The sequence below is a fragment of the Cyanistes caeruleus genome, chromosome 25 (genome assembly GCF_971803275.1).
Source record: "Cyanistes caeruleus chromosome 25, bCyaCae1.hap1.1, whole genome shotgun sequence".
NCBI lineage: Eukaryota > Metazoa > Chordata > Aves > Passeriformes > Paridae > Cyanistes > Cyanistes caeruleus.
The window spans coordinates 5,912,582-6,026,595 of NC_141725.1; the positions used below are offsets into that span (position 1 = coordinate 5,912,582).

General features: G+C 50.6%; 5 protein-coding genes across 20 annotated transcripts; 3 read left to right on the forward strand and 2 right to left on the reverse strand.

Moving 5' to 3' along the window:
- The first annotated feature begins 6,754 nt into the window (after window positions 1-6,754).
- Window positions 6,755-24,483, forward strand: FEM1A (fem-1 homolog A). Of its 2 annotated transcripts, XM_086863040.1 has the most exons (4): window positions 6,755-9,306; window positions 9,539-9,592; window positions 17,085-17,153; window positions 24,199-24,483. In XM_086863040.1, the coding sequence occupies exon 1, from the start codon at window positions 6,905-6,907 to the stop codon at window positions 8,909-8,911; it is 2,007 nt and encodes a 668-aa protein (XP_086719166.1). In that variant the 5' UTR covers window positions 6,755-6,904; the 3' UTR covers window positions 8,912-9,306; window positions 9,539-9,592; window positions 17,085-17,153; window positions 24,199-24,483. The 2 variants fall into 2 exon arrangements, with proteins under 2 accessions (XP_086719166.1, XP_086719165.1); XM_086863039.1 differs by lacking the exons at window positions 17,085-17,153; window positions 24,199-24,483 and having other exon boundaries at window positions 9,539-10,741.
- On the reverse strand, window positions 12,906-16,916 carry TICAM1 (TIR domain containing adaptor molecule 1). 2 transcript variants are annotated; one of them, XM_086863038.1, is made up of 2 exons: window positions 16,650-16,916; window positions 12,906-15,380 (listed from the first exon to the last, which is right to left on the reverse strand). In XM_086863038.1, exon 2 carries the CDS (start codon window positions 15,206-15,208, stop codon window positions 13,163-13,165), a length of 2,046 nt encoding a protein of 681 aa, XP_086719164.1. In that variant the 5' UTR covers window positions 15,209-15,380; window positions 16,650-16,916; the 3' UTR covers window positions 12,906-13,162. The 2 variants fall into 2 exon arrangements, with proteins under 2 accessions (XP_086719164.1, XP_086719162.1); XM_086863036.1 differs by having other exon boundaries at window positions 12,906-15,724; window positions 16,650-16,867.
- LOC111940165 (uncharacterized) lies at window positions 17,206-26,322 on the reverse strand. 2 transcript variants are annotated; one of them, XM_086863035.1, is made up of 9 exons: window positions 26,296-26,322; window positions 22,442-22,518; window positions 21,797-21,992; window positions 21,139-21,221; window positions 19,638-20,853; window positions 19,018-19,217; window positions 18,705-18,833; window positions 18,172-18,629; window positions 17,206-17,667 (listed from the first exon to the last, which is right to left on the reverse strand). In XM_086863035.1, the coding sequence occupies exons 2-9, from the start codon at window positions 22,499-22,501 to the stop codon at window positions 17,499-17,501; spliced, it is 2,511 nt and encodes an 836-aa protein (XP_086719161.1). In that variant the 5' UTR covers window positions 22,502-22,518; window positions 26,296-26,322; the 3' UTR covers window positions 17,206-17,498. The 2 variants fall into 2 exon arrangements, with proteins under 2 accessions (XP_086719161.1, XP_023798509.2); XM_023942741.2 differs by lacking the exon at window positions 17,206-17,667 and having other exon boundaries at window positions 17,987-18,629.
- Window positions 24,553-44,819, forward strand: UHRF1 (ubiquitin like with PHD and ring finger domains 1). 5 transcript variants are annotated; one of them, XM_086863031.1, is made up of 22 exons: window positions 25,899-26,319; window positions 27,165-27,247; window positions 27,429-27,577; window positions 27,942-28,611; window positions 28,725-29,510; window positions 29,627-29,691; window positions 32,796-32,958; window positions 35,522-35,788; window positions 36,553-36,725; window positions 37,121-37,336; window positions 38,038-38,144; window positions 38,293-38,479; window positions 39,201-39,324; window positions 39,399-39,506; window positions 40,250-40,354; window positions 40,923-41,029; window positions 41,488-41,650; window positions 41,727-41,864; window positions 42,225-42,336; window positions 42,453-42,610; window positions 42,868-42,966; window positions 43,414-44,819. In XM_086863031.1, the coding sequence occupies exons 7-22, from the start codon at window positions 32,806-32,808 to the stop codon at window positions 43,558-43,560; spliced, it is 2,364 nt and encodes a 787-aa protein (XP_086719157.1). In that variant the 5' UTR covers window positions 25,899-26,319; window positions 27,165-27,247; window positions 27,429-27,577; window positions 27,942-28,611; window positions 28,725-29,510; window positions 29,627-29,691; window positions 32,796-32,805; the 3' UTR covers window positions 43,561-44,819. The 5 variants fall into 5 exon arrangements, with proteins under 5 accessions (XP_086719156.1, XP_086719157.1, XP_086719160.1 ...); XM_086863030.1 differs by lacking the exons at window positions 27,429-27,577; window positions 32,796-32,958 and having other exon boundaries at window positions 24,553-26,319; window positions 27,942-28,014; window positions 29,360-29,510; XM_086863034.1 differs by lacking the exons at window positions 25,899-26,319; window positions 27,165-27,247; window positions 27,429-27,577; ... (1 more) ...; window positions 28,725-29,510; window positions 29,627-29,691 and adding an exon at window positions 31,775-32,024.
- Window positions 44,820-45,908: 1,089 nt separating this feature from the next.
- Window positions 45,909-113,692, forward strand: KDM4B (lysine demethylase 4B). 9 transcript variants are annotated; one of them, XM_086862926.1, is made up of 24 exons: window positions 45,919-46,040; window positions 55,041-55,176; window positions 55,240-55,255; window positions 56,244-56,419; window positions 57,345-57,459; window positions 58,724-58,917; window positions 74,124-74,173; window positions 76,395-76,498; window positions 79,025-79,162; window positions 88,715-88,911; window positions 89,362-89,394; window positions 92,360-92,529; window positions 96,648-97,054; window positions 97,665-97,785; window positions 100,516-100,694; window positions 101,981-102,203; window positions 104,984-105,060; window positions 105,189-105,244; window positions 105,648-105,756; window positions 109,731-109,916; window positions 110,376-110,540; window positions 111,246-111,365; window positions 112,188-112,280; window positions 112,961-113,692. In XM_086862926.1, exons 4-24 carry the CDS (start codon window positions 56,298-56,300, stop codon window positions 113,144-113,146), a joined length of 3,045 nt encoding a protein of 1,014 aa, XP_086719052.1. In that variant the 5' UTR covers window positions 45,919-46,040; window positions 55,041-55,176; window positions 55,240-55,255; window positions 56,244-56,297; the 3' UTR covers window positions 113,147-113,692. The 9 variants fall into 9 exon arrangements, with proteins under 9 accessions (XP_086719050.1, XP_086719052.1, XP_086719054.1 ...); XM_086862928.1 differs by having other exon boundaries at window positions 96,651-97,054; XM_086862930.1 differs by lacking the exon at window positions 89,362-89,394.
- Window positions 113,693-114,014: the final 322 nt, after the last annotated feature.

Genomic DNA, 114,014 nt, shown 5'->3' on the forward strand with positions numbered 1-114,014 from the left:
CCCGTGTTCTGCAGCTAAGTTTAGCTGCCATCCATAGAAACAATTACTGAGGAGCCTCCCAGTGCTGGGGAGAGGGGCGAGGTCCAGCTGCCAGCAGCACAAGGAGCCACATCCCTGAAATCTCTGGGACAAACCTGAAGTGGCAGATCCCTTCCTGCCAAATATCACACGGAGAAATACGGCCCCACAGAGACAGTCTAGACAAAAACCTCACACGCCTCCGAGGCTGCGATTTATGTTTCCTGCTGAACACCTCGCTCTGAACAGGGAATGTCTGGGTGTGAAACCAAGAGAGGAGCTCTTGCTCACACGTCTCCTGTCTTGATTTTTACCAGTCTAGCAATGATTTGTGGTAAATCCCTTCGTGGAGCTGTGTGCCAGAACAAGGACTGAAAAGTGTCCTTGTCACCTGGAATTCCAGTCCAGCTCAGTGCCTCCCCAGCTGTCTTCTCTTTCAAATTCATTCTTCTTTACAATTCATCCTCTCTTCCAGTTATCTTGGGCTGAAGACTGAAATGTCCTGAATTTTTATTTCCAAATATTGTCTCACTCCCCAGATGTTTTCACTGCAAACTCACTACTGTTCCACTTGATATTCAGATTAGAATCACACAATACCCTGCCTTGTAAGGGACTCACAAGGATCATCCCATCCAGCCCCTGGTTAAATTTTACCTGGGAGGTTTGGGGTGACAGCAGTTTTATACAAGAACACATCCCCCCCCAGCAGTTGGCTCTGTCCTTACACAAACACGGTGTTGGGTGACACCTGGACCCATTTTTATCTGATTTCCTGGACAATGGCAGTATCACTAATGCTCCCTGTTAAATAAGACCACCTGGACATCTCCTGCTATCAGCCCCAGCTATCACAAACACCTCTGCTACCTAGGCCAGCACAAAGGGCTGTTATCTCGGAGCAGCACAAGTCCCCAGACTGAAACACCCATCTGGAGATAAAGTGTCCATAAAAGCACATGTGTTATAAAAAAGGAGAGGGAGGGAGGGATGGGACCGCTCCCCACGAGTTCCCACAGGGCACAGCCCCTGCACACCCAAACCCTCTCCTGCTGCTGCACCCTCTTCATCCTCCCGTGGAAGGAGCAGCCGAGGCTGCTGAGGAATGGCTTTATCTCTTTCTCTTTTTCCCCCACCCATAACAGTTGGGTGAAGATGGGAAGAGGCTGTTCCCTGCCTGATTTCAGTGGCTGAGGTGAGCAAAGCTCTGCTGGACAAGGAATAAAGTCAGATCCTTTCCATGGGCGGGAGCCAGCACCGTCCTTCCACATCTCATCCGTGTGAGGGATTAACAGAGAAAACCTGGGCAGTGAAAGAAAAGCTGGACCTGAACCAAAGATTGCTCATCAACAAATCCAGAAAAAGGGAGCAGCAAAAGGGGTTTGTTTTCCTTGCTTAAATCAGCCTCTCAGCGGGATTCCAGGAAACTCGGCACTATCATTATCTTTCTCTTTGCAGAGTCCTTCTCTCCCGTGTTCCCCAGCATATATTGCATTTGCTTATTGTAGTCAGACTCATACACAACTGGGAGACAGACAGCTTGGCAGAGCTCTCCTGGAGAAGTTTATCACAGGGTAAGGCAGGAGGAGCCCCTGCTGAGCCCTGATGTCCCTGTAGAGTCTCTGGAGTGAGAAAATGGAGCAGAAACTCACGGGAACAGCACAAATTGGAGAGATGATTACAGGGAGATTTGATGTGGTCTCAGGAGGAACGCTGCAAAGGGCAGCATCCATCCCTGAAGGAGAGACAGGAGCAAGGATTACAGGATGAGAAGAACTGAGGAAGGATGCTGGGAGAAGACGTGCAGGAGGACGTCCCTGAGGAGGAAGCGCTGCTCTCCTGGCCTGGCTCTGTGTGGAAGACTAGTGATTTTGTTGTTGTGTTTGTAAAGGTGACAACAAATCATAGCCTGCCATACAGCCCAGGCTGCCACGGCCTGGGTGTGCAAGTGTTTTGGGTGCTGGAGCTCTTGGCTTACGCTGCTCCTCAGTCCAAATGTCCCCCAGTTCCTTCTTCGGCCCCATTTATATCCTGAGTGTGATGTCCTGTGGTCTGGAGCATCCCTGGGGTCAGCTGGGCTCAGTCCCAGGCACCCCCAGCCCCTCCCCAGCATGGCCAGACGAGGTCACTCACTTGGCTCTGAGTGAGCTCAGCAAGAACAGAAACATCTCTGAGTTACCAGCCCTGTGTCAGCACAAACCCAAACACAGCCCCAGAGCAGCCAGTGAGAAGGAAATTCTCTCTGTCCCAGCTGAAAGCAGCACAGGACCCAAGGAACCTGCCCCAAACACACCAGAGCAGGGTCAGGGCACTTGGACACTGCCAGGACCTCCATGCCTGGCAGGGCTTCTTTGGAGAGTTGAGCCCATTGCTACCATCAGGGTCTTAAAATATAAAGAGCAAATTTTCAACACCATTCAGAGCCTCCATTCTCAAAGGTATTTAGGTGTGAAAATGAAACTCCTGAATCCTGCCGAGGCCAGTGGTAAAAGTACTAAAATATCTTTAATAATTTGGGTTGTTCATGCTGTCGAGCACTTTTCTCCTTTTTTTTTTTTTAATTTACCAGGCTCAGCACTGCCCACATCACTGGTACTGTGGCAGATGTGATTTAGGAATCACACAATGGTTTGGGCTGGAAGGGATCTTAAAGCCCATCCCAGTGCCACCCCTGCCATGGGCAAGGACTCCTTCCCCTATCCCAGGCTGCTCCAAGCCCTGTCCTGCCTGGCCTTGGGCACCGCCAGGGATCCAGGGACAGCCACAAATCTGTTGCCAGAACAGTTTTAAACCTGTACAAATTGCTGTCATTTGATGGTGCCTGAAAGAAAAGATTCAGGTTTCATAAACCACAACGTCTCTCTCTCCCCCTGTCTTTCACTTTCCCACTGACAGATTAAATCCACACAAAATTCCGAGGGCAGCAGTGCAGCCATTAATGCTGCAATGGCCAGGCTGGTGTCTGATGTAAATGAAACTTTGATTTAGTGTTCCCCCAGAAGCCTCCCCAGCGTGTTCATCCTCTGCAGGCTGATCAAAATCCTCCCTCCCAGGTACCCTCGGCCTCGTGGCCCAGATAAGCACAGAAAATAATGTCATCAGAGCCCTGCTGATGGAGGCAGTTACAGGACAAAGGCCCTGCAGCAAGGTGGGGATTGGGTCATCGTTCCTGCTAATGTCAGGGTGCCATTTCTCCCTATTTTTAGAATTGTTCCCTTTGTACAGCAAATTGCTTAACTATAGAGACAATCTGGTGTTCGCTGGCTTTGGGAGCAGGGACCCATCTTCCCTGGCTTCAGGAAATCACACAAACCACTGAAAGCTGGAGATGGATAAAACCTGGGTACACAGGAGCCTGCAAACCTCAATTTACACTGAAAACCTGAGGAGCTGCTGCAGCCCTGACTGAGCACAAAGGAAGTTTCTGCAGGTTTCTAAATTATCCACTCTGCTTCAGAAGGAAGAATAAATCAGTACTGACTCTGCTCCTAAATTATTTTGATGCTTTTGGAACTCTTAGCACAGCTCCAAACTTCACCGAATTTTGAGGGAAGAGATGGGGAGCAATGGATTAGGAATTCTGGAGCCTTTCACACTGAGGATGTTCCAAACCATCCATCCCAGCCCTTTGTTCCTCTCCACATCGTACATCGTGGTTGTCCCAGACACCTCAGCATGGATTGAAGCTCTTTGGCTTCAAAGCAGAGCAAACACGAGCTGTAAATTCCAACTTTGCAGCCTAAATAAGCCAGACAGAGAGAGAACAGTTATTATTCCTGTGTTATTGGCAGGGAATTGAGACACAGGAAGATTAAATGACTGGCCCAAGGTCACCAAAGGAGCCTCCTGTAAAGGTGAGGGCTCAGCCTGGATTTCTGAAGTCTCTGCCCAGTACTTCAGCCATCCATTCACTTGCTCTTTAAGTACCCTGTCATTATTTCTGTGAAGGAAATTATGCTCCTCCTGCAGCAGCCAGCACCGTGTAATTCAGCTTGTCTGAAAGGGAATATGAAATGGCAGTTTCACAAAAAATTAACCCTCCTGCCACGCAGCCTGGCAGCCCTGTCACAACGTCTCATTTTTTATCTGCTCTTCCTCCCATGGGGATTTAACTCCCCTCTTATTCCCAGAACTCTGGCTGGGGCTTTTTCTGTGTTATCCCAAAAACCCTACACAGGTGTCCCCTGTGGGGGACTGGAGGAACAGGGGGGTCTGAGCCCCCGTTCCTGCCCCAGATGTGGGGATTCACCCACCTTCCTGAGCTGCTGCTGGCACAGGGAGGAGCAGGAGCTCAGCAGGAGAACCCGGGAGCAGCCACACGTCCCTGACAGCCTCAGAGGGATGGCACAGATCCTTTGTTCCCAGCTGTGCTGTCAGTGGAAGTGGGAGCTGTCCAGGAAAGAGGCTCCAGCTTTGGAACAGGCTGGGAGAGCTGGGGGGGCTCACCTGGAGAAGCTGCAGGGAGAGCTCAGAGCCCCTTCAGGGCCTGAGGGGCTCCAGGAGAGCTGGAGAGGGACAAGGGATGGAGGGACAGGACACAGGGAATGGCTCCCAGTGCCAGAGGGCAGGGCTGGATGGGATAGTGGGAAGGAATTCCTGGCTGGGAGGGTGGGCAGGCCCTGGCACAGGTGCCCAGAGCAGCTGGGGCTGCCCCTGGATCCCTGGCAGTGCCCAAGGCCAGGCTGGACAGGGTTTGGAGCCTGGGTCCATAAAAGGCTGGGGGTGAGGAGCTGAGGCTCCAGCACATCCCACATCCAGGGATCCGCAGGGAGAGGTTGCTGTGACACTTCTGCTCTTTATTCACTCATTACTGAGAAATTTCTTATTAATGGAAAAACCATTTCCATCAGCTGCACTTTACCCCACAATGTCTCTGAGCCCACCCAGGAACGGGGGCGGGCTCCGAGGTGGATTTGGGACCTAAAAACCTGTGTGGTGTTCTGGTGAATTCCTAATGGATTCTACGGAGGGGAAATTAATAGGAAGCTTTGCTTAATAGATACTTCAGATAAAAGAGCGAGTGCATCTGGTCACCATGGCAACACGAGAGCCAGCGGGGAGAGGAAATGTCACCGTGTCTGTGCCTTGACCTGCAGCACAAACAGCCTGGGAGCTGGGGGTTTGCACTGCCTGCTCACAGAGGGGACAGGGACGGGGACACGGCACTCCCGGGCTGGATATCCACAGCTCAGGAACATCCAGACACACCCAGAGGGTTCACAGCGCTCAAATGGAACTCGTGGGGCTTCTTCTGGGTGAAAACACGATGAACTCGTGCCCAGAGTTGTGTGTTCCCACAGCCCTGAGGGAGAGGTTGGACTTGGTGATCCTGGAGGGCTTTTCCAGCCTCGAGGATTCCCCGGTTCCTCCTGTCCTGATGTGCAGGGAGCTGCCCTTGCACAGCACACACACCCCAGAGATGTTTGAGGGACCTTTGCCCCTTTTCTTCTCAAACACCAAGTCACTGTGGCACAGAATTCCAGAAAGTTTTGGACTGGATGAACCTGAAATCCCATCCAGTGCCCCCCCACCATGGCAGGGACACCTTCCACAGTCCCGGGCTGCTCCAAACCCCATCCAGCCTGGCCTTGGGCACTGCAGGGACCCAGGGACAGCCAGAACCGCTCTGGGAAATCCATCCCAGCCCCACAGGGAACAATCCCCGGGCACAGACCTCGTGTGGGAATTCTGCCATGGATCTCTGGCTCCAGGAGCAGCTGCTGCTCCTGGGGACTTTCAGAAGCTGCTGAAGTGAAATCGGGCTCCTGCTGCCTGTTATGCAAAAGCAGTTTCTTAGCAACAAAAGTGATATTCTGTGTGAAGGCAACAGGCATCAGTGGGATAATCCACTGTAATTCCAGACAAGACCTAAAATGGGTGGATGGACTGAATAATAATCATGACAGACAGAATAATAATAATGGAAATAATGAGACTAAGCTTATTTCCCTGGCTAGGAGAAACCCAGCTATAAATAAAATACAATGGGAGAAACCCTGTGCCAGTTCTCTGTATAAAGATTAGGGACACTTAAACTCAATTTATGCCCTAAAAATAGACTCTGGTGAGTAAAGCTTTGCTCATCTAAGTGGAGCTATTTATTGCTTGTTTTTCCTCACTCCGGGCAGGTATTGTCACTCAGGGATGGAGCCAGCTGGACATAATGTCCCGTGGGGGGAATTGGAGAGAATAAATCTGTTTTCCCTGGTGGGGACGAGGCTTTGCCACTTCCAGGGCAGGAAACTCGTACTTTAAAACGCACCACCCGACCTGTGCAGGGCCGTGGGCTGGGCTGCGTCCTCCGCGTGGCTCCGTTACAGCCCAGGACATTATGACTTCATGAAACCTGCAATTAAACCGCGTCAGATTAATGATGTGCAGCCGCTGTTTTGAAGTGCCAAAACATCAAGGAATTTAAGAGAAATAAAAGCGCTGTGAAACCAGCACGCGCCTGGACAGCGCCTGGTCCGCGCGGGGCGCACTGGGAAGCGCAGTCCCGGCGCTGGTGAAGCCCCGTTAGCGGCGCTACCGCAGCAGGGCGAGGGGACTACACTGCCCAGCATGCCCCGCGCGGAGAGGGTGCACATCCTTCGCGCCTCTCCCGCCACCCGCTCTGCCTTCTGGGAAACAGAGTGCGCACGCTGCGGCGCCGGGCGAGCAGCGCCGCTCCCGGGACTACAGTTCCCATCACGCACCGCACGTCCCGCTCCGCCCCGCGCGGCGCCATTTTGTTCCGCGGCGCAGCCTGAGATGGCGGTCGGGCCCGGACGCTGAAGGTCCCGCCGCGCTGAGGGCAGGGGGGTCTCGCCGCCCCCCGCCCGCCCCGCGCCGCGCTGGGGCTGCGCCGCCGCCGCCGGTCCATGGCCTGGAGGCGGCTGCTGGCGCCATGGACCTGCGCACGGCCGTGTACAATGCGGCCCGCGACGGGAAGCTGAAGCTGCTGCAGAAGCTGCTGGGCAGCCGCAGCCGGGAGGAGCTGGAGGCGCTGACGGCGGGGCCCGGCGGCGGGGGCGGCCCCGGGGCCGGCAGCACCCCGCTGCTGATCGCGGCCCGGCACGGACACCTGGAGGTGGTGGAGTACCTGCTGGATCACTGCGGGGCTCGTGTGGAGGAGGGCGGCTCCGTCAGCTTCGACGGCGAGACCATCGAGGGGGCCCCGCCGCTGTGGGCGGCCTCGGCCGCCGGGCACCTGGGCGTGGTGCGGAGCCTGCTGGACCACGGCGCCTCGGTGAACCAGACCACGCTGACCAACTCCACCCCGCTGCGGGCCGCCTGCTTCGATGGGCACCTGGAGATCGTGCGGTACCTGGTGGGCGAGCGCGGGGCCGACCTGGAGGTGGCCAACAGGCACGGCCACACCTGCTTGATGATTTCCTGCTACAAAGGGCACCGGGAGATCGCCCGGTACTTGCTGGAGAAAGGGGCCGATGTGAACCGGCGCAGCGTGAAGGGAAACACGGCCTTGCACGACTGTGCCGAGTCGGGCAGCCTGGAGATCCTGCAGCTCCTGCTCCGCTCCAAGGCCCGCATGGAGAAGGACGGCTATGGCATGACCCCTCTGCTCGCTGCCAGTGTCACCGGCCACACCAACATCGTGGAGTACCTGATCCAGGGGGGGCTGCAGCAGGACGAGGCTGCGGGGAGCCAGAGTGGGACCTGTGCCTCCGGCGGGAGCCATCAGAGGGGCTGTACTGAAGAGGGCTGTGAGGGATGTGGTGCTTCAGCTTCCAGTCACGACGATGTCCCGAACGTGTTCTGCACTCGAGAGGCTGCAGTGGAAGCGCTGGAGCTGCTGGGTGCCACGTTTGTGGACAAGAAACGAGACCTGTTGGGAGCGCACAAGTACTGGCGCAGGGCGATGGAGCTGCGCTGCGAGGGCGGGAAGTACCTGCCTAAGCCCGAGCCCCGGCAGCTGGTGCTGGCCTACGACTATTCACGGGAGGTGAGCTCTCTGGAGGAGCTGGAAGCCCTGATCACGGACCCCGACGAGATGCGCATGCAGGCACTGCTGATTCGGGAGCGCATCCTGGGCCCTTCCCACCCCGACACCTCCTATTACATCCGTTACCGCGGGGCCGTCTACGCCGACTCCGGCAACTTCGAGCGCTGCATTAACCTGTGGAAGTACGCCCTGGACATGCAGCAAGGCAACCTGGAGCCCCTCAGCCCCATGACTGCCAGCAGTTTTCTTTCCTTTGCCGAGCTTTACTCCTACGTGCTCCAGGACCGTTCCAAAGGCACTTTAGCCACCCACCTGGGCTTCTCCGACCTCATCGGGGTGCTGAGCAAAGGGGTTCGGGAGGTGGAGAGGGCCCTGGTGCACGGCAAGGACCCCGTGGCCGACTCGGCGCAGTTCACCAAGACGTTGGCCATCATCCTGCACCTGGTTTTCCTGCTGGAGAAGGTGGAGTGCACCCCGGAGCAGGAGCACCAGAAGCGCCAGACCATCTACCGCCTGCTCAAGTGCAGCCCCCGCGCCAAGAACGGCTTCACGCTCCTGCACATGGCCGTGGACAAAGACACCACGACGGTGGGGCGTTACCCCGTGGGCAAATTCCCGTCGCTGCACGTGGTGAACTTGCTGCTGGAGTGCGGGGCAGACCCGGACAGCCGGGACTATGACAACAACACCCCCCTGCACGTGGCCGCCCGCAACAACTGCCCGCTGATCATGAGCGCCCTGATGGAGGCCGGGGCGCACATGGACGCCACCAACGCCTTCAAGCAGACGGCCTACGAGCTGCTGGACGAGAAGCTGCTCACCAAGAGCACCATGCAGCCCTTCAACTACATCACCCTCCAGTGCCTTGCTGCTCGAGCCCTGGACAAGCACAAGATTCCCTACAAGGGATTCATCCCTGAGGAGCTGGAAGCCTTCATTGAGCTGCACTAGGGCGCGACAGCCACGGTCCCCAGCCTGTCCCACCCCGCTGAGGTTGTGCAGTTGGAGGGCTCGGGCTGGCTGTGCCAAAGTGCCCAGGGCCGTCGCTGTGCTGAGCTTTGTCCCCATCTGTCACCACCCAGCTGGCGTGTCGGGGCAGGGGAGGAGGAGGCCCCAGAGCTCATGGCTGTCCCTCGTTGCCACCTTCAGGTACCAGCTCTCTCCAGTGCAGTCTGTCCACAGAAGGTCACAGCCACCATCGTGTCCTGAGAAGACGAGATGGAGATTCCCTGGGACCTGCTGCCTCTCCTGTTAGTGCTGGATTAACTCAGTGTTCAGCTTTGGAGCAGCTACACATCCCCCACGTGCTCTGGCCCTTCCCACCCCACACACCCAACAGATAGAAAGTGAGTGAGGAATAAAATATCCTTCAGCTAATCCCTTCCCCTCTCTCCTGTCAGGTTTGGGACAGCCCATGCCCAACAGCCGAGGGGCTCGAGCTCTGCCCAGGGATGGCACAGGGCTGGGTGTGCTGAGGATGGGGTTTGTCTCTCTCTTAGTTGGCCAAGTAGCAAATGGTGTTAAAGGCCTGAGATTTCCATGATTGTGCATAAAGCTGGGATGTTTTTTCTCTCGTAGAGCCAGGCCCTATCTATGCTGCAAGACTTCTCCAATCCTGTAGGATAGAGGAAGGTCAGTTCTGGTTATACAGTTTGATCCATAGATGTTGTAGTTTATGAATGGGGAGGAAAAAAACTACTTTAAGAACAAAATCCTGATGTGGTGTTCAGGCCCTTGGCTTGTCCATTCCACACCCATTCGCTCCATTCCCAGCGTGATGTTCTTTGGCTCCAGAGGGCAGCAGGGACTGAGCTGGAAGGGTGAATGTGGACGGTTTGGGAGCCAAAACAGCACATTCTGAACTATTTTCGAGGCTGAGCTCTTGCAAGCCCTTTAGGCCAGGAGGTACCTGCAGTGTGGAGGTGCTTGGAGTGGGTTATGAAAGCAAGTGAGTGTCTGTGGTGGGTTTGCACCAAGGTGGGCTGAAGGAAGAAGCAAGAAATGAAAGTTTAAGGTGCCTCCTTGTCCTTCTGAGGTTTTGGTATCACCTGCTTGGGCTCTGTTACTGCCCCATTCTGAAACCTCATGCAGTGGGTTCTTAGCAGCTGGTTTGGGCTTCTGAGTCTTCTTTTTTTTTCCTTTTTAATTTTTTTTGTAACTTCACTGAGGATGGTGCTACTTCCAAGGTGGAATTTGAAATCTCACCTGGCTGCTGTTTGGGCAAGCTCCTTCCTTTGATGAGGATCTGCACCCACCTTGTTTTTAACTCTGTAGTCTCAGGGCAGGTTTTTGAGCATGAGCAGAACCCTCCGTGGTGGAAAACAAAGAGTTTCCAGCAGTTTGTCCTTGTGCAGGGGGTGGTGGGCAGCCCGTGGCTCCTTCCCTGGCCCTGAGCAGGGTGGGGAGCACAGCTGAGGAGGGAAGCAGCTGCCTGGAGCTCTGGGAAAGGTCCCACCTGGGAGAGCAGACCCCTGGCCCCACCCTCGCTCTCTGTGCTACTGAAGCTTCTCGTATTTATCAGCCTCAATAACCACGCTCTGCCCCTTCAAGATATTGTAGATCTGCCAGTACATTTTGCAGTGTTAACTATAACGTTTATTTATAAAGCGAGGAAGTTTAACTTTAATTGAGCTGTAAAGTGCAGAGTTAGTTTAGCTGCCTTCTATTTTTTTTTTCCTTTTGGCTGAAACCTGAACTAAACTGCAGGAATGGGATTTGTTCCTTTGTGAGCTGATGAGCGCTCTTAACTTTAAATAATAAAACAAAAAATGGCTGCTAGAATGCAAGTGCCTTGGACTTCTTCCTGATAAGCCTCTATATTCAGATGTTTTCCTCTGTTTTCAGTTTGTTTCTCAGGGATGGGACACTGGGTATGGAATTCTGGGGTGTTTGCAATTAACAGGCAATTGGTTATTGGTTCATTTCATGGTTACTCCTGTAAAAACCTGAAAAAACCAATCTGTGCTGCAGTGGCAAACATTTCCCTGGGAAAAGAGTAACACTGACACTGAAATTACACCTCTTCTATGTTTTGCTTTATGTTTGGATGCAAATCAAACAGTGTTTACTTGTCTTACACACGTGGGACAATGGATGCAGCGAGCAGAAAGAGCGACACAATGTCAACAGTTTGGTTTCCAAACCCAAATCCATCAGGGACAATAAAAACAGAGGAATTAATGGTACTGGAGTTAGTTCCACACAGGAACCTGGATCCCAAAAATGCTTGGTCTCCCCCAAGGAGAGTGGGTGGATAAAATATTCGAACGTTTGTCCTGTCATTAATTGCTCCATCCTTATTCTTGATGCCTGGAGGAATGGTGGTGCCTTTGTGCTGGAAATTCCATTTAAGCAGTGTCTGCAGAGCCTGTGCTTCTCCCACGCAGACATTGCTGCAGGTGCTGTCCAGGTGTGTGAGGAGAGAGCTGCCAGCCAGGAGCCAGGTGGTCTCAGGCTGGTCAGGGCAGTTCCATCTGCAGCCAGGGCTGCTGGCAGGAGAGAGGTGGGAAGGGAGTTAATCCAGGCAGGAGCAACTCTGGAGCTGGGCTCTTGTGGTCAGGGAGCTGGGGGATCCAGTCAGGTGCAGCAGCCCCAAGGAGAAGAATATTCTGTGTGATGAAAAAGGCTTCAGTTTTTTTTAAACACATAAATAATCTGTAATTACATAGAGGGCCCAGCAATTAAATGTTGATAGTAATTACAGGGTGAGAAAAATGCATGATTTAGGGGTAATTACACTGAACAGGCCTGATTGACTGTAGGGCCAGCTCCATGTAGGCAAAACATGGAGCTGTGGGGAGCAGGGCAATGTTTCAGTGATTATTTTGTTAATTCTTGGGCAGAGAGGAGTTTTTTCTCCACTGTGGTGGCTGCAGACCCTCCTGTAGCCCAGACACAGCTCTCCCTCTCCTTTGTGTGATCCAAGCACGCTGGATGTGGCTGTGCTGAGGTTGTTTACAAGCTGGAGCAGCTTCCAGTTGACTAATTTGGCATGATTATTTATAGCAGGAGAGGAGGGATGTGTGAGTGCTCCCGAGGGGAGGGACTGTCCTGCACCAGCTGCAGGGGACAGGAATTGCAGTAACACAGCACCTCTTAATGGTGCTGTGGAGGAGAGAAACCGGGAAAATAAAAGGAATTGGAGCACTTGGAGGATGCCAGCAGGCTCTGGAAGGAGTAGATGAGTCAATCCATTGTCACTGGGTCCTGCAGAGTGAAAATCCAATCTGAGAGCTGGAAGCCAAGAGCTGGGGGCAGCTCAGTCTCCTCAGAATTTGGTGACGTCTGTCTCACTCAGGGGTTGGCTTGGGGCTCTTGGACAAAGGCTGGGGTCTGGAATGAGGCTGAGAGCGCAGGCCCAGGGCCGGGATGGGCTCAGATCCTCCTGGAGCCTGCTGGGGAAGCCAGGGAGTGAGCTGAGCACACACAGAGCTGCAGAACACCTGGAATGGGGTCAGTTCCTGTGCTGAGCACCGGGAGCGGCTCCTCAGGAGCCTGTGAGCTCTGCCCTGCTCCGGCACAGGCTCCGGGCTCTGCTCTGGGAGGGAACAGCCCCATTTGCAGGCCCTGGGTGGCTTTGGGGTGACCTCTGCTGACGATCAGGAAAATGGCTGTGCCTGGAGCCTGGGAGGAGCGAGGCCTTTGCTCCAGGTGCCCTCCTGCTGTCAAAGCTCAGTCGGTACCAGCCTGCTACAGCCCTTGCTCATTGCAAAATTACCCTTCCCACTCCCCATTCCTGGGTTTCTCCATCCCTCTGCACTACTCTGCTCACTGCTTTTGGGTTTTCGCTTTTTCCTTAAAGGCATCTTCCCAAAGAATCCCTTGCAGACTGTCCCTCAAATAATTTGGTCAGTGCCATCTCCCAGCCAACATGCAGAATAGTTTTCCACTTAGCCCTTGACTATCCTTTTTCTAATTCTACAGGAAAGAACCAGAGGAACACAAATAAATTAATTGCAATTTATTTATAAAATCTTCAAGTAATTCCAGACAATCAGGAAAATAATTTTCTCAGTTACTTGAAAATAAGGAAAAGTGGTTCCAAGAGATCACCACATCTCTTTTCCAACAAAAGATGAAGAATTTGAGTTTGTGCTTCAGGAAGATGGCACTCTTGATGCATAGAATGATAGTCCCAGTCCCAGCAGAATCATTCTAATCCAGGATTTGAAATGAATTTTGTCTGTGACCTTGGCTGCCAGGTCAGACGTTGTGCCTGGTTTGCTCCTGGCTGTCCCCTGGCCCAGGTGGGGCAGTTTCCACCTGCATCACGTTGTGGTTCCCGATCTGGACCATGCGGGCGTGTTGGATGATGAGGGCTGGGGTCCCCCCGGGGCCTGGCGTGATGTTGTAGTGCCCTGGGGGGAGCTGTGCTTGGGAAGGGGGAGGGCCCTGCTGAGCAGGGAGCTCCATGGGGGCAGGGGGACACCAGTGCTGGGCTGCTGGCCACGGCTGGGGCACTGCTGGAGGCACCCAGGGAGGGGAGCCCAGGCTCAGGGCAGCCAAGTTCTGCAGGGCTTGGTGCCGTTCCCAACGGGCCTGGAGCTTCCTTCTCTGCATCTGGTCCCACAGGGCTTTCTTCTCCCTGATCTTCTTGGGGTTAAAAGTCTTGTGCACATTCCTGGAGAAGAGGGGAGAGCTCTCGTTGAGGGTGACGAGCACACTGAGCATTGTGGGGATCCGGCTGCACTCCAGGGCGTTTGCCTTGGGTAGAAACGGGATGACCGAGTCTTGCTTGGAGGGGTCCAGAATGGACTGCATGAGAGCAGTGTCTGTCTGGAACAGACACAGGTTGCAGGGGAAGTTCTTGGTAAGCAGGAGGATCATGAAGGCAGAGTTTTCCATGGCCTCCTGGAAGCAAATCATGTGGCTGCGTCCGGCGATGAAGAAATCCTCACTGAGCGTGGCACCGTTGGACACCCCCATGCTCTCCAGCAGGTTCTTGACCCGGTGGGCCACAATCTCATCTTCACTGGCGTGCAGGACAACAAACGTGAAGAACTTGGCACCATCTGGCTCTGATGGATCCACAGCTGAGAGAGCAGGAGGCCGGGCTGGAGAGAGGGATGAGTGCAGGGGAGGGGTATGGAATAGGTTGGAGTGAGATTCCTGAAGAGGAGGAAGGGTTGAGGATATGGAATAGGTGGGAGGAGGAAGGGAACAGGTTGAAGTAGAAGCAGGTGCAGAGTTACAGGGAATGCCTGCTGGAATGTAGGAATCCTGTATGGACTCGTGGGAAGGAGCAGTATCCACTGCAGCCCTTGGGTCAGGGACACCAGTAGATAATCGCTTTTCATCCTGCTTTTCTCTTGGTGTGTGAGGCTCTGTCACTGTGCTGGACACATCTCTGCTTTGGGCAGGCTCCGAGGGCAGCGGCGTCTCCGGAATGGGGAGAGGGGTGGGATGGCAGGGACTGACCTGCAGAGCCTCCTCTGGCTGGGGCCCCTGTGCAGCTGTGTCCTGCCCAGGGCAGGGGCTGGCTGTGCTGGGCCAGCTGGATTCCTGCGGGCCGTGGCTCTGTGCGTCCCTGTCACGGTGTCCAGCACGGCTGGACCAGGGCACACACTCGGGGACACAGGGCTGGGTGTGAAAAACACCTGTTGGTGATGCACTGATCTCCAGACAGCTGGACAGGGAGGAGCTCCCCACAGAGCACAAGGTCCGTGGGCCTGAAAAGTCTGAGTTGCCTCCAATCTGCAGTGGTGAACTCCTCGCCACGTGGTGGGAGCTGGCTGTGTGGGGAAATCCTGCGTCCTCATGGGACCTCAGCGTCCAGAGCCTGTCCCCTGAGCCCCTGCTGGCTGCAGAGCCCTGTTTGTCCTGTTCCTCGGCTGGGATGCTGTTGAGTGGCCCCCGCTGAGCAGCCTGGCAGGCTTTGTCCCTGGCCTCGGGACTGCACAGCTTTTCCTGTGCCAGCACCGCGTACGCCTGTGCCAGCAGTGCCACGGCACCTGCATCCAGCTGGGGAGGCTGCAAATCCTCCCCGTCCTCCCGCGCTCCTGCAGCGCCCAGTTTGATCTGGTGGATGTACTGGGCTGCCTGGGTATCCCTCAAGTCATCCAGACAAATTCTTGCATCCGTTTCTTGCCCCAGAGTAAGCAGGACCATAGCCTGCAGTAACTTGCTGCAGGGCCCAGGTGTGAAGCGCTTCAGTTTGAGTTTGAGGCTCAGCAGTTTCTCTGGTGGGGCCTGGGACAGAATATTGAACAGGTCCTGGAAGCTCGGCTGCAGCTCAGCGCTCTGTGCCATCTCAGCAGCTGCTGGCCCCGACCACAGACTGCAGCAGGGATGGGAAAAGCATCTTGTGGCAAAGGGTTGTGTCCCCGTGGGGCTCGGGGTGCCCCGGTCGCGCTCCTCGTCCCACACAAACCTCTGGTGCCAGGGACTCGTCTGGGCCCTGGGGCCTCTCTGTGCTGGGAATCTGTGAGGAGAGCAGAGGACAGCGTTCAGAGGGGTGATGTGGGTGCTCAGGGATGCTCCTGGAGCTGCCAGGCTCTCTCACACCTCCCAAATATTTCTGCATCTGTTCCGTGCTTGCAGCTGTGCCAGTGCATTATTCCAACTCTGTGATTAAGCAAAGAGCACATTCTTTGCATTCATTTCACATTAATTACAACTGGCTTAAAATGATTGATGAAATAATGCTATATTTAGGTAAATCCAAGTGTCTCCTCCAGGCAGCTGGTTCCAGGGGTCTCACAGGCTCCTTGTGATGGCAGTCGAGGAATGAAACAGGTGTAGAGGAAACCCTTTCCAGCCGATAACCTGTGTCATCAGGGAAAATTCACAGGAAAGAATCCCTTCCCACTATCCCATCCAGCCCTGCCCTCTGGCACTGGGAGCCATTCCCTGTGTCCTGTCCCTCCAGGCCTTGTCCCCAGTCCCTCTCCAGCTCTCCTGGAGCCCCTCAGGCCCTGAAGGGGCTCTGAGCTCTCCCTGCAGCTTCTCCAGGTGAGCCCCCCCAGGCTGGCTCCAGAACAGAGGGGCTCTGGCTCTTGGAGCAGCTCCGTGGCCTCCTGTGGACTGGCTCCAGGTCCTTCTTTCATTGGAAGAGTTTATGTCCCCCTCCACAGGTGATCCCTGAGCCCCTGCACTCACCCCGGGCCTCTGCTGGGATTTTAATTAACCATCGGGAGTGTCTGGAGGGGAGGAGAGGATTCCCTGCTCCCGGGGCTGCCCGAGCCCGCTGCAGAACCTTTCCCTATTTAAAGGCAGCCCCAGCAAACGCCCGGAAATAATTCTCAACTGGGGAAAGTTTCCAGTTTCAGTTTTGTTTTCCTGTCTCATGAAAACCCTGCAATTGCCCAATTGCCCTCCCTCCCCGGGCCGGCCCTGCCCCCGGGGGCGAGCGGGAGGGAGGGAGGGAGCTGGAGCGGGGGCAGCCCCGGGACCCCCGGCAAGGGAGGGACAGGGATCCCCCGGCAAGGGAGGGAGGGACAGGGATCCCCCGGCAAGGGAGGGAGGGACAGGGATCCCCCGGCAAGGGAGGGAGGGACAGGGATCCCCCGGCAAGGGAGGGACGGGACAGGGATCCCCCGGCAAGGGAGGGACGGGACAGGGATCCCCCGGCAAGGGAGGGACGGGACAGGGATCCCCCGGCAAGGGAGGGACGGGACAGGGATCCCCCGGCAAGGGAGGGAGGGACAGGGATCCCCCGGCAAGGGAGGGACGGGACAGGGATCAGCCTTACCTGCGGCCGGGGCCCGGGGCACGCGGAAGCGGCGATGGGCGCGGGCGGGGCGGGGAGCAGAGCCCGGCCCGGGACCGGAGGAGCAGGAGGGCCCGGGACCGGAGGAGCAGGAGGGCCCGGGACCGGAGGAGCCACCCCCCACCCTCCCCAGCCAGGGCCAGCCCTGCCCGCTGTCCCCCGCACGAGCAGCCGGAGGTGGCAGAGCGCTGGGGACAGGCAGGGACCGACCTTTCCTGTTGGAACAGGAACGAGCACTGCAGAGCCAGGATCCGGGGGGGCAGAGGGAGCTAGGGGTGAGGATGAAGAGTGGTGGGACGTGCACAGATGCACCTGAGCCTCAGGAGTACAGGCAGAAGTCAGGGAAAAAAAATAAAGGTATTTTTTTGCTTAAGAAAGCATGGGACCTGCTAAAGGCACTTTGTTTTTCCCCTCCAGCAAGAGCAGGGAACAGACAAGATGGCCAGGGACAAGATCTGTTAAAGGCAAGGCTTCATCACAGCTCAGGTAAGGGTAGAACACAACCCTGCAGTTTTAGATACACACAAACCCACATGGCTTTGAATGCAGGTCAGGCTTTATTCCAGTGTCTGCTCACCAGCCCTGGCACAGGGACAATGCCAGGAACAGTTACCAAAATAGGCTACATTAGAAATTACTACAACGTAGTGTTTTCTAGGAAAGAACCATCACCTGGATTAAAATCCCCCCTATTTTAATAACAGAATATCCTAATTCCATGGCAGAGTAACTCCTGGGAAAAGCTGCCTCATTTAATGGCTGTGAAGTGTTTCACACATGGAGTTACTCACAGATAATCCTTGCAGTCATTCACAGAACTAGGAAAGGTGATTAAAGAAAACCCCACGCTGCTGAGTGCTTCTCCATGAAAGAGAAAGTGTTTGGCTGATCCATGAAGGGAAGTCTCTTCTTGAGAAGGAGCTCCTTGCCCCCAGCTGTGCCAGATGTGCTGCAGGGCCAAGCCTCCCCGGAAGCACAACAGGCACAAAGGAAGTTGTACCTTTAAAAGTGGAGAAGGTGGGAGATGGTATCAAAGGTCAAGCAGAGCATCTTCTCAAGAGTTCCACAGCTTGGGTGAATTAAAAACAAATTCAGCATTAAAAATAAGTTGAGATCACATCTCTCCCACAGTTTGTCTTAGCAAGATTCAGCCACTCACAGCTACAGCTGGGCTGAGTTAAAAAGCTGAAGTGCAGGTTCAATCTCCCCTTTCAGCACAGCAGTTGGATTTAAAAACAGTAAATCAAGATTCAGAATCTCCCCACCTTGGCTATCAAATCTCCTTACAACTACATCTGACTCTAAATTCAGAGCAGAGGCACTTGTGGCACAAGTGGGCACACAATTAGAAGATCAGTGCTGTTCTAGCCAAGTAGCCTTGGCCAGAAGAGCTGGGGTTTATCAGAGATCTTCCTCTGGTGCAGTGGTTTTTATCTCCTTGGCAGCCAGGGCCACATCTGTGTCCTTCCCAGCCTTCTCCTCCAGCTTCTCTAGCACTTCATACCATTTTTCTGAGAGCCTGTTGGTTCCCTTTGGCTCTTCAGGTGCCTTTGTCACCTCCTGTGATAGTGGAGCCTTTTCCAGCTTGGGTAATTTTCTATCACTCCTCATCTCTTTCTTCTTGTGCTTTCTGCTGTCCTGTGCCACTTTAGCCATGGCCCTGAAGGGCCCCACAATCCAGTTCAGAGGGGTGTTGTGAGTGACATATTCCAGGAGGACATCGAGGGACCTCCGCGCCTCTGCCACACGGTCCTGGCTCCGGGCCAGGGTGGCTCTGGAGAGGTCCTGGAAGGACACGGCCCTGGCAAAAGAGCTGTGGAGCTTGTGGATGTGTCGAGTGGCCTGAGACACAGCTTCCTGGATGCTGCTGGGGAGGCCGTGGATGCTGAGCCTGAGGCTCTCGTAGTTGGGCTGGAGCTGCTGGGTGATGATGCGCAGCATGGCCAGAGTGCGCGGCTCCACCTGCCGGGAGAGAACAGCTCAGTTACAGCTCGGGGAGCGCCCAGAGCGGGGCTGCTCTGCGCCTTCCGGGGATACCTCTGGCTGGCTGGCAGTTCTGACTTGGTGTCCTTTGGGCTGGGTCAGGCTCCAGTCCACCCACAGCTGGTGGAGCTTCTCCTGTCCCTCCAGCAGCTTCTGGCCAACCTCCTGTTTCACAGATTGAATCTGATGGGAAAAATGAGAGGAAAGGTTGCACTGTGAGCACACAGAGAGAGGCACGAGTGCTTCCCTGCCAGGGAAGGATCCAAGGTGACACTGAGCTGGTGCAGGATGGAGGAAGAGCTTCCAGCTGGAGAGCAGGGCAGGAAGGGCTACAGACAGGAGGAAGAAGGGCAAAGCGTGTTGGTACCAGTTTTATTGCCAGCTGCAGCCGTGAGAGGGTGTCCTGGGTGCGGTGCCTGAAGCCCTGAAGCTTGGCCAGGGAGAGCTGGTAGGCTCTGTGCCGGAGCCTGCCCGACAGCGAGCCCAGGCGCACAAAGTAACTCCTCTGCCTCTTCTGCTCCTCCACGGAGGCCACGCCAAACCCCTGCACCGTGGTGGCCAGTTTACCTGGAGGAAACAAGAACAGAGCTGCAGCTGGGCTCCACTGCCAGCTCAGAGGGGTGGAAGAGGTTGAGTCACCCATTGGAAAACACAAAGGCTGAAGCTTGCTGTGGGAGCAGGAGGTTTGTAGTCATTCATGTGTCAAAGGCAGGTTAGTCCCTGCTCAATCTTCAGGTAAGCAGACTTGGAGGGCTTGAAGCGTGAACCCACATGGTTATTTACTTTCAGGCTGATGGGTAAGGACCAGCCAGCAAATGCTTGAACTCTGTCCATACCATACGGCAATTTGGTGTTGACAGCCGGCAACTTGGTGATAAATTCAGAGCTACCTGTCTGCTTCAGAAGCTGAGTCTTGCTGTGTCAGGTGCTCTCTACTCAGGTGGGAAAGGACTTGCGTCTACAAGCGCCGGGTAAGTATTTTCTTACCTAGTTCCTCCTCAGTCATCGGGAGGTAATGATCCACCAGATCTTCTGACATTCCCAGGACAGATTCCACACCTCCAGCCACTGCCTGGCTCACTGCCTTGGCTTTGCTTATGCTGCTGGTGACCACTGAGTTGGTCATCTCCACACCCCCCTGGAGAGCCTCCCTGCCCTGCTCCAGGGCTGTGTTGATCTTGCTGGTGATGGTGCCATAGGCAGCATCCAGAGCTGTACCGACCGTAGAGGTGACCACAGATTTGGTCTTCTCAACGCTGTCTTGAACAGCCCCTTTGGTCAGGTCCACTGCTTCGGTCACCTTGTTGGCCACCAGGTCCTTGGCCCCCTGGGCAGCCCCCACAGCTGCAGTGATGGTGGAAGCAACAGCAGACTTGGTCCTGTCAACGCTGTCCTCCACCATGTGCTTGGTGACATCCACAGCCTCTGTCACCTTGTTGGTCACCAGCTCCTTGGCACCCTGGGCAGCCTCCACAGCGCTGACAATTGTAGAGGCAACTGCAGACTTGGTCAGGTCAACACTGTCTTCTACGATGTGTTTACTGAGGTCCACTGCCTTGGTCACCTTGTCTGTCACCAGCTCCTTGGCCCCCTGAGCAGCCTCCACTGCGCTGACAATCGTGGAAGTAACTGCAGACTTGGTCAGGTCAACACTGTCCTCCACCATGTGCTTGGTGACATCCACAGCTTTGGTGACCTTGTCCACAGCATCGGTCACCTTGTTGGCCACCATGTCCTTGGCCCCCTGGGCAGCCCCCACAGCTGCAGTGATGGTGGAAGTCACAGCAGACTTGGTCCTGTCAACACTGTCCTCCACAAGGTGCTTACTGAGGTCCACAGTCTCTGTCACCTTGTTGGTCACCAGCTCCTTGGCCCCTTGAGCAGCCTCCACAGCATTGACAATCGTAGAGGCAACTGCAAACTTGGTCCTGTCAACGCTGTCCTCCACCATGTGCTTGGTGACATCCACAGCCTCTGTCACCTTGCTGGTCACCAGCTCCTTGGCACCCTGGGCAGCCTCCACAGCGCTGCTGACAGTAGAGGTGACCACAGACCTGGTCAGCTTGACACTGTCCCCAACAACACTTTTAGTGAGGTCCACAGCTTCAGTGACTTTATCAGCCACCACTTCCTTGGCCTCGCAGGCAGCGTCCATAGCAGATGTCACCTTGGTGGACACCAGCTGCTTGGTGTCTGAGATTACCTGCACCAGGGAGAGGCAGAGAGAGATTTTTGTTGTTGTTCCAGAATGTGTTTTCCCTCCCTGAAAAAGCTTTTCCCCTCGGGTTAGTTGTGCCTGCAGTCTGTGGGAGGGCCGGGGAGGTGAGCACACCCAAACTGGCATGGACATGGTCAGTGTTCACTCCTGCATGCTGAGGGCACCTCTGTAGCTTTCCCTGCTGCTGAGCTTTATTCATTTCCCCATATTCCTGTGTACCCAAAACACTTCCATGGAGCCATGGCTTCCCCAGGAACAGCCTTTCCTTACCTTGTCTGCTGGCTGCTGCAGGAAGGGCAAGTTCTCCTCCAGCTGATCCAGACCTTTACAGGCATATTCATTCACAAGGGCAACTGGAAGAGACAACAGGAATAAACCAGTTTATTCTTACATTTGGGAATGGGTTTTTAACCCTGCAATGGCCAGTTCAGCATACACTCATGAAAACAAGCCCCCCTCAAATAAATCATCATTCTGGGGTGGGATGTCTTGATAAAAGTGAACAAACACTAAAATTTGGCAGGTTCAAATAGTCTCCATTTTGCCTTCCCAGCTTTCTAACTAGACTTTGATCCAATTGCAGTGTAGCAGCTACCCTTGGTGAGTGGTGAATTGGGTTTAAAGGGTTAAAAAGTGTTGGGATAAGGCAGACTGAGCCCTGTCCCAGACTGACACAGCTCCCACTTGGGATGGTCAGAACTTGGAGTGAGAGCAAGCGAGCAGGGAGTTACTACGTGGTAACAGAAAGAAATGAAACTTTGGTTCTCCTGGGAACAGTTTCATTCCCAGGCAGTTCAGTGTCGGGGAGCTGCTGAGTGGAGGCTCAGGGGTGGAGGAGAAGGTGCTGCTGGGGGTGGGATCCCCCTCCAGGCACACAAACCTCCCCTCCCCTCCCTCTGTCCAAGGGTCCCCCCAGCCCTGCACTTACTCTGTGGCTCAAGCTGGCTCAGGATGGGCTGTGCCCCTCCGACCACGCTGCCCACAGCCACGGCAGCCACGGTCTCAGCCACGCTGCAGACCCCACTGAGGCAGGGGTGGGACTCCTTGGTCTGGTTGTAGGCAGAGGAGACCAGGTTGAAGGCAGAACTGAGCAAGGGCAGGCTGGTGACTCGATTGACAGCGCTCTAAACCCAAGAGAAATGGTGACATTAGAGCCCAGCCTGAGCTGGTGGGTGAACACAGCCATGTGTCCAGAAAGGTCCCAGCAAATCCATCCCTCTTTAACTCAGAGCTGAGGAGACTCATCCAAAGGCCTCCACCAAGTGAACAAGCCGGGGTTAAGAAGTCTGAACTTTGTGTTCATGAATTCTGAGTCACACTGGTTTCAGCACCAAACCAGATGTGGAAGTAGGACCTGTAATTGCTCCTGTTTCAGAACTACTTCCTTCACTTCACAGCCCTGCAGTTGTCTCCTGAGCAAAACAATTACCTTCTGAACTGAGGGGGTTTTGATTTGGCCACAGCTAAAAAGGGCTAATCTTTGTCCCCCCAGCCTGGCTTTGGGGCGCTGGCAGAGGTTCAGCAGCACCATGTCAGTGGGTGATTTAACTGCAGTGTGTGCCCTGGCACCTACCACACTCTGCTGCTCCTCAGCCTTCAGCAGCTCTGGGGTTGGGGTCTTTCCTGAGGCCATACTGACTTCAGCTGCAGCTGGAAGGAAAACAAGAGCATCATGAGCACAACTTCATTGCCTCCAAAGAAATAAAATCCTGCCAAAACAGGGGAAAAGCAGAGGGCAACAAAGCTGGGATCTGACATTCAGCTGCTCCCAGGAAGGTTCAGGTTAGAAATGGGTGAGAACTGTTTTATCTGTCTTGTGTTTTCTCTGTGGGGTGGGATGACCCTGCACACCAGGTACCCACCAAAACCACTCCATCACCCCCTCCTCAGCTGGAGAGGGGAGAGAAAATATAACAATATAACCAGTTTGTGAAAGAACATGAAAAATCCCGTGGAGTTTTCACTGGAGGATGAGCCATGTTTCCCAGCTGCAGCATTCCATGGCTACCTGGAGACTTGTCCTCCCATCCTACTGGGCAGCAAGGCAGGAAATCTCACTTCCTGTGGCACCAGGGCTCAGAGACATTCTCATGACATAATGGGACTGCAGAAGTGTACACTGTTGCAATAATCCAAATGGGTATTGGTTCCCCAGCACAGATCTCCTGAGGCATCTGGACACTCCTGTATTGCTGATAAACCCAGGATTACTCTGAGCCTTAGGCACAGCAGGATTTCAGCACATTTGTTCTTCAGGACAGAGTCTGCTTTTCTCTCCTTTGCCAGTCAATTCCTATTCTTAGATTTGCTATGACATTTTCCAGTGGAAAAAACTCAAACCAAGATTCTTCCCAAACTGCTCCAAGCTCACTGGCAGAGTCTTCCCGAAAGAACTCCCCATCTGAGTTGTGGTGGAGCCCATTGTATTCTTTGTTGTGTCCTTTGCTTTGTGGAAGGTTTTTATTTTGGTGAGAAACAGGAACAGAGAGATGGAGAGTAGTGAAACCAGCATTTGTGAGCCCTGGACTGGGTTCTGACGCTGGCCAAGGACATCCCAGGAGGTGACTTGGCAAAACACCAAATATTGCTGCATTAACCACTGAATTAGTCAGAATTCAGTGAGATTTGAGCAGGGCAGGGATGCCGAGTGCCACATGCCTATAGCAAAACCTGTCACACAGGTTGTCACCTCCAGCCTCTCCTGGGAGCTCATCTGGGAGCCTTCCCCAGTTTATCTGCACAGCAAAAACACCAATGGATCCTCACCAGGCTGGGGGGAGTTGTAAAAACTGCTCCAAACAAAGCAAGGCTGAATATAAAATCCGAGTCCCAAAGTCCACGAGGTTTGCTGTCAGTGCTGTCCCTCTCCCTCAGGCAGGTCTGTCATTGCCTTGGAGCCAAGCAGGGCTGACTTAGGGGCAAAGCACAGCTCTTTCAACACAATCACAAACAACCCCTTTTGCTCAGCTATTTTACTCCTGGCCAGGTGGAAAAAGCTCAAACTGTGGAGTTTGACACTGTGGTGGCCTTGGTGTCAGGGCCAGCACTGAGACACTGCAGCAAAAGGAACAGAGGAGGATTCATGTTAGAATAATTCAGGAGTAACTCCTTGGCTGATTTAAAAACGGGTGTAAGGTTAGATCAGCCTCTGAAGTACAGGGATCCCATGTTAATTATGGCTGGGGCCTGCCAGGGACCATCCTTCAGCACACTCATGTTGGAACAAGGTTTGTTCTCTGCTGTGTAGGAGAAATCCATGTTTTGCAATGCCCAGATTTGCAGTGTGGGCAGATATCCACAGCGTGGTTTTATTTTCTCTTTCCCTTGCAGAAGTGCTGAGCAGCCCTTGCTTTACTTCAGAGATTGCAGGAAAGCCCAGTGCTTGGCAACTCTGGGTCAGGTGGTTCTGAATCCTTTGGAGAAGCCGCAGCCAAGCCAGGATGGTTGGGAGTGGAAATCCCAGTGGGAAGAGGAACAGAAACAGCACCACTTTGTTTTGGTTGTGGTTTGTTGTATGAAAGTGATGATCAGATGATTCCACACCATTGCTAAATGTGAAATATTAGGTCACTGCTGGAGAAAGCTCTTGAGACAGATGGTTTCAGAACAATGAAACTTCAGTGCTCTTTTCTAGCATCAAGGTCAAGAGATTTTCTGGGATCAGGAGCTGAACTCCTGGTCATTGCCAGCCAGTGAAGGAGCAAAGGCTGGCACCAAACAGCATGACAGTGGCACCAGACCCACCCAGCTGCTCCCTGCCTCATCCCTCACTGGCAGAAGAGCCAGGAACTCCCCTGGTTCTGTCACTGGAGATCAGCATCTCCCTGAATTCTGTCACTGGCAGTGACCAGGGCACATGAAGCTGGTTCTTTACTCCCCTTGGCTGGAAGGTTTTGCTGTGGGGAGCAGCTCAGCTCCATGAGAACAGGCTGCTGGTGTGTGGTCCTGAAGGATCTTCATGTTCAGGAAGCTTCTCTCCCTTCCAAGGGGTTTTACCCTGGGAGACAGAGCCACAGCCAGCATGGCTGGTTCAGAGGCTTCACTGGCAATTCCTTAATGACCATCGAGGAGAACAAAGCTAAGTTTAGTGCTTTAGATGTGAGCAGGGAGGGCTAATCAGGGCAGAGGAATCCAATTGTGGTTAAAGCACCCATTTGCATTCTTTTCGAGATTTGCCACTGATACCCAGTTCCCAAAAATGCTGAAGTGGGTCATGGGATGCCTGTAAGGAATGGGCTGCAGATGCCCTGAGGACAGAATTAGTTTTAGGAGGAAGATCAAATGATTGCCAGCTTTGACCTGAGGGCAGTAGTTTCAGGAGGGCTGGCAGAGGTGCCCATCTCACCTTCCTGGATTAACCAGCAGCACTAGGACACCTCAAAGATCAAAGCCACCCTTGCTGATGGATGCAGGGCTCCCACCCACCTCCAGCAGAAGTTAAACATCACAACCAGTGGCCACCACTGGGGCAGTAACTGCTTGAACAGAGATGTTCTAGAAAAGAGGAAAGGAAGTTTTAACTAAAACAGCTTCTCAGTAGTTCTCAGTCTTTCCACGAGGACAGAGCTCTTGGTTTCACCTGGAAGCTGTGACTTGCAGAGCAAGCAGCTCAGCACATTTCCATCCAGAATTTTCAGCAGAACCAGCTTCAGAAACTGAAATCCTTCCCAGCCATGCACAGCTCAGGGTAGTCATGACCACATTTCAAGCCTTGTTAGTCTTGAGAAATACTAATCCAGTTTGCCAGAGCTCCCTCTGGGAGCTGGCAGAGCCCTGCAGGGACAGGGTGCTCCTGAGCAAGAGCTCTCTTGTCACACTCGCTTCTCGTGCCTCCACCAAAGGATCACGAGAAACAACCCCGGGCAGGGCTGTCACAAGGAAGGGAATGCCCGGCTGGTCACCTGCCCCACCTGGCCCTGGGGTGTCCCCTGCCCCACCTGGCCCCGGGGTGTCCCCTGCCCCACCTGGCCCCGGGGTGTCCCCTGCCCTGGAGGATCCATCTGGTCCCCACCGTCCCCAAACACCAGGCTGGGCCGGGCAGGTGAAGGTGACTGCTGGGAGTCATCTCCTGTGGATCCCCCAGCCAGGATCCTCAGCAGACAAGAAGCAGAAAGGAGATTTTAAATCCCAAACTGCTCAATGGCAGGTCAGAGATCCATGGAATTACCAAGGAGCCATCTCAAAGCTGGGAAGGAGCCTTTAGAGAAGAGTTTGAATCCCACCATGGATTTGGTTAGAAAGGACCTTAAAGATCACCTGGTTCCAATCCCCGAGACTCTCAGCTTCCAGCTCCTGCTCTCCAGAGGGCACAGCCAGCTCCTCCAGCAGGGACCCCCAGCCAGGGGCCAGCCCTGGGGAGCCACCCCGAGCCCCCGGACAAGCCACAGAACCCCCCCAGCTCCCACACCTTGCCCAGCCCAGCCTTACCTGCCTCCTCCGCGGCCGGCACTGGTGAGACTGGGAGTGCGGGGCGGCGCCCCAGTTAAATACCCCGCGGGGTGATTGGCAGCGGGGCGGGGCTGCAGGTGAGGGGATGCAGGTGAGGGGATGCAGGTGAGGGGATGGGGGGCTGCAGGTGAGGGGATGCAGGTGAGGGGATGCAGGTGAGGGGATGGGGGGCTGCAGGTGAGGGAATGGGGGGCTGCAGGTGAGGGGCTGGGGGGCTGCAGGTGAGGATCAGGGCCCCTCGGGGCCATGACAGGTGCTCAGAGCTGCTCTTTGTCCTCCCCGGAGACACGGATCTGTCAGAGGGTGTCCATCCCCCAGTGCTTTGGCCTGGGGTGATGGAACAGTGGAACACCCTGAGCTGGGAGGGACCCTCAGGGGGTTGGTGGTCCAGCCCCTGGCCCTGCACAGACACCCCAACAATCCCCCCATGCCTGGGAGCTGTTCCTGCAAGAGCTGCCCATCACTGGAGCTGCAGGGTGCAGGGACAGGAGCTGAGCCCCAGTTTGTCCCCCAGCTGCTCCTTGCAGATGTTGTCAGCAAGGGAAGCAGGACGTGGCGTTTGTGGTGTGACCCATCGTCATCATCCTGATGTTCTCTTGGCAAAGCTCCCCGGACTGGGGAGTCTGATGGGCTCTCCCAGCCCGTGCCTGGCCCCAGCAGACACCTGATGATGAAACCTTCTGCCTCTCTGTTTGCTGGGATTTTCAGGGCAGGAGTTGGTTTGTGTTTTCATCCTTGCAGAGGGCCCAGCAGTGCAGGACTTCAGGGAGCTCAGAGCTTTTTAACAGCTATAACAAATACTGAAAACTCCAGTTAATTCTTTTCCATTTGTGCCTTTTCATCTTCAGCTCTCAAAAACTGGTTTGAAAACATCAATTAAGCTTCCTGTTGTCTGTTTCCAAGATCAGCGGGGGAGGAAACTGAGGCACAGGTAAAAATTATCTGAAGTCTTCTAACGCTATTACAGTGACTGAGTCATCTTGTTTTGGGCCACTGGATGCAGGAGACCTTGGCTCTGCTTCTGTGTTGCCATTCAGGTTGGGGGGGTGCCAATAGTTTCTGAAAAATGTGCTGTTAAGCTGACAAAAATGTAAACAATTGTCATTCCTCAGCTTTGGGGTTGGAAGGAATCCTCATCCTGAGGCTGACTGAGCTGGGAATGCTGGCTGGAAAAGCCTCTGGAGAGCTGGGACCTGGCTGAGTCTGGAAACCTCCCAGGGATGGAGACCTCACCCAGCCTCTCTGGCTGTTGGACCCATTGGTGTGTATTAATGCATATTGCATTGATGGAGAAGCAGCTCCCAACGTCCACTCTGAGCCTCTCCAGCTACAAATTGTGGCTTTTGCCTCTGGTTTGGTCACCTGAAGTGCTGGGAACAGTCCTTGTGCATTTGTCTGTGGGACACAAACTCCACATTCTGTCATCACCTGGGAGCCTGTCATGGAGTCACAGGATCCCAGAATGGTCTGGGTTTAAGTTTTCGATGCAGTTCTGAGGTGTTTGATATCTTGTACTAAAACTGAAGCAAACCAATGGCTTTTAACAATTGTGATGTTTGTAAGGGAAATAAAAGTTGTTCTTGTCTGTCCTGTGAAGAGTTGATGAAATGAAGTTTTTTTTACAGGAACAGGGAACTCAGAAATGAGTCCTGTGTATTTTGGAGTGCCAGCCTGACACGACCAGTGCTGCATCCTCAGGTAACGTGTCAGTGATCCAGCTGCCAGGTGGTTCAAGGGTGTGAAGTGCCCCAGTGGGTCAGTTGTGGTGGGGATGGTGAAAGTCTCATGGCACAGGTTCTGTTTCATCCCCTGAGTGAAACAGCACTGTCTGCATGATGCACCTTCATGTGGCTGTCATGGGGCACAGGGGAATGTGAGAAGTGATAACCAGTAATTAAAATTAACCAGCAAGTTTTTAATATCTGATGTGTGGCTTTGATATTTGGGTAAAATATCAATGCTGGGATTTCCTGCTGGGTGGCAGAACTGCCTGCAGGGCCAGGACACTGGATATGGGGGATTGCAGTGTCAGAGCAAAGGTTTGCACAATCGTTTCTGTGACCCTCGGTGCTGTATGAAAGACACAGAATTAAATCAGAGATAAAATCGTCCCTAAGAGGTTTGGTGGGCGTGGGAAGGGCGTGGGAGGAAGTGGAGAAACGCGTTTGGGGAAGGGAGAGGAGCTGTGCTGGTTGGAGCTCTGTGCAGCCCTGAGCAAAGCTGCAGCATCCAGACCCCGGGCAGGACCCTCAGGTGTGAACCCCAGCCCTGCACCTGTGGGAGCCAGGAGCCCCTGTCCCGCAGCCCTGCACTGCTGCTGCACTGCTGCCTTCAGCTGTCCCTCAGCCCTGCACTGCTGCTGCACTGCTGCCCTCAGCTGTCCCTCAGCCCTGCACTGCTGCCCTCAGCTGTCCCTCAGCCCTGCACTGCTGCTGCACTGCTGCCTTCAGCTGTCCCTCAGCCCTGCACTGCTGCCCTCAGCTGTCCCTCAGCCCTGCACTGCTGCCTTCAGCTGCCTCTGCCTGGAGCCTCAGCCTCGAGCTTCTCTCGAAGAACCTGTGGGCTTTCTGTTGAGTGCAAACCCCGCAGGTGTGTGTGGGATTTGGAGGGTCGGGCTCCTGTGTTGGGAGCCATTCCTTGCCCTCTCTGTGGTGTGACACAGCTCAGCATTGTCCCTTTGGGGCCCATGTGACACTGGAGTTCCCACTGCAAATGTTCATCTGCTGCAGAGGAAATGCTCTTGCTGCTCTCCCAGGGCACTGACTCCATGCCATGGTACCTGCCACAGTGCCACTGTCACCTTCCCTGTGTCACCTTCCCCATGGTCACCCTCCCTGGGGCAGGCACAGGCACGAGAAGTGATGATAACGATGATTCAGGGCTGGGCCATGAGGAGCTTTGGTTCTGTTCCTCAGGTAAGCGAAGCAAACCCTTGGGATTCCAGAGCTGTCCAGGCAGCTCTGCAGAGCCCATGGAGGGGACAGCTTTGGGTCACTGTCATTCACTGCTGTGCAAAGCCCACCAACCTTTCTGGTCCCCCCAGGCCTTCAGAACACTCTCCTGGGTCAGGACATGCTGCAGGTCTCTGCTGCTCTCCCGCTCGTCACCCCAGCAGGACCCTCCTGTCTCCTGTGCCTGCTCTGCTCCCCCAGACCTGCTCCCCTTCCAGCAGCTCACCCCAGCTCCCAGGACAGGTGGGTGGCAGATCCCTGCTCCCCTTCCAGCCACATTCCCCTCACAGCAGGGAACAGCCTGATGGTTCCTGGCTGCTCTCCCAGTATTCCAGTTCACCTTTCTGCTGCTTTTTCAGGCTGCAGGATGGTTTCCTACATGCCTGCTGCTCCTCCCTCTGCTGCTGTCTTGCCTGAGGTAGAGGTGAGCTGGGGTAGTGTAATGCTGGTTGTTTTTGGTAGATGGGAGAGGGGATGTCACCTGGGCCTGCTAAAAGTGTCCCCTCCATCTCCACCTGTGGTGGAGACCCCAGGTCCTTCTTCCCCAGAGCCACAGGCCTCCTTTGCACTCCCCAGCTTTGGCCAGCTTTACCCCTGTGAACTGCTGCTTGCTCAGCTTCCATCACACAGAGCTTTGCATGGACAGAGGGAACATGGAATCCAGAGATTCCTGTATCCCAGAGATACCTGCATCCCAGAGATTCCTGTATCCCAGAGATTCCTGTATCCCAGAGATACCTGTATCCCAGGTACAGCCTGACTGGATCATCCCAGAGCACGTGGGGCTGGAACAGCCCTGCACTGCAGCCCCACTGCCTCACCTGGGGGCAGGTTTCTCACTGTGCTGCGTGTGACAGGCCTGAATCATCACCTGTCCTTGGGAACAGCTATGCCAGGAATATGTATTTATGTACATAAAAGCATATATGCCGGTGCCTGTGTCCTGGTTTTGGCTGGGATAGAGTTAATTTTCTTCCCAGTAGCTGGTCCAGTGCTGTGTTTTGGATTTAGCGTGGGAATAATGTTGGTAACAGCCCATGTTGTAGTTGTGGCTGAGTTGTGCTTACTCCCAAGTGAAGGACATTTCTCTGCCAGGGAGCAGAGGCACAAGGAGGGATCATGGCCAGCAGAGCTGATCTGGACGGGCCAGAGGGATATTCCGTTCCACAGAGCATCCTGCCAGAACAGAAACAGGGTTGGGAGCTGTCTGCCACTGCTGTGCGACGAGCTGGGTCAGGGGTGATGAACAACCGTGTTGGGCAGCTCTGGCAGGGAGGAATTCCTTCCCAATATCCGAGAGCCCTCTCGGGCCGCAGGAAATGCTGTGTTGGCTTTGGGTTAATCCTCCGGTACATCTGCAGGGGCAAGAAATGACTTTGTGTCGAGGCAGAGCCTTGGGCCCTGGGAGGACGCGGAGCCTGGGCGCTGCAGGCCAGAGACGTGTCCTGAGTGCCCCGATCCCCCCAGCCCCGGCACCGAGCCCATCCAGGCCGTGGCTGCCAGCCCTGGGCCGGAGCCTTGTCCATCCGTCCATGGCGGCTCCAGGAAGGCAGCGGGACGCGGCCGAGGCGCAGCCCGGCGTGTTCTCCGTGTCAGCCGGCAAAGCCGGGGCGGGAGCGACCACATCCCGCTGCTTTCTGTGTTCTGGTGCCGAGGGGAGGCCGTGGGAGCGGGGAGGGGAACACGGGAAATGGGGTTTGCCGGGGCCTCCCGCGCCTCGTGTTCCTTTGTCCTCAGCGCGGCTGTTCCGGCCAAGCCGCCGCCATCCTCTCTCCCCCACAAACACCAACGCTCAGCCTTTCACCCTCCTCTTCCAGCACGCTGCTCTCAGGGGCCTCTTGCCAGCACTTTCCCCCATCCAATGGCTGTTTTAAGAAAATATTATAATTTTTAATTTCCTCATAGCATCAGTGGGTTTGGGGATAAACACCCTGCCTCAGCAGCCCTTTCTGTCGGCTCACGGCGCCGCGCCACGGCCCTGCCGTGTCACCAGGCCACGTTGTCACCAGTGGGGCCCTGCACAAATGCCACAAGCCCCCCTGGAGCTAACGGCCTGGGGCGTTAGAGCCCTTTTGCGGATTATTTGGTTCATTTGGATTGTTCTGTTTATTCAAATTCAGTTACTTGAATTATTCAGTTTATTCACATTGTTTGGATTATTCGGATTATTCGCATCAGGGTAGGGCCTGGAGCCCCCCGGGGGCTCAGGACCCCTCGGGGAAGGGTGGCTGTCATAGGGGGGTCATTGGAGTCTCCTGTCCCGCTGGGGCTCTCCGGGGCCGGCTTTTAGGACAATAACCGGTACCGTGCCCACGGCCCCGGGGGTGATGGAGCCCTTGGGGAATTGGGCGATTTCACCCCCAGCATCGCAGCGGAGCGGGGGCACCGGGCCGGGCCGTTGGCGGGGGATGCCCGTAGTCGCCCCCGGAGTGTTTTCCCGGTCCCGTTTCCCCCCCGGGGGTCCCCCCCGGCCCCGGGAGGCGGCGGCGGCCCCGCCCCGGCCGCGCGTTCCCGCCAGCGGCGGCCAATGGGCGCGCGTGGGGCGCGCACGGGGCTTTTCCGCGCCAAACTCCAAAGCCCGCGGAGAGCGCGCGCGGCACCGGCTCCAGCCCCGCCGCCCGGTGAGACCGCCGGGACCCCCGGTCCCACAGCCCGGTGAGACCGCCGGGACCCCCGGTCCCACAGCCCGGTGAGACCGCCGGGACCCCCGGTCCCACAGCCCGGTGAGACCGCCGGGACCCCCGGTCCCGCCGCCCGGTGAGTCCGCCGGGATCCCCGGTCCCGGCACCGCCGCCCCATCGCGATCCCGCCGCGGGCCGGGGACCCCGGGAGCGGGAGGACAGCGAGGGGCGCAGGGGTTTCGCCGCCGTGCCCGTGCCGGGGCGGGAAGCAGCGGGAGCGCTCCGCCGTGCCCGGGCGGTGACAGCTGGTTCGGGTGCCCCGGAGGGGACGCGCTCGGGGCCGCGACAGCGGGACCGACCCCCGCCCCCGAACGGGCCCGCGGGAGGGGGTGTGCCCGTCAGGGGCGGTGCCGGCGGCACCGGTGCCCTGCGGGCCCGGGGAGTGGCATCGCCCCGCGGGGTGCGCGGGGATGATGCGGCCGGGCTGGGGCGGGTCCGGGAGCGGCGGGGGTCGCTGACATCCCGCGATTCCCCTCCTGTCCCGGGGTGCGCGTGCGGTCCAGAGACAGCGGCCCGCGCTGTGCCCGCCGTGCCGCGGGCGCCGGTGGCGGCCCCTTTAAGACCACGCGCTTCCACCTCCTTTATCCCTTCCGTCATTTGCATGATCGCGCGAGATTTGGCGCGTGGGCGCGGCGGGCGGGTTTCAATTGTGGCGGGAGATACGGTCGGCGCGAGCGGAGCCGTTAGGCTCCCGCGTGGGGGGCGGGGCCAGCCCCACGCACCCAATCAGCGGCCGAGCCGCCCGGGCCGCCGGCCAATGGCGTGCGGCGGGCGCGTGAGGGCGGGGCGGGGGCCGGGCCCGCCCCGCCGGTGCCGCCGCCTGAGCGCGGTCCCATTCCCGGGGCAGCGCCGCCGCCATGTGGATCCAGGTGCGCACCATGGACGGCAGCCAGACGCACCGCGTGGACTCGCTCTCCAAGCTCACCAAGGTGGAGGGGCTGCGCCTGCGGATACACGAGGTGTTCGGCGTGGAGCCCCACCGGCAGCGGCTGTTCTACCGCGGCAAGCAGGTACCGGCGCGGCGGGAGGGGGTGACAGCCTCGGAGCGGCAGCAGCGCGGTGCTCGGACACCGCTCCCTGCCCCGTCCTCCCGTCCAGCTGAGGACGGGTGTTTTAATTTATTTATTTTTAATAGCGTGGAAGTGAGGGGTTTTGCTGCCATCTAGTGACCCCGGCTCCCTCCCGCGCTGCTCCTTCGTGCCCTGGCAAGGAGAGGCGCCAGCTGCAGCACAGCCTTTATTCTTACTTTTCTTACTGTTTTCCACCTAATGTGCCGCTCTTCTGCCTTGCCATTGCCTTTATCAAGTGTCTGAATATTACTCGTGATTTTATTGTCTTTAAAGTGCTTAATTCTTTTGAGCCTTGCAACTTTCACTGCTCCGAAAGCCGTAATGATCTCATTTTTCTTTGTAAATTGGGAAAAGCAACTCATTATTTTGAGGTTTTTCAGCTCTGGTATCAAATTCTCACTAGGTACAGAACACTTGAGTGGCTCAGTGCTATATTATGTTCTCAATAATAGGTTTACAATTGCTGTTGTACAACTGTTTTCTTCCTCGTGAGTTAATAATATAACTAAATTAACACCGAAGTCAATCAAAACCATTTTAAAATACAATTGCTGTATTGTGCCTAGTCCTATGCTGCTAAAGCTCCGTGCTAGAGAAAGTCCTGATCTGGTGTTTGGCTGATCACAGGATTCATTTCAGGAAAAGCAGCGGGGTGCTGAGTTGGCTGGGGATGGACAGTTTTTTCTCGCTGCTTTTCTTTCTGTTTTAGGCAGTCTTGAGCTAACTGTACTCTGTAAGTAGCAGGTGTGGCTGTAGAACATGGAAATACACCTGGACCAGCCCCAGTCTAAGCTCAGGTACCAGTGGTAGCATAAAAAGAGGCTGGTAGGATGGTGTGAGGTCTCTGAAGGGCTGCTGGGTGTAACCCACCTTTCTGTTGGGTTAGGGTAGATTTGGGTGCCTTAATGAGCCATTTGTGTTGTAAATTAAGTGATAAGAGAGCGATGGTTCAGGGCTCGTGGCACCTGTCAGGCTCACCCCGCAGCCCGTGCAGCCAGCCGGGGTTAGGAGGATTTCCAGAAGTGGTGACTGAGTGAGGATGTCCTTGCCCTCCCAAGGGAATCCCTCCTCCTGCAGTTCCTCGCTTCCCTGGCATGATCCAGCCTCTCTCCGGCCTCGTTCCCACTGGCCTTTCTCTGGCTGTTGGAATCCCTGCAAATGTTCAATTTCTTACTCGTGACCATTTTTAAATGGGGTTAGAGAATTAGCTGTTAGTTAAAAGCTGCCTCCTTTGTTTGAGGTTTGTCGTCAGTCCCGGGCTCTTCTTTCTGGCTGTGCCTTGAGCTCCTGTGGTTTCCTGTCCCGTTCCTGTGCTCTGCCATTTCCCTCTGCACCTGTTGTCACTCGTGTCCTCTGCTGCTGTCCCCGTGTTTGTGACACCGTGTCTGGGCTAAGGAGAAACAACCGATTTCTGGTGTGTCCTTCTGCATCTCGAGGAGTTTTCATCTCTAAACCAGCAAAAAGCTCAGACCTCTTCCTGTGCAGTCAGATTTCCAGGGATTGTTCCATAGCCATTTGATGCCATAAATCAGAATTGAATTATCATAGTGATTCCTGTGAAGTGTAAATTTTTGTGGTTTTGCTCTGCTTCCCCCTGATAGAGAACAAAGCTCCAGGGATTGCTTTTTCTGGTGGTTTGAGCTGGAAGGGGATGATCATTTCCTGTAAAATTTCTTAGTCAGACCTTAAATATGTGGGGAAGCTTGTCTGAACTTCTGACTGCTCCGTGGGCTCCAGCCTCACATGTTAACTCTAAAAGGGTTGTGCTCCTGAGAGCTCCTGAGAGGTTACTGAGGGATCTCTCTCCCTCTGCACTTCTCTTTTTGCAGGGCAGGGTTTTGATTTGACTAAAGCCATGCCAGACTTGCCAAATAAACTCTTAGAATTAGAGAGGGTGTGAAATTAGGACACGCCTGGCCACACTGAAGAGCGATTGGGTAGTTTCAAGTTGAATTGAACCTTTTTTGATTTTACTTTCAATGGAAAAAATGTGTGTTTGCTGGGAGCAAAGTGTGTGATTAACTCTGGCTTCTAATTGGTGCAACGATTAATGGAAATGGTGTAACAATAATCAGGATCACACACAAAATATAAAGACAGTCTGCATTAACGTTTGGGATGCGACTGAATGGAGGAAGAAATCATTTCCCTTTGAGTTTGTAGGTAATGTGGAATTATCTTTGAATCCTGATGGGAACGTGGGGCGTCTGTAGTTGTTTAATTTATGTTTCCAGGGAATGTCCTTCAAACCTTTCCAGATCTCATCGAGGCTGGGGAGTAAGTCCAGGGTGGCATGGAAGCCTTGCCCTTGTGGGCTGTGGGGTGACTGGAAAAAGACCATTTGAATAGCGGGAACAGAGGGAAGAAGGGCCCAGGGATGGCTGCTGATGGCTCTGAAGCCACGTGGCGGGTGCTGGCGGGCAGGGCCGCTCTGGGCACCGCGGGTGCTCGGGGTCAGCCCGGCGGAGGCCGTGACCAGCTCGGTTTGGTGCTTTCCCTGCAGATGGAAGATGGTCACTCCCTGTTCGATTACAGCGTGGGGCTGAACGATATCGTTCAGCTGCTGGTCAGACAAAGCCCGGCCGTGCTGCCTGCCGGGAGCAAGGAGAAGGACTCGGAGCTCTCGGACAGCGACTCCGGCTGCGGCTCCGGCCCCAGCGAGTCCGACAAAAGCTCCCACAACGGGGAGGGTGCCCTGGAGCTGGAGGGACAGCCCAGCACAGCAGCACAGCAGCCCCACTGGACCGACCCCGGCTTCGGCCTCTACAAGGTGGGTCCTCACACACTGGGAGCCCTCGGACCTGCGCCCTGCCAGGGGAATTGTTCTCTGCGGTGGAGAATCCCTGAAAATCTTTCATACCCCGATTGTGTGGGCAGTTCCTTTCTTCTCTCAAACCCTTCAGCAACAAAGACAAAAATACCAACCAGCCCACAAACCAATTCAATGCAACATGCTGTAGGTCAAAATACTTAAATTTTTTTCATTTTGTCCTTTGAACTAAAACTACAATACATTAATTAATTAAAAAAAAAAAGAAAAGCATTCACAGTGTCTGGTTTGATTTTTTTTTTTTTACAAATTTTCCCAGTGTTTTTGCTTGGAGTCACTACATTTGTCAAAGCTGAAACTTTCTTGAATGAACAAAAGAAAATCTCAAGCAGCTGTTCAGAATCATTTTACTTCTTTGTTTCAATGGATTTTATTACAGATCTAGCGATGTCTTTGCCAGGTTATGAGCAAGACACTTTAAAAGGCTGTTCCAGACTAACCAAGAATGGTTTGTGTTCACTAACAAGGCTGGGTTTACATGTCTGGTGTAGAGTGGATTTATAACCTTACAAATTCAACCTAAGCAGACTGTAAGGCTGCATGACAGAACCAGGAAAGCAGAGGAAATCTTAATTTTTAAGGTGATCATTTAAATATCTTGATAATGGTGCAGTTCTTGAGATGGTTAAATCTTCAAGTGGATTGGAAATGAATGCCTAATTTGCAAATCCCTTTTGGTGAGCTGTGCTCTTTGCTCTGCACAGATCAATGACTTGGTGGATGCTCGGGACACGGACATGGGAGCGTGGTTTGAAGCCCAGGTTGTGAATGTAACCAGGAAAAAACCCACCAGCGAATCAGCTGAGAGCTGCACAGATCCTGACCAGCCCACAGCTGTCCCTGAAGAAGATGTAATTTATCATGTGAAATATGATGAGTGAGTTTTGTTTTGGCCAATGAAGTCATTTGGCTTGTGATGGTGATAGGAGATTTTATTGCAGATATTGCATTAATTAAAACAGAACTGGGCAGTGACATAGTAATTATGTCATTGAGCCCTGGCAAGTAAGGTTGTTTTGCAGTTGGAATTCCAGGGAGCTGGAATGATGTTTTTAGGGATACCAGCATTTATAGGAAGTGCTGGTGGCCAAGTGTCAGAGGGAGTAGCAAAGCCACACAACAAAGGTTGGTTCTGGCTGTGTGTGTGTGGGAGGAGATTTTATCCTTGATGGTGTTCTTGTGTTGTGCAGCAAAATCAACCTGTCTGTGGGACACCTGTTACTCCTCAGAACTGCTGCTGAATGTGGTTTTTGTTCTGTCCCTGCCTTGAAGTTATCCAGAGAACGGCGTGGTGCAGATGAGCTCCGCTAACGTGCGCGCTCGGGCTCGGACCATCCTCAAGTGGCACCAGCTGGAGGTGGGGCAGGTGGTGATGGTCAACTACAACCCCGACGAGCCCAAGGAGAGGGGCTTCTGGTACGATGCTGAGATCCTGCAGAAAAGGGAAACAAAACTGACCAGGGAGCTCAATGCAAAGATACTGCTTGGGTAAGCTGCTCACGTGGATAAATGGGATTCCCTTGCTCTGCTTCAGCTTTCTGAGGTCTGAGTGAGATTGCTGGCAAAGAATGGTGCCACAGTAGTGCAGGGGACAGATGGAAAGTGGCCTGTCCCTTTTGGGTGGATAACTGCAGCATTCTGCAGTCCTGATTTCCTTCCACTGAGGAACTGGACACTCGAAGGAACGCTGATCCACGGATTCACTTAATGCTGAAAGGATGCAAAGCCCCATATTCACCATGAGGCAAATTATTCTTAATGTGTTAATTATCCATAATGGCTTTACAAAACTGCAGTGTAATATGTTGTGGAGATAGGATGATGTAGAAAGAACTCTCTTACTATATAAAAGTGATGAAAAATGATGCCAGTTCTCTCCTGAAGGAGACTCAACTTCAGGAAGAAAAGAATATTCCTCCTTTTTCTTCTCACCAGAGTGATTTTGACTTTTTAACTATAAAATATGAGACACATTAGTCTGAAATATATTTGGGGGCAGGGGGAACAGTCACTCTTGATAATTGAAATGCTACAAGTGCCCTGGATTCTCCCTGAGACAAGAGGAGGTTTATTCTAATTGCATAAAATGATTTGATTTTTAATACTGGAGCAGTCTGATGCATGCACAGCTGTGAACTCGAGCTCTGGGATACTTCTGAACTGGGATCTCTTTTCTCAACTTCTTCTAGGGAAGCTGGTGATTCCTTGAATGACTGCACAATTATATTAGTGGATGAAATCTATAAAATAGAAGAGCCAGGCTCTGCTTCTCCCATCAGTGCTGGTACCCCAAAACGTGAGTCTGATGGGCAGTTCTTGCATGTCTGTCTCACCTTGTGACGTCCTGCCAGTTGTCTCAGAGGTTTGAGAGTTTAGTGGTGCCTCCTTTGGCTGTTTGCAGTGGATCTTGGCATTGGCTGAGCGTGCTTTGTGTTTGCCCACAGGACAGATTGGACCTGTGTGTAAAGCCTGCAAGGACAACCCAAACAAGACGTGCAGGGTCTGTGCGTGTCACATCTGTGGGGGGAAGCAGGATCCAGAGAAGCAGCTCATGTGTGACGAGTGTGACATGGCCTTCCACATCTACTGCCTCAAGCCTCCCCTCAGCAGAATCCCGGATGATGAGGACTGGTAGGTTCTGGGGAGGCGTGTGGGGTGTCACAGTTGCCTCTGCTCAGGAGCAGGAAATAGGTCTGGGGCTCAAAGCTGCCCTTTTCAGTGGCTGCCCAGGGATGTGTGTCTTCTGGGGTTTTTCTTGGTAAAACTTCATAGCTTTTCTTGAGCTTAATGAGAGTAGGTTTTAAGCCAGTGGCTTGCACACTCCTTTTCTTAGTTTTGGGATCTAGGTGTCTTTTTTGTGTACCTGCCTAAGGCCAGGGCTTGGGGCAGCCTGGGATAGTGGGAGGTGTTCCTGCCATGAGCTTTAGGCTTCCAACCTAAACCAGTCTGGGATTCAGCGAGGACCAAATGAAAACTTGATATTGGGGGGCTTCAGTTGTGCAGTGGCTGCAGGCAGGGCCCAGGCCCCACCATCAGCAGGTCAGGCTGGTTTGTACTTGAGATGTGTACAGTGAGAGATGTGGAGAGTGAAATACATCTTTCAGTAGACACAGAGTTAGTGAAATGCACTGGTTTATTCCCTCTGCCCTGTTTTCAACACTGTTTACAATGATTTTGTGGCACAGCTGTTTCCTGACACATCTGTAGTGTTGTAGTATTCCAGTAATTCCAGTGTGAGAGTGTTTCCATGTCCTGTGGTTTCACGTGGGGAAATTGTAACATAACTCACTGTGTTTGGAGGAAATGCTCCTAACTGAAGCCTTTGCTGCTTATTAATTTTCAATGACTTTAGGTATTGCCCTGAATGTCGAAATGATGCAAGTGAGGTGGTTTTAGCAGGAGAGAAATTAAAAGAAAGTAAAAAGAAACAAAAGATGGCATCTGCTAATTCCTCCTCCCGGAGAGACTGGGGCAAGGTCAGTCCAAAGCTGTTTTACTTGGAGTTGTGTTGGTTCCTTTGGGCTCTTGGCTGATCCTGCTCTCTGCCCAGGGCATGGCGTGTGTTGGGCGCACCAAGGAATGCACCATTGTCCCCTCCAACCACTATGGACCAATTCCTGGCATCCCCGTTGGCACCATGTGGAAATTCAGAGTTCAGGTATGAAGCTGAATGCTGGCCTGATCTGCTGTGGGGAAAAATGGGAATGATCCAGCTGCTACAAGAAACCTGAAACAGTTAATGTGAAAATGCGTGCATCACTGGACATATGGAAGTGCAGAAGGAAAAGAATTCTGGCTTTGTCTGGATCAAGTGTTCCATAACTAATGCTGCATTGTTGGGGCCCATCAAGTGCTGGTTTATTTTGTTTTAGTGCTCTTTTTGGTAACTCAAAAACCCCAAAGCAAACAGATTTGTTCTCAGTAGTTTGTCCTGCAGGTGTGTAGTGTGCCCTGGCAAGGGTGTCTCAAATGTCCACATACATGAAACAAGAGGTTTCTCATCCTGTGAGAAAGTTGGAGCAGAAAAAAGCATTGGCCTATCCAGGTCTTGAGTCCAAGTATTGAGGGAAAGTTGCTATTACAACTCTTTCAAAACTTTACACAAATGTTTAATAGCTGTATTATTCTTAAATGCCTGGAGCCTTTTAATAAGCAATGTCAGTAATTATTAGATTTGCACCACAAACCTTACACATGTGTTCAATACAGTCAGCACATTACTTTGTTAGAAGCATTTTTATTTTTCTTTCTTCTGCTCTGGAAGCTTTGGAGGATGATGGTGAGAGCAGTTTCCCCTGTGGTACATGGAAAGAAATGTGGAATAGCAGATTCAGCTCCCAGGCCAGTGCTGTGTGGGGTCTGGTGAGAGCAGGTGCCTCCAAACCCGGTTTTGTCTGCCAGGTGAGCGAGTCCGGGGTGCACCGGCCCCACGTGGCGGGGATCCACGGCAGGAGCAACGATGGCGCCTATTCCTTGGTGCTGGCAGGAGGATATGAAGATGACATCGTGAGTGGATTCTGATTATTGATGCACAGAACCAAATGAACTTGTTAAACAAGCCTTGGCCTTCGTTATTTTTTGCACTCTGCACCAAACACTTGCCCAGCTTCACCTATTTCCTTCAGAAGCAAATGAAGCAAGGAGAAAGTGCAGTAATCTGAGCCACAGGATCAGCCAAACCCAGTTTAATATCCCCTGTGACCCCAGAGTTTTCAAGGTGTGCATTAGAGCCACAGTTTGAACACGGGCTGTGCTGGCAGCTGTTCACCTCCAGCAGATCCTGTGTGAGCCTGGGCTGCTCAGGGGTCCTGGCAGTGCTCAGGGCTGTGACAGGACAGCATTGTCACCCTGGGGCTGCTCAGGGGTCCTGGCAGTGCTCAGGGCTGTGACAAGAGCATTGTCACCCTGGCCTCCTCTCCTGGCAGCCTGAGGGAGAGCCTGGCCCACTCTGGGAGATTAAATACAGGAAACAGCTTTCCTTTTTTGAGAATGCCCTGCTAAACTACCTGGTTGAGAGACTCTTGTGCTTTTATTGAATTCTTTTTGTGACTGTCAGAACCACTGTTCATTCCAGGATCACGGGAATTCCTTCACGTACACGGGGAGTGGGGGCCGAGACCTCTCTGGGAACAAGCGCACGGCGGAGCAGTCCTGTGATCAGAAACTCACCAACATGAACAGGTTGGCAGCGTTTGTGCTCCATTCTGCCTGCCAGCACGAGGGATTGGGATTGTTTGGGCTGTTTGCATCCAAGGAAGCTGGAAAAGGCTCCAGGCTGGGTCTGTGGGCTGTGGTTGAGATCAGCTGTGCAATGGGAACTTCCTTCAGAGCACTGTGATGGGGCAGCACTGGGAGCGGTGTCGGTGTCACGTGCAATACTGGCTGAAACTTGAGGACAGAGCAGTCAGTTGGTGTAGGAGCCCTCCTGCTCTCTCCTGGAGACATTTGTGGCCCCTGGTCACCTTGGGAGACCAGAACATTTGTAATTCTGAGCTGTTACTCTCAGCGATGAGCCTGGACTTGAGTGGAGGAAGCGACCTGGGCTGGTCGTGAGGGTAATGCCGAGGGAGGCCCCAAGTGCAGAGGTGTCACTGTCACACGGCTCACATGGCAGACATCAACTCTGGCCTCTCTTGCAGAGCCCTGGCTCTGAACTGCAGTGCCCCCATCAACGACAAGCAGGGGGCCGAGGCCAAGGACTGGCGGGCGGGGAAGCCGGTGCGGGTGGTCAGGAACGTCAAGGGAGGCAAGCACAGCAAGTACGCTCCTCTGGAGGGGAACAGATACGACGGCATCTACAAGGTGAGGAGGGCTGGGTGCTGTGCCTGTGGCCAAGGGGCTCGGACAGAGCGTGATGGACTTGCTCTGGCTTTTGCAGGTTGTGAAATACTGGCCCGAGACAGGGAAATCTGGGTTTCTGGTGTGGCGATACCTGCTTAGGAGGGACGATGAGGAACCTGCTCCTTGGACCAAAGAGGGAAAGGACAGGATGAAAAAGCTTGGCCTGACAATGCAGGTACTGCCTTGGGACATCACCTGGGCTCTGAACTCGATGGAGAGCGGGGATTTTTCTGTGACATGTTCTTACTGAGGATGATCCTTAGTTAAAAATGGAGACTGAGAGGCACATAAATGCTCCTGGTCTGCTGGGTTTGTTTTTATACATCAGGAGGCTCAAAGGACAAAACTCACTTTTATTTTTTTAGTAGGGAATTTCTATAGTCTGTAAAGTGCTTCCCCATAGCAGGGATCTGTTGCTTAAAATGGATTAAAACTGCCCCTGGAACAGATCTCCAGAGGTCACTCTTGGACCTGTCTTGGTCTGCAAGTCTGACCCCGTGTTTGCATTGGATGCTCTTTGTTTTGTTTCCTGCAGTATCCTGAAGGATATTTGGAAGCTGTTGCAAACAAAGATAAGGAAAAAGAAAATAGTGGAGATGATGAGTTTGATACCCCAGGGAAAGGGAAGAGGAAAAGGAAATCAGCAGGTTTGTGGAGTAGGCAAGTGGATATAGAAAGCCCTGGAGGTTTTTGTACATTTTACTTACTCTTTTCTTGTGTTTTTTTGGTTGGTTTTTAAAAAAATCTTTGTGTTTTCTTTCAGAGGGGGAGGAAAAACTCATCACCTCTCCAGCAGGGACTCCAAAGAAAACTAAAGTTGAGCCATACAAGCTGACATCCCAGCAGAAATCTCTTATAAAAAGTGATGAAGCCAATGAAAAACTGTGGAATGAAGTCCTAGAGGCTCTCAAAGACGGACCGGTACACTGGGCTTTCCCCCACCTGTAGCTGGGCTGTCCCCAGACAAATCCTTGGCCGAGTTAAGGAGCAGCCTCAGACCTAAAATGATCTTATTTTAGAGTAAACACCCCCAGCAGGGTTAATGGGACAGATTTCACTGCTAAGATTTGTTGAGACTCTTTTTTATGATCAAAGTAATCCCTTGCATTGACTGGTGGGGGGTTGGGTTAATTTAGGTGTCTTTCAGCACTAAGTGGAGTCAAACATTCACTTTGCAGAAATTTCTGAGTAAAGTGGAGGAGGCCTTTCTGTGTATCTGCTGTCAGGAGGTCGTGTTCCGGCCGGTCACCACCGTGTGCCAGCACAACGTCTGCAAGGTGGGCTGGGCTGGGCTCTGCTGGGCTGGGCTGGGCTCTGCTGGGCTCTGCTCTGCTAGGCTGGGCTCGGCTCTGCTGGGCTCGGCTCTGCTGGGCTCTGCTGGGCTATTGGGGAGGAATCGTTCCCTGGGAGGGTGTTGAGGGCCTGGAAAGGAATTCCCAGAGCAGCTGTGGCTGCCCCTGGATCCCTGGCAGTGCCCCATTCCGGGTTTGGAGCAGCCTGGGACAGTGGCAGTGTCCCTGCTGTGGCAGGGGTGGCACTGGGTGGGCTTTAAGGTCCCTCCAACCCAGCCCAGGCTGGCATTCCCTGATCTCTGCTGTGTCCAGCAGGAATGTTCCCAGTTGCAGTGCAGTGCTCCTGTTCCCCCTGGGCCGTTCCCAGGAATCTCAGGGCTGTGCCAGGTGAGCCCAGCCCCTGTCCCTGACCCCGCTGGCTTCTGTCCCCAGGACTGCCTGGACAGGTCGTTCAAGGCGTCGGTGTTCAGCTGCCCCGCGTGTCGCTACGAGCTGGGCCGCAGTTACAGCATGGAGGTGAACGAGGCCCTGCAGAGCGTCCTGGCCCAGCTCTTCCCCGGCTACGGCAGCGGCCGGTGATCCCCCAAAGCACTTCTCCCTCCCTCCCCTCCTACCCTGGGCTTAATTTAAAACAAAAAAAAGGTAGTCTGTGTTCCCCCAGCCCCTGCAAACATGGTTTTAAGTCTTCCTTGTTTTTAAAAAAAACTGTAAACTCCAAGGATTATCCTTTTGTATGTTCGTGGACTTTGTTTTTGTTCTCTGTGTTGAACTTTGCTTTTTTTTTTTTTTTCATCCCCTCAAACCTGCCATTCATCAGCACAGAATTATTTGTTTTTAATGGACTGAAAGTGCTTCCGGTGAGGCTGCTAATGATGAGGAAAGTTCTCAGAGTGCCCCTGTGTCCCCTTTATTTTTATTTTTTATTCCAAAAATGGCTTGGTTGCTAGAACAATCTTCACTGTCTGGGGATTTGGCCATCAAGGTAGACTTGTGCATCACCTTGGCAGCATTTTGATACTCAATTTGTACAAGATGGTTCCTGGCTTTGTGTACCACAAGTGGGTTTTTGCTATTTTTTTGTAAGAACTGGGTTTTATACATTTGACAGAAAGCCATTTCCTGCTAATTTTGTATCTCAGAACCAGAAGGCTGCTTGCTTAGAGCCAAGTGGTTGGAGCAATATGAAGTACTACCTCACTGGACTTCTCTTAGGGAAGGACTTGTTCAGCCAGGCGCTGTCCCCTATCCCAAAATGCCATTGTGGAATATCCTAAAAAGCCATTCTTAAGTGCCTTTTGTCCTTTGCTGGAAGACTGGGCTCTGAATCACCATCAATGTCTCCTTTTTTTCATAAGCACTGAATTGTTGGGACTTGCCAGCCGGATTCTTTGGGAGCGTGGATCACTGTAGCTGTGTGTGATTAGTGGGGATTTGCAGAGGATCAGGTTTCCTAGTCATAGCTATATTGGGGAGTTTGTTCTTTTTTTCGCTGCATTTCTACCTGGAAATGAAAAATAATCAATTCTGGCTTTTTAATGAACTGTTTTATATTGGCCATCCCTGGAGAAGGCTCCCTTGGTCTCCCTCTAACATGACCAAAGTTTGCAGTTCCATACCTCAGCAAGACAGGGATGTTTTAAATCACACTTTTCTGCAGACAGACTGGAACAAATGTGCCTACTTTTGGTTTCCTCAGCTCTTACCCTTTGGAAAGTGATTATGTTAATATTTTAGGGAAAAAGACCCCACAACATTTTATAGATTTTTTCAGTGAATTTGTCAATTTTTTGTATAATGTGCAAGTCGATGTTCTCAAAATAAATATCTTTTCAAATTAATTGTTGACTGTTCTTCTTCAATTCTTTTGATCCACAGTGGGTTTCCAGACCCAGTTCCTTGAGCAGGAATTTGATTTTATGTCCCATTAGCCCAAGCCTTTTGTTTTCCTAAGTGCTGTGATTTTTGTTATGAAACTGCACTCCTGCAGTGACAAATGAAATCTAAATATCATTGTTAAGATTAAACACTTTCAGATATTTAGATTTCATTAAAAACGTCCTTGCACTTTTTATTCTGCATTGATGGGAAGAATTGGGGGTGAGTGAAAGCGAGGAAGTGTTTTTGCATTTAAATTGCAATAACTGCAATGACTTCCTTCGTTTATTGGCTTTGTTGTTATTTGGAACTTGAAAACCAAACTTTGTTTCCTCCATAGGTGCCAATGTACCTATGGCCCTCTTAGTGGCTTCTTCAAGGAACAATTGGAATTCCTCTGCAAATTGGACACTTTGTGGTGACATCTGCCCAAAGTCTGTCCCAGATGATGAAGCCCTCCCAGGAAAATGCCTGGGCTGGGCCGTGAGCGGTGCCCGGGACCCGCCGCTCGCTGCCGGTCCCGGGGTCTCCCGCTGTCCCCCCTCAATCCCCGCTGTCCCCCCTCAATCCCCGCTGTCCCCGCTGTCCCCCTCGGTCCCCGCTGTCCCCCCGGTCCCCCCTCAATCCCCGCTGTCCCCCTCGGTCCCCGCTGTCCCCCCGGTCCCGCCCGGCCGTGAGGGGGCGCGCGCGCTCGCCGCTCCCCCATTGGCGCAGCGCGGCCGCAGCGCCCCCGCCCCGCGCTGTGCGGCTCCTCACGTCCTCACCGCCCCGCCCCGCGCTCGACGGGCACCGCGCGCAGCCAATCAGCGCCCGCCCGGTGCGCGCCTCGCCCAATGGCCGCTGGGGGCGGGCCGCCGGCAGCCGATGGCTGCGTGCGATTGGCGGAAAGCGCCTGAGCGATGGGAGCGCTCCCCGCTGCCCCGCCCGTCGCTGGGCGGGCCGCCGCTCCGCGCCGCCGACCAATCAGAGCCCGCGCTCTCCTTGTTATTCGGCGAGCGGCCTCGCCACTGGCTAGACGCGCCGTCCATCCCCGGCGGAGCGGCCAATGGGCGCAAAGGCGGTGCCGCTCGCGACCAATGGGCGCGGCGGGGAGGCGGGCGCAGGTGGTGGCCGCGGGGCGCTGCGCTCGCCTGGGCGCCCCCCCTTCGCTGCGCCCCCCGCGCCGCCGAGGGCCCCGCGCGCAGGTACGGCCGGACCGCGCCCCCGACCCCGGCCCGGGCCCGGCCCGAGCGGGCCCCGCCGCCCCCGCGCCCGGCACCCCGCGCTGCGCCCCCCGCGGGGCGCCGGGCCCGCTCCCACCGCCGCTCCCGGCCCGAGCCCCGTCCCCGCCGCTCCCGGCGCGGCCCCGGCGCTGCCGCTCCCTTCCGGCCCCGCGGCCGCAGCCTCTGCGCCGCCGCTCCCGCGGGCCGGGCCGGGCCCCGCCGCGCTTTGTGTGGGTGGGACCCCCGAGCCCCCCGGGCCGCTCGGGGTGCGCGGGCCGAGGGCGGCCCCGGGTCCCTGGTGCCCCGCAGCCCCCGGGGAATCACCGGCACCGCGGGGCTTTGGGCCACAGGCGTGGGCAAATGGCGATCCCGGGGCTCGGCTCGGGGCCGTGGTTGGGGGCGAGCAGAAGCTGCCGCGGGCTCCGCGGTTCGGTGCGGGCGCTCCGTGCTGGGAGAAGCGGGGGCAGGAGCGTGACACCGGCGAGGGGTTTGACTGTTCCATCTCTGCTTTCCTCCTCCGGAGGCTGCCAAAGTCTGGGCTCGAACCGAAGCTCTTCTCTTCCGGTTTTCTTTCAATCCTTGCGTTACTTGTCGGTGTGTGCGGTGCTGTCGGCATGAGCGGGACCCCGGCGGGGCCGGGAGCTGCAGGGTTGGTCTGTGTGTCCAGGCGCACTTCGGTGACTTCCCCGGGTTCCAGCTGCTCCTGTTTGCAGAATCGTGGAAGATGGATGGGATGTGGTGGAAGGGGAACTCTTCAGAGGGGCTGCAGAGGGGCAGGGGCTGAGCTCTGCTCTGGGACAGCAGCCCAGGAGGGGCTGGAGCTGTGCCAGGGCTTGGGATGGAGCTCAGGGAAAGGATTTCCCCCCGAGGGTGCTGACACTGGATTCCCCCAGGAGCGGCCCCGGCCCTGCCAGAGCTGCAGGAGCTCCCAGGGATGCTCAGGGTGGGATTGCTGGGGGTCTGTGCAGGGCTGGGAGCTGCACTGGATCAGCCCTGGGTCCCTCCCGGTCCAGGGCATTCTGTGATTCATCCCAAGCTGGCTCTTGGCTTTCCTGGAGCTCTTGCTTTGGAGCTGTTTGGGAGCCAGGGGTGTTGCAGAAATGCTGCTGTGGACCCCTGGCCCTGAGGAGTGAAAGTCAGCAGTGAGGTTCATTTTCACCTGGGCTCCCTCTGTGTTTGGCTGAAGCTGCTGCTCTGGGACATCAGATTTTTGTTCTGTAACTCCTCTGGGCTGGGCCAGTGTAAATCTGAGTTACAGCAAGCTTGACCCTCCCAAAACAGTTTCCTTTAAGAAAAAGAGTTAATTTTAAAGAACTCTGTCCGTCTGAAACCTGATAGCATTTCACCCACACCATTGCTTTTTTCCTGGGAACTTTTGCTTTTTTCTCCTCGGTTTCCTTTTCCTGTTTCATTGAAATTCACAGGCAGGGAAACCTTAAGCCTAGAATTGCAAACTTACATTTCAGCAATTGCATCAGGTAACTGTTGGAGCTCTTGGTAATTGCTCTGTGACAGCAAGTTCCCAATTCTTGGGTTTCCCTGTAACAAGAGAAGGAAGTTGGGGCAGGTTGTCCAACTCCTGCAGGGGCTGAAGGAATCCTGAAGGAATCCTAAAGGAATCCTAAAGGAATCCTAAAGGAATCCACGGCTGTTCCTGTCTCATGAGAGGCAGGAGTTCCTCCCATGCAAAGGAGATGTAGGTGGATATAAAGTGATTCCTTGTTCCAGAGCTGATATTCATGGATGAAACATTCTCTGGAGCATCTTTTGACAGGAAAATTCTGTCTAACACTCCGTGGTGGATTGTTCTTTCTCCTTTTTATTCTGATTGGAAAGAGATAATTCCCTTAACTGGTCCAGTGGGACCAGAATATATATGGTCTTATATAAACATTATGTATAAAATATGTAATATATATATATATATATATACAAAAGGACGTAAATATATATATATATATAAATATATATATATAAGATGTATAGGAGTCAGAACACTTTGGTAAAGACCCAAAGCACACAGGTCTCATGTTCCAAGTTTGCCTTTAGGATGAATGTGGGCTATTATAAATAAAACCTCACACACATGAGAAGTTTCACCAGCTTTTGATGGGAAGTCAACAGCAAAATTCACTTTCAGGGAGAGTCCCAGGTATTTCCTGTAGGGAATCCTGGCTGTTGGCCCACGGGAAGTGCTCACCTGTCACCCTGAGCTGTGGGGACAGTGCTGCTCTCACTGGGAACAGTTCTCATCTCAGCTCCTGTCGTGCACCAGAGGAAGGTTTAGCAGATAAAGTGAGAGTTCCACAGCTCTGCAGGTGTTTTGGATCACCCAAAATACAGACAGCTCGAGCTATTTCCATATAAAAGGTCGCAAGAAATCTGATGTGAGTTGGGAAAACCAGTTTGGCCAGCCCTGCTGGAAAGGCATGGGAGCTCTGTGGGCACTTTACATTTATGCAGGGTTATGTTTTATTTCCTCCTGGGATGTCCAGCTGCGCTACAGCAAACAATGTCAGCATCAGGAGGCTCTGATTCACCTTGTGAGTCTAAATCTCATTTTTGAGAGCAGGGAATCCACCTGAGAGCAGAAATAATCATTGTGAGCTGCAGGCTGAGCCACCCAGGCAGCAGGGAGGGAAAGCTCTTGGCAGTCAGGAGAAACTTGGTGTTCCTTAATTAATTCTGGGCAGTCAGGAGGACTCGGGACTGGTGATTTTCCCCGTTCCTGACTCATTCAGTGCTCGGGGTTTGCAGTGCCTGTGCTGCTCCACGTTCCTTCACTGGAGCATCTGTTAATAGCAAAGATGGATGACAGCTAAATATGTCACCACAAGTGAGGGATTTGCTTAATGGGTTTGGATGCCACCGGGATCCTCCGGGGCTGCACAAGGCGCTGCTGGAAATAATTATTTGTCATCTGGTAGAGAATTTAAGAGGGTTTGTCCGTTTGCAGGAGCAGCTGAAATCTTGGGGTACTGCGAAATGTTGGCAGAAATCCTGTCATTTCACCCTGGCTGGGGGATGTTAATGTCTTATCTCTGTGGGATGAGAAAGGTGATTTTCCTTTTTCAGTGTTCTCCACTAAACTGATCGTGGCTTAATAAGATTTCCTCTTTTTAACCTTTGTTCTGGACCAAATGTGTTCTGTCTTGTCACAACTTGGGGGTAGAGTAATTTGCTACCATGGCTTAATTAAGGTACTTATTTTCATTTATATTTTCATTGAGTAAATCACTCTCCTTTATAAATGAAGCAGTTCCTCAGTTGTGTTCTTAATGGATTCCACAGGAGAACACATTTGTATTCTGCTCTTCTGTGGGCTGTACGTGCCTCAATCATGGCAGAAGTGACCAGAAGCTTCATTATTTTTATATTTCTTTGCTGTTTCATAAAGTTCATGAACAAACCACAGTTCCCAGATCCTTAGAGATTACAAGAGGGTCCTTTTGTTCCCAAATCTGTTAGAAACCCTGTTTTTGAATATGGCCCAAGAAGTGAACATTGGAAGTTGGTGGGGGATTAAGGTGATTTCTGAGGTTTTCTGATATTCCTTCACAATTTGGATCCACCCCCAGGGCAGTGAAGAGGCCTTTGGTGAGGTTTTGGTGCAGATAAGAAGTTTTTGTGAAGTTTCCCATGTTTGATCTCGGTTCAGTTGGCAGAAGAAGCTGCTTTGCCTGGGAGGGTGTGTCAGGTTTGGAGCTGCAGCTTCCAGAGGGACCTGGATAAAACAGAGCTGGGAGAGATTCAAATTGTCTCGTTTCTCCTTGAAGCTTTGGGTTTAATTTAGGATTTAGATTGTCACTGCTCAAGCTGCAGGTTTGGCTGAGAGGTGTGGAATGGCTGTGAGCTGAGAGAGGCCTGGGGGGGCTGAGGCTCTGGGGGTACCTGGCCAGGTGAGTTGGGGCTCTGGGGGTACCTGGCCAGGTGAGCTGGGGCTCTGGGGGTACCTGGCCAGGTGAGCTGGGGCTCTGGGGGTACCTGGCCAGGTGAGTTGGGGCTCTGGGGGTACCTGGCCAGGTGAGTCGGGGCTCTGGGGGTACCTGGCCAGGTGAGCTGGGGCTCTGGGGGTACCTGGCCAGGTGAGTTGGGGCTCTGGGGGTACCTGGCCAGGTGAGTTGGGGCTCTGGCTGCGGGGCCATGCCAGGCTGACCCTGCCCCTGCTCTGCAGGACTCCTGGATGTGCTGGCAGCTGGAACTGGGTCAGTGTGTCACACCCAGCCCGGGCACACACCCAGCCCAGGGCTTCCTTCCCCAGGGCCTCAGCCAGCCCCAGCCACTGAGATTTTTGTTATAAAAATCTAAAGGAGCTTAGAGAAGTCGAGCAAATTACTGAGAACTCCAGGCTTTTCGTTCTGGCAGGGCTGTGGAAGGAAAACTGGGAATTTGTCCTTATTAAGGTGTTAATCTGAAGCAGGAATCACCTTTTGGGAAAGCACTGCGCTGGTCGAGGTTCCTGGTTGCTTTGCAAGGTTTCTGATGCCTTTTCCCATAATAGAAGAGATTATGTGGATGCTTATTTGAACACTTGTGGTGCTGCTGCCTTGGATTGAGGTGCCATGGGTTAAAACTTGGAATGCTTGTTTAGATTCAATGGCTCAGCCCACATGAGGTGCCTTTTTTAATGCTTCTTTCTCAAGTTGTTTTTGAAACACTCCTGAAGCCTTGCAGTAAATCCAGTGAAGATAATAAAATGCAGCAGAGGGAACTCGTGCAGGCAGCAAACGGAGGCTCCTGCAGCCCTTGGCCAGGCTGGGCCTCAGCACTGCTTTGAGAATGGATTTGTGAGCTTCAGTTTATCTTGTCTGTTCAGTCAAACTTGAGTTTTTGAGGGTCTGATCTGGATTTAGTCAGAAATAACCATTACATGTTAACTACCTTGCCTCAGGCAATAATAAACTGTTTTAAAGTCATCCAGATTTATTGCTCTTAAATGTAACCACTTTTTCTTTTAAATACTGTTTGTGACTAAATAATTTTGTTGTTAGAGAAATGTGTGAGCAACTGTGCACTTCTACAGCAAAGAGGGTGTTCTGAGGGAAAATTTTATTTTCCCTTAATGAGCTACATATGCTGCTTGATTTTGAGTACAGGAGGATCTGGAATTGCGGAGGAGCCTTGTGGGGTGTAAAATTTAATAGAAAATAACTCAGTTTGTCAAATCCCAGGCACTGTAGATCTCCATCCCTGTGCTGGATGGGATTGTTGTCTCTGTTCCTCCTTCCCAAATATTTCCTCTGTTATGTTTACTTAGCCCTTATGGAGAATATACAAAACTCAAAGCAGTTTGAATGTTAAAAATGTAATGAATATATAAATGTTTGGGGGGGGAAGGTGTTAGTTTAAATCCTCACTGTAATTGTACAGTTGTTTAAAACTGGGCTGAGCAGCAGCAAACTTCAAAGTTTACACTTTGTTTGTCTAAATGTTGGAATCTGACTCTTGGGAAGGAAGGAAAGTTGTCTCAGAGATCCTTACACCACATAACCATTACAGTTGGAATATATATAGCTTTTAGTAGTTTATTTTATACACAGACCTGATGTCTTGTGAGAGTTTGTCTTTGGTTCTGCTCAGAAACCTTGGATGGAGCCTGATCCGTGAGAACTGATGGAAATCAGAGTCATTTGTTGGCTTAGTGAGAAAGGAAGTAGATGGAAATAGAAGAATCTGCCCTCTGTGTTCCAGCCCAGTTCATCAAAAAATGCCATTTCAGATGAACACACGAGGTTTCTGTGAATGTTTGTGCCTTAGGAGTAAAACAATGAGTTAAGAGCAGGTTTGAAGGAGCTGCTCTGGTCACCCCCGGCTCCAGCAGCGGAGAAGGAGCAGCCCTTGGCTGTGCCCAGGGCAGTGCTGGGCCAGCAGTGGGAACAGCTTGGGAACCCCAAACCTTTCCTGCAGGAAGGATTCCCAGTCCTGCCAGGGCTGGAACAAGCTCCAGGCATTCGTCTCACCTGGGGGCTTGGACTTTCTCTCTGCTGTACGAAGGTTTCAGTCAACAGGTGCAGGGTTTCAGTCACAAAAGTGTCTTGGTTCACATCAGTTTTGGAAGGGAAAAGTCTCATGTAAAAGTCACTGAAATTAAGACTCAGTTCTTTGTGTGCACCGGGATCGTCCCTCTGGAGACAAGTTTGAGTGCTTCCTCTCAATGGCTGAAAATGAGGTTTTCATAATATTTCAGGTTGTTTCTCTCTTACAAAGAAACAGAATGTATCCAGCTGAGAAAAATACCTTCACTCTTCTTTTCAGGAGCTAATGGGGGCTGAGCCTGCAGAATCCTCCTCCTCAGCATGGAGAGAAGGGTTTGTTCCCATCTCATCCTCACCCGCACACTGCTGGGCTGGAAGGATTCTGCTCTGGAACCTTCCCCTGCTGCTGGGAGCTCGTTAGGGCACTGCTTAATTGAGGCCATCTCCTGAACACCCGGGATGGAGCTGCAGGTCTGTCCTGTGTGTCCTGGCTGAGTGTCCTGTGTGATCCCAGGACAGAGGAGCCCTGGAGGTGACCCTGACTCCTGGCACTGCCTTCCCAAAGCACACCGCTGCTGCCACGTGGGGAGCACTTGGCAAAGAAATTCTTTCCTCCCCGAGCTTTTCCTGTGGCCTGGCTGTTCCCAGCTCTTGGGGCCAGTGGGGGAAGCTGCCACATCTCACTCAGGTCCTGATTCCCCCTTCCCACCAGCTCTGTGGCTGTTTAATTGTAATAGCTTAATTTGTTTGATTAGCTAAATGTACATTATCTGGGGTAGGTGTTGAAATGTTCTGTAGATGGAACTGCACATGGAAAAATCTTGTGCTTTGCTGTCTCTGGACCAAAGAAATTCAGAGTGCCAGGTGATGCTGCTTGTATTGAGGCAGTAGACCTTTTAATTAATTAATTAAGCTTTGGAGGAAGTAGTTTTATCCTTTAATTAATTGATTAAGCTATGCATGAAGTAGTTTTTGATCTCCCTTCCTTACTGGAGTGTGTATTTTCACTCTTTGCCGAGTTTATTGACTGAAAATTGGAATTTTGTGGGAGAATCTTGAGGCAAAGATGGGATGAAGCTTGGCTTTGACTGTTTGTTTTTCCCCCTGGTTGTGGGTAAAGCTGCAAACGCTGGGCAGGCTCTGTGGAGCAGATGGTGCTGGCAGGGCTCCTCCTCGGGACGGGATTCAGGCTCCTCTCCCGAGCCAGCTCCTTCCCGGATCCTGGTGGGATCCTCGGCCCCTGCCATTTCCAGACCCCGCTCACAAATAGCTCCAGGGTTCCCAGGAGGGCTGGGGCAGAGTTTGGGATGTTTTCTGTCCCTGTCCCACGTCCAGCAGCCCCTTTCCCTGCGGCTCAGCCCGGTTTTCCTGGGATCAGGTACGGAGCAAAGCTCGGGCTCATCCCCAGCTCATCCCAGCTTCCCTCCTTGTGTTCCTGCTAAACATTTGTGGAGGAAAGAGTTCCCACGGGCAGGGATCAACCTGCTGCTTCTCCCCGAGGGCTGACCCTGAAACAGCAATTTTTGTTCTCAAAAGGCAATTTTTGTTCCTTGCTTGGCAAGGGTGGGGATCTCCTTGGGCAGGGCCACCCTGAGGATGGAGGGGTTGCTTAAACAGCCCTTTTGTTTCCAAACTGCAACAATTTCTCTTGGAAATTGGAAGTGTCTTGGGGTGAGAGGGGTGAAATGGTATTTTTCTCCCTCAATTGGTTTTGCTCTGGGATTTCCTGCAATACTGGGATTCATAATTTGATTTTATTCTGGACTGGGTTCTGCATCTCTGGCTTCTGGCTTGGGAAGGGCTTTTCTGACTGTGAAAAGCTGTGATTTTATGCATAAAATTCCTTTAAAGACTCCTTGGGGAAGGATATAAGACTTACAGATCCTTGTTTTGAAACAAATTTGCATAAAAGTTACTGTGTAAAATTCTAATGTTTTCTGGTTTCTTAAATTTCACTCAGAACTGTTCATGTGCCTTTGAAATGGAAAGTTTTACCCAGTTAAAATGAAACCTTGGAGCCCTGGGTGTGGGATCTGTCCCCTGGAGTGTGTGCTGCTGGTTTTATTTCCAGGAGCTGGGAGCTCTGGCTGTCCCTGGGATGGGTTCTGTGCCACGCTCACCCCTTCCAGCACAGATCCAGGAGTGCTCCCTGCTTTAGTTTGTGTTTTCCTAACGCTGCCAGCGCTTCCAGGAGCATCTGCAGTTCTTCTTGGCTGGTCTGAGATCAGTTTAAATGCACAAATGCTTTTCTTGGATGTAAAAGTCTGGCTGGAGCCGTTTCCTGCAGCTCCATCCTCCCGCAGCCCAGCACTGCCATCTGCAGCTGAAACTCCACTAAAACCTTTTATTGCCCTTACAGATTTCCAGCATTACCTTAAAAAAAACATTTAAAAAATTGTGATTTCATCCTGAATAGTTGGAGTATTTGTTCTGGATGTTTTGGAATTGTGCATCTGTATTTCTTGTAAGACTTGCCTGACACTTTATTGTATTTATGAACATTGCAAATACAAAAACATAATGAAGCTACGTTAAAAAAAAACCCTTAATTTTATAATTTTTAATGTAGTCTAGCACATGAAAAAAAGAACCCAAACTGGGTAAAGCTGTTTGGTTTGAACTTAAGCAGAAAATGGAGCATTCTGGTGGAAAACTTGCAGGGTGGCAGGTTGTACACACTGACAATGCTGAAGGTGGTGAGAAGTTGTTATTTTTGTGGCACCATCCTGATGAGGCACCACTTTCTGTGGTGACCTGGGGGGGATGTTAAGCCCGTGCTCTATATTTAGCCCCTGTCTGAGCTCTCGGGTGATCCTGGTGTCAGGAGTTCCTGACTAAGTGGATTTTTGGTTGGAAGCTCCTCATACCCATGTTAGAGGGTATTTCCTACAAACAAAAATGAAAAATCTCTCCAGGCTCTCTGTGGAACTCATTAGAGCTGGGAGTTAAAAGCAAGATTTTAACCAGTATCTTTTTCTGCCCCTTTCCTTGCTGTGTCCCCTCTCAGGACTGGAACTATGGGGTCGGAAAACCCGAGCCCGCAGAACCCTGGCTGCAAGATCATGACCTTCCGTCCCTCCCTGGAGGAGTTCCGCGATTTCGGGAGGTTCATCGCCTACATGGAGTCCCAGGGAGCCCACAGGGCTGGGCTGGCCAAGGTGGGGCTGGGCTGGCCAAGGTGGGGCTGGGCAGGGCAGGGGGGACAGGGCCGGGCTGGCCAAGGTGGGGCTGGGCTGGCCAAGGTGGGGCTGGGCTGGCCAAGGTGGGGCTGGGCTGGGCAGGGATGGACAGGGCAGGGATGGACATCGCAGGGATGGACAGGGTGAGGGGCTGCTCAGGGTGAGGGGCTGCTCAGGGTGAGGGGCTGGCACAGCTGAGGGGCTGCTGGTGGGGTGGAGCTGCCTTCTGAGCCCTTTGTGTTCAGGAGTTGAGCTGGTTTGGTTATGGAGAGAGGGAAGGAGAGGAGCTGCAGAGCTTTTGTAGAGCCATGGAATGTCCTGAGTTGGGAGGGACCCAGGGATGATCCAGTGCAGCCCCTGGGCCTGCACAGACGCCCCAACAATCCCTGGGAGCTCCTGCAGCTCTGGCAGCCTCGGGGCCAGGACCATTCCCTGGGGAGCCTGGGCAGTGCCAGCACCTCTGGTTATGAGAACTTCTCATGTGAAGCTTCTGGATTCCAGTACCTGACACAGAACTGCTTGGAGAACTCCAGGACTGAGTGATTAGAAAGGGAGTTTCTGTGGCTGTGTCACCACAGGCTGATGAGATCATTTGTTCTGACAGGGACTTGTTAGGAGTGGTATTTAGCTGGCCTTAATAAAGCACAGTGGAGGAATAAAGCTGTTAGGCATGAAATAATTCTTATTTCTTCTAAAACATAGGTCAATTACTGGGTTTATTGCTGCTCTAAAGAGAGCTGGCTATTGATGAAGAGCTCTCCGTGGAATGTTTCCTTGTCCACTCAAGTGTACAAGCAATTACCTTCCAGGACTCTGCTAGGGAGATTATTTTAATAAAGCTTGTTGGTGACTTCCAGATGTCGTAAAGAAATTACTTTACTTGTAGGCTTAACTCGAGCATTCCAGGCCAGCTCTGTGTCCCCTGCAGCTGCAGTTCAGAGCCCTGGAAGGGAAGGGGAGCCCATCCTGCAGCCCAAACCCCACAGCTCCAGTGTGTAATGATTCCACAGCTGCTGTGCTCCCCGTTGCAGGTGATCCCCCCCAAGGAGTGGAAGCCGCGGCGGACGTACGATGACATCGATGACATGGTGATCCCAGCCCCCATCCAGCAGGTGGTCACGGGCCAGTCGGGGCTCTTCACCCAGTACAACATCCAGAAGAAGCCCATGACCGTGGGCGAGTACCGGCGCCTGGCCAACAGCGAGAAGTGCGTGCCTGGGGGGCTTCCAGCTGGGGAGGGGCTCCTGGGGGCTTTTCCTTCCAGAAACTCGCTCACTAGGAGATGCAGCCATGGGAAATGTGAAGCATTCTGGGGGAAACTGCTTCTCCTTGAGTCTCAAACAAGTTTGTAGCTTGGTGGGTTTTGGTGTGTCTCAGATCTTTTTCTGGGAGTTGGGGTAGAGCTTGCCCCAGGTCAGTATTTGGATGAGAATGGTCCTGAAAAGAATGGCTTGGGACCAAGAAAGGATCTCTTGGCTGTTCTGGAAACCCAAACACCTTGGAGAGCCTGGGCTGATACTGGTGACACGGGTGTCTTTCAGAGGGCCTGGGGGCTGTGCGGGGCACCGGGGTCAGCTGGGCTGTGCCACCCACAGTTCCATCCTGTTTCCAGAGTCTGGAGTTTCCCAGAGTTCTGGAGGACCCTGGCTTTTTATCAGTACTGAGTTTATGCAGTCCTGGCTTCAAGCTGAAGGAGGGTGGATTTAGATGGGATATTGGGAAGGAATTCCTCCCTGGGAGGGGGGCAGGCCCTGGCACAGGTGCCCAGAGCAGCTGGGGCTGCCCCTGGATCCCTGGCAGTGCCCAAGGCCAGGCTGGGCACTGGGGCTGGAGCGCCTGGGACAGTGGCAGTGTCCCTGCCATGGCTGGGGTGGCACTGGGTGGGCTTTTAGGTCCCTTCCAAGCCAAACCATTCCAGGATAATCATCTTTGGAGCTTTTCTGGCCCCTGAGAGCTGCAGCTGCCCCCAGCTCCCTGTGGGATGGGGACGTGGTGCAGCACAGCCTGACCCGAGAGGGTTTGTGCAGGGCTGGAGGGGGCAGCAGGTTCTGTGAGCTGGAGGTGAAGTGCACCCTCAGCACCTGCTGTGCTGCTGCTGTCAGGACCCCTGACATCCCTGTGTTCCCTGGCAGGTACTGCACCCCTCGGCACCAGGACTTTGAGGACCTGGAGCGCAAGTACTGGAAGAACCTCACCTTTGTGTCTCCCATTTATGGGGCTGACATCAGTGGCTCCCTGTATGATGCAGTAAGTGCAGTGCTTCTCCTTTATTCCTATCAGACATGGACACTGACCTCCTTATTGCACTTTCCTCATTAAGGAACACTAATTCACAATCTCACTGATGTAGCCACCCTAAAAAACCCCAATACCTTTGGTTTTTTCCCCTCATTACAAAAGTGGGACTAAACTTCCCCTGAGATTCAGGACAATAGTCAGTGGAAGCTGTGAAAAGCTGGCTTTTAGTAGAAAAATGAGGAAAAGTGTGATTTAAACAAATTCTTACGCAGAATTCTTATTCTGTGGCAAAAAAATTTCTATACCTTGGGTTTTGTTTCTTTTTTAAGGGAATAAAATGGAGATTTCTGCTGAAGCTCCTTAGAAAGCCAGAAAAAATGAGCATTTCAAGGAAATGGCGCTTCATCAAAAATAGTTCTGATTCTTAACATATATAAATTATTTGCATTTGGATTTTAAATTATTTGCATTTGGGTGTTTTCTCTGTAGGCAGCTCCATTAGGATACAATGCACCTGCACACTGAATTATTTTACAATTCAAATTGTTTAAGCTTTTCCATGGTGAAATTTTCCAGGTGAAATTTCATCCTCTGCTTCAAGTAATTCTGTAATGATAAAGGTTTCTCTGTTCTTACTCTTTTTAGCCAGATAACTTACATCTCTTCCTCTGTAGTTTCCTTTTGAGTGGAAGGTGGCCTTTTTTGGAATACTGTCTGATTATGTGTGAATGTAGAGTGTCTTTTATTATCAGTATGGTTTAATATGGGATTAATTGGAATGAGCAGAGATAAGAGGTGCTGAGAGCCGTGGACATGGCAGGGGTGCAGAGGATTTGGTGCTTGGCTGGGAGTGTCACATCCTTTCCCTGCTGTGGTCAGGGTGGGACTCGGCCAGGCACAGACACAGCTGTTCTCCAGATGTTCTCCCTGTTCCTCCCTGGAGCACTGAGCTGAGGTAGAAGGTTCTGCCCCTTTGGCCACACTGAGGTGTTTCTGGTCAGGGGAAGAACATCTGAGAGGAGTGTGTTTTACCCTGAGTTCATGCTCTGTTCCTTACCAGAATAGTTAATCAATGCTGGGGTGTTGCAAGAGCCTCTTCAGAGTTCTGGAGCTCCCTCCTGCCTGTGGAGCCTTTGAGAGGAGCAAATAAACCTTCCTGGGAGCTGAGGGTGTCCAGTCAGTGAGGGAACTCTGTTATCCACACCCTGGGGCCCTGGGAGGGAGCTGACTGCTCCTGACATTGCCAGCACAAACCGTTTCTGCTGGATTCCAGGACGTGGACGAGTGGAACATTGGCAATCTGAACACCCTCCTGGACATGGTGGAACACGAGTGTGGCATCATCATCGAGGGTGTGAACACTCCCTACCTCTACTTCGGCATGTGGAAGACAACTTTTGCTTGGCACACAGAGGACATGGATCTCTACAGCATCAACTATTTGCATTTTGGGGAGCCCAAATCCTGGTAAGTGAGGGCTCTTGGGCACCACTAAAATATCCTTTCCCCAGCTCTACCAAATTCCATCAGGTTTACTAATCTCTCAATTCCCATTTTTTCTCTCCTCTTCCCTCCTACTCTGCATTTAAAAGCAATTTCACTTTCTTTCATGCTGGCTTGCTCAGAGGCCTAATTCCTGACTTTCAGCAGGATTAGGGAGACTTGTTGACATCACGATTAAAACCAGATTTCAACACTTGGGGGTTTTTGCAAACTAATGCACAGGAGAGCAAATGGGGATGGGAATGTGTGGATGCTTGAGAGGCACTGTAATAGTGAAACACTGTTGTTCTTGCACTGTGCTCTAGGCAGGAAACATCTGTTACTTTCAAATTTCCATGATTTAAATACATAAATACGTTCACAGCTCCAGGGACAAGTTCAGTGAAAAGGTTACTTTTCCATGGTCATTTTCTGGCATGGTGGTAAAGCATTTTTCAACTCTGTTGATGCATAGACTGGCTGGAAGTAACTCTCCACAAAAGCAGTAGATAGTTAAAGATGAAATAAAGAATGTAGGAAGTCTGGAATGAATTACCAAGAGCCAATATGCTTCTTTTTTAAGCAATTTAAAAGCATAAGTGCAGAGACTCAGCAACCCAGGGGAGCTTTGCCGAGGATTTTGATGTGACTAATAAATATTGACATTTGCGTGCAAATTGGAGCAGAAATGTCACAGGGAGGCTGTGCTGTCACCATGGCCTGGCAGTGGCAGACGGGATCCTCCCTCCTCGCAGGGCTGTGGCTCCCTGGGGGCTCCGAGAGGCTCCGGTGCTGGTGCCTGTGGCACATGAAAGCCCCCAGGAGCCAGGAGGCTGTAAATGGATGGCTCCAGTGCTCTTTTCCAGTCCTGGAAAGGGGTGGAGGGAGGGGCTGCCTGTGGAACATGAATGGGAATTTTAAAAACCTTTCCAACATGTCATGGAATCTGTTTCCCAACCTTCCTGATGCTTGGGCTCACTGGCTGAGGCAGATGCACGAGGATTCCCTTGTGATACCTCTGTAAAACAAGGTTGAGCTTCAGAAATGTATTTCTGGCTTGGCTGGGATGTGACTGATCTTCCCCCTGGGAGTGCTGACAGCCCCAGGGCTGCCAGGAGCGTTTGGACACTGCTCTGGGACAGGGTGGGGTTGTTGGGGTGTCCTGGGCTGATGATCCTGTGCATTTGCAGCTCAGTATTCCATGGTTCAGTTTGGATCCTGTCAGTTTTTCCTCCAGAATCCCTTCATTCCAACCCATTTTCCTGGTCCCATGTCCAGCAGATGGTGCCACAGCCCGTGGGAAGCTCCTCATCCCCTTTGCTCAGAGAGCTCAGGGAGCCCAGCACAGCCCAGCAGGAGCTCAGAGACCCCAGCACAGCCCAGCAGGAGCTCAGAGACCCCAGCACAGCCCAGCAGGAGCTCAGAGACCCCAGCACAGCCCAGCAGGAGCTCAGGGAGCCCAGCACAGCCCAGCAGGAGCTCAGAGACCCCAGCACAGCCCAGCAGGAGCTCAGGGAGCCCAGCACAGCCCAGCAGGAGCTCAGAGACCCCAGCACAGTCCAGCAGGAGCTCAGAGACCCCAGCACAGCCCAGCAGGAGCTCAGGGACCCCAGCACAGCCCAGCAGGAGCTCAGGGACCCCAGCACAGCCCAGCAGGAGCTCAGAGACCCCAGCACAGCCCAGCAGGAGCTCAGAGACCCCAGCACAGTCCAGCAGGAGCTCAGAGACCCCAGCACAGCCCAGCAGGAGCTCAGGGACCCCAGCACAGCCCAGCAGGAGCTCAGGGACCCCAGCACAGCCCAGCAGGAGCTCAGAGACCCCAGCACAGCCCAGCAGGAGCTCAGAGACCCCAGCACAGTCCAGCAGGAGCTCAGAGACCCCAGCACAGCCCAGCAGGAGCTCAGGGACCCCAGCACAGCCCAGCAGGAGCTCAGGGACCCCAGCACAGCCCAGCAGGAGCTCAGAGACCCCAGCACAGCCCAGCAGGAGCTCAGAGACCCCAGCACAGCCCAGCAGGAGCTCACAGACCCCAGCACAGCCCAGCAGGAGCTCAGAGACCCCAGCACAGCCCAGCAGGAGCTCAGGGACCCCAGCACAGCCCAGCAGGAGCTCAGAGACCCCAGCACAGCCCAGCAGGACTGGGATGCTCCAGGAGGGGTGGGAGCAGCTGGCCTGAGGTTTGGGTGGGGTTGTGCCAGCCTTTCTCCAGCCACCCTGTGTTGTGAGAGTCACTGCCCAGCTGGGGGAAAATGAGGGTTTTGAAGACAGGCCGTGTTTGGAGCAGAAGCTTGTCCTTTTCAGTGGAGGTTCCATAGGTAGGTGGCAGTGTGTGACACAGAATGGGATGGGCTGTGACAGGATGGCACTGCTGCTTTGGCAGCGCCTCCCTGCTCTTCCCTTGAGCCTCAGGCAGGAGTTTGCCACTTCCCAAGCCACTCCTTCCTGGTTCTGCACTGTGGCAGCTCCTCTTAAGGAGTTCTCAGGTCTCCTCTGAACAAGCCTTGGCTGCAGACAGTAAATGTGAATCCTCTGGAGCAGGTCTGGAGCTCTGCAGGTACCCGAGCTGTTCTGGGAGTGACTGCAGGCAGCACAGGGCTCAGCTGGGGGAGCTCTTGGACTGCACTGCTGCAATTCCAGTGCTGCAGCCTGCCTTCGCTCAGGGATGGCTGAAATGTTCACTCTGCTTTGCTGGCACCACCTCTGTGGAAATTTCCCAGCTTCCTTCATCCTTTTTATAGACTCCGTGGCTCTGACAGTGATCATCTTGGAAGCACCTCAGGGAATAGCAGGAGTGTGGAGAGTTACAAAGTCTACCAGTTTGGGGTTGAGCTCTAAAATAAGAGGCAGAGTTATTGTTTGGCTGTCAGAGATATTTATTCAGTGGAACCAAGGACTCTGTATATTGGTAGTATCTGCTTCAAAATTGCCTGTTAAAAACCGTAACTCTTTCTTTGTGTCTCACATAAATTATCTTGGGATGCTTCTCTCCAGGCTGTGGGAAGGGTGAGGAGCCAGCAGCCCTGCTGCCTTCTGAGGGGAGGGGAGAAAGGAGCTGCTTCGCTCACAAAGCTCACTGATTGGGTTTTAGGAAAAATCTGTGTTTATTTCACAGGATCCCAGCATTATTTGGGTTGGGAGGGACCTCTGGAGACTCCCCAGTCCAAGGTGGGGTCACCTGCAGCAGGTGACTCGGGAAGGTGTCCCGGTGGGTTTGGGATGTCTCCAGAGAGGGAAACTCCATGGGCAGCTGTCCCAGAGCTCCGCCAGCCTCCGTGGAAAGAAATTCTTCCTCAGGTTGGGGTGGGACACCATCCTCTGACAGCCCCTGCGGATGCTGGTGTGGATTGGTGGGATCCTCTCTCAGTTTTCCCTGAGGCCCTGGGCTGGCCTCACCCCATTCCAGGGGGATTTTCCCTCTGGCTGTGCTGTTCCCAGGCACAAGCTCTGCTCCTCACCCTGTTCTCACCCCGTGGCTGTTCCCAGCTGCAAGGTCAGTCTGACAGGCTGAGGAGGAAGCCTGGGAGCTGTGGGCACGTCCTGCAGCACCCCTGGAACTGGGAGCAGTTGTGTAACCTCGTGTGAGGCCCCTCAGGCAGGGAGCTGCCAGATCCAGCCTTGCACTTGCTTTTTTTCTCAAATTACAGTAAAATGTCCCTCTCGCGTTAGGAATTTAATTGCCACCTTTTCATAGCCTCAAACTTCTGAAAAAACCCAAAATGTATTTAATTCTGCAGCCCCATATTAAACCTCTCGTGGTAGGAATTTTTGCTGTATCAATTATACATATTATGTATAATTACCTCATACACTCCTGTGTGAGATCTAAAATTGAGCATATTGTCAAACGGTGCAAGCAGAAACTGATTTTATAATGACAGAAGCAACAAAGCTGAGTGCCAGGCCTCATTCTTCATGGTTATTATGGCATTTTATTGAGGAATGGATGTGGCTCAGCCTTTGAAATTCCAAAGGAATATTTTTAGATGCTGAGGTGCTCCTCCAGCATTTCCTTTTATCTCCATAAAGATGTGCAATCCCTACCTGGAGGCTTCCTGGGGTGGGGCAGTGCTGCAGGAAACCTTGAGCCTCAGTATTGTGAATTTGCCAGATGCACTTTAGGAGTGTAACATCTTTTTTTGTCAAGTGACTTGCCTGGGTAATAAAGTTATTTGGTGATAAAGTTATTTTCCGTGGATATTTCGTGAGCGATCTTGCTGTACAGCAACAGTATTTAATTTACCCTCTCTGAGTGCTGCTGGGATGTTACACTCTTCCTTCTCTCAGAAACCGCAGGTGTTAAACCAGACTGACACTGAGGAAGGTAATTGATTTTTATAAAATGTCCCTTTTCCCTTATCATGATGGATGTTTAATCCCCTTTAATTAAAACAGGGAGCCAGCTTTAGCTTTTAAGTTATATCATCTCCTCTCCAAAACACTCCCTCGCTGGAAGTGGATCATGCCTAATCTGTTTGACTTTGATATCACAAAGTACACTTTATGCCAGAACAGCAGTTTATGTGGAATTAAGGACAAATTACCAAAGGAACTTTAAAATAATATGATTAGTTGGAAGCACTGGTCACAGATACAATTACATTCTAGAAACACTTCTGGAATTCTGTCTTGTGGAAGTCTGAGGACTGCAAACCTGAGAGTCCATGGAGTTACCCCAAACCTTTGTTGGTTAAAATATTTTCGAATTTCTGCTTTCTTCCCTCCAGGTGCCCCAGTGAGGCTCCCTGGGTGGGGCAAGTGCAGTGGAGCAGAGGGAAGGAGGGCAAATCCTGCTTGTGGCTGTCCTGCAGCCCTGGCGTGCCCAAGGCCACCAGGTGTCCCTGCCCATGGCAGGGGTGGCTCTGGCTGGGATTTGAGGTCCCTTCCAAGCTCGTTGTTTTCCTGTCACACCTGCAGCTCTGCAGTATCTGGTGGTGCTGCTGTCAGCAGGGACAGCTCACCTTTCCTGGCAGGCCTGTGAGGGGGAGATTGAAGCCAAGGAGCTCCCTTGGGAGGGCATTCCCAAAGGATCCTCGCTGGCCTTGGCCAGGAGCTCCTCCAGGAGCAGCAGCACATCTGAAGGGCTGAGGATCCTCACTCTTGTCTGCAGGAACTGCAGCTTTCTTTGCTCAACCCTTGTCCTCTCCTCCCCTCAGGACAGAGACGTTAATCCCTGGAAAACTGCCTTGGAGGGGGAAAATGACCTAATACAGTCACGGAGCTTAACTCTCCCAGCTTCTCTGCTCATTTTCCGTGCAGGATGCTGCCCCTCTCCGCCTCTCCCCGTGAGGCTCTGCTCTGTCCCCCTGCTTTAACACCCCCAGATGTTGTAACCCCACTGCAAGCAGCTGCTTTGCTGTTTGGTACAGAACTGTGTGGCTGCATTGACCCTTCATCCTTTATTGCCTCCTGCCACTCCCTCCTCTCAGGGGCACTGCAGGGATCAGATGGCACTGCAAGTGTTGGTTTTTGGGGTCTCAGTAGCCCTGGCACCCTGGAGATCCTCAGATTCCTTAGGCTGCATTAGCTGGAATCACAGCTGAGATTTGCCCTTGAGGGAGCTGATGCTCCACACTGAGAATTTTAATTTTTCTGAATTTTGCTTTTCCTGTTTCTTGGTGTTAGGGAATTCAGGAGAAGATTCTGCAGCCTTTCCTCCCTCAATCCCCAGGGTCTGCATCATCTTCCATGGGAAGTGTGTGAGGTGTCCTTGCTCCTGAAAGTGTTCCAGGCCTGGCAGCAGAGGTCTGGAGGCTTTTTGGGTGGAGTGGGGAGAAAGGAGAAGCAGGGAAGGCCATTTGGCTGTGATGGCAGCTCCTCACAGCTCCCAGATTTCCTTCCTGCCTCTGCTGTCCCATGTAATCTCTTTTACAGCTCTGCAGTTTTGGATGGAGAAAGAGCAGAATTTATGGCGATGGTTGATTTATAGATTAACTGCAACACCATTTGCTCTCAGGCAGATTTGGCAGAGCAAGACCCTTTTCTGTTGATAAAAGGGAGAGAGAAAGGAACAGGGATATTCATTAAAAGGGATAAAAGGAAAGTGAGATAAAGTATGGCCAGGCAGAACAGCTTTTCACTCTCCTGACTCTTCTAAAATGAAGGTGAAATCTGCTTTGGAATGGGCTTTCTGCACTGAGAATCCGTGTGCACGTGGGTTTGCTGGGAGGTGTGTGGATGCTGGGCTGTGTTGGGATGCAGAGCTGTATCCCCCTGTAATTCCCTGATAACTGAGAGCAGCGAGTCATTAACAGCCCTGCAGTCATTAGTTAATCAGCACAAACCACTACCCAGCTCCCCAGCCCTTCTTCCTGGAGCTGGGGGAGAGGGATGAGGGGATGGTGCTCACTGCTGCTTTGCTTTCAGAATCCATGGGCTCAGCACGTGGTCCTGAACGAGCTCTGGCTTGGATAATCTTCCCAATCAGGTGCTGCAATTGGAATAGTGGAGATTTCTCTTTTTAATAGACAGGGGTTTCTGTGGTCTTTCATTAGGCTGTTGTAGACAGATTATGAAAAGGTCATTTTTCTGCTGCAGAGGAGGCACAGAATTTGGGGAGTTAGGACTCAAGTATTGCCTTTCCTCATTCACTCTCATCTAACTGAGAGAAAATACCATGAAGGTCAAAGCAGAGCCTGGGATTGATGGAATCAGCTGTGGGACTTGTGTGAGGAGGGACAGATGGATTGGTCTCAGCCACAGCCCCCCTTTCACAGCTCCGTGCTGTGTTTGTGCTTCCCCCCTAGAGCCCTCTCTGGTTTTTATTCTCACCCAAACCCACTGCAGAAGGCATGGAATTATTTTGTGCTTTGCTGCCATTTCAGTTTCAGTCTGTGCATTTTATGTCTGTCTTTACTGAGCCTGTTGCACTGGTTGAAATCAGAGATCTCCGAGGCTGAGGTTCACCTGTGAGCTGCTGTACCTGACCAGGCAAAGAGGAGACCCTTCCCACCTGTGCCTCCTCTTGGCACCTTCCAGAAGGATGCTGGCAGGAGGAGGTGCTGAGCTGGGGTCACCCCCGTTTCCACAGCAGCATCTGGGCTGGCTCCTGCCCTGGTCCCTCCAGCCCAGGAGCCCCAGCTGGGCTGACAGAAGCAGCTCTTGCTCCAGCCCATCCCTGCCTTCTGAAAGTGTCTGCTCAGAGCTCAGGCCTGCTTTGAAATGAAGATCTATGGAAGTCTGACAGGATCACAGATTGGTTTAATAACAGAGGCTTTTGGGCAGAGCACTGAGACTGGAGGGGAGGGAGATGTGCTTCCATGCTCCATCTCACTCCTTCAGCCTGATCTGACTCGGCCCCCTGGGACAATGAGCTTGCAAATTCCAGCTTGGCATAGAGCTGGCAGCAGGGCTGGGGGAGGCCAGAGGAAGCAGGAGTGGTGCTGCAGAGCTTTGTCTTTATTCACATTTTGTTAACACGTTGGCAGAAATCAGCGGGGAGGTTTTTTTTTTCTTTACTCAGCAGAGAAAATTGTCGAGGGGTGATGCCAAGTGCAGCACAAGTGAGGTTTAAAATAAGAGGAGCCCGTAGTAATGACAGCACTTAAACAGCACTGGTGCTGTCTGAGAGCTGTGCACTCGTTAACCCCTTAATGCTCCAAGGAATAAATGTGCTGGCTTTGCATCCCCTTCGTTTCCAATGCCCCATCAGCCACACAGAGGGGATCAAACAGAAGAAATAAAGGAAACTTTACAAACTGTGTCAGTGATCTTTATCAAATCTCAGCTACAACACTTGTGGCTTTGATGCTGACAAGAACACAGCTCTCACTTCAAAGCAGCTGTAGTTGGGAACGCTGCAGTTTGATGGATGGGGAGCATTAAACCTTTGGAATGCTGGATTTTTTTCTCCTCAGAAAAGAAAAGTGTGTGTGTAGAGGCATTGCACCTCTAGCACAAGGGGTTTCCTAGTCTAAGAATATCTTTCATTACTCATGAGCAAATTTCTTTTGTTCTGCTGTAGGCAATTATCCGTGTTTTTCTCAGGAATACGTGTTGCTGTGCCCGGTGAGGGAGGCAGCTCACACAGGTCACTTGGTACAAGGCACAGACAGCTCTGATCTCCCCTGGTTACCTTTTTCCCCCTTGTTTCTGGAGCTGAAATGAGCTATTATTTTAGAATACAGGCTCTTTGAACCATAATCTTTGCTTTTCTTTCTATTTGTATGGTATCCACTACAAAAACAACCAGTAATTAATAATCTGATTGCCAGTTTAGGGAAATAAATCTGATGTGAACAGGTTCTTCCAAACAAATAACGGGGAATGGCAAGGGGATGAATCTTGTAGTCATTCATCTCTGTTGAATTGTGTACTAATTATCTTCTTGGCTAAACTGAATGAGTAAATGACTTCATAATGTTTTTCCCCAAACACCTTTTCTTAGTGAAATGGCTCCTTCATGCTGCTCATTCACTGCAGGCTGAAGCAGGCTTTGGGTTATTTTTACACGTGGAGGGAGAGACACTCCAGTGTGCTCTGCAATTTTGGGCTTTGTGCCTGGCACTTGTGCTGTGGAGCTGACTGGACTGGGGCACTGAGAGTCCTTCCAAGAGCAGATGGTTGTTCACATTAAACTCTCTGCTTTAAAAAAAAAAAAAATAAAAAATTAAAATTGCATTTGGAGTTCTGGAAAAATCTCTTTGTATTCGTTGAGCTGGGGGTTAGTGAATCACTGAAAGTAGCCCATTGTGCTAATCTGGGAGCTCAGTTGTACCTCTTGAAAATTCATATTGCTTCAAAATCAGAATTTTAAAAAGCTCCTGTCTAATGTCACTTCTGGAAACTAATGGCTCTTTAATCCTATTTCTAGCTGAAGGCAACTCTAAGGGTTGAAGAGTCTTTTAGAAGTACATGATTGGCACAAGTTAGGCTCGACTCTAATCTTCCAGGACTCAGTCCCCAGGGATTTGATCCCAACTTCAGAGTGACCTGAGATATTCTGCTCATCCCCACTGGAAAACAAACGGAGAGTTTGCAATCCCAACTTGAGTTTCTTTGGGGAAGGAGGGAGTTTTTCATCCTGCTGTTCCACTGGCAGCAGAATCGCTGCCATTTCTTCATGTTGTGGCTAATGAGGAAGGTGTGTGTGTGAGAGAAGGGATTTTCTGGAGTGAAATGGGTCCTGTGGGTGGGTGTTGGCTGTGTTTGATGAGTGCTGGCTGTGTTGGGTGGGTGCTGGCTGTGTTTGGTGGGTGCTGGCTGTGTTTGGTGGGTGCTGGCTGTGTTTGGTGGGTGCTGGCTGTGTTGGGTGGGTGCTGGCTGTGTTTGGTGGGTGCTGGCTGTGTTTGGTGGGTGCTGGCTGTGTTTGGTGGGTGCTGGCTGTGTTTGGTGGGTGTTTGGTGGGTACTGGCTGTGTTTGGTGGGTGCTGGCTGTGTTGGGTGGGTGTTTGCTGGGTGCTGGCTGTGTTTGGTGGGTGCTGGCTGTGTTGGGTGGGTGCTGGCTGTGTTGGGTGGGTGCTGGCTGTGTTGGGTGGGTGTTTGGTGGGTGCTGGCTGTGTTGGGTGGGTGTTTGCTGGGTGCTGGCTGTGTTTGGTGGGTGCTGGCTGTGTTGGGTGGGTGCTGGCTGTGTTTGGTGGTGCTCAGGCCCTTCCTGAGCAGGTTTGCCCTGATTTTCTCTCTGTGCAGGTTCCCCAGGGGTTGCACTGGGCAGCTGTGGGAGGCAGGTGGGTTTTGGTCCTGTCAATACCTATTTGCTCCTAATTACAGCTTTTGGAGTTGATACTCCCCAGCCTGGGTGTTTATCTCTCACCCTGGGTGTATTTCAGTAAAATGTCATTATTTGGAATCATTGACACTGCTGGTTAAAGATACTGAATTCCATCACCCATTGTCCTGTGGAGTGATCCGTTCAAGATAAAACCTCAGGCCCTTGATAAAGGTTCTTTCCTAGGAGCAAGGAGCTCTCTGATCCCTGTGATCTTATCTCCCGGCAGTGTTTGCATTCCTGATGGAAGGAGGCAGCAGAAGGGAGAGAGGGAGGCCAGAGATTCTCCCTTCCTAACCAGGATGTTGAGAAGGGAAAGAGGAGATTTCCATCCCATTCAGTGTGGGCCAGCCTCAGGTTTGATGAGGAGAAGAAAGGGAGTTGATTTCAGTATTTTAACGAATTGTTGGGAGAGAGGGATGAAGGGAGGTTAATTATGGAGGAGGGTAGAGGTGACAGTACGACCAACAAAGGAACAACCAGTTCTTGTTGAAATATCTTTTTTCTTTCCTCATACAGGCAAAACAGCTTAAAAATAGTGTTGGGCAGCAGGAGTTGGACTGTGATCCCTGTGGGTCCCTTCCAGCTCAGGATATTCTGGGAGCTTCTAGCGTTCTGCCCCCTTTTACCCTGAGCTTTGCTCTGACACACTGAGGAGATGTTGTTTCATGTTTTACCTTGTAGAAAAACGAGGCCTCAGGAGCAGGATCTGAACCTTGCAGGAGGTGCCAGCCTGTGCTAATGCTGTTCTTAATGGTTCTGCTGGGTGATAAATATTCCTGATGGACCAGGGGCTTTTCTTTGGAGGCTTTGCTGCTGTCGTGGGGGCTAAAGATGTTGAAGGTCAGGGTTGAGATTCTGGGTTTATGGGCACCCTTTGCCTTACAGAGACTGGAATAGCAGCTTTTCATTCTGCCTGTCGTGGCTGAGAGCAGGTTGGCATTTGAATCTTAAAGGGTCACTGTTCTTGGCACAATTAAATCTGCTTTGAAGACAGATAACTCACCCCAGCTTGACACGCTGGCCTGGGCGTTTTAAATGTGCTGCTCCCGTTCTGTTTCTGTTCTTTATTCCATAATTATGGTGTGTTAAACTGTGTGGGGCCTGCTTGGGCAGACCTTGTGCAGACACTGTGAAATTGAGTTTCTTACCTTCTCCCAGGAACAGCACTGGAGTGACATTTCCAGAGTCTCGTGGTTGAACCTGCCCCTGCCCACGGAGCCCAGACTCCCAGAGAGTGGGGAGTGGGATTTGGTGAAATAATCACTGTTTAATTGCTCTGTGTTGGTGCAGGAGGGTGGAAATGAGGTGCGGAACAAGGTGCAACTCAAAAACTCTGGGAGCGACAGCTGGAGAGGGAAAAGGTCTTGGAAGCTTTGAGGGATGTTGGGTGGAGGGACAGCATGGTCTGGTCCTCTGCCAGAGGCAGGGATGGCTTCAGGTGAGAAAAATTCCTCTCAAATAAGGAGAAGACAGCTGTGAGCAGGCCTTTGCTGAGGATGAAGTGTTAGTTCTTCGGCCAAAACTGAGCTGACTCCCTTTGAGAAGCAGCAGGGAGGGGAGAGCAGGGACTGGGAGGTCCCTGAGGAACACCAGGATCTGGGAGCTGCCCAGATGAATTCCTTGTTTCGTCACTCCTTGGTGGCCTCCAGAGGGGTCCCTGCATCCCAGGATGGCCTGAATGCTCCTTTTTACTGACACACTTGTTTAATTCTTAATTCACAAGACATTTGCTTATTTATTCTCATTGTTCCTGATAATAATTCTAAGCCATTAGAGGGGAAAATTGTATTCAGAAATGCTGTTTCACACTTTATTTGTTTGATGATTTAGAGCGATAGAAAATAGCACATTTGCTGGCTTTTATAGTCTGATAATTATCCACATCCATCAAGCCCCATTCCAGGGGAATAAACAAAACACCAAGAAAATTACTCTATTAATGATATCCTATGATGGCAAATAGGACAGACCTCTCTTTTGTGTTAAGGGTAGAGAGGGAGCTGTCCAGTTAAACTCATGTTGGGAAGGAATTCCTGCCTGGGAGGGGGGCAGGCCCTGGCACAGGTGCCCAGAGCAGCTGGGGCTGCCCCTGGATCCCTGGCAGTGCCCAGGGCCAGGCTGGACACTGGGGCTGGAGCTCCTGGGACAGTGGCAGTGTCCCTGCCATGGCAGGGGTGGAAATGGATATTTAGGGTCTCTTCCAACCCAAAACACTTTGGGATTCCATGAGTCCATATTAGCAAAAGCAAGCCACCACTCCAGGAAGATCATTCTCTAACACATTTATAGCTTTGGGGCAAAACCTTTTGGACCTGTGATCCTGACTCAAGAACTCAGGAAATGGAAGTAGAGATCAGAAATGCTGGAATTAGGTTTCATGAAATAAAATTGGAAGCTGAGAGTCTTTCCCACAGAACAGCAAGTTCTAGATGTGTACAAGTAGTACTTGATCCACTTCAGGGATTTTCTGTTGTTTTGGTGGAAAGTAGAAAAAGGTAATTTAAAAGGCTCAGTATATTACTTTCAGGTTGTTGACTTGGGGGTAAGATGACATTTGAGTCACAAACTATAACTTTTTGTATCTTGAGCTGGTTTTTCTTCCCCTGTTGTGTAAATCCTGCGTTCCCTGGCAGAGCAGCAGCACATTTCTCCTGCTGTAATCCCCAAACTGCTGAGTGGCAGGGTTTTGGGTGAAGCCTGGCCCTTTGTCTTGATCAGCCTGTGCAAGTTTTGGAGCACAGACTGGAGGGTGGTTTGCAAGCCCAGTTCCCTGGGAGTTTGATTTCTCTTCTCGCAGCTGCGGGTTTGGCTCTGTGGCCATGAATGTCCCTTTGCCTGGGGACAGATCCAGGGCAGTGTTCCAGCACTGGGGGCTCTTCAAGTCATGCCTGTAGAAAAGGAAATTCTTGGGTATTTTTTACCGTGCCCAGACCTGTGTGTTGCCTGTGGAATCGAGGTTTTGCAGCTGAGCTGAGCCCCAGGGATGGTGACAAACCGAGGGACACCAGAACTGCTGTCCCTCCTGACAGCGAGCAGGGCTCGGTGGCACCCAGAGCCAGCCCTTGCTGCCTGTTCACTGCTCAGTGACTGCCCCCTTGGGCTGCAGAACTTTTCATCTTTCCCTCCTTGTTCTGCCTTGTAATCAATCATTTTTTGTGTAGATGGAGCTCAGTCTGTGCCGTGCATGCCTTCTGTTTCTCTTCCTGGTTTTAAATAGCAGCCCAAATTCTGTCTTTATTGCCTGTCTTCATGTAAATCAGTCAGATCTGTGAGCATAACTTAAATCAGAATTTGACCTACTTTTAATTCTCTTCTGCAGTTAATATTTTGAATTCCTAAGAATAAATGCAGAGGGATGTGTAGGCTCTGCTTCCTAAAGGCTGGCCCAAAGAAAAAAGTTAATTTCTAAAATTGGAGTCAGCTATTACCATTCTGTGCTGGGGTATTTTGATTTGTATATTATTACATATAGTTCTTTTTTATAAGCTGGAAATTCCTCCTCTCTGGCTGGTTTCTATCCAAGCAATTCTTTTTTCTTTGTCTCTCCATGGGCTGTTCTCTAAAGCCTCGCTTGGCTTTTTGCAGGCTGCAGTTTCAGATAACACAATAACCATGTTCCAATGTATTAAACTTTTAACATCCTCCAGATTCAATTAATCTTATCTTTACAACTCCCAATTACAGGCACTAATTAAGTGAAGGTTGCATTGTAGACTGGGGATATTACATTAATCATCAGCAGCCTTGTAGCCATAAATTAGTTCTTTCCCAATCCTTCAGCATTTTTCCCAGAAGGAATGGAATGTCTCATTTCCCTGTTTTAAGGGACATTAATCCCACAAAGGAGCTTTGGATCGGGATTAGTTTTATCACATTTATGTAAGTGATGAATGGTCTTTGTAAAATAAAAGCCACTAGCTTTGTCCCAGACAAATGAAATTGAATTGTTTGATAATTATGCAATTTAAGGCACTGTCAAACTTTGGTCAGGGGATGTTGTGAGTCCATAGCTGCATTTATTATTTTACAAGATTAGGTGCTACATGGTATTTGGCCTTAAATTTTTTTTAAGCCATCAGTTGAAATCAGCTTAGTGCCTAAACCCTGTGTGAGGTTTGTGTGCTGTCATCCCCTCCAGGCCAGCCCAGGTGTGCTGGATTTCCTGACACAGCTTGGGCCTTGCAGCTGCTTCTCCCCAGTCCTGCTTTGACACTTGAAAATGCAGAATTTGTCTGGCTGAACTCCCCCAGAATCAGGTGCATTGGGAGCCCCCAGCCCCGTGCTGAGTCCCCTCCTGCAATATCCTGGTCCCAGCCTGGGGTAGGAGACAGGGTGGCTTTGGCATCTTTATTGGAAACAGCAAAAATAATGTATTTTTTATTATTCACTTTGAAGAGAAGTTATAGCTGGCAATAAATGCCATTGCCACAAATGTAAATTCTCAGAATTCTGTGTCACAAAAATCGGGGAGAGCCATATTTAATTTGCTGCAGAATGTAACCAACGATTTACAGATTTCCATTGGCAATATTATTGTGTGTCATCATGTTAAACACATTTAAATGGATCCTGGTATTCAGTTCCCCTCTTATAACCTGAACACATAAATCTCTGTCACCTGGGCTTTGCTCCTGAGAATACTGGGAACCTCAAAGCACTGAGAGAACTAACTAACAGCTTTTGGGAAGAAAAAGCCATTGAAACTTCTGGTGTTTGTACGTGTGTCTGAGACCTGTGGGACACTGGATTGTTTTTCCAGAATTATGTTCAATAATTTGCACTAAAAAAAAGAAATTCCAATCAAATTCTTTTGCACTTTGTTGACCCCTACTGTAAGAAATTGTTCTCTACACCTTTTAATGATGTTTTCATCAGCAGACCCTGCATTTTCAGGGTCACCTCATCAAGAAAATTGTTGAATACTTTAATTCCATTTTTTCACATCAGACACTGAAATCCAGCAGGGACATAAGGACTGAGCCATGACTCCTCGAGCTGTGCTGAAGAATATTTACTTTTTTGAATAAATGAAAGCTGTTTACACAGAAGGTTTATTCTTTTCCAAAGCACACAGAGCCTCCTTCACACCTTTTCAGCCCATCCCTTTCTTGCAGAGTTTTATTTTGCAGATGTTTTTCCCCATGGAGAACACACCTGCTGTTCCCTGCACTCAGTCATTCCTGAGGTTTCCAGTGCTGTATCACTTTGTCTTCTCGATTTTCCTTCTGCCTCGTGAGATCTTGTGATGCTGTTTGAGAAGGTGGCAGGAAAATCACACACTTCATGTAACATGTCTAAGGACTTGTAGTAAATGCTGTTTTTTTCTTGGATTGTGTGTTTCTGATGTCTCAGACACAGAGAATTTTGGTTTTATTGCCAGCCATTGTGTGCTGTGCTGAGGGTGATCACCCCACTTGTTCCAGCCTTTTCCTTTCACTGTTTCTACACTAAGAGCTGATGTTCTGATTTCTGTTCCTCCTGCCAGGTATGCCATTCCCCCGGAGCACGGCAAGAGGCTGGAACGCCTGGCCAAAGGTGAGCTCTGCCTTGGGGCTGGGTCCTGCTGCTCCTGCTCAGCCAGAGAACCTGGCAGGGATTTTCCTGCCCACTCCTCCCTCCTCCCTTGGACTCCTGGCACGGCGTGACCTCAACTAAAATTCCATGAAAAAACCTTGAATTTTGAGGCATTGAGGCCAAACCCTCATGTCTGGGCAATGGGTTTAATCCACGAGGGTCTGGGTTGGAAAGGACCCTAAAAATCCTTCCACTGCACCCTGCCCTGGGCAGGGCACCTTCCCCTGGACCAGGGAAGCTCCCAGGGATGGGGCAGCCACAGCCTGTTCCAGTGTCTCACCACCCTCACAACACACATTTTCTGGCTGATACTGAACCTAAATTTCCCCTCTTCCAATTTGTACCCATTGCTCCTTCACCCTATAAATACATTCTGTATTTGCTGGTTTTCTTTTTATTTTAGCTTCATCCTCTATTTTTCAGTGCCATAAAGTTAATCTTAAAAAGAAAAAAAAACCCAAAACAAAGAAAGGGAGGGAAAAAGAAAAGGAAAATGGAGGTGGAGGAAGGCAGAGTTACTTTGAGCTGTGGCAAACTCCCACCTCTCAAACTTCAGGGAAGATGTCTGGCTGCAGAAGTGGATGTGTTTTAATTTGTTGGTGTTGTTTCTATTTTTGTTCACTTGCAAATGTTCAAGGAGCTGCCCAGCTAAAAAAAGCTGCTGGCCCAGAATAATTAACTGCAAATCTCCATGGTTCATCTCCAGTGAGGCAACTGGAATGGTTTAAATCTGGTGGTGAAGGTAGGAGCAGGCAGGGAAATCTGGAAGACTTTGATGCAAAAGAAAAGAAGTTTTAATGCTGATTTCTCAGAAAAGAGGCAAATTCCTGTACTGCCTTTTCCTGCTGAGCATACTCCAGGGTGTCAAGGGGAGCAACTGATTGTGTGGGGAAAATGCAGAATAACTGGGGATGAGTGTCCTGGGGCTTGGTGCTGCTGTTTTCCTGGGCACTGAGCTCCATGATCCCTAAATACAAATAACTCTGGAAATGGCTGCTCAGAAATGTTGCATTTCAAAGCTACAGCTCAGTCATTTGCCAGGTTTTAATAGATGAAAAAAGTAATTTTTATAAGAAGTCAATCAATCAGATGACTTGTGCTCTGCAGACTCTGAAATACCACTCCAAGTCTGACAGGAGCAATAATAAGTTTCTTGCTGTTTGTAACTAATTTTTACGGATGATCAATTTTGAGGCACGGAGATGGTTTGTGCTGCAAAACCAGGAGCAAATTATCAATGATCTGGTCTTTATTTTAGTTTCCTGTCTCTGGAAGCTGGGTGAGTGATGGTTTAACTCTGCAAAGAGCCAGAATTGCTGCCTGGCCGTTCCCCTGTCCTGTGCATCAGTGGGGAGAAGTTTACTATGGAGAAATGAGTGTGCAATTAATATGGAAAATGAATAGCTGAGCTGTAAATGGGCTCACTGGGAGAGCCATGGAGCCCATGGAGAGAATGTTAATGTGTTGCCATGTTATTGGTGCTAATCACTTAAAATGTGCTTCTTTATTAGTGGCTTTAATGAGAGCCACTTAAACTGTGCATTAAAAAGAGGAACTGCAGAGAGGGACGACAGACTGGGTAGCAGACAGTCATAATTTTAATTGAAATGCTTTTAGTACAAAAATATAAGAAAACCTGGAATCCAGTAATCCTTTTGACTTTCTGAAACCCCTTCCATTATGTCTCATCAATTACTTTTGGTCCCAGAGCTTGGGTTATTTGTTTTCCTAAACCGTGATGGGTTTGAGTCCCTCTAAACACACAATCTGTTATGGAATCTGCCACTTGCAGGGAAAGCCACGATCCTGGGGAAAAGCAGGTTCCTTTGGCTGAGCTGCCACTCAGGGGTTTCGTCAGTGTTTACCACTGTTTTATTTTTCTTATTATTTGTGATTTGTTTTAATAACTCAGCGTGGACCTTGGGTAGAATTCACCACTTAATGGTGCTGAGGTTCTGACTGGGTCAGGTCCTGCTGCCTCTGCCACTTGTTGGTGACCAGTGTGAACGTGTCCCTCGTGCCACTGCCTGGGATGGAGATATTTCCTTCCCTTTCACTGAAAATTAACATTTTTCCCTTTAGGTAGTGGTATGTAGGGCAGGATGATCTGGAGTTCAACAGTTTGTATTGTTTTCCCAAGAACAGTCCTGTAGTGATGCTCCTGCTCTGAATGTCTCCACAGGATTTTTCCCAGGAAGCTCTCAGGGATGTGATGCGTTCCTCCGGCACAAGATGACCCTCATTTCTCCCTCCATCCTGAAGAAGTATGGCATTCCCTTTGACAGGGTAGGTGCAGGGATGCAGGGGAGCCTGCAGCCTGTGGGGAGCTCAGCTCCTCTCTCCTGGGGACTGGATTCAGCAGAGCCTGGGGGGAGCTGCCTTCCTTTCCAAGGGCATATTGAGTGCCTGCCTGCGGAAAGGAGGCTTTGGGGTTTGGCTGAGACACTGCAGGGAGGAGGAGCTGGCACTGAACAAGCTCTGGCAATTAGGGAGCCTCTCAGGTAGGGAGGGATGAGCTAATAAGGGTGTTCTGGCTCATCAGGTGCAGCAAAACCCACTGGAGATTCAGAAACATTTCTTTATTTTCTCGTGGATCCAGCATGACCCAAAGAGGAGCTGGCTGTGCTGGTTCCCTGTTGTGTAAGTGTTGGTGCTGCTCTAAGCCTGGAAGGATCCCTGCAGCTCTTAAGCCCTGATTTGAAAAGAGGGGTCATGTTTATTTGGTATGATCGTTTTAATGTGCTTATTCTTAAAGTCTTGTGGCAAGAAGTAAATCTCCTCAGCCGAGTGTGGTTACAGGGATTTGTATCTGTGCAGAATCACTCAAACTGCTGCTGGGTGCTCCCAGCACACGGAGCCAGAGCTGCCTGTGCATGTGGGAAGTGTCAGAGGCCTGCTCCAAACTGGTTCCATGGAGTGGGAAGGGACCTTAAATCCCAGGCAGCCCCACCCTGCCATGGGCAGGGAAACCTTCCACGGTCCCAGGCTGCTCCAAGCCCTGTCCTGAAACAGTGGCTGCTGCAGGAGGATCACTGTTATTCACAAGCAGGGAACAAGTGCCACTTTTCCTCAGGAATAGAGATAGGATCCCTGCATCTGAATTCTTGGCGGATTTCAATGAAGTTGAAATAGGCAGCATTTATAAATCTCTATAATGCTGTTCTGGAAAAAAAGAAACAGATCAATACTGGGGCTTTTTAATAATTAAAAATGTGTATTTCTGTAATCTCCTATTGATTTCTCCATTTATTCCTCAAGAGCTTGCAGAAGTCAGTAAATTTGGGGCTTTCTTCATGAGTGGCAGTTTGTGCTGGCTTTCCTTCAATGGTTATTACTTTTCTGCATGGCCTATCCATCATCTGGAGTGTTTTCTAATTTATTGTGGGATAATGTTGACAGCAGTGCCATGGATGATGTGGGCTTGAGATGGAGACACCAGGATGTGCTTTCAGTGACAGAAACATGATCTGTTCATCTTTGCAGGCAGCAGGGTGGCACTGCTGGGGTGTGTGGAGGGGATGGATGCAGGCTGGACTCGAGCACCTCCTCCTGGGATGCTGCAGGAGCCCCCTGTGTATCACAGCAGCTTTTATTCCCTCTTTGCTAAATTAATGACATCAGCAAGTTGAGATGTTGGCCCAGCTGAGGGGGAGATGTTTGAACTTGTGTCTGTTTACATTTTGCATTTGGCCCCATCCTTGTGTTTGGAAGTGCAGTCCCTGGAGCCTCTGTGGGCTCAGAGCTGGGAGTTACGGCTGTGGGAAGGAATCCAGCTGGAATTCTTGGCCTGTGACAGCTCTGAGAGCTCTGTCAGCACTGCTGGCTTGGAAAGACAGGGAAGGTCAAGCTTTGCCTCTTCCATACCCCGTGGAGGGGAGGTGCTGCTGCACGAGGGGCAGCTGGGCTGGGAGCTGCTCCTGTGCTTCAGGCCATGCTCTTAACAATTCAACTTCTTTTTTTCCCAATGGTTTTTCTGCACAAGATATAAAAAGAGGGCTTTTTTAGAAGCATCAAGATTGATTTGCCTCTGGTTCCAGCTGTGATCTGTAGAGTTCTGTTCTTGTTAATAATGTCTGTAATGCTTATTGTTGTTTTAATTTTATTAAAGTTGAGTCACAGGATGGTTCATGTTGAAAGGGACCTTAAAGCCCACCCAGCGCCACCCCTGCCATGGCAGGGACACTGCCACTGTCCCTGGCTGCCCCAGCCCAGCCTGGCCCTGGACACTTGCAGGATCCAGGGGCAGCCCCAGCTGCTCTGGGCAGTTCCCCAGGCACACAAAGGATGGGCTGTAAGTTTTAGCGTGTTTGACTTTTGGGTGAGCAGGTGTGAGTGAGGCTGATAAATGTGAGTGGGGAAATAAATACAGGGAGGGCAGGAGGTGCTTCAGAAGGACCCTGCCATGCAGAGGGGATGTTAGAAGGGAAATCCAGGGCTCTAGGCTGCTCTGGCATGGGTGTGGGGATGAAGGTTTGGAGCTGCCATGAGCCAAAGTGGTCACATCAAAGGTTTATTGATCTTTTGGAAAGTTGGAGCCTGAGACCCCTCTGTAGCTGGAGCCTGCAGGTGTAAACAGTTCAGATCATGCCCTTCCATCTGCTGTTCTGAGCTTTTCCCTTAAGAGAAATTCTTGAGGATTCCTGCAGTTCACCAGGAATGTTCCAGGCTCAGCCAAGAGCTGGCAGTGGCTGCTCTGCCAACCCTCCAGTGGAAAGAGATTTAATCAGTGGGGTTTCTTAATGGGTCTCTGTTCTCCAGCTGCTGCATTAAGTGACCTGTGGGGCGTCTCCTCCTTTTGCCTTTGTTTTTCAGATCACCCAGGAAGCTGGGGAGTTTATGATCACATTTCCTTATGGTTACCACGCTGGCTTCAATCACGGCTTCAACTGCGCCGAGTCCACCAACTTCGCCACGCTGCGCTGGATCGACTACGGCAAGATGGCAACACAGGTGTGTGAGCTGGGGACACAAACAGAGCCCTGGGCTGTGCCTGCACCTGTGTGAGCTGGGGACACACACAGAGCCCTGGGCTGTGCCTGCACCTGTGTGAGCTGGGGACACAGAGTTTGGGCTGTGCCTGCACCTGTGTGAGCTGGGGACACACACAGAGCCCTGGGCTGTGCCTGCACCTGTGTGAGCTGGGGACACAGAGCCCTGGGCTGTGCCTGCACCTGTGTGAGCTGGGGACACAGAGCCCTGGGCTGTGCCTGCACCTGTGTGAGCTGGGGACACAGAGCCCTGGGCTGTGCCTGCACCTGTGTGAGCTGGGGACACAGAGTTTGGGCTGTGCCTGCACCTGTGTGAGCTGGGGACACAGAGCCCTGGGCTGTGCCTGCACCTGTGTGAGCTGGGGACACAAACAGAGCCCTGGGCTGTGCCTGCACCTGTGTGAGCTGGGGACACAGAGCCCTGGGCTGTGCCTGCACCTGTGTGAGCTGGGGACACAGAGCCCTGGGCTGTGCCTGCACCTGTGTGAGCTGGGGACACAAACAGAGCCCTGGGCTGTGCCTGCACCTGTGTGAGCTGGGGACACACACAGAGCCCTGGGCTGTGCCTGCACCTGTGTGAGCTGGGGACACACACAGAGCCCTGGGCTGTGCCTGCACCTGTGTGAGCTGGGGACACAGAGTTTGGGCTGTGCCTGCACCTGTGTGAGCTGGGGACACAGAGTTTGGGCTGTGCCTGCACCTGTGTGAGCTGGGGACACAGAGTTTGGGCTGTGCCTGCACCTGTGTAAGCTGGGGACACAGAGCCCTGGGCTGTGCCTGCACCTGTGTGAGCTGGGGACACAGAGCCCTGGGCTGTGCCTGCTCCTCCTGCCTCAGCACGGTGTGTCAAACACCTCTGCTGTGGGACGAGCTCTCTCACTGTCCCATGCTGCTGCCTCTGCCTCTTGATCGTTTCCTTTATTCTGAGGGTGTAGGAATGGCTTCCTCAAGTGTTGCATTCACCCTGTGCACAGCTTGTTTTGGAGTTGGTAAGTTGGAATGGGTTTTCTGGTGCATCCAGAGTGCGTTTCACGGTGAATAAGGTGACTGATGTAACTGAGCACAACTCATTAGGTACACACTGGAGGGGAAGGAATAAGCTGGAAATACTTTTAAGCTTTAATAACACTATGGTAATAACACTCTGAAAATACCCAAATTCCTCCAATCTGTGCACTCAGTTAAGTTTGGAGAGTTACGTTTGTGTGGTTATTTCTCATTAGGGCAGATTCCTGGTGTGCTTTGGTTTGTGACAGCACTCCTGCTCTCCTGGCTTGAAGTCTGCAGAATAACTGCAGCAAAGCTCGTTCAGTAGAATCTGGGAAGTTTTGCCATGGCAGGGACACCTTCCACCATCCCAGGTTGCTCCTGGCCTTGGGCACTGCCAGGGATGGGTCAGACAATTGCATTTGTTAAAGGGATGGTAAGAAAAACCTTAAACTGTAAGAGGCCTCAAATCAGTGTCAGGTGTCTGAAATGCAAAAATAGCCAAGCAACCTTGGTTTAAAAATGTAAAAAATGGTGTTTGTCTGCTGTGACCTTGTAAAGCAGGTTTATGTGTAGTGAGTGGTCATGGTATTCCACCCCAGAAAATGGGGTTTATCATGGAAATTCAGACAGACCCTTAACTACAACAGAGCCAGCAGGCACCACTCGAATATTAAAAGCAATTTTGGGTTCAGCCATGTGTTCACAAACAAGTGACATTTGGGAAGTGCAGTTTTAGATGGAGCCTCCATGCTTACATTGTTAAGCAGCGTAGCGTGAAATTACTGAACAAGCAGCAGCAGAGCTCGGAGCAGATCTGGGGACACAAAGTGGAAGTGTGGAAGGAGATGCCCAATTTATTCCCATTGCACTCCATGGCACTTGTCTGTTCTGAGCTTCCTGGTTAATATTGCTCTAAAGCACGTGTTAATTAACCCTGGGATGCCTGACTGGGGGTCCCAGCTGAGGGGGGAGTTTGTTACACCCTGAGCCCAAAGCTTTCTTCAGATCTCACTTGAGGTTAAGCTAAGGGATGATCAGCTGAGGGTGTGCACTGGAGCTGCCTGCACCTTTTAGTTAACTACTGCAGCTTTCCTATATTTAAAAAATGACTTTATTGATTTATATGCTCCCATGCACAATCAGATTATCCTTGCTCACGTGCAGGCAGGTTTGGGGGTTTTTCCTTACCATATACTCATTTATAAAAGTTCTTGGGAAGTGTGGGCAAGGCTCTGCAGGTCCTGCTCTTCCTGCAGTGACCCTGAGAGTGATTCCCTCCCTTCCTTGTCCTGCCAGCACTCAGGAGAATGGGGACAAGGGAAGGTTCATAATTAGCCAGTTGTAATGCTCTCCTGGACATCATCCTGAGGAGGAGGTTTGGATTCTGCTCTGCTGAGAGCTGTGTCAGTGGTGCAGTGCAAGGGAGGAAGGTAAGGGTTCACCTGGAGAGCAGAGCTGTGCTAATTGCCTGCCAGATGGGTGCAATGTTCTGCAGCCCACAGAGAACCTGCCTGGGCTGTAAAACACACAGAATAACCAGCCTGGAGTGTAAAGATCAGCTTCTGAGACACCAGTCCTGCTCCAGCTGCAGAACAAGTGTCAGGATTAGCAAAAAAAATAGCAATGGCTGCAGAGTAGTGTGGGAAACTACCAGTGGGTAAATCCACTTGTATCTATAAATTAGTAACCAGGATGGACAGATCCTTAAAAATTCCAATGAAAACTGGTTTGGTGAATACCAAGTGAATATTCTAAGCTGTCCTGTCTGGTTCAAAGCTTTCTGAGAACGTGGTGTGAGGTTTTGGAGTCTTTCTCTCCTTGGGTTTGTAGTTAGAACAGGTGCTTTTGTCCCTTGGGTCTGATTCTCTGATCCTCCTTTTAATCGCTCCTCCAGCCCCAGTGCTGAGTGGGGTTTGTGACAGACAAATTTCACCTTGTCTTTCATGATGGGCAGAATTCTTCAGGGCTGGATCTCTGTGCTCTCAGCAAGTGTCAGACTCAGAGGAAGGTCTGACCTCCTCCTTCATGGCATTAATGCCGTGGTGCTGCCCCACTGGGAGGGGATGTCTCCCCTCCAGCTGGACACCATGCCCAGAAGTGCAGGAAATAACAGCTTTTAACTGTTCTGCCATTTATTGCTGATGTAAATGTCTCCATCTGTCCTGGAGGAGCCTCGTGCTGCAGCTCCCTCCCAGCCAAGGTGACCTTGAGCCCGGGCTCTGCTTTCCTCTTGCACCTGATCCTGGGGGAGAGCTGAGCCTTGTTCAGGGATGGGGGAGAGCTCCAGCTCCTGGGGCTGCCAGGGACAATCCCTGTGCTGCCAGCAGCTCTTCCCCAGTGGGGATTCAGCCCCTTTGCAGAGCTCTGCTCCTGGGGAGGTGCTGCCCTGTTTGCAGTGGGTGTCACTGGCACAGGACACAGAGACCCCCGGGAAGGGAGTTCAGAGGGGTTTCCACAGCGTTGGAGATCCTGGCACAATGCTTCAGAGTCAGCTGTAATCCAAATATTTGCTTTGGACTGCAGCATTCCTGATCCAGTGCTACAGCTGAGGAGGGATGGGTTTATTTGTCTGTACTACAGTTAGTGTTTGCCTGCATAGGCAGAGCTTAGAAATTCAGGAGAAATAATTCCCTTTGTTCTCTGTAGTTGGAGTTCCTCAGTAATTTGTCTTCCATTTGTCATATTTTTTTTTTTTGGTTTGGTTGTTGAAAAAAGCTGCTGAGTGAAAGGCAGGAAATTATAATTTTCTTTCCTTACCATCTTTTTTTTTTTTTTTTTTAATTTCTTTTTATTTTGCACTATGAGCCTGCAGTTCCTGCCTGCATTCCTGGTTTTTTGTTTCTGAAAACCCTTGCATGCCCCCACCAGAGGATTTTAACAGCTGTGTCTTTGCCCAAACAACCCTTTTAAACCAGGGCTTTCAGGAAGGTGCCCTCCTGTAGCTGAGGTGGTCTGTGAGCCTCCTGCCATTCAGAGACCCTTTCAGAGTGCAGACTTTTAGCAGAAATTCAAATCCCAGCTCAGCTTTTCTGTTTCTTTGGCAAACTGGACTGAAAATAAGTGGATAGGAGGGGAGCAATTTCTGCACTTTGAGTTAAGTGCAGCCACTCCTGGAGAAGGTCTGGGTTCCTGCTGGCTGCCACTTTCATTCCTCCCTTTATCTCCTGTTTACTCCAGAGAAGCTGCTGGAATTCTCTCTCTCAACATCAAACGGGGTCAGGCTGCCCTTCCTGGCCAAATCCTGCACTTTGGGCTCTGAAATAATTATCCCAGGCTGGGGAGGGGGACACAAAGAAAACCCCTCCCCTGGATTTTCCTGCTCTGCCAAGAGAAGGGATCTTTTGGATCCCAGCCTGGGATCCCTTACCTGGTTTGTTGCTTCCAGACCTTCTGCTCACTCATTTTTTCTGTGCTGTATGAATAATACAGAAATAATCTCAAATTTCTACTTGGAATATCTGTGATTTAACGTTGTCTGGCATATAATTTTCCAGGTAAAATTGAAGCTTTGTTCTTACTATTCACATTTTAGTAGATTTTTCCCTTCAATATGTTCTTCTGTATTTCCCAAGAAAATAAAACTCGTGAGGTTTTTGCAGAAACCTGTTTGGTAATACTGCAAAATTGGTCCCAAAAATAATGCAAAGCAGAATTGTATTTTTGCATTACTTTGTGTCTATGCCTCAACTGACTCTAATTAGACCTTTTAAGCTTGGAACACATAAAAAAATCTATTATGAAATAGCATTGCCATAGTTTATTTTTGTCAGACATTCAAAATTGCTCTTTTACTCTAATTAGACCTTTTAAGCTTAGAATACATTAAAGAAATCTATTATGGAATAACATTTCCATGGTTTATTTTCGTCAGACAGATTCAGAGTTGCTCTTGTACAAATTCTTCCACCTTTCTTCATAATTATTTTCTTGTATTATTTGTAAGCACCCCTAACGCCCTGCTCTTGATTCTGAGCAAGAAAAAGGAACTTTGACAGTTCTTTTTTGTGCTGAGGTGGAAAGGGGGTGGTTGTTCTTTGGAAACTGCCTGGAAGCTTTGTTTTATCAGCTCTTTTCCGAGCTCCTCTCCTGAAGTTCTGGCTGGGAGGTTCTTGGCAGGATTTTTGTTAATGAAGGAAGAAGGCTCAGAGTTGAGAATGAATCCCTGGATTTGGATTTCCTGGATCCCAGCTGGGGATGCTGGATGGGGTGGCTCAGTGTCCCTGGGGGTGGATCGGTTCCCTCTGGCTGCTGGGAGGGGTTATTCTGTTATTTCTGTTATTCTGTTTGTTCAGGCTGGGATGAGTCCCAGAGCGTTTCTGTCACCCAGAGATGCTGGGTGTGAGGGGCACTGGGGTGACCCTGCCTCCCCCTGGCCCCGCTCCTGCACCCCAGGAATCCTCAGGGAGCTTTTTGGGAGCAGGCAGGGAGGAATCCAGCCCTGCAGCCAGGGACAGGGGGAGTCCGTGGAAATCTTCCCTAATTGTTTTGTTTGTGAAGCTCTGGGAGGGGTTTCCAGTGCGTTTCCTAATGAACTGGTTTGTTGTTGATGCTGGTAATTACTCTGCAAACGGGGGGTCAAGGCTCATCTTTCCTACAAGCTTCCAACCACCAGCCATTAAACACACAAGCTATGCAGCTTTGGACTTTTTCCAGTTTTTTCTCCTTCTCCTCAAGGCTGAGCTCCTCACTCACAGAATTGCAGCCATCCATCTTTCAGGAACATACTGGGACTGGCTGAGTGGAAGGAAAAGGAAGCTGGAGCCCCAAACTGTTTTTTTCTGGATCCCAGTAGCACATCTGTAACATGGGAACAAAGTGGATTGCTGCTGCTGAGGAGCATTGATTATTCTGTGATCAATACATTGATTATATCTTTGTTTCTCCCAGAAGCTGAAACTCTGGGGATGTGCAGGGGAAGGTGCAGGGTGCTGTGTTCCTGTGGCAGCGAGGGTTCCTCTGCTGCCTTTGCACAGAACCACCCCTCTTTCCCAGGAATTTGTTTTCAGGCTTCACTGTTATGGAAGAGCAGGTAGAAACGCAAATATTTTGGTCTGGCATTTAAAAGCTGGAAGAATTTCAGTTTTGAGCACGTTGGGTTTTGTGATGGATAAATTTCCATGAAGGCTGAGCTGAGCCTTACCAACTGATTTCATCTGAATATGAAGGGTTTTTCCCCTGAAAACAGAGGTGCCACTTAAAATCTGTAATTTTGGTGGCTATTTCTGCATAAGGAAAGGCTTATTTTCCATTAACCTTTCCTGTGTGATGGAACTGCTGAGGTTCAGTTCAGTGCTAATAGTTGGGAATTGAGGGAAATATCCTCACAAAACTGTTGCTGAAGGTGGAAGTTGAATCAGTCTGCACTTTTCCATAAATCATTTGATTTTATGACTTCAAGGAGACAGTAGTTTTATTTGACTGTTATTTTATATAGACTTATTTGTGTTTTTATGTTAAAAAATATTGCAAATAAGATAATGGTTGTACATTCAATAGCCACAAATTCCCCCCATCAGTCTTGGAGTTAGAATTGATGGGACAGGGCTCCTGGTGTGGTCACATATTTTACCACAAGCTCCAAATTAGAGTTGCAGATAATAAAATAATAAGGAAAGGAAGAATGTTGGGGTTTAAAGCTGGAAAAAAGCTTAATTGTGCATTTCCTTCCAGTATTTTTCCATATGCTTATAGTTAATAAAGCCATTAACTTATGGGAAAGGAGAGGTGAGGCTGGGAAAAGCCTTCAGAAGGTGGAATAAGTGAAGTTCCTGCAGATTTGGTGAATATGGAAACTCCTCTCTTGTTGCTCTTTCGGGTCTCAGCTCCCCTGTAACCAAAGGCAAAGAACTGACCCTAAAGCTGTTGATTTTTGGTTTGTTTTTTTCCACTCCCATTTTCAGGACCTGCAGTGGGTCCTTGGGGATCCCAGTTCTGAATATTCCGTTGTTTATTCCGTGTTTGAGCTGTGGCCCTGCTGCTCCCAGGAGGGGCTGGCCCCCAGACTGGGAATGAGGGAGGGACAGGGGAAGGTGCTGGATGAATCTCAGACTCCTGGAATTTCTCACCTGTCATTTGGACAGGTTTGTGTTACAATTTCAGTCCCATGTTTGGGTGATCATGTCACCCTGAAATCCTGCCCAGGGCTGTTGATCCACAGGAATTCTGTGAATTCCCAACCTGGAGTTCTGTGGTTTGGTTTTGTCTCACCTAAAGGAAATGAGGTTTCATATCTCCCTAGAGGTGGTGTTTAAGTGTTGACATGTTCATTTCTATAAAGTTTAATAACAGTGGGATACAAAAGTGTTAGAATTTGAGGGAATTTGGGAGGATATATTCTGCAGAAATGATGGGGATGTGGGTGTAATGTCTTTTAGGAAATCATGTGTTTATGACCACAGTGAAGTACTTTGAAGGAAATGCAGCTCTGTGTCCATGGAGGGGGAAGGCAGGGTGTGGGGCTGGAGGTCATTGCCAGGAAATAACCTTGCTGCTTTTTGTCCTGCTGGACTGGAGCAGAGCAGGGAATTTACTGCAAAGGCAATTTCTTACCCTCCTCTACCCTCGCTCCCCTCCTGCTCTCCCCCGTTCTGCCTCTCCCGCTCTGTCACACACAGGAACATTCCCTTTTCCAGCTGTACTGGAAGCATCAGCAGGATCTCACTGCTGGCTGAGGGGAGGGTATGGAAAAATGTCCTGGCCATGCTGGGAATGTGGCTGTGACACAGCTGCAGCAGCTGAGGAAATATCACTGCACGGTCCGGAAGGAGCCCCAGAGGAAAGAGGCTTTGTAAATTATTCATGCTGGCTGGTGTGAAAGCAATAGAATGAAATTAAAATTGAAATATAAACATACATCATGGTAGATTTGTGGACAGAAAGGAGCTTGGCTGGTGCAGACTGTGGGATGTGGGAGATGGAGGCCAGTGCTGAGCCCCAGCATCCCTGGAGCTCAGCGTGGGCTCCTCCAGCTCTGGCCAGGGCTGCAGCTGGGGGATGCTCTGCAGCTGCTGGTGCTTGGAAACTGCTCTGGAGATCTCTGGCCACGGGTGCCTCGGGCTTTGCTGGCAGATTTGAGGGCGTGGATGTGTCTGTGCTGCACCTCTTGGGTCCAGGTCAGAGCTGGGGATGCTCTTCTGTGTTCCTCTTTGTAGCTCTGCACAGGTGCTTTTAAACTTTGTTAAGGCAAATCTGCTCAGTCCCTCAGGCCAGGATTGATGGAGATGCCGTGGGAAGCTCCAGCCTGGGCTGGGATTGGAAGCTTGGGTGCCATCTGTGTTCTGCTGTGGCCAAATTGCATTTCCAGCCTTTCTGGCCTCAGCCACTTTTCATTAAATGGAGTTTTCCTGAAAGTGCCTGTCCATAAATGCTCCTTCCCACTCGGGTTACCAGCACTGCCCCAGTCCTTGCACAGTGAGAAACAGGAGCTGGAGGATGTGGCATGGTGGAGAACTGTATGGGACTCTTCTCTCTCCCTCTCTCAGTGATTTCTCACCTATGGCCATAAATTATTAGTGATGGTGGTGAAAAGGGAAGGGAGAAAAGGGAGAAAGCAAGTTTAATTTAATGCATTTCTGCCAAAAGAATGGATAGAATGGTTTTGAAAAGGTGTGAAAACCAGTCCTGCAAAGTGGCTCCAATTAACTCAGCCTCAGTTTCGAGTTAAAAGGCAATTTAATGCAAGCAAAGCTTTGCACCTTAGAGCAGAGCCCCTGAGAGAGCTGTGGCTGCAGCCCCCAGAGGCACCTGAGGGGTTCCTGGGTCCTTTTCCATCCTCTGCCTTCTTTTGATTAAGTTTATAGAGGCTGACTCTTTGAGACTGGTATCAGTGCCCAGGCTGAGAATCCCCTTGCTGCACTCAGTCTGTGGATTCATCACAGCAGAGGGAACCATCCAAGGAAAAGCACCTGGGAGTCCTCTCTGTGCAATAGCAGGGGTGTAACTCCAGGTTAGTTTTAATGAGCATATGCCAGTTGGAATGAGTAAAGCACATTTTCTCCCCCTGAATGGTTTGCATGCAGCTTGTAGTTACTGTGGGTTTTTTATTTCTTCCCTTTTGTGCAGGATTGCTGTGCTGTGTCAGGATGTGGCATTATGAAGTTTAACTGCCCTGTGCTCTGGGTCAGGCTTTGGTTCCTGTAAGGCTTTTCTGAGTTATGAAATGGCACCAGTAATATCTTTTCAGCCTGGAAAACTCTGCCAGAGAGAGGCTGAAGGAGGGAACGTGGGCTCGAGGGCAGACTGTGAGCTGGGCTAGAGCAGACAGAGTAATTGTGTGTAAAGCCTGCAGCACAGGAGCCGAGCACTGCCAGTCCCAGGAAGCTTTGGCCTGTTGGGGGGCTTAGAGGGAGAACAAAATCCTCGGGAACAGTTTTCCAGTACCCCTGGAGAGTGCTGGAGTGGCAGCTGCTTTTCCAGGAGCAGGTAGAGCCGAGGCAGACCCTTCCAGAAGCCCTGTTGAGGCAGCTGTGGGTGTTTCTGTGGGGCAGGGGAGCTCCAGGTGTGACGTGTGTGGGGTCTCTTGCAGTGCACGTGCCGCAAGGACATGGTGAAGATCTCCATGGACGTGTTCGTGCGGGTGCTGCAGCCCGAGCGCTACGACCTCTGGAAGCAGGGCAAGGACATCGCTGTCCTGGACCACATGAAGCCCACGGCCCTCAGCAGCCCCGAGCTCGACGCCTGGAACGAGACCAAGGCAGACCTGAAGGCGAAACTGCTCCGCAGGTAAAGACAGAGAGTGCCTGAGCCCTGCGCTGGAGTTCCACTGTGAGCTTGTAAATGCTACAGTCCTTCACTGGAGACAGTTCAAACTCTTCTTCCTTCCTTCTTTCCATACAGTTCCTCCTGCCATTTGTCTGGGGTAATGTGTCCCTCACGGTTCTGTTTCTTTCCCATGTTATAACAGCACATACTTTTCAAAGTGGGACACTTTGTGCCCCCTCACATCTCACCTCTTATCCTGGAAGACCAAAAAGTCTGTAGTGAATGTTTAGAGCTCCACTGATCAGAAACAGGAGTTAAAGAAAGCCCATCGGTCGCAAAGGGGATTTTATGCATGCCTTTCTTTGACCTTTGTATTAATTTTCTACAAGTCTGTGATTTTTGTGTGTTACAGCATGCTTGAATTGAAAATTTGGCATGCTAACCTTTTCCTGTTGGAATCTTGCTTTATAGGATAGGAGATGAGGAAGAGGACAACAAACACCGGTATGTGACTTCCCTCAGCAACTTCAGTCACTTCATTCTTTTTCCTGGCAAGTTTCTTAAAATAGCAACTCTGGGACTCTTTTCCTCTGTCACTGAGTTTTTTGTGAAAGCGCCCAGGAAATCTTTGGGCCTCAGTGTTCCTCAGACTTCATCTTGGTTTGGGTTTCTTTGATCTTCTTCCATCACTGGACAACCCCAACTGTCTCATGGCTCTTCTGGTTTTCACTCTTGAGTTTCTCTCCCGGGCTGGCAGGGATGTGTGGTGGTAACTGGGTGTGGGGAAAGGGATCTGGTCACTGATGAAAGTGCTGCTGCATTTTTGTGACTGTTCAGGGCTCCTGGTGTGGCTGATGTTTGCACAGTGTAAGGTACTGTACGAACACCAAGGATTATTTTCCCTCCCTGAGCCTATTACCCAGCAGAGAAGCCTCTCTCAGCCTGAGCCTATTGCAAAAGATCCAGATACTTTTTTTGCTTATCTGTTCAGTGTTTCCTGGATTATTCCAGCATTATCCTGGAGCAGTTTTGAAGCTCTTCAATACTCCTTAGCAGTACTTTCTCCTGTGCTTTTGTCTTTCCAAGACATCGTTTTACTTGAAGCCTGACTTTTCTCAGCAGGATGGAGGGATGGGATTCACCTCTGCCCAAACCTTCACAGCTGTAGCTACTTAATTTAAGTCACTTTGTGGTCTGTTCTTCAAAGAGTACAAATGCTGCTTTTTTGTCAGCTCTCTTGGAAAAATGGTGCTTTTAAACTCTGCAGAGAGGTGTTATTTCTTCTCTAAGGTCAGTCAGACTTGGTTACCTTAAAAAACCCAACTTGGTTTACTTTATGGCTTCAGCAAGAGACTGTTTTAGTCCAGTCCCCACCAGCCCATTTCTGGTATGTGAATTCTGTCAGACACAGAGCAGCTTCACTTCTGGAAGTGCTCAGCCTTCAGCCTGTAGTTGTGGAATCACTTTCTTTAAATGCTGAGCTTTCTGCCTCTCTCCCCCACAGCCCGAGTGAGAAGAGCGCTGCAAAACAGATCTTTTTTGCTCTCCTGCAAGTAGAAAGCTCTGTGCTGTAATTTTTGCTTGGCATTTCCACACCACAGGAATAAAACACACTTTGCTAGAACCAGCTTGTAACACTTGACTCTACTCCTCCTTCAGCTACGGAATGTTCCAGCTGCAGTGGCAAAGTCTTACAGCTTTATCTTCACCTCCCACCCTACGTTCCCCTCCCAGGGAAGGTGTTCCTGGAATATGGGAGAAGAGCAGAGCTGATCCTTCTGGGTTCAGCCCCTGTTCCTGCTAATGATGTCCTGCAGGTGTGAAGGCACCAGCTCTTCTTGGAGGGCCACCATCTGCTCAGAGTCTGGCAATTAGAGGTCCCTGTGCATATGGATCAACTTGCTTTTCTATTCATCATTCATCTCGGGTTGAATTTCTTTCTCCCTTCTTTGTCAGTTTAAGGGCTGATTAAGGGCTCTTAACTCTGTTGTGCTCCAAATCTAATTAGCAGCTGAGTTTTCTGGGCTCTGAGGATGGGGAGCTGCTTTTTGGCTTTTCTAGACTTAGGGACTGATGAGTGAATTGTGTTTTAGTCTTTGTCACACGATGGTGGATGCGAGGCCATGAGGAAAATGTTGCTTTCTACCAAGGAAGTGCCTACATGCTAAAAATGGGGTAAAATCACAGCTTTCTGAATCAGTCCTTTTGGAAAAGGAGATCCTGTTAGATTTAAGCCTGAAATTCAGGAGCAATTGTACAGATTCTGTAAAGCCCTGTGCTGGGGCTGGCTGGGATGGAGTTCCTGGGATTTGGGGCTGCACCAGTGCTCTCGAGGCTCTGGAGTTTGGCTGTTGCTTGCACAGTGTCAAGGCTTTATCTTGTCCCACTCTGGCCCAGTGGGACCCTGGGGCTGGGTGAGAGGTGGGGAGGGGACCCAGCTGGCCCTGAGTGGCAAAGAGGAAATTCTGTGCCATAAAATGTTATGGGGAGCAATAAAAATGGGAGAGAGGAAGAAGGAGGAGTTTGGCTTCTGAGGTGCTGCTTTTGGGGACTGCCTGGGGAGGAGGTGAGTGGATTTCCTGGGCTTCTTTCTCTCTTATTCTTATTCTTTCCTCCACCTTTTAAACTGCATTTGTCTTGACTTACAAGTTTCTGACTCTTGTTCTTCCAACTTTCCCTCCCTGTCCCTCTTGAGCAGTGGGGAGTGTCTGTGAGGGTACTTGGCTTCCTACAGTTCCTGACCCAAAAATCTTCTGGCTTCTGAATTTCCATTTCTCTTTGCATTGTGGCTCCTGTAATCTTTGCCTTAGTGGCACTGACTTTAAAAAGAATGAACAGCATTGCTATTGCCTCATTAGTATTTGTCTGTTCTTATTAATATGCATATTTTTTTGTTAGATTTCTTCAAGGCCTTGGACCTTCTGAATTTACTGCTGAAAAATCACAGACTGCCTATTGATTTTGCTCTGAGCATTCATTATAGTGTGTTTTTGGGAACTGGCAGTGCTGGGTAATGTCTCAGAGCTGGAAGATGATGTTTTGCAGACTTCCAGCAGTTTGCCAAAGGGAGGCATGGACAGAATGAAAAAAAATAATGGAATGGAGGCAGAGGATGAAAGAGAGATTTAAACAAGTTTTCATCTGTATTTTGAAATACAAGCAAAATAGATTCAAAACACAATTAAAATCACTTTAACTGCAGCTTGTGAGCTTCCATTAGTAATGGTAGGAAAAAGCTCTTCAGGAAACCCAGACAATTAATGGCTGCTGAATGGATCTTAAATGTTGTGTTATGCAAGGTTCATCTGTTCCCTTTCAGATATCTCTTTTGCCCTGTAGCTATTTTAGCTACCTTGTGTTTCCTCTCCAAAGAAGATCCTTTTGTTTTGTATTCAGCTTTTTAAGTCAGTGATGGTTTTCTGTGTTGAAGGCTGTTCTTTTATGTCAAATCACACTTCTGTACTTCCAGGTCTCACAGAAAAAGGAGTCAACCCAGAAGACACAAAACAGAGGATCAGAAGTCTCTTGGGGATGTCATGGCTATTGAAACTGCCTTGGAAGATGTGAAAGTGAAAGAGGAGCTGAAAAGGGGGCCGGATCTGGAGGAAGAGGAGAGAAGCAAAGGGATGGAGGGAGAAGGTGAGGCCAGGCCAGCGAGGAGCTGGGGCGAGCTCTAGAGCACCTCTGTGAATAACTTGTCTGCTGCTGTTTATTTCTGTTGAAATATCAGCAGAGTTTTCCCCAATATTAAATCTCTGTTCACTGAAATATGTCATCATTCACAGCAGCAATTGATTTTTCCCTCTCTTTAAGGATTCAATCCAAATAGCTTTTTTGGCAGGGCTTGAAAATTCTATAGGCCCAAACTATTACAGGATTGTAAAAATATATATTATGTGAGGAATATTTTGAATTATTTCATAGAGAAACAAATAAATGTATTTTTGTGTCCTGCTCTGAAAAAGAATGATTTGTGCACTGCCTTGTGCAATTCATCTTTCCTCTTCCCCTCCCTTTGTTCCCATTTTTCAGAGACTGAATGCAGAGAGCCTCAGTTTGGGTGGGGTCCACAGCTGCTGCACGAGTCCCACTTGGGTTTCTTCAAGTTTAGCTGGAGCAGGAAAGCTTTTCAGCTTCCTCTGCATGAAATATAAAACCTTTGCTGAAAATAAAACCAGGCCATGACAACTCCCTGTCCTTTGGGATTCCTTCTGCACATCCAGTCCCCGGGCCTGGACACACCCTTTGTGCAGGGAGCTCTTTCTGTGGCACCTTTTTCTTGGCTGTGTAGAAAAGGTTGGAGTTCTTGCTGGGAAAAAGCTGCTTTTTCCCCCCTAATGTGTGGTTAAGTGGTTTTTGTGTCTGTGATGCACTCACCCCCTCGTGGAGGCTTCTCCAGCACTGCTTACAGGGAATTAATTTACATCTATTGTATGTATCCATTATTTGTTTAGCATTTGGAGAAACTGATGCTGCCAACTGTTTAGAGAACCTCGATAATGATCTTAAAGGAAATCTGTGGAAGCTCTGGGAAGAGAATTGAGGGCTTTGTTCAGTCTCTCAGCTAGGCAGTGTATTTTCTCTTTTCATGGGAAATAAGGAGTTGGAGAACCATTGTTGCACAGTGCAGATACTTAATTTCTATTGCCCTAAGCTCGAGAGCATCAGCAGTGTGTTAAATTGTCTGCTCTTAGCTCTCGTACAAGTTTAACACTTGATGCTTGTAATAAATGGCCCGAAAATGCTGATTTTTCTTCAGAGAGGAGAGATAAGTGACAAGGACAGATCTGAGATCATTAGAATGGCCAAGGAATAATAAAAACTCTGTTCTAGCTGAATGGCTTCCAAATCATACACTTCCAGTACTTCTTAAGAGCACTGTGACTGTTGGCTCAGGAGGGAAAAGCTTATTTTCAGCACCATTGCAGAAGTGCCACTGGAGCAAACTCCAGCTTGCTGTGGCTGCTCACAAATATTCAGCTTTCCTACTGCAGTACAGCAATTAAATCCCAATGGCTTCTCTAGTTTTGCACATCCTGCTGTCTGCATTGCCTCTCACCAGTGTCTTAGGGTTTCATCTTGAAGAAGAAAACAGCATCTGTTTGGATGGTCCTGCTCGTGGCAGTTCTGCTCCCACCACCTCCTGCACTTCATTTGTTTTGTTTCCCTGGTTTTAATTTGACTTTATTTTCTATTACACCAGAAGAGATGACCTTGAGAAGGAGAAAAAATGAGATTTCAAAGTAGTCATGGTTCCAAAGTAAATCTTGTGCTTTGTGTTGGTTATTTGGACAAGCTGAGTATTTATAACTCGAGGTTTTCAGGATTTCTGACCCAGATCCCTTACGGTGTTTACTTTTGGTTTTTATGACTCAGCTTTATATTCATTATTTATTATGTTGCTATTAATATATTTAGAATTCTTAGCAGGTTGTCTTGGGACGTTAGGAAGGAGCGTGCTGAGGCTTTGCCCTTGCCTGGGCATGCTGAGCAAATCCTGCAGTGAGTCCATGGCTGTTCCCTGTGGGGCTGTGCTCGGGAAGGGAACTGCAGAGTTCCACCTCCAGGGCTGGGGGCTCCAGAGCTCCCTGGGCAGCCCCTTCCGAGGCCTCACCAGCTTTTCCAGGGAGAAATTCCTGCTGCTGTCCCCCCTGAGCCTCCCCTGGCCCAGCCTGCGGCCGTTCCCTCTCCTCCTGTCCCTGTTCCCTGGGAGCAGAGCCCAATCCCCCTGGCTGTCCCCTCCTGGCAGGGATTGTGCAGGGCCAGAAATTCCCCCTGAGCCTCCTTTGCTCCTTCTGAGCCCCTTCCCAGCTCCCTCAGCTGCTCCTCATTTTCCTGAGCTGTGCTGAGGGTTCGGTGTCCCTGTGTCCCCCTGTATCCCCCTGTGTCCCCTGTGTCCCCCTCCCATCCTGCAGAGCAAGGTCAGGAAAGACATTCTTCTCTTAACCTGCCTGTGCATTTGTGCCTTCAGATCCTTTTCCTTCCTGGGAATGTTCAGGATAGCCAGATAGGCTCTTGGAATTTTGCCTCCCTTTCTCCTGGCTTCTGATTCCGTAGATTCACTTGCAAACTTGTTTGTTCATCTTAATGCAAAAACTTTCAAGCACAGTTCTCTGTGCCAGCTGCTGTCAAATTACCCTTTAGAAGTCAATAAAGCTGGTGAATGGCATTTGTGGTGCTGTTGGGGAGAGAATTCTTGGAGTGTATAGAGAGTAAATATGATCTGGTTTTGTGCAACTGGGGAGAAATCCAATTTGCCTTTCATTCAATATGTTTGTTTCTCTAAGGAAATTCAATATTCCTTTCTCTGTGATAGAACAAACCAGTTTATCTGAGGGACTGCCTACACGAGTACAACTATAATTATTTGTGCTGGACTTGTTCCCATTTTTATAAGTTAGTGTAAATAAAGTCATCAGACTTCTGGGAAATGCTGGGGTTAAGGTGATCCCTAGGGGATTTCAGCAGGGATTCTGGCACTTTATCCTGTTGTGGGATTATTCACCCTTCTTCATGCAGAAACCTCTATTATGTGATGGCTATTGTGATTTTCCATTCACGGCTTGGCCTGGGTGGGTTGGGGTTGGTGAAAGTTCTTCAGTGGGGTGAGCAGGCTGTGTCTGATGGTCCCAGCCTGGACTCCCCCTCAGGGGAGAGCAGGAATTTTAATCTCTGCTGTGAAATGGGAGTGTGTGGATCCCTTCCCAGGGAAGAGAGGTGGGGAAGACTTTTACAGGCCAGCACTGCCTCTGGTGACAATAGTGAGATGTTTATCTGCTCAAGAAGTGTTGTCACATCCATGAGGGCTGTGCAGATAAACTGAGTGACAGCGAGCTGGGAGAAACAAGGACATGGGTGTGAGTAAAGGATATCTCAGGATCCAGCTGAGCTCCGTGCTGCACCTGATTTATGCTTTAAAAGCATTTTTTAAAAAAGCTTGATAGCAGAAATCTTTGGGCAATAATGATTCAGGTATCTTTGTTCAGTTCTTCATTTCCTGGGGCTGTTGGGTGCATTGACACACAGTAATACCCAGATAAGAGCTGTGCTTGCAAACAGGGAGCAGCAAACTACTGATACAGAATGGGGGGCTCCAAACTCTTTTGATTGCACCTCCTTATCAGCAAAAAAACTCTGAGCATGCCTCCTGATGTATGACTTTATTTATATACACATTTATTCATCTATAGCACAGGAATACACATGTACACGTGCATTTCTGTGCTTATATGTCCATTATGAATATACAGAAAAACAGATTAGAAAAGGAAGGCATAAAGATAAAAAAAAATAGTTTGAAATATTTATTGTATTAATGGTACAAAAATATATCATTCCTGCACCCCAGTGGATGGTTTTGTGCTCCTGACTTTGGAGGACAAAAACTTGAAACACAGAGTCAGGGCTAATGTGACATATTACAGGTTTTTGGCACACTGTCCAGTTTCTTAGGGATTTAGATATTTCCCCTCCAGGAAACGTTGTTTTTAGCAGCCTTTGTGCTCCAGTCAGGAATTCAATAGTCCACAGAAATGATACAAGTATTTTCTTTCTGAAGTGGCATTTCGAGGTGAGTGCTGAGGCCCAGCTGGAAGCAGCGAGTCCCTGGGGGAAGGTGCGAGCCCGGCTCCGGGCCGGGAGCCGTGAGGGGAGCGCCGGGTCCCCGGGAGCCGTGAGGGGAGCGCCGGGTCCCCGGGAGCCGTGAGGGGAGCGCGGGATCCCCGTGCCAGGGGGCTCAGTGTTGCCTTTCTCTCCAGCAGGGGAGGGCAGGGCCAAGGCGCGTCCCCCGAAGGCCAAGGGCGAGCGGAAGAAGAAGCAGCAGCCGTTCCCCCCGCAGCCGCCCGTGCTGCCCGGGCCGGGCCCTCAGCAGCCTGCCCAGGCCGGGCCGGGCCCAGCGCGGCCGCCCCCGGCCCCGCTGAACGTGGTGCAGCCCTCGGAGGCCGCCGAGGAGGAGGACTTCAAACCGCGGCCCATCATCCCCATGCTGTACGTGGTGCCCCGCAGCAAGAAGGTGGTGTTCGACAAGGAGCACATGTCCTGCCAGCAGGCCTTCGAGCAGTTCGCCACGCAGAAAGGGCTGGGCTGGCGCGAGCAGGGCCCGCTCCAGAGCCCCGGCAAGGACGGGGCCGGCGCCGAGGCGGAGCGCGCGGAGCTCACTGCGGAGGTCAGTGCTCGGAGCTCGGAGCTCACCGCGGAGCTCGGGGCTCGGTGCTCGGAGCTCGGAGCTCGGAGCTCACCGCGGAGCTCGGGGCTCGGTGCTCGGAGCTCGGAGCTCACCGCGGAGCTCGGGGCTCGGAGCTCGGGGCTCGGAGCTCACCGCTGCTGGCGGCAGGCAGCCCCAGGCCAGGCTGGGTGGAAGCACAGCCCGGGCTGGACGGTGTTAGCCTGGCCTGCGGCTGGGTTGGAACTGGATGATCTTTCGGGTCTCTTCCAAGCCAAACCAGTCTGGGATTCCGTGATTCACAATTTCCGTGGAGTTCCCAGCTGTGCATGTGATTGAGCAGGCTTTTCACGAGCTGATGGAATTGGCAGCTTGCAGATGTTCTGAGGCTGTCCTGATTTGAAGAAAACTCAGTAGTTTACCCAACTTCTTAAGAGTTAGTGTTGGCTTTTATCTGCTGCAGGAATTGGCTTGGAAGGCTTCAGTAGTTCAGCCAAAAGGCAGAGAAAAGTTTGCCGTGTGAATCCAAGAGCTCTCTAAGACAGGGGCTCTGCGTCTCTTGTCCTGTTCCCTCCTTGGGTGTGCCCATCCAGCTTGCTGTGCTTCCTTCCAGGCTGCTTCTGCCTTCTCCAAGATGAAGATGGAGATCAAGAAGAGCCGCCGGCACCCGCTGGGCAAGCCCCCGACGCGCTCCCCGCTGTCCGTGGTCAAACAGGAGACCTCGAGTGACGAGGGTGAGTGAGCAGCACCAGGGCCGTGTGTGTGTCCCCTGTGGCCCAGGGAATTGCTGAAGCCTTTGGCAAACCTGGCTGGCCTGAAGCTCTGTGTTACACGTAGCTGGTAGGAAATGCAGCGTGTTCTGGTTTTGATAACCCAGCTGGAAACAAATCTCCTCTGTGGGAGGTGTCACTTTTCACTTCCCACCCTTCTTCCACTCAAGAAAAATATTTTGCTGGCTGCAGAATGAGGCAGCATTTTGGGCAAAGGGAAAAAAGAGTTTGCAGAAAAAATCTTAAAGGCAAAGCTCTGTCTTGGATATTGCAGTGGGATAAGATCGGTTCCCCTAGGAGGCAGTGGAGGTCAGGCCTGCTCTCACGTGTGAGGAAAGTCAGTTCTAACCTTTTGCTTGGCTCCTAGTTCATGTCAGTGTTGGGGTCCAACTTTCCTTGGCAGATGCAGAAATGAGAATTAAAATGTTTCTTGGTGTTTAACTGGATATCACTGATTCTTCTTTTCCCACATTCGAGTCCCAGTGTTCCATTCCCAATACACTAACAGTCTGGACCAAGGGGAGAGAAAAGATTCTTTCCTCTCACTCTGTTTTGTGGTGTAATTTCCCACTTCGGGGCCTTTCCCACATTATTGAGAATATGGAGCAGCCCCCGGTAAGGAGCTTTTGTGTGCTGGGTCGGGCACGTGGGTGTAGCTGGCAGTCCCTGCTCACAACTCCTCATTCCAAAGGACAACATCTTCCCTGCTCACTCCTTCAGAAATGCATCCATTGATTTTGGAGCAGCCTCCTGCAGGAAGGGCTTCTCCTGAGCACACAGAGCTCCTTTCCTCACCGCCGAGGATGCATTTGATGCCTTCCAAGTGTGTAACATGGAGTGAAGCGTGCAGAGGCAGCTGAGACTTGTTATCTTGTTTTGGTGTGAGACCTTGGAACCAGCTCTGTGCTGGAGGATCCTCATTAGGCAGATCCTTCTCACTGCTTTCACTTGTTGGATGGTGTTTGGGGACTTGGCTGGTGGAACAGGAGCAGCTCTTGTGGAAGCTGGCGTTTCTTGGGGACTGATTTACAGCTCTGCTGGGCAAAATCTGATCAAACATTCTTCCCTCCTCACCAGGGAATAGAGGCAGCTCTCTGCACCCCGGGCTTTTTCAGGGAATGATGTGTGGGGATGATCTGCAGGAAGAACAGTGAGCATGTAAATTAAAGGGATGCTCATGTTACACAGAGATCCAGCCCAGACAAATTGTTTGCAATGTGGGAGCCATCCTGAATGCTGTGTGTCCCCCTGGATCCATCCTGGGAGGAGTGAAGGTCACAGCACACAGAGTCAACCCCTTTCTTCTCTTCCTTGGTCACTCTGGGCTAGGCTGCTGGTTTCACTGATTTCACTGGTGTCAGAAATCCTGGCCTGTCACCTAATGTGCCTCGACAGAAATGTGGAGAAACGTGGGTTTTGATTCATGTCTTAAAAATAAACAATGTAAGACACTTTTTAGGAAGTGACCCTCATATGAAATATGACAGAGCCACACAGCCAGCACTCATCACCTCAAAAAAGGGATTAATTAAACACAATGAAATTTCCACATTGTCTGACAAATATGTTATGGCAACATTTAAAATCTGAGATGTAAACTCAGCCATTAATGTTTTACTCCAAGTTCCTTTTATCCTTCCAGGTAACCCAAGAGTCAGAAAATCTTCAAAGGGAGGGAGAATTGGGGAGGAGACTTAGACTTGTAGAGCAGAACATAAACTGCTTATTTCCAGTAATTAACAGTGAAGCAGTGAACAATTTGGTTTAATGTGCTGAGCTCTGGGGATAATGTTCTTTCAAGATGTTTTTGAGTTCCCTGTTCTTTTGGAAACTTTGCAGATTGGTGATGCAGGGAGTGATTTACACTCAGCCTTGTGTGGAAAATTTCTTTAACACTTAGAGTGACTCAAAACTCCTAAGGAAGGACTAAGGAAGGGTAAGAAACTTGGACCCCCAGACTGCCACAAATGGATTCTGCAGTGGTTTAATTGTGAAATGCCAAGGACCTTTTAAAGGTTTATAAAATAAAGAATTAGCAAAGTAATTGGCAGGAGCAGTCCCTGGCAGAGCTGTGGCAGAGGGAGGGATGGTGGGGAATGCAGATGGGTTCAGTGGTGTGGGAATGGCTGTACCAGAGCCCTGAACGCCCAGGCAGGGTCTGTGTGTGCAGCTCTGGGATGCAGCTTGGGAGGGTTGGGTCAGGCTGGGCTGGGAGCTGGGAGCACCATCCTCACCTGCCAGGGCATGCAGCTCCCTGCTGGGGACAGGAAAGGGCATTTCCTTACACTGCCATCATGTCCTCTGACCTTACCAAAGTGCAAATTAAATCTTCATTAAAAGGATGGTGGAGGTTTCACAGCTGGAAAGGGGAGGGAGTTACAAAGGCACTAAATCTTCTTTCTCCCCTTCCTCATGGCTGGTTCCTTCAGGTCACTGCTCTCCCTGTCTTGTGTATCCTATCCACAAAGGGGAGATTCTGTCCATTGAAAGAAGTTTAAAGTTTAAAGAAGTATTTGGGGCACAGGCATACGAGAGACCATGGAGGAGTTGAATGATTTTATTTTCTGCATTTCTTGTGTTGTTGAGACCTGAGCTGTTTAACTCAGCCTCTCTCCTTTTGCCTCTTCTAACCATAAACTTCTTTGCCTTTACTGACTGCCCATTGTTTTGTGATTTTTTTCCTTTTCATTCTAGAAACGTTTCCATTTTCTGGAGAGGAAGATATGAGTGATCCAGAGGCTTTGAAATCTTTACTTTCCTTCCAGTGGAAGAACAAAGCATTTAATTTCCCAGCAGAAAGGAAGTTCAATGCAGCTGCTGCCCTGAGTGAGCCATACTGTGCTGTCTGCACCCTCTTCTACCCCTATAACCAGGTAATGCCTCGTCACAGAGTCAGGGAATTGTTAAGGTTGGAAAAGACCTCTAGGATCAAGTCCAGCTGTCAGTCCCCACCACCGAGTTCCCCATAAGGCCACGTCCCCCTCTCTGTATCCATGTGTTTTGTATCCAGGTGTTTTTTGGGATGGAGACCCTGCCAGATCTCTGGGCAGCCTGTGCCATTGTCTGACCACACCTTCCATGAGGAGGTTTCCCTAATACCTCATCTAAACCTCTGACACTGCTCAGATGGATGAATTAGGATGCAGACATTTCTGATAGAGACAAACCCATACAAATTTGCACACCAAAGAAATGTGTTTGGATTTGGCAGTAGTTGGAGCCTTTTTTGTTATCTTTCCTGGCTTCTCTGGCTTGCTCAGTGTTCATTTTGCAATCACACTGAAGGAGCTTTGCAAACACTGTTCCATGCAGAGAAAAGTTACACCAGGCTCCTGTTTCCATACCGGCCTGAGCTGCTGAATTTATGCAAACAAGCCACAAAATAAAAATTTACTGAGTTAGCACATCCATCATCTTTTTTTGGAAACTACCAATATGCTTTGGGAGATGTTATAAGCAGAAAGGCAGAATTCATCAGACGAATTAGTTATTTGTGCAGTTGTGCATTGATTTGTTCTCACATAAAGCCAAATCTGGCTTTGTGTGCCCACCAGGAATTCCTGCCTTAGATACTTGGAGCTGTGTTGGAAGCTTTTCCTGAGGAAAGCAGAACCAACCTCCCCCTTCAATAAAATCTCTTGATTTATTATATGGACTGAAAATAAAATATCTCTTCTGGTTGCTGGCTGTTGTGAGGAAAACTGGGTGCAGCTGAGCTGGTTTTATCCATTGCTTTTAACTCTGTCTGCTACCAGAAACCTTGAGATGTCCTTCAAGAGAACTTCTTGCAGGAAAAGTAAGGAAGGATGCCAAAGGGATGGGAGAGGGGGAGGGAAGGTCTTGCTTTCAGTAATATTTCCTTTTTATTTTCCCTTGGTGTTTTCAGCTGCAGTTTAGGAATTTAGATTTTTTGCAGAAGAAAGCCAAGAAAAGCTGCTCATTTTTCTGTTCTTTGAGCTTTCACTACAAATTTCAGATCCTATCAATGCCTGAGAAAGCGGGGGATAAGCAAGGTGGGGGTGGGAATCAGGATTTTGGGCCATTTTTTGGCTGCCTGGTGTCAGGTGTTGGGTGATTTTTTTGCAAGGGGAGTGCTCAGAGTGGAAAGTGAAAGCCGTGGCCAGGCAGAGGCAGTTCAGTGATGGGCTTTTCTCTCCAGTCCTCCCAGGTGGAGAAGGAAGCTGCCCCGGTCTCCTCAGGGGAGCCATCCTCGTTCCTGCACCTTTCCAAGTGTGGGCAGAAGACCAAGCCCCTGATCCCTGAGATGTGCTTTACCTCAAGTGGAGAAAACACCGAGCCCCTTCCTGCAAATTCCTACATCGGAGAGGATGGAACCAGTCCCTTGATATCCTGTGCCAAATGCTGCCTGCAGGTTCATGCTAGTGAGTGTTTCACTTCCCCAAAGGCTTTGGATCCTGAGAAACTCAGGAGTTTGTGTTCTGCTGTATTTGAGTTCCTTCTTGGCAGGTTTGTATCCTGCCACTCCCGTTCTTGTCTTTCTTGGTACCAGAATATCAGGAATCCCAGAAAGCTTTGGGTTGGAAGGACCTTAAAGCTCATGCAGTTCCCATCCCCTGCCATGGGCAGGGAACCTTCCTCTCAGAGCATATCTGTGTATTCAAGTCCATCTTGATCAAGTCACTGATCTTAAAAATACACACCAATGTTCTTTTTACTGCTTATTTTGTTGGCTGATTCTTCTTTTTCTCACAGAAAAGATTCTTTTGATACCTTTCATTTTTTGTAATAAAGCAGAACTCAAAGGTTTTATTGCACTCTTTCCTCTCACATATTTCGTTCCAATATTGTTCTGCTGGGGGAGGCTGTATCGTTCCTGCATGCAGCAGAGATTATGGACTAGTTTGAGATATATTTTATTAGTGTCTGTGATAGTGTTTGTAGTAATGGCACTTGATTACAAAAGGGAACATATGTCTGTTTGCTTCCCTGATAGTTAGGTCCAAAAGAAGATCTGATTAATCCTGGTGGAGTGTACCTTCAGTGCAGATTGAACAGCATCCAGTTAACATTTGTGACGAATTACTGTTCAGCTGTTTGATCTTGACAGATGGGGAATCTTATTTGACTTGCATCAGCTGGAATTACTTTTGTTGTTCCAATTTTAGAGTCTGCAGGTCCCCATGCAGCTCAGCAGGGCTGGGGAACTGGAAGGCAACTTTTGTTTCTGTGCTGAATCCCTGATGATGGTCATTTCTGGCTGATCAGGCCATGGGATGCAGAGTGGGTGTGAGGAGGAAGATTTCATTCTGCCTTCACAATTCTGGGCTGCTGCATCTTGTCCATCCTTAGGCCTGCAATAGTCCAGTCTATCAGAACGGTTTCTCTGGCCAAATTCTGTGTAAGGACAGAGGGGTGTGGGCAAGATGACGTTAATCTGCAGGCTCAGACCTGAGATCCATCTTATTTTTAGAGGAACTCAGTTTTATATTTTGGCTGAACAGTCCCCTTGAGGACAGGACAGGTGTTAAATCTGATGGAGGCTCCAGTGCCTGGTTGTTTCCTTGTGCTCTGTGACATCCCTTTGACTTTGCTGCAGAGAACCCATTTGCTTTTATTGCAGGATTGCAGTGGTGAGGTGTATTTTGGCTGACTGTAAAACCAGCTGGCAGCCTGTGTGCTCTTGGGAAGTGTCCTCAAACTCTGCTGGGTTCCAGCAGCCAGGCCCTACAGAGAGGGGAAGGTTTGCGAAGGTTTCTGGGCTTTTGAGGCACTGACAAAATCCATAAAAAGAGCATATTTTTCTTTGTCTGCTTGGATTGTCCTTATGGGACAGCCTGGGGTTCAGTAAATGTGACTGTTCTGCCCTCATAGAATCACAGAATCACTGAGGTTGGAGAAGACCTTTAAGGTCACCAAGTCCAGACGTCAGCCCAGCACCACCGCCCTGCCCACCTCTAGCCAAGTCCCCAGGTACCACCTCCATGTATGTTCTGAGCACTTCCAGAGATGGTGATTCCACCTCTGCCCTGGGCAGGCTGTTCCAATGCTTTACCACCCTTTCCACGATGAAATTTTTCCTAATTTTCAATCTAAACCTCCCCTGGTGCAGCTTGAGGCTGTGCTCAGGGTCTGGCTCTCCCTCAGCCCAGTTTTGGGCTGAACACCCCTGTCCCTGTTCCAGGCCTGGGTGGAATTTGCCTCCCTGATTTGCCATATGATGAAAAGAGACCTCAGATGTGGAGAGCAGCTGCAGATCCATAGTATTGACTTTTTTTGACATGCTGTTTATCTGGTTAAGTGGATGGTATTTATAAATCAGGCTGTGGAGGCAATCCCAGTGCTTTCTGAATGTCTTCTTTTAAGTTTAATTCAGTAATTTGAGATTGCTGTTCCCAGCTGAAATTTTCTGTTCAGTTTGTTAGGATAGGTGAAGGCTGGGTGGGATTTTGTTAGGAAGGATAGAGGCTGGATGGAATGAGCTGTGTGTTAGTTGAGATGCTTATCTTCAATTTTCCACTCACTTTACAAGCTTGGAGGAATCACATAAATCTACTTTCCAAAACTGTATCTGTGTCTTTTTCCCATTGTTTTCAGTGACAAACCTCAGTGCCTTTTATAGAATTTTAAGGACTTTTTTTGTTCTTATTTCCCTGCCTTTATTAGTGGCATAATACCACTTTACTGTTTTGGTGTTGTAGGAGGATTTGGTGCTTGCATGTTACAGTAATTGATGCTCTGTAAAATGAGATGTTTTTAACACTTCCTATAACCATAAATGAAATACTGTTAACAATGTGGAATGCAGGTATTTAATCTCCTTGCAGTATCATTGGGCTTGTCCTTCCTCATAACACCACACAGCAAAAGTTAACTGCTTTAACCTCACCAGAATTCAATGCCCTTCCCTGTTTTGATGTGAGTGCACTCCAGCAGTGGTGGCATCCCCTTGGAGCCCAGTTCCTGCCTAAAGAAACAAAGCCTTGCTGTTGTAGTCCCCAGAAAAGGGAAAATCAGATGTGAGGGTTTCCTGGGGGGGTTTGGTTGGTTTGTTTTGAGAGCTGCCGGTCCCAGTTGCGGTTCTGTCGGAGCCTGTCCAATGCAGATCCTGGAATGCTCTCAGAGTTGAACTGAGAAGTCGTGAGTCCAAGGCAGAAGCCGTGGAGGCCGTGCTGTAACGAGGCTGTGGCTCTGTTTGTTGCAGGCTGTTACGGGATACGGCCGGAGCTGGTGAACGAGAGCTGGTGGTGCTCGCGGTGCTCGGCCGGCGCGTGGGCAGCGGTAAGGACGGCACACCGCGCTCGGGGAGCATTCAGGCTGCCCTGGCATCCCCGCTGTGGGGTGGTCGCTTGCTGGGGAGGGTGAACAGGAGCTTTTGGGTCTGTTCTGAAGGAGTTGTGTTCCCACAGGAATGCTGCCTGTGCAATCTCAGGGGAGGAGCTCTCCAGATGACCACTGATGGCCGGTGAGTGCTGGCTTTGAGTGTATTTTCCTTCCTCACTGCACCTGATCTCCTTGTCTTATGAATTTGCTCGTAATGCTCAGTGTAGCAGCAGCTTTTGGGGTTCTGGAGGGAGCTGCTCCACAGCTGAACTCCTGCTGAATGTGGTTGTTTCTCAGAGAAAAGACTTCTCAGAGAATGTTCAGCATTGTGCAAAATCAGGTGTAAGAGAAGGTTGATCTCTGTCGTTCAGTGACATTTACCTTGTGCCACCCTGATTAACAGTCGATTGGGAGCGTTGCCAGGGCTGCCAACCCCTGGAAATGTGCCTCGATGCTGAGGGAGGCAGGGAAATGTTAACTGCCCTCCTGAGCATTTCATTCAAATAACGGCAGGCCCTGATTTGTGTCTTCACTTTGCTCCCCAGGTGGGTCCACGTAATCTGTGCAATTGCTGTCCCCGAGGCGCGTTTCCTCAATGTCATAGAGCGTCATCCTGTGGATATCAGCGCCATCCCCGAGCAGAGGTGGAAACTGGTGGGTGTCTTTAACTGGGGAGACAGTTTGGGAACAAGGGCCAAAGGGAAAAGCTGTAACTGAACAGAAAAACATTGTGTGGGTTCGTAAAGATTGGCTCTCATTTCCAAACAAAAGCTGCGTCGTTGGTGTCTGCTGAGCCCTGTCTGTGCTTTGACACACAGCCAGCTCTGATTTCCAGATGTGCCCTCACTCTCTGGGAGAGTGCTGTACCCTGGGCAGAGCCTGGGACTCTTCCCACCTGCACTCAGGTGTAAACTGCCTGAAAGCTCTGTTTACTGCAAGCACTGCACAGCGGGAGTGCCAAGGGACATGGTGACTAAAGAGAAGCTGACTTGTTCATCTCTAATTCATCTTTCCTTACACCATTTCTCTTTTTCTATCAAGAAATCTCTTGTAGAAACAAATAAACATTTCTGTGACCCTGACTGCAAGGCAAGACTGCAAGGATTTTAATACAAGCCCAGCTCCAAGTTGTTGTTCAGCTGTGTGGCCTCATCCGAGGGATTAGTAATGGACGATTCATTAGCTCAGAGCAATTTATCTTAATGTTAGTTAATGCTCCATCACTATAGTGTGTTATTGCAAAATAAATTGTGCTTTTGCTGCTTTTTTTGGTGCAGAAGTCAGCTGGGTGACACAGTGTGGGATGGGGAAGGTGCTGGAGCGGTGATAGATGAGTTAGCACTGATGGATTCGTTAACAGAGCTGCTACTTAGTGCAGCGAGCCTGGGTGAGAGATTAGGAGGAACCTATCCCTGCTTCCAGAGTTATTTCTCTGTTGTGCAAATGGGTTTTGTACACAAATGTGAATGTAAAAAGCATTCATTATTCAGCAGGAGTGATGGGGCAGCGCAGTGCCAGGGTGATAAATCTTGCAGCGGTGGCTCTTTATGGATCAGCTGACACTTCCAACGTGCATCCTCTTCATTACCAGCACTTGTAACGCTGGACTTAAAATCCTTTTACACAACACTCACTTGTATTGCTTAATGGAGCCTCACAAGGAAACATGACTTAATTCTTTAACCCTTCCTTGGCCACCTGGCAGTCCTGCAGAGCCAGGGGTGCGAGGTACAGAGGGATTGTAAATGGGATCAGATTGTGTGGAGAGACTCATGAGCCATGGCGGGGAGTTTCAGGATTCTTCATGGGAATTTGCAGGCAATTCCTGGAGCATGTGGGGAGTCAGTGGAAGAGGTGGGGGGTGTCTATGCTTTGGAGGTGAGCAGCTGCAGTGAGGAAGATAAACCAAAGGTGATGGCATTGGAGTTCCTGACTTTGGCAATGATGGCCTTGGTGCAGTACTTGATAAAGTTGGGAAGATAACTTTTGTGGCTGGAAAAGATGGAAAAGGAGAGAAAGAATGATGTGAAGGGTGAGGACAGTTGATGTGATTGGATGGAGGGTAGTGGGGGAGAGAGGGGGTAGGGGTTATCCTTGGTTATTATTTGATTTTTTAATATGTTTGTACTGTTTTAAGTTCCTGTGATGAGGGCTGAGGTACCAAGGAGTGGCAGTGATCTGGTGAGAGGTATGTCCTGCTCTCTAAGCATGGACCAGGTCTCCCTGTGCAAGGACAGACTTTTCAGTCCATTTGTGGGTATGGCACCATTTTCAGGACTGCAGTTTCCTGCTCCCAGATTGATGGCACATTACAGGCCTGTGCACGTAAATTATTTATGACGTGGAAATTTGGAATAATTAGCTGTCATTCCTCAGTGGAGTAAATGAATTGCAGTGTTCATCATGCAGCAGACAGCCCATTTCTTACTCTCAGCTGTGACCTGACTCTGGTGCGCATTTATTCTGAAGATTTTTCTCCTGTGCTTTGGACTCTTTTCCCTCCCACAGAAAATGCCTTTAAATCTCCATGTGCAGCTTCCCTACAGCACTTGGCACTGGTGTTTGTGTCCATCCCATCTCCCACACTTCCAGATCTCCATTGTCAGATGATCCCAGACTGGTTGGGGTTGGAAGGGACCTTAAAGCCCCTCCAGTGCCCCCCCTGCCATGGCAGGGACACCTCCCACTGTCCCAGGCTGCTCCCAGCCCAGTGTCTGGCCTTGGGCACTGCCAGGGCTCCCGGGGCAGCCACAGCTGGGCACCTGTGCCAGTGTTTTACCACCCTCACAGCCAAGAATTGTCACTCCCTCCATCTCTCCTTACACTTCAGGCTCACTGTCACCCTCATTTATCTTTTGATCATATTTGCTGTGAATATCCCTTTGATGCAGCTCTTGTTTCCATCACAGGGAGTTTGTGTGGGCACAGGGTGGCACTGGGAGTGTGCAAACCCTGCCGTGGCAAGACTCCTGTTGGCAGCAGGAGGGATTCCTGCCCCGGGAGGGTTAATGCTCCCCAAGCCCCTTGTGTGTCAGCAGCTGTTCCTGCTGCTGGGACAAGGGGATATCGACAGGTTAATAATGGGATCTGTGCTATTGACTACCCTCAGTCCTGCTGTGCACTTTCCTGCTGCTTATCTGCCTCTGGAACATGGTTTGCAGAGCGATAAAGGCTCAGCTTATTAAAGGCTAAACCCACGTTCTGGCAGCACTCAGGCTCTGGCTTTGAATTTCCTGGCTTTTGTTCGTTTGTGTAAAAAGGCCAAATTAATCTTTGGTGTAAACAAAACTGCCTTTGGTTAATTCATAGGAAGGAATGGGACTTATTTCATATAAATGTGGGGCAGAGCCCAGGCAGGGAGGAATAAGGAAGAGCAAATCTCCTGTTCTTTGGCATCTTTTGCTTTCAAGGGAGAGAAGTGTTCCTGGAGAAGGAATCCCAGAATCCCAGAATGGTTTGGGTTGGGTGGGACCTTGAAGGTTTTGGAGTTCCACCCCCTGCCATGGTCAGGGACACCTTTTGTTCATTTTAACCATGAAAGGCACATTTGTCTTCTGTGATATTAATCTTGCCCTGATTTGCCTTGTCCCAGCCTCAGATAAGGTGAAGAAGCTGCCCCACCCCTGGAAGTGTCCAAGGCCAGGTTGGATGGGGCTGGATGATTGGGATGAGCTTTAAGGTCCTTCCAGCCCAAACCATTCTGGGAGTTGCTGATTCCAGATTCCTGGAAATGTTAAAAACTGAGTGGTATTTCCAAATGGATCCCTGGAAACATTATGCAAGCATCCATTCTTTAGACTGGGGTTCCCAAAATCTCCTTTTCTGTATGTCTGAGGGCCTGGAAACAAGAATTGGTGCTGTTATAGGGAGTGAGGAAATTTATCTTGTTCCCACTACAACTTCTGCTCACTGTCAGTGTCATCAGGCTCAGGATTTTTAGCTTTGACAAAATGGAATTTCTTTTTAAAGCAGTTACACGTCCTACATTGATTTACCTAATAACTGGATCTGCTTTGCAGAAAATGAGTGTGAAAATGTCTCCAAGATTTCAGACCTTTTCCTCCCCATAATTCTGGTGTTTTTGTCCAATGTTTTTATTTCTTTTGTTTGCAAAACTGACTGATTTATCTACAGTGGCTCATCTGGCATGGATGCCAATAAAATATTTATGGTTGATATGCTTATGCATCTAAAATAAACACACAGTATTTTTGTTCCATTATATGATTTTATATTCCATGAGATCTAATCGATACAATGTCCCATTAAATATAATGGAGCAAATTGCCACCCAGCTACCGTGTTCTGTTCTTTCAGAAAAGTGGAAATGTTATTTTGCAGCAGTGCACCTGTGAGGATCCAGCTCTGTTTCATTTCATTTCTGTTTCATTTCAACTAATGAAATGTAGGTGCACTGCTGTAAGTGAGGAGGGTGAGGGGGCAGCAGTTCTCTGGTGCCACTGGTGGGCGTTTGCCTGGTTCCAGTGAGCCCAGTCCAAACTGGAGTCCAGTCTGTCTGTGCCCAGTGTGGCTCTGCAGGGCTGAGCGTGACCCCAGCAGTGTTCCCCTGCAGAGCAGAGCCTCACCCAGAGCAGAGCAGAGCCTCATCCAGCTGTGTTCCCTTGCAGAGGTGTGTGTACTGCCGGAAGAGGATGAGGAAGGTGTCGGGGGCCTGTGTGCAGTGCTCCTCTGAGCACTGCTCCACGTCGTTCCACGTGACGTGCGCGCACGCGGCCGGCGTGCCCATGGAGCCCGACGACTGGCCCTACGTCGTGTCCATCACCTGCTTCAAGCACAAAGCAGCAAACCAGAACGTAGGCTTTGGGCTCGGGGTGCCTGTGCTGGGGGCTTGGGCTGGGGGATTTATGCTTTTGTTGGGTTGTTTTGTTTCTGGGGGTTTTTAAATAGTTTCTCCCTGCCTGTGTTGGCTCAAAACGTTTTGTGCTTTTAATGCAGAAGGATTGTCCAGGAAGCCATTGTTGGGAATGGCTTTAATCTGCAAGAGGGCTGATTTGGATGGGATGGCTGGGAAGGAATTCCTGGCTGTGAAGGGGTTAAAGCACTGGTACAGGATGCCCAGAGCAGCTGTGGCTGCCGAGGATCCCTGGCAGTGCCCAAGGCCAGGCTGGGAATGTGGGAGGTGTCCCATGGCAGGGGTGGCACTGGGTGGGCTTTAAGGTCCTTCCAACCCAAACCATTCCATGATCCCATGGAATTTTGGACACAGCTTTTGCAGCTGTGGCTGGCAGCTGATCCTGCTGTGTCCCACGCAGGTCCCGTTCCGGAGGGAGGTGGCCCTGGGGCAGACAGTGATCACCAAGAACAGGAACGGGCTCTACTATCGCTGCAGGGTCATCGGCACCACCACCCAGACCTTCTACGAAGTGAACTTCGACGATGGCTCCTACAGTGACAACGTTTACCCTGAGAGCATCATTGTAAGGCAGCTCTGGGGACGTTCCTGTGTGACAGTACAAACTGTGGTCTGTGCCTTGGGGTGGAACAGCCAAGCAAAACTTAACTTCTTCATTTTAATTTTTAAGTTGCTGCTTGCCTAGAAAATCTCATCCTGCTCTTCGTGACAGATCTTGTTTCTGACATTATCTCATTTATTTTTTGGTTGCTTTACAAAGATGTGATCTTGCTGAATGCAGATGACTTCACAGAAAGCAATGTTTGTTCTAAATTTCATCCTATTTGTTTTGTGGTTGAATAATCTTATTTTTCAACTGACAAGTGTGATTCATGGGGGAAGCAGATTGTCCGTGAGCACTTCTGGTTCAAAACAGGGAATTCACTTAATAGAGGGAATGTCTAGAAGAGGCTGATTTGTCAGCTCATGCATTGCCTTCCTGATTGTGCCACTGATTCACCGAGTTGCCCTGCTCGTTTTTGAGATACAGGAGATGTGATGTTGTGGGATTTGTAATGAGAAATGTCTGTGAACTGGGTGCTGTCAGCAGAAGGAGCTGCCAGAGTTGATTGCTGCTCTCTCGGGCTGGTTTTGTTTGAGATGCCCACAATTAATCACAAGTGCAGAAATGTATCTCACTGCTCATTACAGTGTTGGGTGATTCTAGCACACCTCTGGCTCCTGAGCTCTGCTGCAGGAGAGTCTGTGACCCCTCTCTCTCTGTCCCCAGAGCAGGGACTGCATCCAGATGGGGCCCCCTCCCGAGGGGGAGCTGGTGCAGCTGCAGTGGACGGACGGGATCATCTACAAGGCCAAGTTCATCGCAGCCCAGATCAGTCAGATCTACCAGGTGAGTGTGGCACAGGGACCCCAGCCCTGGGAGAGCTGGGCCTGCCCCAGGGATGGGCTGGAGCTGGGCAGAGCAGTGGGAGGATTTGGGAGCACAGATGATTTATTCCCTCTGAGTTTGTCTAGCCTGAACTTGACACCTCTATTAAACTGTGCTCTGTGTCCTTCTGCTTTATACAGAGAAGCGTTTTAAAGTCTTGGGCAAAGGAAATAAGAATCCCTTAAAAACTTTTAATAGTTTTAACATTTTGCTGTGCACGTTTCCATGAATAAACATCCCTGGAACATCTGATGCATAATTCATGATATAATCAGTGCTTAGCAAAAAGGGTTTCATGGGAGGAGTTTTTTGTACCTGGCTGACTACTTCTGCTGGTTGAAATGCAAATGTACTTTAGTAGCTGGAGTTGTTTCCTTGTGACCTGTGAAAATGCTTTGTTTAAGATGAAAGAAATTATTATTACCATATTGGCCTGAATACAGGGCTGCTTTTATTGTAAGTGAAAAGCTGCTTTTTTCAGGATATGAATCAAAAATCAGTAGAAATGTGAGGTGCTGGGCCAGCTGGAGTACAGATATTTTGGGATCCATGGAGCACTGAATGAATCCGTTGGATAAGACAGAGGTGCCTGAACAGCACTGAAAGCTGCACTTTCTGTGTTCAGCATCCTCAGCAGAGCTTGGAGTGCTCATTCCACAGCAGCCCAGGAGACACCCATGGGGGCTGGCCCCTTCCTGGGGGTTCTGGAGGGCCCAGCTGTGGCACAGGCTGGGAATGGGCTGTGCAGGTCTGGCTCTGAGTTCATCTCCTGCCTCCCTGCAGGTGGAGTTTGAAGATGGCTCCCAGCTAATGGTAAAGCGTGGGGATATTTATACCTTGGAGGAAGAGCTTCCCAAGAGAGTCAAGTCTCGCCTGGTGGGTACCAAAATAGCAAACAATAAACCAGCTGCAGCTTGCAGAACCCTTCACATTTTCTTCATGTATTTTTTAGACATTAGGTGAATGCAGCCTCCAGTTTCCGTGTCTGTAAAACTGCTTGTCATTCCCAAAATACACAGGGTGGAAGAAATCCTGGCCATGAATGCTCGAGAGGCACAGAAATGATTTTCCCTTGCATGTGTTCAGCTCAGAGTTTTCTTTTCTCTGGTTAAAAGATTACATTCAGACCATTTGACACCACATGAATCCAGTTATATGGAATCATCCTGTCCAAGTGTGAGGTGAGCTGGGCTGCAGCTCAGGGGTTTCTGGAGATCTGATTATCACCGTGGGACCAAACCCCCTTTTCTCACCAAACTGGAGACTGAAAGTGTGGCTCTTACCTATAAATCTCTTAATCTACAAGATCAGGCTGTCTTTAAGTGCATGCAGTGGAATTACTGAGCCTAGAAAAGATGAGGGATTTATTTCATAGCTTTTTTCTGGTTCCAGACCTGCAGGCTGTTTTCAGTCGTGGTGCTTTACCCTTCAAGGCCGTTTCATTTAACCAGGGGATGGGGCTGGAGCATGTCCAGATTGTTCCCAGCCCGAGGGGACTGTGGGTCTCTCCCTGTTTTCCTGCTGTGCCCCTAATGGTTGTTCTGTGTCTCCTGCAGTCCCTCAGCACTGGGGCCCCTCAGGAAGATGTATTTTCGGGAGATGAAGTGAGAGCAGCCAAGCGTCCCCGGCTGGGGAATCCAAGAAATCCTGAAGAATATGGACAAACCCCAGATTACTTGGCCTTTATGGAGAGCCTGTTGCAGACACAGTACCAGCCTGGGACTCAGAGCAACATGTTTTAACCAGGATTCATTCAAAAGATTCAGTTAACCCTTTTTGAGTTTGTGGAAAAATAAATAGGAAACTGTGGAATGGAAGACCAGCCCTGTGCAATAGTCTGCTGTGAATTTCTTTCATCTCCTCTTGGTTTGGACTGCAGGAAATCCCTGTCTGGCCGCTACCTCGACCTTGCCAGGAGTTGCTGACCAAGAGCTGGGGAGCTTGGAAACCCTTCAGCTTTTCACACGGAGACTTTGGAAGAGTTTCTACAGATGGAGCTTTGTGACTGGTTCTTTTTTATGAGGATAGGGTTAAAATTTAACAAAATGACTTTTTCAAATCTGTCAAACTTTTGTCTTTCAAGGTGCTATTACATTGACTACTGAAGCAGCCTTTGGAATCGTGTTTTCTGTACATAGACGTCACCTTTGTGAAGTTTTCTATGAATGAGCATTATTAAAAAAAAAAAATCAAGCAAAAATAGGAAAACGAAAGTTTCCACTAAACATTTTTCTAGATTATGGCTTTAAAACAGAAAATAAATTAAATCCTCCCTCCTCACCCCCAAATGAATTGTGACTGATGTTACAGCGGGGAGAGGGAGAGTAAGAGCAGATGTCCTGGAATGTTCTGGGTTCTTCTTTTGTAAAGAAACACTATCTTTGTAAGCTGGGGAAGGTGGGGGAAGAAATGTTCACAGCTGGGATGTTTCTACCGTTGGCTCTCTGGAGATGATGTTGGCATTGCTGCCTCGGCACCAGGGAGGGGCTTAGGGAAGAAATGGCCAGGTTTGGGTCATTGCCATCATCTTCCTTCCCCATCTTTGCCATCACAGTTGCTTTCTAGTTCAGGATCAGCATGGCTTTGAGTTCCAGTGTGCCACCCTGGTTT

What these genes read in the sequence shown, in the direction of transcription:
- UHRF1 (XM_086863030.1), top strand. Translation starts at nt 26,008, where the DNA reads ATGGCAGGTCAGAGATCCATGGAATTACCAAGGAGCCATCTCAAAGCT. An exon ending in GGGAGGAAACTGAGGCACAG is followed by an intron (nt 27,248 to 27,941) that starts GTAAAAATTATC and finishes TTTTTTTTACAG; the next exon opens with GAACAGGGAACTCAGAAATG. An exon ending in AAACTCACCAACATGAACAG is followed by an intron (nt 41,030 to 41,487) that starts GTTGGCAGCGTT and finishes CCTCTCTTGCAG; the next exon opens with AGCCCTGGCTCTGAACTGCA.
- FEM1A (XM_086863040.1), top strand. Translation starts at nt 6,905, where the DNA reads ATGGACCTGCGCACGGCCGTGTACAATGCGGCCCGCGACGGGAAGCTG.
- LOC111940165 (XM_086863035.1), bottom strand. Translation starts at nt 22,501, where the DNA reads ATGGCCTCAGGAAAGACCCCAACCCCAGAGCTGCTGAAGGCTGAGGAG. An exon ending in GATGACTGAGGAGGAACTAG is followed by an intron (nt 19,218 to 19,637) that starts GTAAGAAAATAC and finishes TGTTTCCTCCAG; the next exon opens with GTAAACTGGCCACCACGGTG. An exon ending in GAACTGCCAGCCAGCCAGAG is followed by an intron (nt 18,630 to 18,704) that starts GTATCCCCGGAA and finishes CTCTCCCGGCAG; the next exon opens with GTGGAGCCGCGCACTCTGGC.
- KDM4B (XM_086862932.1), top strand. Translation starts at nt 55,051, where the DNA reads ATGGGGTCGGAAAACCCGAGCCCGCAGAACCCTGGCTGCAAGATCATG. An exon ending in AAGGCGAAACTGCTCCGCAG is followed by an intron (nt 88,912 to 89,361) that starts GTAAAGACAGAG and finishes CTTGCTTTATAG; the next exon opens with GATAGGAGATGAGGAAGAGG. An exon ending in CAAAGGGATGGAGGGAGAAG is followed by an intron (nt 92,530 to 96,647) that starts GTGAGGCCAGGC and finishes CTTTCTCTCCAG; the next exon opens with CAGGGGAGGGCAGGGCCAAG.
- TICAM1 (XM_086863038.1), bottom strand. Translation starts at nt 15,208, where the DNA reads ATGGCACAGAGCGCTGAGCTGCAGCCGAGCTTCCAGGACCTGTTCAAT.